Consider the following 144,179-nt stretch of genomic DNA (forward strand, 5'->3'; position numbering starts at 1 on the left):
CACTGTTATTTTAAATAGCGCTGTTACTTTATACTGTGCATTTACCCCCTTTTAATTAGAGTTTTTAAAAGAACAAGTGTAAAAAAAGAATGCTATAAACCTTACCAGGACCTATGAGAAGCTACCATGTACCAAGGAGAACCATATCGGTACAGTGGTTAGCGAAATTCCTTTGGTACACACAGACAACATAGATCCTGTTACTTTATTATAAGGATTGCTTCTACATATTAAAATAATTTAACTTTTTTACTTAAGCCGGGAAATTTCAAGTCTGATTTGTTATAGACATCCAATGACTTATATTATGTTAATGACATCGTATATGTCGACTATATCAAATTTTAAAAAATGAGAGATTTCCCTAGCTTTAAACACTTTTTGAAACAATTGATACATTAAAGTTCAATAAAATACAAATTAAAACCTTATTTAGCATTAATAAAGGGGTTCTTTAACTACAGAGCTTAATTACATGTTAAATTTAGATTTTCAAAAATATTCTTACTTTGCTATTCAGGAATTTTTTGTCCATGTTGCAACTATAATTAAGTTGTACTGGTTTTCAACTTTACTGAAAAGATAAAGAATTATCATTCATACAAATGAAAATATGTACATAAGCAGCACCAGGAATAAAGGTATTGTTCAATAGAAGATTTAAAAATTTTGCAATCTAAAAAAGGATAAAATTGTGATTTTTTAAGATACTGTAATATTCATTTATCGCATAGCATTATAGACAATTTCCGTGAAATTTTCAGTATGGCTGAGATCTGGTTCTAATCCAACGGATATTTATCGGTTTTTAATGCATACTGGAATAATATCTTCTACTCCTAATAAGGTTATTAGATTATTTTATATCGAATTGCAAACAAATACATGTTTGAGAAAGAAAAAAACATGTTTTAATTGGGTATTTACTTAATTCTAACCTCCTTTTCAGAAAGGAAAAATTTTTTGTACAACTAAATTGTATAGATTAGGAAAAATTAAATTATGAAAAAATTGTAAAAATAACCTATTTTTTTAATTTAAAGACATCAAATAAACATTTACGAAAATTGATAATTTATTAAGGATTATGCGTAAGAATTAGAGTAATGTAAATGGAAAAAGTCACTCAAAATTAAGACATGTGAAGTCATAAAAATGACAAATAATCTCGCCATTTTCCTATCCCTGTATTCCAGAAAAGTAGCACAGACTTTATGGAAAAGATTGTGCGGGAGAGATTTAAGATATTTTCTACTCTCCCTCCTATACTATACATAGCACAGGAATGGTTCTCATATATCCAAAAACTAGAGTTTATGACAATTCTAAAACATTTTTCTACTATTAACAATGTACGCATTTTTTGCACAACCTTTAAATTAATCATAGTCCATAAAGCTTCAAAAATAAGGCCTTTGGAAAAAGCAGTTTTAAGGCATGTAAGGACATATATTAACAACCGTTTAATTATCCCTTTATTCCAGGAAAGTATTACAGATTTTAGGGAAAAGATTGTGCGGGAGAGATTTAAGATATTTTCTACTCCCACTCTTATACTATACGTAGCACAGGAATGGTTCTCATATATCCAAAAACTAGAGTTTATGACAATTCTAACAGTATACATAACATTTTTTCTACTATTAACACAAGCCGCGCAGTTTGAATTTTAAAAATGTACCAATTTTTTGCACAACCTTTAAATTTTTCATGGTCCATAAATCTTCAAAAATAAGGCCTTTGGAAAAAGCAGTTTTAAGGCATGTAAGGACATATATTAACAACAGTTTAATTATCCCTGTATTCCAGGAAAGTAGTACAGACTTTAGGGAAAAGATTGTGCGGGAGAGATTTAAGATATTTTCTACTCTCCCCCCCAGAAAAGATCATTAATCTTATAATTCTTGTTTTAATGTTGAGTCTGATTGTTGAAGAGTATATAACAGGGATATGGGGATGGGTCAATGGATGGTGAATTAATATCACCCAAAAAAATGCTTGAACACTGGTTTTTTTTACTTAATAATCATAATTGAAACTTTTCTATATAAGTTTCTAAAATAACGAATTACAGGACGCGAACATAAACTTAAGGAACATGGGGGTGAAAAATCTTTTAAAGTCACTCTCTGGTCTATTTAGTACTAGAGGCCCTTGAGGGTACTTATGTAAATTGGGAGGGGGAGAACTACCCTCCACTGTTTAATGTGGTTAATTTTTTCTAGTGGCGATTTCCCTTGGAAAGTTTGAGATACCCTCCCTTTAAAAAGTTACTAGCCTTCCTGGTCCTATGAGAAGCTTCAAATAAAGGAGAATCACATTGGTTAGCGAAATCATTCGCCACACACATAGAATATAAAGACATTAACTTTTTTTTTAATAATTACGTTCCTTGTAGAAACTACAGAAAAAGAGATAGAAAGAATAATTTTGTTTTTAAATGTTATTTTAAAGTCAAACTGCAATTGCTACCAAAATTAACATTAGCTTTTGGTTATCAATTTAAATTATTGTTTATAAGTATTTTGTGAAATTAATATGCATAGGGAATTAAATCACTTTTTTTAATTATTGAGAAAAAAAAATTTTAATCAGGGATCTAAAGGGATAAGACAATGACTGATAACTTTATGTACATTCCCAATGAGGATACACGAAATTACCCCTTCTGGAACGGACTTAGGAAACAACCAATCAAAATTCTAAAATCTTCAATGTTTCTAAGCCAACGTATAAGAATTCTTTTTCATGAAATTTTAGGGGACTACTGTAAAAACCAGTCCAATGTCCCCTCCCCCCTTGAAATATATATATAAAAAGATAGAACACCTATTTTCTAGTAAACTTATGTTTTCCTTTTTTTTAAATTGTAAGCAAGGCTATAAAAATAAAACAGTAAGGGAAATCGACGTAAAATTTCAAACTTTATTCTTTACAATATTTTACATTTTTGTTGCAGGATTTGAAAAATTGGGGGAGCACAGTGGGTGGGAAAACGGCTAGATCGTGGGCCGTCCATTTAGATTTTTAAAGTCTTACCACCTCCTCCCCACCACCCTCCCCCAAAAAGCTTATTTCGAGTATTGTCAGTTTAGTGACATCGCATCTTAAGGGGCGTTTTAGTAGTATTTTTAAAGTACCTTTCTGCCATTTCTAACCCTGCGGAGAGCTTTAACCCTGCAGGGCCAATTGTCTACATTTACCTAACCTAAAATAACCTATCAAAAGCTAATGTAAAAATACAACGAAACGCTCCAGGCGATGTCACGGAACCGAAAATACACTTAATTTCTTTTAATTTTAATTGAATTCATTTTTATTAAAATATAAAATTTCAAATATCTATATTTTACTAGAATATTTAAGATCAAATATGGCAAATGAAATTATGTATTCATATAAATAAGACCATAAGCAGGGCAGCTTTAACAGCTAACAAAAGAAATTGCAGATTAGTCATGTATAATAAATAGATTACTGCAAAGGATTTTACCACTGTTAAAAGTTTAATTTTCAAAGATTTTGTTTCAAAGAAAAAGGTATGTACCAACAAACAAATAAGCCCTATTTTTAAGGTACCTGTGCTGCAAATAAAAATGTATAAGTATAGATGTATAACCCAGACAACTGCCTGGTTCCAGTGGTAAAACCTTTTACGTCTGCTTGAAAATTTCTTCATGCTTTATAGCAGGGAATTGGCTATTATAATATTTCCGACGCTATTGGCTGGGGTCCCCACCCCTTGGACAGCATTTATTTAACCTCTGTCCCCTCTATTCTTTTACTTCAATCTACAAATGATAATATTTTATGAATATTATACCAAATATCTAAATACCTATCATATAAAGTAGTACGGTATTTTTTGTAGCTTCCGACCTACCTAACCACTGAACTGATTGGGTTGTCCATTCTTATAGACAACCTTCATATGAGTCAAAGGGTGGTTTTGGGCAATTTTATTTTTTTGATTTAAGCCTTGAAAAGGTTTTAGGCGATTTTTCAGTTTTTTTTCTACTCTTTCAGTCATAGAGCCTCTAGAGTCTAGTTTTATGAATATTATACCAAATATCTAAATATAAAAAGTTATTTGAGAGAGGAATAGAGTAACCATCCAAATGGAAAATTGGGTTGAAAGATTACAAAGTTTAATTCATCAGAAAATTTGTTTCTCCTGTCTGATGAAAAAAAAATGTCCAAACAATTTCACCATTTTAAATGTAAATAATTAGCTCAATACTTAAAATTTTCTACGATTTTAACCTATTTTTATGTGGTTTATGTGTTTAAAAAACGTATCTTACTGTAACCGGACAAAGTGTAACAAAACTCAGCCATGTGACGTCATAAAAATGAGGGAGATAAGAGGAGATGTGGGGAAAGAAAACTCCTAAAAAGAAGATGGATAATGCCTTATTTTTATGACGTCACATGGCCGATCTTTGATACACTTTATTTGGTCACATCTTACTTAAGATTAGGTTAGATTTAGAAATTGCTATGAGAGCCCACCAGGCTATATCAATACATTTTTCTCAAAAAAAAGGTGAGGGTTAAAAACAGTTTTAAGTGAAATCACTACAAAATTTATTGTTTTTTGTGTGTTTTAAAGTCACTAAAACAAGATACAAGAAGAAAATTTTTTTTCACTTAATTACGTTTTAAGTTTATCTATATTGCATAGTTATAAAAAAATTAAATTTGATTTTTAAATTATTTTCTCGTATTCATTCGAAACCGTCGGATTAGAACCGGTTCTCATCCATAAGAAAAAACTATGTCTATCATCGTATTATATCCAGTTTTCTACGAATATAAAAATGTACAATCATATGATCAAAACCAGTTTTTTAGCCCGTGCCTTTGTCATCTCAGGGCTAAAAATCTGGGTTTTTTTATCTTATAATTGTACAATTATATCCGCGAAAAGCTGTTTATAATACGATGCGAGAAATAACTATTAAAGATTTTTAGCTATAAATCTTTTTTATCTTATACGTGGGAACATAGAAAAAGTTTTTGTTCCTGTAATGCTGCAGTTAATGTTTGTATTTTAAGTATCATAATACAACCTAAATTAAAATATAAGTAAAAACTTTCTCACACAAATGCATAAATAGAAAAATTTGTCAATTGTCTTTCAATGATAATACCTTAACAGATTTTTAATTTGATTTATTTTAATATTTCTAAAAATCTTGTCACAATTTATTTTCTTATCTATTACCCTCCACCCCCCCCCCCCCTCCCCAAATGTCAGCGACACACAAGGCTGCGGCGATTTAATCTCAAAGGGGTTGTCCCCAATTATTTCATCAAGAGGGGAATGATTACTTTAATCTTCCTTAACAACGACATAAGGTTTATTTTACATAGTTTGCTTATTCTCTGGTATTCAAAAAAAAATTTTACATAAATTTTGAAAAGGAAAATATTTTCTTATTTTCTCAAGAACAATAAAACAACACTTCAGTATAAATTTTTGTTTTGTAACTTTTAAATTTTTCTTGTTTTTATTCAAAAAAAATTCAACTTTATGCCCATAACAAAGTCAAGGAAAGCCTAAAATAGAGATAGCGTACAGTGACACCAAAAAATGATGTCGTACAATAAAGTTTACCAATGAGAGGCCAGTATACACTTTAATTGACCAAACACACAAATAACCTTACTACTTACTTTATATCATTTACCTGTAGCTGAACAAAGTGTCTAAAAAATCAGCCATGTGACGTCATAAAAATGAGGGAGATGAGAGGAGAAGTGGGAAGAAAAGCCCTAAAAATGAGATGGATAATCCCTCATTTTTATGACGTCACATGGCTGATTTTTGAGACACTTTGTCCAGCTACATTAATTTTTCTAAAGATTACAATATGACAACATTCTTATGTTGATATAATGACAACTCTACAGATTAACAGATCATCTTTGTTGCAGATTTTTGTTGTAAATGTTATAAGATAATGATATATTTGTTTCACTGAGGTGGATTCTTAAATAAAATTAGAGTCACTGCTGGCTGTTGAGGCAAAATTATTTTTGTGAAAAATCCTCCAAAATCGCATAAAAATCGACAAAAATTTAATAAAATCATAAAAGGGTTATTAACATAAGATTTTGCTTAATTTTTGTAGATTTATTATGTGATTTTGGAGGATTTTTACAAAAAATATTGCCTGACCAGCGAGCAGTGACCCAGATATTTTTTAAGAATCCACCTCAGAGAGATTATGTCAGAGGAGTAGTATGTAAGACATGGATAGAAAAACACAAGAAATATTTTTTTAGGTTTTCTCGTGAAAATTCAAAGTGTCATATGTGACGTCAAAATAATTGAAAAAGGAAAATGATAGGAAAAGTGGGAAAGGAAACCCCCCAAAAAGAGATGGATTTTTATGGAGTCACACACTTTAGGCTTTCTCGGTTTTCACTACTAAAAAAGAGCCTTTTTTAAATATTATAAAAACGATAAGTCTAAAGTAAATTCTTCCCTATTTGATTTAATGGTTGTTGAGATTTAAGTGATAAACCAAAAAGATACTGGTTTAAATGATACGATGATAGTTAAACACAGTACAGTTCAGAAAATTTATAGATTTTTCTCTAAAATAATGACTTTTGCTAAATTTAAGGGTAAAATAGATAAATGTGATGGTAGGCAAAATAAGATGAATAAAAAAAATTATCATAAGTGTTGGTGCAAAATATTTTTTTTATATTTCAGGTGTTCTATCACTGTCCATTAGGAGTATTGAGAATTTTTAGTATCAGAATGAGTGTGTGTATTATTATGTGGGTGTGTGTGCGTGTGTGTGGCACTGCGTACTGATTAGTGTATGTGAATTATTCAGTGTGTTCTGTGTGGTTAACACGGTACCACCATATTTTATGTGTGTCTTAGGGTAGCCACGGAATTAACAAGTTTTAAGTACAGAAACTGGATAATGATAACAGTGTGTAGTATATACTATATTATACTTCAAAAATTAGACCAATAGGATGATAAAAATGTATGGATTTATGATAAAACTCTGCAATAAATCTACTGTTTTGCTTATCTCAAAGCTAGATGAGCACACTTCTTATTCTTCACCATACCTAACTCCGTGATACCCAAGTTTGTGTGTGTGTGTGTGTGTCGGGGCCTATGTGGAATATTGACAACATGGTAATAAAGACTAATGTAGTCGCCAGCACCTTATAATTCAATTTTCACCAAGTTTGGTATTGTCCATTAGCGGGTGTAGTATGATGTTATAAACTAGGGTAGGATGAGGTTTGTCCTAAACAAAATGTGGGTATAGTCCCTTTCGTGGCAACGCTCCTTAAGAGGCGATTCTTCGTTTTTTTTCACAGCAGCTTTTCTCCTATTTCTAGCCCCTGCGGGGGGATCTAACCCTGCGGGGCCAATTGCCCAACCCTGTGGGGCAATCACCTAACCCAATATAACCTAACATAACCTAAAATAACCTATCAAAAGCCATTTTAGAAATACGACGAATCGACCCTTTAAGGGCGTTGCCTCGAAAGGGACTATTCCCCAAAATGTTTTTCTTAATGATATCTTATTTATTTTTCGTTAATAATATTAATTACGTAATTTGGTGTAAAATTTTAATTTTTTTAGAAAATTTCTTTAATAGTTCTATAGAAATAAATATGGTGTCTTCAATTTCCTATTCTGATTTTCCCAAAAAAGAAAACTATTTTTAAGATTCGTCACCCTGAAGATTTGGTTAAAAAATATGTTTAAGAAATATCATATAACTTTCATCCTCATATAAGGTTTTAATGGTCAAGCTTAATGGAAAAAATACGATGTGATATCAAAAGTTTTGTCTGCATGACGTTTGGCCGCGCAATTTTGCTCAATTTTCCTCAGAAAAAGACTTATAAAGGCTATTTAAGTCGCTATAGTATCAATACTTATTCCCATATTGTAAACATTTATTCTGCAACTTAAAGTATTAATACATAACATAAATATATGATACTGCATCCCAAGTATTATGTATGTACATATACAAATTATTATACCTCCCCCCCCCCGGTCCAACTTCCTCTTTCTGCGGTTAGGTACACTAATAGATTTGGGTAAAGTGGAATCTTATTTAAATAGGGCTCTTTAATAATTAAAGAATTCTAAAAATTCTAAAGGACGGTTCAAGTTATATATATGTACATAAAAACCTAACCAGGACCTATTCAAAGCTTCCATAAATATCAGCTGTGCAAAAATCTTAACATAAAGACAGACATACATACAGGCATCTAGCCTTTTGGATACGCATTTTGTTTCGGTAGCTTAGATCTGTAAATTTTATATTTGAATAAAACCTATTTATTAATAAATATAGATTTTAAAACAGATCTATATTATAGATTTCTATACAGACAACTACCTCCCTTCCTTTTTCAAAGACCTCTTTCATCTGATTTTAAATTAATTTCTGATACTTGGCTGTGTAATATAAGTGACACCATTGGTTGATTTTCAATGACCCAAGAGAAAGGTTGCACAAGGCAGTTGCGATGGGGATATACAGTTATTTATCCCTTTCTCCCTCTAGTGTTTTTTTCTAATGTTTTAACTCCCTCAATACACTATGATCCATTCATGTACCTAGCTGTTTTGTGTGCCATACTTAAATATAAATGTAATTCCATTTATGTAGGCTTCTTGATTGCATTTCTGTGCATTATATTTCAAATTTTCCATACCATATAAAAATATTTATAAAGGCTACAAACATTTTGGCCCCTGTATCTCATTGTCAGGGAGGAGACATTGGACTGTAAATTATACTGGTACTCATGGCTTTGTAAACATATTCTCTTATTCGTTAGATTAAAAACTTTGGGTATCTTCATCAGAACTTGGTTTGTTAGTTTAATTTCGTTGTGTACAAATTTTCAACCAATAATTTTCATCTGAAGATAGGTTAACTTATCAACATAGGTTTGAACATCAGTTTTTCGTCCATTGTCTTATCCCTTAAGACCCCTGCAAAGTGCAAAGATTATGGTAATTTGTGTTGTTTTGACATTAGTAAAGCGATTAATGACATTAATTTTGCTTTAATATAACAGCTGTGATGTTCTAATATTTTATTTTTTAATAGAGAGAGAGAGGACAATGGGCTTTTTATCACACTAGTCCCCAAAGTTATGTATCAACGTTATTTGCCTAAACAACTTTGGGAATTTAGTGAATTTGGTTGGTTGGTTTATTAAGTTGAGTGTTCAATCGTTTCAACCACTAAACTTACGCTACATAAGGGTTAATTTTGTGTATCATCATTGAGGATGTATATTAATTTATCAGCCATTTTCTTATCCCTTTAGAGAAAGAGGAACCTTAACAAAACTATACACATTTTTAAGTGTTTATAACAAATATCGACTACATGAAAAAGTATGAAAGTGGTCATGATTGACATATTAGCAACATCCAATAGCATATTAATCATCTTTTATGACTGAAATGGAGATAATGGAGAAAGAAATGAAAAGCTGGAATCATTTAACAAAGAACGTGTCCTAACTTTTGTGATTTCTTTTTAACCCATTCGAACGAGTTCAAAGTTTTGATTCAACAGGGTTTAATAAAATAGATTTTTTCAATAATTACTCAACAGAATTTTAAAAGTAAGATCTTACTATTTTTGTTCATAATGGAAATTTCTTCTTCTTTTGTTGCGTTTTAGAACCTCAAAACCGATTGCAAATCTAAATTCTATGGATCATTTTACATCTACTACTTACTAAAAGCACCGACTAGCTATTTTTTTAAATCACAAAAGTTAGGACACGTTCTTTAAGGAAAAAGTATAAAATAAAACTATTACTGACAAATTCAAAAATATTCAACATACACGTATAAACTTACGGTAAGACAAACAAGAGAGTTACAACCTGGCTTGTTAGTTTTGTTATAGTTGCCAGTCAAACATTTTCTTATTGATTTTTGTTTCCTACTTTGTTTGTTCTATGCTAAAAGTTGTACAAATATTCTCAGTACGTAGTATGTATGTTATGTATATGTATCAGGGGGTCCTCGGGATTTGGTCTTGTACGTGCACAGAAACCAGTTGATAAATAATAAGGGATAAACAAATGTGCAGAAACATAATTCTTTAAAATCTTTCAAGTTTTTTTAAAACCTAAATACAATATATCAAAAAAACTAAACCCTTTTAATTTTGATTTCTAAGATGTACTTTAAGGGTAAAGGCTTAAAAGTAAACTCCTTAAAGTTGCCTCTTTTGGACTATTTGTCAAAGTAAAGAGATACTTACACTATATTACATTATATACTCTGATAAAGAGAAACTTGTAGCTATCTAAAATACAGATCCCCCCATCTACAAATTTTACCCCATCCCTTCTCTCCTACTGGAAGAGCAAACTGACGAATAAATGATGTCTCCATGTAAGCAACCTAAATTGACGACAATTTTCCCCTTGTCATAATATCGTATATTATATATCCATTGTGTTATATTGAATATACTATGAACTAGGGTTGGGCCGGATATCCGGCTAATATCTAATGCCGGATATCCATTTATCCGGTCGGATATCCGCTAATTTGCCGAAAAACCTTACTATGAACTGGTTTAAGTTCTGAGCCAAGACCAAATCCCGAGGACCCCTCATATGTATGTTAGTATAGCACAAATATGTTTTGTAGGTAAACAAATTAGTAAACCTAACATGCCAAAGTTATCCCTAGTTAACTTGTCATTTTACAATTAATTCTTATATTTGTATTCTGTAACCAAGGATATAAACATCCAGAAAAAGCAGAGCTCCTCTTGATTTATTAATGGGTCCGTGATAATACATCTATAGATGGCTTTTGGCATATATTATTATAAGCGACTGTGCCCCTAACATCTAGGGGCTCTATTTTCTAGAGATATGGAAGGGCAGAAAAATATCCCAAAACCTATGTAAACCTATTTATAAAAAAAACCTATCCGGGACAAGAAAATGAAAATGTTTCTGACCCTAATTCTAAAAAAGATTTGCTTTACAAAATCATAATTTCCATCGAATTTGTTTGACAAAATATGTCAAAATATAATGTTGATTTAAATTTTGTTGTTTGTTGTCCACCAGTTTTAGTAGCGAATCTACTCTTTAAAAATGTGTATAAACGTCCAATTGCGTAAGGTAAAGAAATGGACTTTTGGGTATAGTCCCTTTCGTTTTCGTGACAACGCCCTTTAAGGGTCGTTTCGTTGTATTTTCAGAGTAGATTTTCTCCAATTTCTAGCCACTGCGGTGGGCTCTAATCCTGTGGGACCAATTGAATAGCCCTGCGGGGCAATCACCTAGCCTAACGTAAAATAACCTATCAAAAGCTACTTTGAAAATACGACGAAACGCCCCTTAAGAGACTATACCTGGACTTTCTAGTTTGTTGTCTTATTTTAAGATGTTGATTAAAAGCGTCATTACTACGACATAATTTGTTATTTATTTTAATAAATTGTGTAAATTTGAAAAGTTAATTTCAGAACAATTAGACTCCAAATGTACATTCATCTAACTATTGTTAACTTGTTATTGCTGCGCTATTTATAGTCAATAATATCCTTGTTTTGTATATAAAGTTATGAGACTTGATTTCAGATAAGATGCATGCATGGAGCTAATATTGTTGTAAAATTCTGTGTGACAGCGCGGTGGCCAGTGGTGACATAGTTTCCCCCCCTCCCATCTCTCCAGCCATAACATGAACACAGTGACATATTATATAGTTATATTTTCACAATAAGATGCCTTGATCCTAAAAAAAATCCGTTAAATATTAAACATGAAGCCTTCTAAAGTGAAGAGAAGGTTTGCGCATTATTATTGTGATGGAAAGGAGCGGCGCTAACAAGCATAATTAGCAATAAGCGCAACTACGACGCGACACGCACTACAAAATGCCGCGCTCCTTTGCCACCTTTGAGCGCAACGACCGCGGCTCGCTGTCGCGCGTCGGGCCGGACCGCGGCGGCAGCCTGTGCACTACGACGGACCGCGCCTCGTTGAGTCGGGCCAGCGTCGGCAAAGGCAGCCTCGGCCGCTTTTCGGTGGCCACCGACGTGTCGGCCAGCTCGGCGGCCACCCGCCACTGGGTCAACTCGGTGTCGGACATCTACGGCCCCGACGAGATTGAGGAGCTGCTGCAGGACCTGAATCGACTGGAGTTGACGGCTTTCGAAAAGAATGACTATCGAGAGTTTGACATTGACGGGTCCCTGGTGTCGGGCATGGAGCTCTACACTGGCGTGGTGCCAGGTGGTGGTGTACCTAGATACCCTGAGCACCATCACCACCAGGCTGCTGCAGAGACCGCCAGGGTGGACCCGCCTAGTCCCGCCTTGTCCTCCAGGTCATGGGATAGTCATACACACTACCAACAGTTTAAGGCAGGGCAAACATTCAGCATACAAAAAAGATATTTTTTTAATTCTAAACAGAAGAAAAAATAATCCAAATAAATAAAAATCTTATAAGGAAAAATATCTTCCTATTAAAAAGTTAGAATGATAATTTTTATTCTTAAAGAAAATTTTCGCGAATTAGTCATCCTTGAAAATGTAAGATGATTAAAGTCCCTTGACAGATTATGACGTCATCCGATAAAATAACCAATGAGAGGCAAGTATAAATTTTACCATTGGTCAATCACAGTGTATACTGGCCTCTCATTGGCTATTCTATCGTATGACGTCATAATCTGTGGAGGGATTTTAATCATCTTCCCTCCACTTTAAGATTATTAAATATTTTACGACAAAATTCATTATTTTCCAAATTGTTCTTTTTATTTAATAAATATATTTTAAACAAGGATGACAACATCCATAAAAGGGAAGCACTGAAATGGAAGGACAAACGAACATCAACACTTTTAGATTGTCAGAACTGTATTAGCAGAATGTTAAATGCATCAGTACAAACAATATTTCAAGTAAATTTGTTGCAAAACTGCATAAATAAATGATACTGTTTAAGCACATACTTACATTTGGGACTTGTTATAGAGTTGCTTCGCTTATAAGATTGTACCTTGTTGGAATAGGAATAAGTTTTTTTTTTAAATCAGAAGAATTCGATAATTTTAACATACAAAAATTTGTTATCAAAAAAGTGAAAAATCGATATGTTTAAAATGGACGTACGGACATTCTGGTATTAATTATAGAGTTGCTACGCTTTCTAAATTGTACCTAACTACTACAGGAATCATCATGCAAAGTTTGGAATCGATAGAACAATTCTAACCTGATTAAATTAACGAAAAGAGCTAACTGTGACGTACGTACGGACGGACCGACCCTAATTATAGAAAAGCTTCGCTTTAAAAATCCACAAAATGAATAATCTTTCTATTCAGTAAAAAATGAATACTTGAAAGCTGCCACGAACAGATACTAATCCTCATAAATAAAGTAACAGAATGTCTTTCTGTCTAGTGTATTTGTGGGTAGCGAAGGATTTTTGCTACCTGCTGAACCGATATGGTTTTCCTTTACAAGGTGGCTTTTTATAGGTTTCTTTTGGGTTGGGTTCATCCAGCTTAATAAGAGGAATCGCCCCTTCCCCCTCAACAAAAAAATATACCACTTTTCTTTCCTATCTCCCCTCCTCTTCCAAGTGCCTCTAGAGGCCTCTAGGGGCGTACCTGCTAGTTATAAATAAAAAAAAAATTTTGCGCTAAAAATATCTGAATATATATCAATCTCCATGTAATTGGTTAGTTCTGATAAATATTTTCCAATTAAGAAAATTAAGTTAATTAAGAAAAGAAAAAATCTATTAGATTAATCAAGTTGTCTAATTTTGATTAAATACGCCAATAATATGTTTATTATTTCTTACTTTGACAAAAAAATTTGTTTTTTTTTCTCATATTCTTATCTGTATTTTACTTTACTGCTATTTTTCATATATTATACTAGACTTGCTGCTCTACTTATGTGTTTTATTGTCTATGTCTGTCCGTCCCATAGAATAAGAATAGAATTTATAATTTTTAAGGGTCAGCCAAATGGGTACAACCCCTCCCCCCCCCCCTACCTCAAGTTCATGTATGGATGTAGTTGCTAGTATGAGTATGTATAATCAGCTGTTTAAAAACAGCATAGGAGCGAAACCTTTCATATAAATGCAGAGATCAATAATTTTGGTACATTTTTGAAAAGCAAGTTGCTTACTTAATTAAAATTTTTAAGGCTTTGCACATAAAATTCAATTTTAATCCATTGTGAAAAGGGTAAAGAAAGCTGGATACCGGCTACATGGCTTTTAGTAAATTATTGCAAAAGGAATTTATTTTGAATATTTTTTCAGAATAATTACTTAAATCATGTGATTTACTAACAGCCTTATAGCCGTTTTGGTCTTTCAAATGTTCCAATTTTAATTCAGGCTAGCCAGGCAGAATCTTCTACCTGGATTCTATTCTATACTTTATCTTCTTTGGTCCGTCCATCAGTCAATCCGCAAGTCAGTTTGTATCTCAATGGGATAATTGTGATTTTCTCAGCTGCTAATGAAGATAGACTTCTGAAATTTTTATTTAAGATTCCTATAACATGTGGACATGTATTACATTGTTTTGTACGTCTATCTGTCCGTCAGGCATAGATTTTTTAAAGGTTTCGTGAATTTTTTTTATATGAGAACTAAGCATCTGCTCTATAATTCAATTTGTCCGTTTGTCCAATCCATGATTATTTGTGCTTCGCTACTTATGGATGTTGTCATCCTTGTTTCCTACTACAAATTGATTAGAATAATTTATTTGTATAGAACCTACAACAGATCGGTGAATCAGAATTTATCTAAGTTAGAAATCTCTTTCGTTGCTCATTTCTGCTGAATCTACAAAAGCCAATATTTGGATCCCGTGCAGTTGGTGGTATAAGGTTGATGAAATTGAAACCTTTAAAAAATGTTATAGGCTGCTAGCAGCCAAACGGCTTAACGTACATATTATGTTCAATGTTACACATAGTTTTAATGAGCAATGATGGTCTTTAAAACATAAATATATCTTAAGTAAAACAGCACAAAAATATACAACAACAAAATTGACAAAGCCCAGTAGATATTTCTGTTAATTTTTACCTGTGAATTACCTCTCAGGGGCGAGGCGAGGCTTTAGAAGGATCCTTTTCACGTCAGCCTTGAACATAAACAGTAAGATATATAAGTTTTCCGGAATTTTAAAGTTAGGGGGAGATTTGAAATCTGCATCAAATTTTGAGGATTTTTTATAAAATTCGTTTTTTCTATAATTCTTTATCTAAAAGCGGAAATGCAATTTAAGTTAATTAATTTTGGCATCTGTGATTGGTGGATTTAAAAAATCTGCGCTGTGATTGGATGGCGTACATCATTCAACCAATTAGAGCGCAGGTAGTTTAAAATCCACCTATCCTATTGGTCAAAATTAATTAACTTAAAATGCATTTCCGCTTTTAGATAAAGAATTATACAAATTTTAAAAAAATCTTCAAAATTTGATGCAGATTTCAAATATCCCCATAACATTAAAATTCCGGAAAACTTATATATCTTAATAAACAGCGTCATAGGAGTGCTGGGTAACGCGCTCATGCGCCAAGTGAAATTCATATCCTAAAAATATTATATTTATATCGTGTTTCTTAGCCTGAGTTTTCGTTCACTGTCAACTGTTTATGTCTTTATGTCCTATCTTGAGAAATTCTTGTAATTTTTAGGCATTCACAAGCCATTAAATCAAAGTTTAAATATAACATATGATGTGTTTGCCGTTTGGCCGCCAATATTATATTAGTTCTTTATAAAGAAATTTTCATGTTCAGAAAAATTTTACCGTTTCCTGCATTAGATCCCAATATTTTGCGAGAAAAATAAGGAATATTCTACATTTTCTTTTAGCAATATCTCGGTGCCGTTATCTTTAATAACAACTGTACGTTCAACATTGAGGAGAAATTGAAAAAGTAATATTTTTATTTCAATCTTTTGATCTTTGGTTTGGTATATTTTATCTCTTTTGATTGATAATATGTAAATCAAAGGCGTAGAGGGGTGGAGGGGTTGTAAAATTAGAATTGGATAGGACTGCCTTTCCCTTTTTTCACCCCACAAGGCATCACATCCCTCTGGTGAATCCCAGTGCACGATACTGCCTAAATTAAAAATCTAACGGTTAATGTTATTTTTGAGTATTTTAGTTCGGTAGCCGCAGCCGCCCGTCTATATGCAATAATATTGGGTATAGCCCCTTTTTTTGCAACGCCTCTTAAGGGGCGTTTTGTCGTATTTCCACAGTAGCTTTTCCCCTATTTCTAGTCACTGCTGGGGGCTCTAACTCTGAGAGGCCAATTTCCTAACCCTGCGGGGCAATCACATAACCCAACTTAACCTAAAATAACCCATAAAAACTAATGTGAAAATACGACGAAACGAAATTTTTAGTAACAATTAACCCTACGATGAGTCGTGACGAAAGATAATAGCTTGGAAATTAATTGGGGAAGTGGAGGAGGGGGAAATAATAAATAATATATTTTTTATACTAAACCATAAAAAGATGCTTTGTTACATAGATTTTTGTTTTTATAACTAAATATATGCAAAATAAACAGAAATTTGGGAATATTTTTTTTACAGTGTAAGTCCTATATATCAGAGAGAGAAGGGACAATGAGCTGTTTATTACACTAGTCCTCATAGTTTTTATAAAATTTTGTAAATCGTTGGCTCAATAACTACTATTTCAACTACTTTAACTCTAATGAAGGGGTGATTTTGTTTATCACCATTGAGGATGTAAATGAATTTATCGGCCATTGTCTTATCCCTTTAGTTCCCTGACTATGTATGTAAGCATCAATTTGTACAGATTGTACAGCTCTGAGGTGGATTCTTAAAATCCTTCAAAATCGCATAAAAAATCTACAAAAATTAAATAAAATTATAAAAGGGTTATTGAGATTTTGTTAAATTTTTATGGATTTTTAAAATAATTTTGGAGGATTTTTACAAAAACAATTGAGCCTCACCAGCGACCCTATTTTTGATTTTAAGAATCCAGCTCTGGAATGTATTGTATGTATCTAAAACATGATAGATATCCATCAGTATTACACAGTTCAACATCTTCTTTTTATTATTTTAGAGTTCTTTTATAAAAGAGGAAAATATGTTACTTTAAGATTACATCTATAAATCTGTTATAATTACAAGAATTGGTATTTTCATTAGAACTGGTAATATGACTGAATCTGAAGCTTTTGAACCAATTATCCATAAATAAAATCAATATTTCTATTTTATTTTTTTTTATGAAAGGTAAAAGTTTATAATTAAAATAAGATTTTTTAAATATGAGCCCTAATAAATGTTTAAGTATAGATGTATAAACCAGATAACTACCTGCCCCAAGTGGTAGGGTCCCTGCTCTGTGGGCAGAGATATATATCTATGTACCTCAAGCTATTCTTCCTTATTAAATAAAGTAATTGACTTCATTTTTTTAGGAAAGCTTCACTTAGGAGCTGGGATGGTTTTAGGCTGTTTTGTCTTTAGATTTCATTCTTGGAAAAGTTTTTGGCTATTATTCTGCCAATTCTTTACCCCTTGATACTAGAGGAGCAGTCACTAGTTTACTTTAATACCATTTTCTACATATGTACTTAAAGTAATTAAAACGATGAAATGACATAAATCATATTTTTAGACACCTTGACTTTAGAATTACCTTTGATTTTGTTGTAAGTATAAAAGTAATTTAAATACAAACCAATTTAGTAATGATTTTCTCGTATTCATTCGAATCCGGTGGATAGGAACCGGTTCTCATCCATATGAAAAAACTATGTCTAGCATCGTATTATGTCCAGTTTTCTAAGAATATAAAAATCTACAATCATAAGATTAAAACCAGTTTTTTAGCCCGTGCCTTCGGCACCTCGGGGCTAAAACCACTGGTTTTAATTTTATAATTGTACATTCTATATCCGCGGAAAGCGATTTATAATACGATGAAAGAAATAAAAATTAAACCCCCGCTACATATCTATTATAAATTTGTATTTCAGCTTTAAACATAAGCAAAGCGAAAAATAATTCATAAAATATTTGCCATAGCAACTGGAAAACTAGAAAAGTATCCCCTTACCTCCCCTCTTTTCTCTTATTAGTAGCGAAGCTACTCTATAATTCCAAATGTCTGTCCGTCTGTCTGTCTGTCTGCAGACACGGTAAGGGGGAAAATTGATTTTCTCGGTTCCTATTCAAGATAGACAGCTGAAATTTTTAGTGAAGATTCCTGTGACATATCACCGTCTAATCTATACATTGTTTTGTACATCTGTCTGTTATTTGGGGTGCTAGATCAAGTTTTTGTGATTTTCTCAACTCCTTTTCAAGATAGAAGGCTGAAATTTTTAAGGATTAATTAATCTTACATTCTACATGTTTTCACTTAGTTTTATCAAGATTCCTATTGTATGACACTGCTCTATAGTAAATTTTTCCCGATATCCATATAGAATTTTTGAGCTTCGCTACTTATGGATGTTGTCAACCTTGTTCTTTCTAGTATTCTGTATCTGACATTTTGTTATGAAGAAATTGAGTTATTCATCTCAATTACACGCACATACACGACAGCTTAATCTGTAAGATAAACAGATTTAAACATTCACCACAGAGAGCTACCCAGCCATTCTATGCGGGCTCTACATAGTAGAAACAGGTTGATTATAAAATTGTAGAATAGATAAGTTTTAACATTTAATTAATTAATTAATATAAGAATTGATATTTTACATTTTTTAGGGAAAATTTTTTTTTGGCAGAATTTGAACTAAGATTATTTAAAGTTAAATGCGCAAGCTCCAAGCCAGCTTTAACTTTTTTTAGCGCATTATTTGCTAAGCAAGAAGGAAAATTGTATTTCATTCTAAACTTTATAGTTAAAATCTATTTTTCTGTGCAAAAGTGTCCCAATTAGTCAATTTTACGGTATTTACAGCTGACACAAAACTATGTATATGTACATGTGGTACATATTGAGAAGGAACTATATTGTAAAAATAGACATACTATATCTAGATTACCCGTCTGGCCCATTTTTTCATCAAATCTAAAAAGGAACATTTCTAGCAGACAAAAGAATTGTTTACTTTCGACTCAAGGCAAAATTATTTTTGTGAAAAATCCTCCAAAATCACATTATAACTCTTTTATGATTTTATTTAAGTTTTGTTGATTTTTTTATGCGATTTTGGAGGATTTTTTACAAAAATAGTTTTGCCTCACCAGCGAGTAGCGAATGTTCCTCGAATTCTCCTTTTGTTGGAATCAGACATTGTGTCTCTTGAGTAATCTCTCTACTATTGTAAATGAATTGTCAAACCTTGGAAACTTTTCTGGCACCATTTAATCAAATTCCTGTATTTATTGGCAGCGCAGCTTCTTTATAACTAACTTTGTCTTTCTGACAATACTAACGCCAATGTGATAACATGATTTGTTGATATTAAAGATAGCTAGCTATATTTTCTCTTATCAGTGATCTTCTACGCTATAACTTGATCAGCTTGCTTTTTATCAAAAATATGACCAATAATAGGCCAGTTTTAATTGTAAATGACTATTGGTAAAATGTATACTGTCCTAACATTGGTCATTTGTATTGTATGACGTTATTTTTTAGGCATTATAAGCTACTTCTCAGTGCTTTGTTAACTTTGGATGTTATCACCCTTGTTTTTATTGTCTGTGTTCAGTTCATATGAACCATTTTATTGAGAAAAAAAAAGTGAAAATAAAAATATAAATACCTGCAGGTTCTGTAGTGATGTCGATATAAAAGGAAAATGCTCTTTTTATTTGGCTCATGGATAAATAACAATAGGTGAGGCCAGAAATTAAGTAGAAAATATAACCTGTTTCTTTTAACTAACCTTTGAAAATGTAAGATTATACATACACAAGATAAAACTATTTTAAGATTCTTTTTGGATACAACAACTTCTATAAGTTAACTATAGTTTTAATAAATAAATCCTTATGAAGATTTAATATTGTTCATTGAACTAAAGATATTTTTTTTGGTCGAAAGTTCTTTTAATAATGTAGTAAACCTTGTTTAATCTACTTTAATGGAGTATGTACAGAGAAACCTTAATTGTCGAGTAGCTGTGCTTTTTAAACCTATGAATAATTATCAAAATTACATATGATTTATAATGATTAAGCATTAAAGTTTCATTTTAATTTTACTCCAGCCTTATATTATTTATATTTAAGTATGACAACATCCATAAGTAGCGAAGCATAAAAAATCATGGATGGACACACAGACAAAGTGAGTTATAGAGTAGATGTTCAGTGTTCATAAAAGAAAGAAAGAGAGAGAATATGTTGATTAAGTGTTTATTATTATATTGGATTTTAAGCTTTCATACTTTGATCTCTAAGTATACCCAAGCACTAAGATGAAAGGGTAAATAAAATTAAAGAGGATGGAAGTAGGGTTGGGCCGGATATCCGGCGGCCATTTTCAATATCCGACCGAATACTGGATATTGTAACTATCCGGATACCGGATATCCGGCTGATTTATATTACCGGATACCCGGATATGCGGCCGGATATCCGATAATTTGCCGGATATTCGGTGCTGGCCAGACATTCGGATATTCGGCATAAGAAAACAGTCGGATATCCGGCCCAACCATAGATAGAAGGACAGTATTTACTGGAACATTTGCGTCAGACCTGACCAGTTTTTGCCACCAATATTAATTAAGGAAAGAAGAGGCAAAAATGTATATACAATATACTCTTACACACACACACACACACACACACACACACACACACACACACACACACACACACACACACACACAAACACACACAATCACACTTACATACATGTTCTGCATTACAGAACCTTTATTATTGCACAGCTTCCAAAGAATTTTCCCATCTGTATCTTTATTGTTATAACCTTTGCTTTATAAAACACACATTCTACCATATTATTAGCAGCGAAGCTACTCTGTACAACACTCTGTGAGTGAAGGTCTGTACGGCCTTTCGTGACTTTTATTTGTGATAATTAATTTTTTGTGTAGATTCATCTGAATAACTTTTTTAGCTGTAATTAAAGATCAAAGAACTTCTTATAATATTCTTTATAATACACTTGTTCCACCAAATAAATAAATTATTCTTATTTCTGAGCTTCGCTTCTTACGGATGTTATGTGTTATATTCTTTATTTGAAAACACAGAAAAAGATTTATAATTTAGAAAAAGGTTGAGCAAGTCATTCTGAAAATGCACTTCATATTTTAGGAGCAAAGGTGTTTAATAACTTACTTTTGTTCTAATGATCATTGTTAAGATAAGACTTTTGGGTATAGTCCCTTTCGTGACAACGCCACTTAATGGGCGTTTCGTCGTATTTTCAGATTAGCTTTTAATAGGTTATTTTAGGTTAGGTTATGGTTGGGTTAGGCAATTGGCCACGCATGGTTAGAGCAACACGCAGGTGCCATAAATAAAATAAAAGCTACTGTGAAAATACGACGAATCGCCCCTAAAGAGGCGTTGCTACGAAAGGGAATATATCCAGACTTTTGTATTACTAGAATATAAAGATTTCCCAAAAAAAGAAACATTTCTATCCATTCCTTTTATTTTGTCTTGGCTACTTGTAAGCAGGGATATAAGGATAGTAAAATAGGAGACTTTTTAATCTTAGTTTCACTAATATTATGCTTGTCTATATAACGTTTAAGCAGCTTACACGTGGCTTAAAACAAATAAACAAAGAAAAGAAAATAACAGATCTATAGTATAGATGTATTTACAGATAACTACCTCCCTTCCTTTTTCAATATTCTTATTCGTCTGCTACCAAATTATTTTCTGCTACTTGGCTGTGTTAACCCATTAGTGCCGAACTTCCCCCCTGTCGTCAGAATCACTTGAAATTTTAAACACAGCTTCCTTAAGGGATTGTAAGACATTTGTTTTTTTTGGTTTTTTTGATTTGTGGCATACCAAAGAAGTTTTTTTTTGCGTCGTTTCCGACGCATTCGGACTAATCATTTTTCCCATGCGTCTATTATGTACCATATCGGACTAATCATCTTAGGCTTTTACTGTATAATCTATTAGTTGCTTCGCCCCTAACCTCTAGGGTGGGTGGGGAATGTCAGAAAAATAGCATAAAACCATCCCAAGATATTTATAAAGCTTTCCTGATAAGTAAAACCAATTCAGACCCGAAATTTCTATAATCTTTAGCTTCAGACAAAAACCTTACTACTTTATAGTATGGAACACTATACTAGTAGCGGCTTCGCCCTTAGAGGCATCCAGGGACCCTTGAGTTTGGGGGGAGTCAAACCCCCTCTTTCAATTACAGTTTTTAAAGAAAAATTTTTAAAAAATAATGAGAGGGGTTTATTATTTTCTAGGGGTGATTTCTCCTAGAGCGGTTGTGGTACTCTCCCCCAAAATAGTTATAAACCTTACCAGGTCCTATGAGAAGCTAAAATGTAAAGGAGAACCATATCGGTTCAGTGGTTAGTGAGATCCCTTAGTACACACAGACACATGTATGTAGAATGTATTTAGATCCTGTTACTTTATTAAAAGGATACATAACACAGATACTCTACAATCAGTGTCTGTCTGTACGTCCATTCGTCTGTATAAAACAATTCAGAATATAATTATTTGGTACTAGTGGCTACGCCCCTAGAGGCCTTTAGGGGCACTTGAGATGGGGAGAGGTCATTGAATTCTACAACAATATTTTTTATTTTAGATTTAAAAAGAATTAATTTCATTAAGTTTATTCTATTTTTTCTTGTGTTGGGGGTCTTTTTTAAGTGGAGATTTCTCTTTGGAGGGTGGTGGTACTCTCCCCCAAAATATTTATAAACCTTACCAGGTTCTATGAGAAGCTACTATGTAAAGGAGAACCATATCGGTTCATTGGTTAGTGAGATCCCTTGGTATACAACACACAGACATATGTAGAAAGTATATCCTGTTACTTTATTAAAAGGATACATAACACAGATACTCTACAATCAGTGTCGGTCTGTACGTCCATTCGTCTGTATGAAACAATCCAGAATATAATTATTTAGTACTAGTGGCTACGCCCCTAGAGGCCTTTAGGAGCACTTGAGATGGGGAGAGGTCATTGAATTCAACAACAATATTTTTTATTTAAAAAGAATTAATTTCATTAAGTTAATATTCTATTTTTTCTTGTGTTGGGGGGTCTTTTTCAAGGGGCGATTTCTCTTTGGAGGGTGGAGGTAACCTCCCCAAAAATAGTTGTAAACCTTCCTAGGACCTAGATGCCTCTAGGGGCGTAGCCGCTGCTTGTATTGTATTCCATACTATAAAGTAGTAAGGTTTTTTGGCTCAAGCCAAAGATTACAGAAATTGAAGGTCTGAATTGGTTTTACTTATCAGGGAAGCTTTATAAATACCTTGGGATGGTTTTAAGCTATTTTCCTGACATCCCCCACACGTCCTAGAGGTTAGGGGCGTAGCAACTAGTAGATTTTAGGAGATTATAAAGTAAAATTCTAAAATGATTAGTCCTATAAGGTCAAAAAGGACGCAATGGCTAAAATGATTAGTCCGAATGCGTCGAATACGACGCACAACAATTTATCAAAAAAAAGTATGTAAACTAACTAAAATTAAAGAAAACTTAGCAGAAACTAAAAATATATAACAAATGCTATAATTAATTATAAATAAGTATGTTTTAATTCTTTAAAAGAAAAAAGTTAGACCTGGTGTGGAAATTTTTTCCTATTTTTTCCACTTCTGCCAAGAAAATATGATTTCATCTGGTCATCGAATGAAGTGAGAGGCCAAGCAATGTAGAGGACAAAACTTGAAGCTCTATTCAGTTATTTACAAACATTTAAAAGGACAGCATAAAAAAATAGAGTGATAGTATAGGTTTGAATTTGTGCGTCGTTTAAGACCCTATTGTCAATAATGGGTTAATATAAGCGATACCGTTGGTTGATTTTCATAGAAAGGTTGCACAAGGTGGTTGCAATGAGGGAGATACAGTAATTTAACCCTTTCTCCCTCTAGTGTTTTACTCTAATATCTTACTCTCAATGACACGTGGCTTGAAACAAATGTATACAAAAAATTGCAATATAACTCTAAAATAAGGAAGTAAAATATCTTTTGTTTATTTATATATTCCTGTATCCCTGAAAAGATGTGAGTGTGTGTGTGTGTGTGTGTGTGTGTTTATATCAGATTGGCATGAGACACATGATCTTAATGAGAGAATATACATTTAATACCTATATAGTACACGATATATGTAAGGGCATATTGAAGAATAATTAATAGGTAATAATTCTATTATAGAAAGTAGTAAGCTTCTTTTTGTCTGTATCGAAGGATCTCGCAAATCACTGAACCGATATGGTTCTCCTTCAAAGGCTAGTTCTTATAGGTCCTTAGATGGTTTTAGGTTAATTTATTTTATTAATTACTCGGGTATAGTCCTTTCCACGACATCTCTCCATAAGGGGCGATTCGTCGTATTTTTAAAATGGCTTTTTATAGGTTATTTTAGGTTAGGTTAGGTTAGGTTATATTGTGTTAGGTGATTGCCCCACAGGGTTAGGTAATTGGCCCCGCAGGGTTAGAGCCCCCCGCAGGGGCTAGAAATAGGAGAAAAGTTACTGTGAAAAATACCGATTGAGTTCCCCATTTAAAGGAAGCTTTACATAGGTACTGAGGATGTTATTTAATTTATTAGTTTTAAGCCTTGATATTTTATCATCCTATTAATATTACTGGTAGAGGAAGCGGGACAAAGTGTTTCAAAAATCAGCAATGCGACGTCATAAAAATGAGGTAGATGAGAGGAGAAGTGGGAAAGAAAATCCCTAAAAAGAGATGGATAATCCCTCATTTTTATGACGTCACATGGCTGAATTTGGAGACACTTTGTCCCGCTACATATAGATTTTAATAGTAATGTTAGAGTTTATTTTAATTTTCTCTTTACATTTAATTCGATATTTATAACTGATATACTTAAAGAGGACCTAGGACAAACGCAGGAGTCCCAAACGTCGGAGTGGACAAACGTCGGAGTGGAAACTGAACCTAACCTAACTATTTTAAAATATCTTATAGGTTTTTAAATGTCTTACCCCTGCGGAGGGTATATTTGTATATTCATATCTTAACATAACCTAGCCTCTATATAAATACTTAAATATATTAATATTATAACACTCCTGCGTTTGTTCACTCCGACGTTTGGAACTCCTGCGTTTGTCCTAGAACCCTTAAAGACTATTCAAAATTTGCATAATGAATTTTTTAAAAATGTTAATTAAGATACATATTTTTACATTTTAGTATCAAAGCTTTAATCAATGATAGAAAATTAAAAATAAGTTTAAAATTAATGTAAAATTTTTTAGTTTATTATTATATTGAATATTTTTATACAAACTTTAATATAAAAATTGTTTGAATGAATGTTTGTTGATGGTACAGGAGCCCCCTGAAGACTACTGGGGTGAGGGGGGAGGAGGAGAGTACTGGGCCCCCTGTCCTGCCCCCCACCTAGTCCGTCCACTCCAGGCAGCTGTCTGCTATTGTGATATTAGTATCCTTAAAACTCCAAAAACTTTGTTACGGGTCTTAGTTTTGGTAAGTGATATTTTTTTAAAAACAATGCTTTTCCATAATTAGGGCCGATCCGTCCGTGTAACGGTTAGCCTTTTTCGTCAATTTAGACATGTTAGAATTGTCTGATCGATTTTAAACTTGGTGATTCTTATAACAGTTAGATTTATTAGGTTTCCATAGTCTTAAATAGATATGTAATACTAGAAAAAAATAGGAATTGCCCTATATTCAAATCGTTTGATAATGCATTGCGACTCCAAAACTCTTAGTTCATCTAAAATTATCACAATATTTACTCAAAGCTTATCTGAAAATACAATTAAGGGAATATAGCAGTTTCATATCCTTTTCATCTGACAAAAAAAACCTTACAAGTAATATTTGTAATTTTAGAAAAAAATGTTTATTTTTATTCTACATGTGAAGAAAAATATCAAACATTATTGGAAAAATTAAATTATTAAATCTTGAAATTTCTATAACTGTGTATAAAATTTCCATTGAAAAATTAGAATTGCAAGAGGTACAAGAATAAGCCAATGAAAGTTAATATTATCTTTCCCAAGTTTAATACTTAAAAATTACAAAGACTTGACCTTTAAGGATACATACAATATTCTTTTATAACCCTATCCCTGTATCCCATGTACTCTCTGTGATCTTAGATTCTGGTCAAACAATAGAATAAAGAAAATAGGTGAATCTCAATAGGATTTACATTTTAGTTTCAGAAAAGTGTGTAACGTACAAAAATAGCCAAAAACCTGCTAAAAGGCAGTCAGACTGCCAGGGAAATTTATTTTGATATCCTGAACTACTAAGCTTTTGAAGATCGGACTATAAATATAAATAAAATATAGCCTAAAACCTGTTAAAAAGCAGTCCAACCACCATTGATGTTTTATAGTGATTTTCCTTAATGATGAAAATGCTGTCAAAAAGATTCAGCTTTTTATCCCCCTTTCCGAGTCTGACAGACAGACGAACGGACGGACATATGGAATTATAGCTTCGTTACAAAAAACTATGAATGTAAGTAATGTTTAGGCTATTACATGAGAAAAAGGTTTTTAATCTCAGTATTTCGTATCAATTTTCCCACTATTTCATTTGTCAAAATTTATGTTAAATGTTTATAAAACAAAATTGATGAGATCATTTCACACACCTACATCCTGTTACTGTAAACACACACACACACATCCTGTTACTGTAGGATGTCTCTAAGGGTTTATAATGTTCTGATGGTCAGCTCTGTGTCCACACTACACTTTCTCTCTAAGTTGGGAGGTTGAAACGATTTCGCTTTCTTCAAGGGATAATCTTGGATCGTTAGTTCAACAGATTTATAGTATAGATTTATATACAGTCAATTACCTCCCTTCCTTTTTTCAACAACCTTCTTAGTCTGCTTCTAAATTATTTTCTGCTACTTGGCTGTGTTAATATAAGCGACACAATTGGTTGATTTTCAATGACCCAATAGAAAGGTTGCACAAGGTTGTTGCGATTTAAAGATACAGTTATTAAACCCTTTCTCCCTCTAGTGTTTTACTCTAATGTTAGTTTTGCACTCTTAAAAGATTTTAAACCAACTAAAATAAGATTATATTTGAAAATAGATAAAGCTAACTCTTTTAATTACGGTTCTAGACTAGTTGTGCAGACAGTGCTGTTAGCTTATGGTAGCTAGCCGCAATGAAAATTATTTTTGGAAAATAATTACCTTGTCATTTTGTCTTCAGCTATTAATTTTCAAAGATCCACCTTTAAAAGCATTATTTTTTTGATAATAATAACACCAAAAGTCAATAAAGATCATGAGATATTGTTTTTTTTTATTTTTTTGTCAAGGCTAAGTGGGCTAACTTGCCCAATATTTTTGTTCCATAAAATAATTTTCTTTTTTAATACTTTTTGTCTTAATACATACAGTCAACATAAAAAAGAATTTCATTATGCTTTATCTGTATTGTAAATTTTTTTTCTATTAGTAATTGTAGATTTCAAAAGGATTGGAAGGATTTTTGTTAGATTATCTATTTAAGAAAGTATAAATATTTCCACCTACCCAACTGTCTTTACCTTTCAACTGCACACTTTGATTGCAAGTTGCAAAAAAAGAAAATTGAAAATGTGTGAGATTCAGTCACACCTCTCCTTAATAAAAAAAGAAACATTGTTGTCAAAAAATTGGGGCATAGTCACTTTCTTGGCTAAGGGGAGTTTCGTCGTTTTTTTATGGTAGCTTTTGAAGGGTTATATTAGGTTAGGTAATTGTCCCGCAGGGTTAGAGCCCCTATAAATAGGAGAAACTTTACTGCAAAATACGACGTGACGCCCCTGATGAGGCGTTGTCACGAAAGGGACTATAATACCCTAAAATTGGACACACAGAAAACTGTCCCGAATTTGTATTAATTTTGAGGAACAAGACTCCAGTTACGTCATATTTTTCTTTCCCGAAAAAGGGAAGGGGGAAAGAAAAAAAAGGGAAGGGGAGAAGAAAAAAGAGATGGGAGAAAAGGGGGTTTTCCCCATCTTTTTTGAAGAGATTTTCTTCCCCCCTTCCCTTTTTCGGGAAAGAAAAATATGTCGTCACTGGAGTCTTGTTCCTTAAAATTAATACAAATTCGGGACAGTTTTCTGTGTGTCCTAAAATTGTTGTAATGTCAACATAAGCATGTATTTGTAATATCATTATGTCGTCGCTATAATGTCAACCAAGGCCACTTAATATCAAAGCCATATGGTCAACGTAAAAATTTTCACAAAAAAATTCAAAAAGTAGTTTGTTGTTATTATATCAATCACGATTATGCCAACAATTTTGACGGTGAAAGAACAATGGACTCTAAAATCCTTGCTGTACCTTCCTTCCAAATTTTACCATTAATAGTTTGCAATTGAAATAGTAATAAAATTTTGTTAAATTAACAATGCCACTTTTCATATAGTTCTCTAACATAAGGTTAATAAAATTGGACCTTTTCCACCAAAGAATGTGTCCTTACTTTGGTGATTTTAAAAAAAATAGCTAGTCGGTGCTTTTAATAATTGGTAGATGTAAAATGATCCAGAGAATTTAGATATGCAATCGTTTTTTTTCTGTAGGTGTCTTATTTTTGAAGTATTTTAAGTTTTTTAATTAAGTTGGTTTTAAGGTACTAAAATGCAACCAAAAAAGAAGAAAATTGCAATTATGAACAAAAATAGTAAGATATTTAATTTGACTCCTTACTTTTTTGAATTCTGTTGAGTAATTATTAAACTTTAAGAGCTCGTCACGAATGGGTTTTAAAAATCACAATAGTTAGGACACGTTCTTTGAAAAACTTAAATTAACTTCTTATCTAGTTAGTTGGAATTTCTCTAAATTGTAAAAGTATTTTTATTAATTGCTACAGTTAAGATGACTAAGGTGTCTTTTATTGCTCAGAAGGGGTGTGTTCGGAATTAAAGGCATAATATTGGTTTTCAACGTGTGTGTGAGGGTCCACTTAATATTATACTATACCATGCTTACATGTACATTTAGATAATGCAACAAGGACGCTAACACGCCCAAAGAATGGTGTATTTCTACTGTATAATTATTTACTGTCCTATTTCTATCCAAAGTGTTGTTAGTATAAATAAAAAATTAGTAAGTTTTTTTGTCTATAACTCAAGATATTTGAAAATGTTCATCCGAATTTGCTGTATTTTTCCGGAGAGCTTTACAAATGTGTTGAATTGACTTTAAGCTAACCTTCCATGCCTTAACTAATACAATAAAATCATGTTGATGACTTGATTTTTTTTAAAAAGTTTCACTCGTATCCATCCATCTATATTCTTGTGATTATCAAAGTTGGCTGTGGTGCCCCCTTACTCTGATATTTTTGGATGGTAAATAATAGGTTTCTCACAAACACAGACACCGTGTAGAATTGACAAACACATTTTCTGGAGGTTGATTACAAAACTAGCCATATTTACTTTATTACACGTATATAATCAAACATTTGTAATGAAAAGAAATTTTTGGGGGTATTTTTTTTAAATCATCAATGTAAACACTTATCACCTCCATTCTGACATTTGAAAATAATCTGGACAAACGCCCTGTGGGGCGGAGCTATCCTAAAATCTACCTAACCCAAATCGTTAATAAGAACGTTGGAAAGATAGATTATTTTAGCTTTATATCTGTTGATACAGCTAATTTATAATAATACTTACTGCTGCTTTGTCAGACTGGTGTCACAAATTATGTGTTCATTTACAAGGATAACTATACATTCACAATTAAGACTACAAGAAAAATGTTTAAAGCAAACTTTTTATGGATCATATTTCCCTTCCATTCTATTTTACCCAAGGACAATGGCGCTGAAATCAATCTACTGTTTTTTCTTTTCACAATAAACATTGTGTTATTCCATTACATCACTGGGTTATTTTTAGTCATTTTCCATGGAATGTACATCAATTTATCCTCCATTATCCTATCCCATAGATCCCTGGCAGAATCGTTTAAAAATTGGGGGGAACATTTTTTAAAATTTCATTCTCCATTCCCTGCCTCCATGATTTTTACTATACTTTAAATTTTGCCATAAACATTTTGTAACTGTTATAAAAGTTTGTGTCAATTTAAGTCTGACTTTGATAGAATTATACACGACAAACTTTTTTTATGAAGTCATCAAGTTTGAGAGAAGACAATCCATGTTTGGAAACTTTGTGATGTGCTGAATTTTAATCTCCAAATGTGTACGCAGTTTCCGCGGTGTTTCCTCATCCTATTTCAATATTTACTACTAGCTAAGAAAGCTTCAAACTTACAAACCTGCAAAATTTTGAACGTATGAACGATTTATACATTCAAAACTTTAATTTAAAAAAAAAGTTTGAAAGTTTTAAGCTTTTTTACCTGGTAGTTGAGATAGGATGAAAAAAACACCGCGGAAACTGCGTACACATTTGGAAATTAAAATTCAGCACATCCAGTGGAGGCAACATTTATTATGCCAAGTTGCAAAGCTGAAATTGATGTTTTGTTTTTCTCGTATTCATTCGGAACCTGTGGATTAGAACCGAGTTTTATCCATACGAAAAAAACTATGTCTAGCATCGTATTATATCCTTTTTTACGAATATATCCGCGGAAAGCTGTTTATAATACGATGCGAGAATTAAATATTAAAACATTAAAATGTTAAAATTCGTTAATTTGATAAATAACAGAAATGTATTTCAAAAATTAGGAAATTGTTCGAAACCACAAGTTAACTTTAGTATAAATATTAAAATTTTTATCTATGTAAGAATTTAAATCTGTAACCTTTATAATTAAAAGGCTAACCAATTATAAACCTATGTTTTATTATTGACCATAAAAGATCTCTCTTCGCTCAGACCTTGCAAATCTCTGTTCACGCGACATAAAAATTTTTTTTTATTGCTGCGCTCCGTATTATATAACAATTTTTTTCCTGTCATCATAACGATAAAAAAGCTTCTTAAAGGAATGCAGACTTAATAACCAGGGATCTAAAGGGATAAGACAATGGCCGATGAATTGATGTATATCCCGAATTATTATTCACAAAATAACCACTTCTGTATATTACAATTAGTAGTTGAAACGTTTGGACATTCAACTTAATGTACAAACCAATAAAAATTTAATAAAAGTCCCCAAAGTTGCAAACCAATAAGAAGACGTTATTACAACACTTTGGGGACCAGTGTAATAAACAGCTCAATATCCCCTCCCTCCCTGCTTAATAACTAATTAATATTATTTATTTGTAGATAACAAGTGTGGCATGTTTCATAAGCCTCTTAACTGCTGGCACGGCCAAGATTAGTGTCAGCGCCCTCCCACACATCGCCAAGATCCGGCTCCTCATAGTTGTCAGTGTCTTCTCCGCATTCTTCTCCGTGGTTGTCGTGTTCCTCAACATATCCCACCTACACGCCCTCCTTCCAATGGATTATGGAAAAATGGTGAGTAAAGTATTATAGGGCTTGCCAGACGCGCGTCACCCGAGTGTAGGCTTCAATGAAGTCGTCATAAGCTAGTAGACGGGTCTATCTGGGAAGTGTCTTTAAATTGGAAGGACTGATCGAGAGAGAATCATTTTATAACTTTAAAATTCAGCTGCATTTCTAAACCATTAAACATAAGATCCATCTTCTCTTATTTTTTTTCTGGCACACAAGCGGGTTTTAATTTGAGGCTAAGGCGCGGCTGTTACAAAAAAATAGCATGTCCTTGAGAGTGAAGACATGAAAAGCATTTTGTAACCCGAGTAAATGGCCAGCTTGCTGTCTGGGAGTTGTCGGGTTCGAATCTGGACCACACCACGTCATACTAAGGACATTAAATTGTACTTACTGCAGCTATGTCTGGTGTGAGACACCAATAGTAAAAGTAGGGAAAATGTTTTGGCCAATAAACAGCCGCACCTCATTACCATACATAGTTAAGACTTCCAGAGAAGTGTCGTGACATCAAAGGGTTGATTGCCGGTTGGGTATTTTTTTTTACCTAATATGCTTGGATGATTGTGCAACACGTTCAGTTAATGAACGATGCCCTAAAGTCAAAGAGGACTCCGTACTTGCTAGGCAAACCAACTTTTTATTAAAATAAGGATGACAACATCCATAAAAGCGAAGCTCTAAAACGGTAAGATAAACGAACATTAAGTCCTGTAGAGCATCAAAACTAAATTTACAAAATGAAAATATACAAGTTTAGTAAATTAACATAAATTTGTTACAAAACTTCTTAAATACAAAATACTGTTTAAGGACATACTGACATTTTTGGGGCTTGATTATAGAGATGCTTCGCTAATGATATTGAACCTTATTGTAATAGGAATCAGTGCTCCAAAAATCAGATCAATCGGATATATCATATAAAAAATTACTATTAAAAAAAGTTAATAATTCATATGTTTAAAATGTACGTACGGACATTCTGGTAACAATATATTTGCTCCGCTTTCTAAATCGTATCTAACTAATACAGGAATCACCAGGCAAAGTTTGAAATCTATTGGACAATTTTAACATGCCTAAATTAACAAAAAAAAGCTATCCGTCTCGGATGTACGGACGGACGGACGTACGGAGGGACCTATCCTAATTATAGAAAAGTTTCGCTTTTAAAATACTAAGGTGTCATACAGTAAAAATAGAGGATTTTATAATTAATATGTAAGAGGACGATTGCGAAACTAACGATGCTAAAACTTTTTTTCATTCCACATTCATTTTCAGAGTTACTTTATTTGGTTGAAAATCTTTTTTTAAAGTAACGTTTAAGTTAGACGTAAAGAGTAGTTAAGCTACTAAAAAAAATGCATAAGAAAGGTTATTTTGAAATTAAATGCGTTTAGGGCGTTGCTTTGCTAAAAGTAATATGTGTAATTTGTTGTATAACAAGGACGAATTTTCCGAATGTAACGAAATTTTAGAACATCACGGATTACATCAAAATATTAAATTGCCTTACATTAGAGCAAAAAAGTTGGAAGCAAGAAAAAGTGGCTCCACAGATTATGACTTCTTACGATAGAATAGTCAATGAGAGGCCAGTATACACCTATGGTAAAATCTATACTGGCCTATCATTGGTCATTTTATTGTATGACGTAATTTTCTTGGCGGCACTTTACGCTGCCTCCCTTTTCTTATATGTAAATACTATAGATATATGTAAATATTTTTTCTTTAAATCTTTTTTTTTAAGTTGCAATTTGTTAAAAACATAAAACTAAACTAACATTAAATAAATATTCTTTGTATGTTAGTAAGATATTTAAAGTGCCGAAGCAATTAAAATGGTTGTAATTAACTCGGGGATAATAAAACTTTAGTTCCTGATTCTTCACTCCCATCAGGGATCGACAGCCGTTTGGTTTAATAGGGACTCGGATGCGGATTGCTTTAATATAAGGGGCATAATAAATGGCAGCTATCCTTTAAAAATCCGCCAATATGGGCATTTGTAAATTTTACCCAAAAAATGACGGCTGTATGCATCTCATCGAACTAATGCCGCTGCCGATCCCTAACTAAAATCAAGGTAAATGAGAAAAGTTTCTTTTTCAACAATGTCAAAAGGAACAAATTTTCTTGGTCAATATTTAGTAAAACTCATATAATTAAGAATAATTTCTTGTTGATGAAAAATAATTAGGCCTATTTAATATTTAAAACTCTTTTAAATAGTCATGTTTATTTGTGGTATAGGGGCTCTATATTCGAAGGAACATGGAAGGGCAGAAAAATAGCCTGAAACCATACCTACCCAGACATTTTTTTTATGAAAATGTAATAGCCTAAAACAATCCCGGGGCCTATAAGAAGCTTCCATACAAAGAAGCACCATATCGGTTAAGCGGTTGGCGAGATCCTTCGCTACAGACAAAAAAATATTACTACTTAATATAATAGGATTAGAGCCATTATCAAAAACAAAAATAACAGTTAATACAAAAAAAGTTATTTCCAAAGAATAATTATTGAAATTGGTTTGTATAAATGTATATTGAGTAGGAAAATGATTGCAATATGATTTGATAATCCAGTATTTTTTGTGGGGGGGGGGTGGAGATACTCTTCTCCAAAATACCTCAAAACCTTCCCTGGACCTATAAAAAGCTTCACTATAAAGGAGAACTATATCGGTTAGCGGTTTACGAAATCCTTCGCTACAGACAAAAAAAACTCACTACTTCATATAATAGGATTAGAGCTATTATCATAAACAAAAATAACAGTTAATACAAAAAAAAACTTATTTCCCAAGAATAATTATTGAAATTGGTTTGTATAAATGTATATTGAGTAGGAAAATGATTGCAATATGATTTGATAATCCAGTAGCACTTGCCTCACAGACTTATAAAGGGAATATTTACACCATAGAGTAATGCAAATAATCACCAAAAATACAATTTGTTACTAAAATAAAAAACTATATGACATGCAGTTGATGTAGATAGACAAATTTTGAGTAAAATACAAAGTAAGCATCAACAAAAGAATTTCTTTCATAAGATAAAATAAATACAAATTACATTATGATAAAAAAGGATCTAATTTGTGCTTTCTCTCAAACTTGACTCTTAATCATCGAGCCCCCTCCCCATTATTTTTAAATGTTTGCTGTTTGGGGAAAAGGGATCTGGGATTAAAGAGTAGGGAGTAACTTGATTTATAATTATTTACATTCCGTTATTAAATACAGTTTGACTTTTGTAAAGCATTTGATAGTCGATATTATAAGAACAAATGAACACGAAAATATATTTATTTCTGATTCCTTTCATTTTTACTTTGTTGTAAATTAATATTAAATATGATAATAAGATTAATTAAATGATTAATAAGATATAGATCCGGTTTGTATTCAGTTGAAATTAAGCAGCTGTGAAGCAATGAGAAATATTTATAGAAGTGTTATCTTAACAATCATCTCAGTGCATTTTATTAACAGTTATCCTTAAAGGACATATACACTAACAGATTTATAGTATAGATGTATATACAGATAACTAACTCCCTCCCTTTTTCAATGACATTTTTCGTTTGCTACCAAATTGTTTTCTGTTGATATAGTTGACACCATTGGTTGATTTTCAATGACCCAATTTAGAGTCAGCACAATGCGATGGGGAGCTACAGTTATTTAACCCCTTCCCCCTCTAGTATTTTACTCTAATCATACACTACTGCAGTTAAATAAAGTTTATTCAAAAGTCACCTCTTATTCTAATTACTCTATGAGAGAACCACAGTACAAAGCAGGACAATTTAATAACTTTGTAACAAAACTTGTTCAAGTAATAAAAGTCATAACATCTATTCCTTCTTCCTTCCAAGCATAATTTTCATTATTATACTTGCATTATACAATAACAAGGATGACAACATCCATAGATAAATAAATAATGTTACCAAAAAAATTGAAGATATTCCGTTATTAAAACTTTTTTGTGGGGATTTTTCTTGGGAGTGTAATGGTATCTTTTTTTCAAAATCGTTACAAACTTGCCCTTGACTTAGGAGAACCACATTGAAAACCATATCGGTTAAGCGGTTAGCGAGATCCTTTGGTACACACAGGATGGAAACGCTAAAACTTTCCCTGTATCTATAAGAAGCTACATTGTTAAGAAGAACCATATCGGTTCAGCGGTTAGCATGATACAGAAAGACATCCTGTTACTTTTATGTAAGGACTGAAACCCCTAAAATGAAAATCTTCCATATTAAAAATGACTTAATAATAACTATGCTATAAATATCCTGTAAATTAATTAAGACTTTTTTTTTACAAAAATCAGACATATTATTAATAGATTAGCTTCACTCTAAATATTGTATACAACATAATCGACAAAAATATTTTTGAAAATGCTAAGTCATTTATGAGAGTTGCTTTATTACATCAAATGATAATAGTTTTAGTATTGATTACATACATAAAACAATTAGTATAGAAAAATCCTGCTTACACAATAGCAATTATAGAGAAAGACTAAACTACATAACTTTTGAGGAAGACGATTCCTGTGACGTCATATAAAGGGAAAAGAAAAAGGGAAGGGGGGAAGAAAATCTCTTCAAAAGAGATGGGAGAAAACGGAATCGTCTTCCTCAAAAGTGACACAAAAGTTATTTAGTTTAGTCTTTCTCGCAATTATAGAGAGAGAAAGAGAGTATAATATAGAGAAACTAAAGGAAAAAATATGAAGGAAAAATTAAAACAAGGATGACAACATCCATAAAAACGAAGCTCTAAAACGGTAGGACAAACGAACATTACCACTTGTAGAGAGTCAGAACTGAATATTAATGGATAAGTTTATATGTACAAAATTGTAAGTAAATTTGTTGCAAAACTGATTAGATACATGATACTGTTTAAGGACATACCGACATTTTTAGGACTTGAGTATAGAGATGCTTCACTTATCACATTATACCTTGTTGTATTAGGAATCAGTATTTCAAAAATCAGATCAATCAGATGATTAAATGGAATGAATAGACATTATAGAGTTGCTACACTTTCTAAATCGTACCTAATTGATACAGGAATTAGCATACAAAGTTTGAAATCGATAGGACAATTTTAACCTGTTTAAATTAACTAAAAGAGCTAGCTAACTGTAACGGATGGACGGACAGACCGACCATAATTATAGAAAAGCTTCGCTTTACAAATATCAAGGGAAAATCAAAATGAGGAGTTGCACAGTTATGTAGACAAATTATGCGACCACTTAATTTTCATCATTTCTTTCTATTTCAATTAAACAATAAGCTAAAACTTAAATTATAGCGCAGTCGGAAATGTAAACTTTATAAAAAGTTTTAATTATTTATTTGTTGTTGAAGTTTTATTATATTTACCCTAGTGATGGATTGAGAAAGAAAGGGATATAGTTTTTTTTTCGATTTCAACATTTATCTAACTTTTAAACATAGCTTTAAATATTCTATAATTGTGTTTGAAATAATAACAAAATAGAGTGTTTAATAACAAGGATGACAATATCCATAAAAGCTCAATAAGTCAAATAGACACGAAACAGCGTAAAGTTCCGCCATAAAAATATGTTATTTAATACAAGTGACCAATTAGAGGCCAGAATAAATTTTACCATTGGTCAATTATAATCTATACTGGCCTATCATTGGTACTTTGTATAGTTTGACGTCATTTTTTGAGGCACTTTACGCTGTTTCAATAGACAAACGAACATTGACAAATATAGAGTAACAATGTATAAAAGTAAATTTAGTGTAAATCTATGGTAAAAGGTATATGTTAATTAGTGTGGACCTTCTTACATTTTAAGACTTGATTATAGAGATGCTAATCTTATGACATATATATATATATATCTACCTAGAAATCATTATTCCAAAAATTACTTGAGCAGGATGATCATATAATTTGAAATTGTTTTTAAGATGAGACGCAAAAACTCCTTTACTGGGGTTTAGCCGTCAAAAATACCATTTTTGCTGTAATATCTGAAAGGACTCAGAAAAGAATGTGTCCTAACTTTTGTGATTAAAAAAATATAGCTAGTCCGTGTTTTTATTAAGTAGTAGGTGTAAAATGATTCATAGAATTTAAATATGCAATTATTGGTTTTAAGGTAATAAAACGCAACAAAAAAGAAGAAATTTGCCGTTATGAACAAAAATAGTATGATCTTTAATTTGACACATTACTTTTTAATTCTGTTGAGTAATTATTGAACAAATCTATTTTGTTGAACCCCGTTGAATCAAAACTTTAAACTTTAGGGGCTCGTCACGAATAGGTTAAAAATCACAAAAGTTAGGTCAGGTTCTTTTCTTTTTAAAAGATTGTTGTATAAAAACCACAGTTCTATAACAATCTTTTAGGTAAAAATTTAGGTTTGTGATTATTTCACTAAGAAAAGAACTATCTAATTTATTTCTGTTATTTCAGCAATTTGTAATATATCTGGTGCTTGGTGTTCTGTTCCTGATAGCCTCGAGTATGATGATACACGCCGTAGCATCCAGTCAAGAATATCAATCCTGGATACCTTCACACACTAACCATTCACTTATAGCTTCTCTGGTAAGTCATTGAATTAGGGTTGGGCCGGATACCGGAAATTTAAACTATCTTGATACCGAATGTCCGGCTCAATTTTAATGCCGGATTTCCAGTTATCCGGCCAAATATCCAGTTATCCGGCCGAATATCCGGTAATTTGCCGGATACCCAATGTTGTATAGGATATACGTGGATTTATTGACAGGGAAAAAATTGCTGTCAATTTAGTTTGTTCATATGGACCTAAATTGTTGGTCCGTTTGTTCATTCAGTAAAAGGGTAGGAAATGGGGTAAAGGAAGTGGATGAGGGGTATCGTTATTTTAGCCAGCTGTGAGCATCACTTTATCAAAGGACATGTAAATCTGATGTAATATCCAAGTAATAATATATCGTTTAAATTTGAATATAAAAATAAAAAGACTAAAACCATCACGGGACCTATATGAAGCTTCTCTGAAATGGAGGACTTAATTAGTTTGGTAGTTATGAAAATCTTCAGCTACAGAAAAAAAAACCTTATTACTTTATATATTAGGATTTTATTAAAGATATGTTTCTAAACCAACTATTTGACAATATTTCAAATGTGCTTTAATTCTAATTTTCTTGTCGATTGCAGTAAAAAGCATTCAATAAAAGTTTTATAATTTAAACTATTAGAAACCTATTTATTTGTATGAACTTGAATAATTTTGACACATTTTAAATTGACAAGGCAAAACTTTTAAATTAATTAAATATCCAGCATTATTCTTTGCAAAAAGTTAAATAACTTTATCAAAAGCAATTTAGAATCGCGTCTGAAATCTTTTAAGTAGATAAGCGACTCTTATAGTTTCGTGTTTCTTATAGGAGAAGACAATAAACGATAAATTGATATACATCTTCAATGATTATAATCAAAATTACCCCTTTTGTAGAATAAAATTATTGGTTAAAATGTTTAGACACTTCTAGTTTTGAACTAAACAAACTAAATTCAGTAGAAGTATCCAAAGTTTATGAGCAAAAGTTATTTAAAACTTTGGGTACCAGTGTAATTAACAGTCCAATGTCCCCTCCCACCATGCAGTTCGCGAAAAATAGGGCTTAAAAGTAGAATGATAAAACAAGGGAAGAATTTTACCTTATTAACAATTTTTCCTTTGCCAGAATCGTCTATTTTGAAATTCGTACTAAAAACTAGGGTTGGACCGGATATCCGGTTTGGCTGGATATTCGGCCATTTTCAATATCTGGCGGGAAACCAGACAAAAAAAACTATCCGGATACTGGATATCCGGCTGATTTATATTGCCGGATATCCGATTATCCGGCTGGATATCGAGTCATTTACAATAGCCGGCCGGATATCGAGTCATTTACAATATCCGGCCGGATTCCTGATATCTGGCATTAGAAATCGGTCGGATATCCGGCCAAAAAAGTATCTGGCACAACCCTTACTATAAATTTTAAATAGTCAAGAATTTGAAGTGAAACTTTAGAATTTTTGTTTGAAATGTTGAATCTCTCTCTTCTTATGTTTTTGACATGGAAAGCAAATTAAAACAAGAAGCAGATATCTTCTTTCAAAATTTAAATAAAATATGTTAAATTAAAATAACACACAAAGACCTTAAAACATTTTATGTCTGTTAAAATAAACTTTATAAAGTTTTAGAGCTCTATAAAACATTGCCATAGCATATATTCAGCGTTTTGATAACATTAAAGTTTGATAATAAAATAAAAATTGATAGAAACTAAAAGAACGCATTCATAAAAGCAAAGCCCTAAAACAGTTTAACAAAAGAACATTAACGCCTGTAGAGTGTCAGAACTGAATAAGCAGAATATTAATGCATAAAGCTCATTGTGGTAATAGGAATCAGTATTAAAAAAATCTTATGAATAGGTTAATTATAGATTTGTCGTCAAAAAGTAAAACATCAGCATGTTTCAAAGGGACGTGCGGACTTTCTGGTAACGATTATAGAGTTGCTACGCTTTCAAAATCGTACCAAATTGTTGTAGGAGTCATTATGCAAAGTTTGAAATAGTTTGGACAATTCTAACATGTCTAAATGAACGAAAATATTAAAACAAAGCAATAAGGTTTTAATAATCTGACATTTAAGTTGATTATTTGTTAATTTAAGGTTCTTGGTTATGCCTCTGGCGTGGAAGCTATACTGTGTTCAGCTGAATCATTACGCAGTACGAGATATCAAAAAATTGTAGAGAGCTCAACCAATTTCACACTCAAGGTAAAGTACAATTTCAGAAGCTTTACAAAATGTCTAAAACAATCAGCCATGTGACGGCATAAAAAAGGGGGATGAGAGGAGAAGTGGGTATGAAACCCCATAAAACAGATATGGATAATCCCTCATTTTTATGACGTCACATGGCTGATTTTTTTAGACACTTTGAAAAGCTTCCAGTTTCCAATCCCAGCTAGTCTATAACTAGAGTCTGTCTGTTCTAACGTCTGAATACAGTTAACAAAATTAAAAATTCTTAGATAACATAGAGATGTGTCTAAATATTTTATGAAATTTTCAGAATCTCAAATATATGATTTTAATTAATTCTAATTCAAAGCAGGATACCCAACCCCCCCTCCTAGTACAGTTTATCTCAGTGTAATTATTTACAGGATTCAATCTTTAATAGGAGCCAACCGAGAAAATCAGTTGTAAAAAATAAAAGCTGCTAAAAAGTTGCTTAAAAGCAGTCCGACCGCTACGGATGTTTTATACTTAATTATGCTCCTTGTTAATAGGAATGTTGACAAGAAATTTCAGTCTTCTCTACCTTTTATAGGAGCCGAGAAAATCACGTTTCCCCAATTTTGTTTCTGACTGCCGGACGGACAGACATTTTGAATTATAAAGTAGATTCGCTACTAAATATCATTGAATTAGGAGGCTTACCTAGTGTAAGTGATAATTGATTGTCTTTAGGCTGAGCAATTACAGAGTATTTAAACGTGAGACGTATTTATATATTGTTTAAAAAGATATTAGACCTTTTTGAGACTTAACATAAATGAATTACAATAGAGTACACTTCACATGGACTGAATTTTATCCTTTAATTGCATTGTTTGTGTGGGCTTGGTTCTAGGGTTGGGCCGGATATCCGGTTTGGCCGGGGCTATTTTCAATATCCGGATACCAGTTATCTGGCTGATTTTTATGCCGGATATCCGGTAATTTGCCGGATATCGAACTTTGGTCAGATATCCAACCGGAACCGGATATCAAGCCTTAGAAATCAGCCGGATATCCGGTATCCGGCCCAACCCTACTTAGTACCCACACTTAAATTACCCATCATATCCCATGCAACCCATTTACAGAATTAACAAAACATCTTTGAATGAAAACCATTACCAAAAGATTAAATGCACCATGAGAAAAGAAGGGTGGGATCATGTCAAAATGGTATTTCATCAATTAAAGTGTAACTGGTCAAAGTGTTTCAAAAATCATCCATGTGACGTCATAAAAATGAGGGACTATCCATCTCTTTTTTAGGGGTTGTCTTTCCCACTTCTCCTCGCATCTCCTTCATTTTTATGACGTCACATGGTCGATTTTTAGGGTACTTGGTCCAGTTACATTAAAGTTCGTAGTTATGATGTCATATGTATATCGTCATGTCGATGATTAATCAGTTCTTATCACCTTTATTTAAAGCAACTTAGGTGACACATACATATAATGTCTGCTAGAAAAATTGGTATTTCGATTTATTATATCAACCATGATCACTTTCAATTTTTCCAAAAAGTCGACATAAAATTGTACTTTAAAACGTACAAAAGGGATTGATTTTAGCGCGTTTAACTTAGCCACGCTTTCATAGGCATTCATTAGTTTAAAATGATTTTAGTGGGCCTTTTTCGTGTCATTTCCAACAGGCTGTGTGGCTAAAAATATGCAGGGAGCTCTTCATAGTGCCTATACAACAATTACGTCACACAATACAAATGACCAATAACCACTACTCAGACTAAATTACCAATGGCAGGCCAGTATACGTTTTAACTGACCAATGGTAGGCCAGTATGACATCATTTATAATAGGCACTATAAAAAGCTTCAATATGCAGCATTTACAAATGTTAGAAAAAAAGTTCTTTCTTCATATTTTCGACCTGATCCGCAGGTTGTAACAAGCAAAATCCTTTCCAATGCAGGAATTAGCATAGATATAATTGAGCTCAACATTTTATACCAATTTTCTTATTCATGTCCTCAATATACTTCAAATCGGAAATTAGATTTTGTTTTAATTTCAATTTTTATCATATGCTAAGAAACACAAAAGAATAGTAGCTTAATCTTATATATCTATTTTAACAACCATGCTTTGAAGTGAAGCTTCTTTTGTGTCTAGGGTAGTTCTAAAAACTATTTTGGGGGGGGCCTATGCACTCACCTGGCCCTAGAAAAACCACATCTAGAAAAAAACTAACTTTCTCTTTGAATGGGTGGTATAAATTTTCTTATAAAGTATATTTTATAAAATAATTTCTACCATAAAAAAAAATTTACATAAACTTTTTAAAAACTTTTTTTCTAAAAATTTAGTTCTCAAATTTAAAAAAACATATTTTTGAAAACTGGTAATTTTAGATATATAATGGGTTGAATCCCGTGTGGACTGAATTCCATGGGTTGAGTCCCGTATGGACTGAATTCTGTGGGTTGTGTCCCGTATGGACTGAATTCCATGGGTTGAGTTCAATATGGACTAAATTCCGTGGGTTGAGTCCCGTATGGACTGAATTCCGTGGGTTGAGTCCCATGTGGGCTGAATTCCGTGTGGGCTGAATCCCGTGGGTTGAATCGCGTGTGGGCTGAATACCGTTGGGTTGAATCCCGCTGGGCTGAATTCCGTGGGTTGAATCCCGTGTGGACTAAATTCCAATGGAACTGTTACTTTTATATTAGGATATGTAAAATAACAACATAGATGTATCGATCTCATAGATTTATTTAAAGAATTGCATAATTTTAATATCTGCTTGATTTTCTTTTCCTCTTTAGTTTGTTCATTTTACTAGCGTCCACGCCCCTAGACTATAGGGATGGGGAGGGGGGTAGGAAAATAGCCAAAAACTATCCTAAGTCACTGAAAATTACATTAAATTAGACCAGTATCTTCCGAGGCCATTAGCTTCAGACGAAAAACATTGTTACTTGATACACAGGACAAAAGCTACCGGACAATTCATCTATAGTTATCTAAGTTGTAACAAAAGCGCACAAGTATTAAAACTTGGTATACACTGCAAATACATGTTTGTCAGGGATTAGCGGCATAAGTTTTAAGACAATCAAAAAATGTTTCTTACAATTCTATGATTCTGTTTTGTCTCTTTTAATGTAAATAGTTTTTCTCTATGTGACATTTACCATTGTTTACCCTCATTGATTCTAGCTAGCAAAGAACCCCCCAAATATTTAAAAATAAATTGGAAATAAGAGAGGTGGTTTTGTTTTCTCTCTTTTTGCTTAACCTCTGCAGTGCCATAACCCTCTGAGACTACCCTGTATCCAATATAATCTAACCTAACCTAGCCTTTGGTTACAATTAACACCATAAAGAAGCCCGTTCCCCATTAATTTTCAAATAGCCAATTTTCTCCTTTATTTATTTTGTCTCTTGATTGTTTTTTTTTTTTATTTGTAGACAAGCTAAATATTCCTTTTAAGGTGCCATGGCATATCCCCTTACCCCTGTTGGTTGAAGTTTATGTAATACTCCTATGACTTGATATTAACACTTAACTAGACCAAAAGTCCAATGTTTGCACAAGTTTCAACTTAACTTTGTCAAATGTGCAAATTGTTTACAAATTAAAGTTTTTCTTAGGCCACAGTTTGGGCTAGGCTCTTGTTTTGAGTTTGGGAGTTTGGACTGTTTATTACACTAGTCCCCAAAGTATTATAATAACGTTTTCATAATCGTTGGCTCCAAAACTTTGGGATATTTTACTGTATTTTTGATTGGTTGGTTCATAAAGTTGAGTGTCAAAACTTTTTAACTTACTAATTGGAATCAACAGACGGGTCAATTGGGGAAGTACATTAAATTATTGCCTATTGTCTTATCCCTTTAGATCCACGAGATGTAATACTTTTCTAAGTGAATAAACTTTAAAGTAGAAAATGGTAAATTTGCAGAAGCATTAAAATTAATTTTTTAAAAGACATGCAATTACACTTTTTTGATTACTTAATTAAATGATTACACTATTTTGATTATTTAATTAAATAATTACACTATTTTTGTTTTATTATGAATATTTTATGCTTTATTTTAAATATGTTATACATCTTTACACTTGCACTGATATATAAAGTTAAAGTGGACTATTTTAATTTCAGGATATGGAGACATCTCGAGCTGTGACCAGCGAAACAATCGCCGGTTCGCGGCACCTCCCCAACTCCTATCCGCACCACCCGCCGCGGCCCAACCCTCCCCCCGCGCCCCGACCCATTGTGAGATCCAAGGCTGAGCGGTCAGGCCTGACATTGACCAACAAGAACTACGTGGCCACGCCAGAGCCACCCAGTCCATACTCCAGCAGTATAGCACAGCATCATCTCACTGATAACGGCGGTGGTGGTGGTCGCCAGTTGGCGGTGACGCCCAGCATGGAAGGAGGCGGCGACAGCACAACATCTGCCACCGCCGGAGGTGTACCTGATCATCGCCAGTATTCCAGGTCTGCCGCCAGGCTGCTCGCCAAACGGTCAGCCTCACCTGATGATTTGTCCCTGTACTCGCCCCGGACCTCAAGGTCACACACACCTGATGATCTGTTCTGTAAATCCCCGCCACCGGGGCCAGCCCAAGCCCCGCCCCTCCGCTATCAACTGCCTCGTAGCGCCGGTGCCGACCGACTATCCGCCCAGTTTTCTCACAGTGGTGGCGGTGCTGTTGGTAACGGCAACGGCGGCGTCACGCCCGTCGACGATGATCGCTATGGATCTGATTGGCGACATCATATTTTGTCGGGGTCTGTTAGTCCAGGGGATCATAGATTATTATTACATTATAATGGAGAGAATAGTAAACAACTCGGTGATCAAAAAGACAGATACTTTCCGCCTGACTCGCCGGTGCGAGATCTGCCGACCCGAAACGGTCAGCACTCATCCTCCACCGCTGGTGGCGGCAGGTCAGGCCGGCATCATGCCACAACAGACAACAAAAAGTTTACGAAAACGCGTAAAAAAGTTAACAGACAACAAAGTTCTGACTACAACAGTGATCATGATAACTCTAGTTGGGATTCCAGGCACGCCGTAGATTTAGCTGGCCTAGTCCCGAACGCCTCCCAGCAGCAGCAGCACCCCGCCACGCTGCACGCCAGCCGCCCTGCCTCAACCACTACAAACCATAAAGACTGGCGGGGAGATCGGTCAACCGTCAGTGGCGCTGGTGGGGCGTCGTCATCGTCTCAACGATTACGCCCCAGCGGCGGAGGCAAAGGGTTGAGCAAGTCCAGCGGCGCAAGTCCCGTGGATCCTACCAGTGATTTTAGCTCGTGTTTGCTGCCAAGTGAGGCCACGGGCGCCATTCCTAAAAAGAGAACTAGACCTTTAGCTGATGACCTGCCTGGTCCCAATCATCCTGACGCAATTATAGCGCTGCCCCTAGATGACGCTGTCACGCCAACTAGTTCTGTTAGCACAAGTAGAAATTATAATAATTATGCCCACTCATAGAAATGATGATAACATTTTTTTATATAATGGATAATCAAATGGGCATTATGTTCACTTCTTTGTTTTGTATCAGATGAAAATTACTGAGCTATACTTTTTCCAAAAGGCCTTGGTTTTAGGTTGTGAATCAACAAAATTTGATAAAAAAACTGCGTTAAATTAGTTCAGACCTTTGAAACAAATAAAGAAATGAATAGAATGTCTATAATTGTGAATTACCTTGACCAGCCGTGTTACGATTCTATCCCCCCAACTCTTGTTGGAGCAAAACTTGATCTTTTTGAACCTAAACACCCTTTTTTTCAACATCTTAAAAAGTGTTTCTATGACGCAGCAAACAAATCAAGTTTCTCCCCAACAAGCTGAAGCTCAAGTAGAATCAAGTTTTTTAGATGGTCAAGATTTTTTTACAGGCTAACTTTTCCACACACATACCACATGTAGGAAATTTATTGCCACCCCACTCTCTCTGCTTTAGTTTGTGTTTGGCCCAGTCACAAGTTAATTGCAATCATTACACCAAAAAGTTTTTATACCACAAATTTAACTTTGCACTACTCATAGTTTTATGGCAATCTTTTTATTTTTTTTTGCCAATAAATAACAAAAAAATAGTAGCCTTCGAAAAAATTCAGTAAAGTTGTGAGTAAGATTCCAGTCAAATGCGCTTATTAGGTCAAACTATTTTTAAATATGCGTTTAATTATACTATGCGTTTGGTCAACATTTAGAACAGTTAGACTTAATAAGCGCATTTGACTGGAATCTTCTTCACAATTTTATGGAATATTTTAAGAGCTACTATTCCTTTTTTTACCCCCTGACAGTTTTGCCTCTTAATGTAAATCATTTTGCGATTTTTAAAAAGTGTTTAGGGTCAAGCATAAAATAAGCACTTTTTTAGGCAATGTTTTAATCTACATACAGTTTTACCCGTCCTTAGAGCGGTGTGTTTTCATGTTTTTGAACAAGCTGTCTTTGATTGTTAATGAATAAATAAATATATATATATATATAAATTATACACAAATGAAAATTATATTTATCCTCAAATGCGGGAGAATAATATTAATTTTAAAAAAAGTTTTAGCTAAATTTTAACTTTGAGAATTTTACATACAATTATTGATTAAGTAAAAAAAGATTAATTTTACACAGAAATGGTCAAGTATTGAAAATGATAAAATAATTGAAAATTGTATCTAATGTATTTTTTCTGAAAAAATTGGTAAATTACCATTATAAAGTAGTGTTTGATAGGGTGGGTCGATTTTGGAATTTTTATCTGAGACTTGAGCGGGAATCTGCATATGATTTTTATAGGTATAATATACCTCTGGATGATTTAAAATTTATCTCAAGTCTTAAAACTGCTGACGACCAGACATATAATTTTATAGATATTTGTAAATGGGAGTCAAAAATATTTTTAATCAGAACTATGGCTTCATGGTACTCCCTGGACAACGCCGTGAGGAGTAGAATCAGAAACTTTTGTCCGTTTCAAAATATCTCGTTCCTAGCCTGAGAAAATCTCAAAAAAACTCAACAAATTGGACAATTCTCTATAAACCCTAAAAAAAATGGCGATTTTTTAGTCATTTCTAAGGCTAGAAACGAGATATTTTTAAACGGACTAAAGTTCCTGATTCTACTCCATGAAGCCATATTCTGATTTGATAAATTCTTTTCTCCCATTTACAAATAGCTATAAAATTGTATGTCTGGTAGACAGTGGTTTTATGACTTAAGATAAATCTTAAACCATCCAGAGGTGTATTATACTTCTTAAAATCATTTGCAGATTCCCGCTTTGGTCTCAGCTAAAAATATCCAAAATCGACCCACCCTAGTGTTTAATTATTCAGAAATGTGCTGTATTAGTCAAATAAAACTCATATTTTTGGTTTAAAAATTTATACTTTATTTGCTATAAGATTGTTTATTGATTATTTTGTTTAATATTTCTGAAATTTTAAATATTAAGTCATTTTATAAGTCTTGTAAATTGCATTATTATTAAAAACAAGATATAGGTCATAAAGCTTCAACTGTATTTATGTTGATATTTAAATTTTACAACAACATAGGATTTATTAAAGTAATAGTAAAATAAGTCTTTCCTACTGTCTCATCTAAGATTGACAAAAAATTAAAATATTTAATTCAAAACTTGTTAAATTATCTTGTTATGACAAAAAACGCCTTAAAATTCTCATTGGTTAAAATAAAAATGCTTCTTATTTTCATGTATCAGAATAAAATATAGTTCAATGTTTAATTAAAATTTTAAAAAAGCAAGAAAATGATTAAATAAAAATTTCCACTGCATATCTTTGAAACCAAAGCACAAAGCAATTTTGAAAATAAGTTTAAGTTTAAGAATGGAGTGGAATTTGGATAAGAATCATAATTATTAGGGTTGGGCCGGATATCCGGTTTGGCAGGATATCTGGCAGATTTTTAATGCCGTATATCCGGTAATTTGCCAGATATCCGGCCATTTTCAATAAACGGCCGGATATCCGGTTTGGCAAAATATCTGACTGATTTCTAATGCCTTATATCCGGTAATTTGCCAGATATCCGGCCATTTTCTTAACCGGCCGGATACCGGATATCCGGCATTAGAAATTAGCCGGATATCCGGCCAAATCCTTATTATTATCAAATGAAGCTTTTAATTTCTTGTTTGTTTTTAGACACTAATGTTTATATTTTTTGTCTAGAGTAAAAACTAGTTAACTTTTTAGTTTTTGGAATTTTTAAAAAGTTTTAAAAAATTATTGATTTTACTATTGTAAAGAGAATTAGTATAATATAATGCACGCTGGACCTTAACTCAATCAAGACATTTAAACATGGTACAAAAAAAGACAATAAAGTTGGATTTATATATTCTGAAGTATCTCTAATAAAAAATCTCTAGTTGAAAAAAAAATTTAACAATAACCCTCTAAGAGTTGTCTTACCAAAACTTCATAACAGTTAATTATTTGCCTTGTTTCATAATTATTCAATTATAATTCTACATGGGACTATTTTACCACGAAAATTCCTTAATGTAAATAAAGCATAAAATTGTTAAAACTTAAAGATTTTTTTATGAGCTAATTAAAATACTACCATCTTTTTGTAATTTCTCCTGGTGGGTTTAGAATTAACAAAAAATTAAAGGACAACATGTACAAATTTCTTTGTGAAAATAATTCAGATGGGAATTAAATTTTTGTGTTACATATTCAAAAGTGTTGATTGTATTAAGGTAGGGCGTGATTGACTACATAAATGTTGTGATATCTTGCTATGCTAAATAAGAACATGGTTATTACACATTGTGAGATTTTTTCTCCTTTTGTAATTACTTGATATTTATATTAATATTATGATCAATATACATACATGACCTGCTTTTAAATCAATCTTTGATTATTTTATCACATAGAGGATAGAAAACAGAAGTTAGATGTGAAAAAGAATATGTTTTGATAGGTAAAACTAATTATTTTCTTACTGTGGTTCCAGCTAGTAAGAACTTGGCAAAGCTGTTTATAGTCCCTAAAAAAACAATGACTACCGTAACTGGACAAAGTGTCCCAAAAATCTGCCATGTGAAGTCAAAAAATTAGGGAGATGAGAGGAGAAGTTGAAAAGAAAGCCCTTAAAAAAGAGGTGGATAATCCCTCATTTTTATGACGTAACATGGCTGATTTTTGAGACACTTTGTCCAGTTACATGATCGCCCAATAAACAGACTAAATTACTAATGGCATGTCAGTATACATTTAAATTGACCAATGATAGGTCATTATGACGTAATGTATATAGACACTATAAAAAGCTTTCGACTTGGCAAAATAAAGTGTTGGATTTTTAAAAATAATATGGTCTAGAGACAGGAAAACTTCCATGGAGTGTATTTGATTGAAAGTTGAAAAAAGCATCTTCAATTTTTCTTCAAATAAACCCAATCTTTCCAAAATAGAAAAAATACTCCATTATTCAATAGACAAAGTCGCGAAAAAAACTAAAACCGATCCATAGACACAGTGCGTTCGAAGGTGCTTTGACTTTTTGACTCAGAACCTAAATTGGGACATAGTGCATTTCATTACCCTAGGTTAGGTAACTTCATTTCACTTTTCAATAAAATCTAAAATGCAGCCGTTTTTGAGAAAATTAGATTTGAAATTTCAAGTTCAATTTTCATCCCCTAGGCCGGTTACCGCATAATCATGACAAGAAAATCAAAGCTTATTTATTTAAAATTTTGAACAACATTGCTTTTATGAAGTCTTTCATAAAACCTCTTTATATATGATTTATTTATGGCTGAATTTTCGTGATCTTAGCAAAGCAACTGATAAAAAATGGGCATGTATCAACTCACTTCAGGAGTGGTTTTATGAAGACCTTTATAAAAGCAAGCTTGTTCAAAATTTTAAATAATTAATCTTTGCTTTTCTTGTCATGATTATACGGTAACTCCTAGGGGATGAAAATTGAACTTAAAATTTTCAAACCTAATTTTCTCAATTTCCCAATTTAGATTCTGACACAAAAGTCAAAGCACCTTCGAACACACTGTGTAGAACTAACAATAAGATATTTAAAGATTTTTATTTAAAGGAGAAAAGTGGTTGATTATGTGAAATTATAAAAGAGCATACCAAGTGTAAACACATTCCTATATATATTGGGATATGAATGGTGGAATGTTTGATGAACTCTGTGAACAAAGCAGGGCTGATCAGCCGCCAGTTTTCTTAGCGGCTTTGCATTGCATTGTTTTCAAAAGATACTAAAAAACAAAGCTAAGCTTAAAACTGCTACATGTTGAATTGCTAGAAGTTGTTTTGGCTAAAGGGTACGGTTAAAATTTCAACATTCAGCAGCTACTTTAGTCGGTCGCGAAAGAGCTAAAAAAGAGTACAAGTTATTGTAGAATGCTTGGTGAATGCGGGTCCTCCCAAAAAACTGAACGACCATGACCTTCTAAAAAAGTGTAACTGCGGCTGCTGAGCCCTGTTGACAAAGTATGGGGAAGAAAAGTAGTTAAAACAACAGTTTAGATTCTGCAGGTGATACGAGTCTGGGGATTTAGGGGGATCTCATGTTTTAACCTGTATAGAAATATCAGGGATAGGACGCCGAATGATATATTAATTCCCCCAAAATTCTTTGAATTACTACTCGTAATTTGTTAGCTAACATATCTATAGTATATATGTATAATTGTATATACAGATTGATAACTTAAACTACCTCCTTCCCTTTTTCAATGACCTTAATCGTCTGGTACCAAATTATTTTTGCTTCTTGGCTGTTTTAATATCCAAGACACCATTGGTTGATTTTTAATGACCCAATTGAGAGTCGGCACAAGGACATTGTGATGGGGAGATACAGTTATTTAACCCCTTCTCCCTTTAGTGTTTTACTCTAATTGTTAGCCTATAAATAACAGTGGAAAGAAAGGATTGTTGATTTTAAAGAACCTTTCTGTCCCTGATATATAAATCTACAAAAAAAACTAGTGTCGGAGTTGTGGGGTAACTGATGAATGTAAGAGGGAATTCATACAGTATTGAGAGGAAAAGAAATACTACTTGGTATCTGAGTTTCAAGGTTGAAAAAATCTCTTCACTTAAAATTAATTTATCTTTAATGTTTGATTTCTTAATTATATTAAACTTGCAACTAAAAGTAACACAATGGAAATGTATTTATTATTACTTGGATCTAACACCATATAAACTAATAAGTGAAACTTGTAGGTGGCTAAAACAACGATTTCTCCAATCCACCCCCCTTCCCTCCTACTGGATGAACGAACTGACCAATAAGTGATGTCTATGTTAGCAACCTAAATTGACGACTATTTTTCCCCTGTTATAATATCCACGTATATTCTATATCCATTCTAAGGACGATAGAAAGAAAGTACTATAAGACGTACAAGCTTATGACTTTCTTAGAGTAGAATGATACAAATATTTCCTTTAACTTGTAATTTTCCAATGCTATACTTCATGTATCTAAATGAGATATTGTATTTATTATAATTCCCTTTATGCACCTTCTACTTTGTTTTTCCACATCCCCTTGTTTACAACCCAAAACCAAGTTAACTAAAACTATACACCAGCAGATTATCCATTTTAATTTGTAGTACAATTCTAAGTTCAAATTCTTTAGTCAATGAAAATTCATTATTAGTGAGAATTTTATATCTTAATTAATGCAGGGAGAATTAAGACAGGGAAAAAATTTTCATCCTCCCCATTGTAATAGATCTTAACATACTGCAGCTTTTAACTAATGATCGATTTTTAACTAGTTTTCTTTTATTTTTTTAGTAGGTAATGTGTAATAGTATAATTTTGAACCAGTTTTTTATTAGAGTAAAACACTAAAGGGAGAAAGGGTTAGATAACTGTATCTTCACAACGCATCAACTTTGTGCAACCTTTCTATTGGGTCATTGAAAATCAACCAATGGTGTCGCTTATAATAACACAGCAAAGTAGCAGACGAAAGAGGTCTTTGAAAAAGGAAGGGAGGTAGTTGTCTGTATATACATCTATACTATAGATCTGTTGATTTTTTAAAAAGAAAAGCTTTTCTACAATTAAACACATGTGTTGTGAACGTTCTTTGGTAACGGTTAGCTCTCGACGCTTTAGGCATGTTGAAATAGTCCTATAAACTTAAAACCCTACATAAGGTTTTCCGAATCTGTATCATCTTTATAATCACAACCAAAAAATATGTACGTCCATTTTAAACATTTAAACTAAAATAAATGAATTAAACTTCTATTTTAATGAGTTATCCTATCGATTTAAAATGATAATAACATTTGGTTACAATTTAGGAAACGTAGCAACTCTATCATCATATTCATCTGATTTTTGGAATATAACATCACAGTTTACCTAATATTATAAGAGAAGCATCTCTATAATCAAGGTCTTAAAATGTAAGTATGTCCTGAAACAAAATCCTGTACTTAAGCAGTTTTGCAAACAATTTACTTACAATTTTATTAAGACTCATATATTTATATTCTGCATTTTCTGTTCTGCCACTCAGCAAGAGGTAATGTTCGTTTGTCCTACCGTTGTCATCCTTGTTTATAATTAAGTTAGTGATTTAAGAAACCGCAGGTTTTATTCTATAGCAATGATATCGTTTCATCTCAAACTTTCTTGGAATTAAAGTTCAAAAGCAACATACGGGTTCCATTTACATTTTATTCTGAGAATAAACTAACAAGAATAATAATATCCATAAGAAGCGAATATCAATAAAAAAAATTCTAGGTAATTTTGTATGTATATCTTTAATTATAAAAATTAGTGTAAGTGTATAACCAAGCACATAAGCACTCCACTAAGCTTCCTAAATTTGTTATAATGCAAGCCCTAATGAAGTTTTTAAAAGCGAAGCTTTTCTATAATTAGGGTCGGTCCGTCCGTCCGTAACGGATAGCTTTTTTCGTTAATTTAGGCATGTTAGAAATGTCCTATCGATTTCAAATTTTGCATGGTGATTCCTTTTACCTAGATTACCTCGTACGGGCGGGATTGCAGTCCAGGACCTTATCGACTTGATGTACTGTCCAGGTCCTGGTCCAGCAATCCAGGAGAACTAAGGATGACTGTAACGCACCCTTTTCTGTCCAAACACCCAAGGATATTAGGCTAAGTAACATCCATCAGACAACCAACTCTCTGTGATGCACGACCTTTGTCTAAGAAGTCCCAACTGTGCATGGTAACGAGTTGAGCCTGTTTTTGGGCCAAGGCATTCCCCCTACTCTAACTATTTGTGTCGCGCATCTGACATAGCAGCAGTAAGATAAGATAAGATAAGATTTATTTTCCTCAAAGGTACAACATATTTTATTAGATATATATCATACATTAAGTTACTATGCTTTGATTGGTTTGATTCCTCTGTTTTGTTATGTTTGATGCAGGTTTGATAACAATATACATAATAACTATTATTAAGTACCTAGCATGGAATTGGCCGAACTTCGTCTCCACCTAGTTACCAGGCCAGTACGAATTGGATGAAAATAACATTTTACAAGAAAAATTCCATGCAACATTGTACCAGATAGTTGGCATAACCCATTTAGGGTTGTGGAGCCACTGGTGTACTTTGACGCTTGCCAAGCCGATACAATGTTATATGTGCAAATAAATAATAAATAATCTTAACAATGATAGAATACAATATCTTGCTGTGTATTTCAGATATCCTCCTACTATCAGTTGCAACTTCTCCAAGCGTAAATTCGGAACAATTAAGGAACCAAAACCTTCAAAAGAAGTCGCTATTCCCGTTGTGATCCCTTTGCAGCTCTACCTAGACAGTTTCCTTTGTAACAAATTATTTTCATTATAGAGTGGAGTTATGTCCGGGTCTAAGGACATCTCCACACCAATAATTACAGGATAACGATAAATATCGCGATAACGCTGGTCCAATCCAAAAATCCAAAAATAAAATAAGATACTCTAATATATAACGTATCATGTACCTAAGTGAACAAGGTGTAATGATTAGTTTCGATTCCTACGGAATCTGATTTTTATTTCTTGAGAAGGGATATAATAATCCTCTGATGTACAAATGTACAAAATAAAGATAGGTCATGTGCGATTCCTACGGAATCTGATTTTGGTATTTTTTTTTTTGGTATTTTGGCATTTTTAACGTCTTTAGTTATGACGCGGTGTCGGCCCGAGATTCGAACCTATCACCTTCCCGACGACGAGCGGATGCGCTACGTGTTGAGCCACGGTCGCGGGTTGGTGATTCCTTTAGTAGTTAGGCACGATTTAGAAAGCGTAGCAACTCTATAATCATTACCAAAATTTCCGTACGTCCATTTTAAACATGTTGATTTTTTTACTTTTTTAACAACAAATATTTAAGCAACGCTATAATCAAGTCCTAAATATGTAAGTATGTCCATAAACATTATTCTGTATAATGCAGTTTTTCAACAAATTTACTTACAATTTTGCTTCGACTCTTATACATTTATATTCTGATTATTCAGTTCTGTCACTATATAAGTGTTCATGTCCGTTTGTCCTACCGTTTCAGTGCTTCGCTTTTATGGATGTTGTCATCCTTGTTGTATTTAACAAAACAAATAGGTTAATAACAATTTCTATTCTAGATCTATTGAAAATTATAGATTTATTAAAGTGTGTCATTTTCATGAAAGTACATTGACAAAAACCATTCCACAAAAATAATATCTACATATGGTTCCAGGACAAACGCAGGAGTCCCAAACGTCGCACTGGACAAACGCAGGAGTGTTAAAATATTAATTTGATTAATACTTTCTATACAGGTTAGGTTATGTTAGGTTAAGATTTGAGTTTGTAAATAAGCTTCCCGCGCAGGGGTTAGGCATTTAAAACCCGATAAGACAGTTTAAAATAGGATAGGTTAAGTTAAGTTTCGTCACCGACGTTTGGGACTCCTGCGTTTGTCCTACATATAGGAGCCTACATATGTGTATAATAAGTTTGTATGCCTAAATTAATTATAAATTGTATGAATATTCCTTTCTCTCCATAAGCAATAAAGAAGAAAACACATTCTCTTGCTAACCATATCTGCATAATCAATGCTCATTACAATACAACAAAACTATCTCCATCCCCATCAACAATCGTAGTCTCAACAACAACTTCCCTTTAGTAAGTTTGGGTGTGGGGGGGGGGGGAGGAGGGCTGGTTCTTCTCTATTTACTATTTATATGCATGTATTCACTTATGGATAAAGCAAAGAGTTGTTTGTGTCAGGGAGGCGAGAGACAATGGCGGTTAAAATAATACTCAATCCTTACTTGCTCCAATTAATATTAAGGTTTCAAGGCCAAATTTCAATTGTCAGAGTTGGAGAGATTAATTATCCTCCATTATCCTATCCCTGGGTTTGTATCCATTCCTCTCTCTCTCTCTCTCTCTCTCTCTCTCTCTCTCTCTCTTTCATTGTTCTTTTATTAAAGAAGATGCATCATCAAATATTCAACCAAACAATTCAGCTTTTTTTAGGATTTAGGAGAAAATAAATTCAAGTTATGGAAAAAGTAATTGATGAATCTTATTTCTCGTATTCATTCGAATCCGGTGGATAGGAACCGATTCTCATCCATACGAAAAAACTATGTCTAGCATCGTATTATATCCAGCTTTCTACGAATATAAAAATGTACAATCATAAACTAGTTTTTATCTTATAATTGTACATTTTATATCTGCGGAAAGTAGTTTATAATACGATGCGAGAAATAACTATTATCAATCATATCTTAATGTTATGATTTTCTACAATTTAAATCAAACAAATAATTTACAATAAAGAAACTATTCATAGATATCTAAAATTATAAACAATTTTTCAGGTTTACAACTCTGAACTAATAAGAAATTTCGTGGCAACGCCTCTTAAGGGGCGTGTAGTCGTTTTCTCACAGTAGCTTTTCCCCTATTTCTAGCCCCTGCTGGGTAATCACCTGACCAAACATAACCTAACCTATAAAAACTTATGTTAAAAATACGACGATACGCCCCTTAAGAGGCGTTGCCGCAAAAGGGACTATACAAATAAGTTGCATAAGATTTGTATTTAAAAAATTCAGATTGCTCATTTCTTAATTTCAAATATACTAAAATTATCTCTAGCTAATAAAGTTTAAATTATTCTTATATACAGATAAGATACATCAGATGTTAAAACTAATTTTTCAAGACTATTTGTAGACCTGTCAACCTAAGTTTACATTAAATTTCATTTCAAAGCTTTTTAAAAGAGAATATTTTCTATTGTTAGGATTGGTCCGTCCGGAACGGATAGCTTTAGTCGTTAACTTAGAAATGTTAGAATTGTCCTATCGATTTCAAACTTTGCATGGTGATTCCTCTAGTAGTTAGGTACGATTGATTTAAAAAGCGTAGCAACTCGATATAATCATTACCAGAATGTCCGTACGTCCATTTTAAGCATGTTGACTTTTTTACTTTTTTAACTACAAATTTTTATGTTTTTGATCTGATTTTTGGAATACTGATTCCTAGGACAACAAAGAATAATGTTATGAGCGAAGCATCTCTATAGTCAAGTCCTAAAAATGTAAGTATGTCCTGAGACAATATCCTGTTCCTAAGCATTTTTTAAAACAAATTTACTTTACTTTGTTTAGACTTTTATACATTTATATTCTGATTATTCAGTTTTGAAACACTACAAGTGTTAATGTCCGTTTGTCCTACCAGTTCAGAGCTTCGCTTTTATGTATATCGTCATCCTTTTTAAGGAAAAAGCGAATATAATCTAATCTTAAATTTACATTTATTTAATACATATAATTTTTAATGGATTACATAACATGGCATACAATCTCAATAATTAAGTAAATGTTTGCTAAGAATAATTATTTCTCGCATCGTGTTATAAACAGCTTTCCGCGGATATAAAATGTAAAATTAAAAACAGTTACGTCATATACGTTTCGGGAAAGAAAAAGGGAAGGGGGGAAGAAAATCTCTTCAATAGAGATGGGAGAAAAGGGAAGAAATTTTCTTCCCACCTTCCCTTTCTATATAACGTCACAGGAATCGTCTTGCAAAAATTCTGGGACAGTTTGGGGTTCGTCATTTTTTTCGTTATGAGAAAAAAATATAATAAACTAATATTGCAATAGGTATAGAAATGTCTTTTTAAAATGAAATCATATAGTACAACTAAAATAAGAAACTGCTAGTAAATCGCATGAAAAAATACACTGTTTGAAAAATCAAGATACTGCTCTACAGAGAAGAAAATATACAATTATATCTGTCTTATTATGCCTTGAGGGACAGATGTTAGTTATTTAGAGGTATTGGCGGTTTTCCTCAAAGTGCCTAGACGAGCTTAACACTCCCCCCCCCCCTTATTTTAAAATACATTAAAACCAACTAATCGTACAGAATCTTTGCTACGTAAAATATACCAATATTTCTTATTTTGCAAACTTAATTGCATAATTCTTATTGCTTAGAATAGAATCATATTATTGCCAAAATCATTTACATTATAATAAGTGAAAGGAATTTACAAGCTGATGTGCACTCAGAATCTAGGGTTTCAGGGTAAGATGGTACTTCTAAATAAATTTCGTTAAGCTGATTTACCTATCCTAAAAATAGTCTAAAACCTGGCTACTAAATGTCACTTGAAAAAAAAACTTTCATACCGTCATACTACAGAGATGTAATCTATAATACAAAGTAGCTTGATGTCTGTCCGTCCGTCTGTCCCTTAAGATCTCGGTAACCACTGAACCGATTGGATTCTACTCTTCAGGGCATATAGTTACTGGTCCTGTTGTGGTTTTAGGCTATTTTCTTAGGGGTGGGACACCCAGGACCCCTCCCCCCCCCAAAAAAAGAAAGAAAATTCCTCCCTATTTTTAATGTTGTGGTTGCAGCACCAGAGGTACTTATTTTTTTTAATTTACCCCTTGGGGCAAAGCCCCTAGAGGCTTGGGGCGAAACCGCTAATAATATGACAAAAAAAAGTATTTTTAAAGATACAAATAAAGCCCATATTACCCTCATTTACTTATATTTACACAGCAGTTATAATAATAAGAATAAAAGAGATGATTTATTAAACATCAATCTTTAGTCTTTTGGATAAATTGATCAGAGGAAATAAATATAGAGGGGACGCATTAATAGGAAAAAGGCAGAATCATTGACAGAGAGGAGGAAATAATGTGTGGTGGGGTGGAAAGGGGAAGGCAAGGTGGTACAACTGTGTGGGAGTGGTAATAAAAACGTCCTTGCAAAAAAGGAAACCTTTTCATTTTTCTCCCAATATTGCTAGATTGACAGAATTGTATTCTTTTCTATGTTTTTCTAACATGACCTTAATCAAAGAATAGATATTTTTGCATCATATTATAAACAGCTTTCCACGGATAAAAAATGAACAATTATAATACTAGAACAAGTTTTTTAGTCCCGAGATGCAGAAGGAACGGGCTAAAAAACTGCTTTTAATCTTATATATTATACATTATTACATTTGTAGAAAACTAAATATAATACGATGCTAGACATAATTTTTTCATATGGAGAACTGGTTCTAATCCACTGGATATTAATCAGTTTCAAATGAATACAGGAAAAATTATAATTTTGCGCTTTTAGTATGAAATGTTGATTGTCTGCAATAGTATGGATGTTAGTGCCTTGTAACCAGGGTTGCGGAGCCGAGAGCCGCCATATTTTTTGCTGGAGCCGTTATTTTTGTTAAATAACAGCTTGGGCTCCAGGTTCGCTAAAATATAGATTTTTTATTGATTATAATTTGGTAACTCTGTTGTGTCGTGTGCAAATGTCCCTTTTAAGTTTTTCAAGTACATTTTTATCAAAATTAAACTTTTAAAACCTTCAAAAGTCAAAAATAGACTGCCGCATTAATTCAGTTTTAGTATATTCATTTCTCGTATTCTTTTGAATCTGATTAATATCTGGTGGATTAGACCTGGTTTTCATCAAAACGAAAATTATGTTTAGCATAGTATCATATCCAGTTTTCTACAAATATAAAAATGTACAATCATAAGATTAAAACCTGTTTTTTTAGACCGTGCATCTCGGGGCTAAAAACTGGTTTTAATCTAACATTATGTTACATTGTATATTTTATATCCGCAGAAAGCTGTTTATAATACGATGCAAGAAATAACTATTAAATAATTTAGCAAGTTGTAGCTTGTTTTAACTATTAAGTAATCTTTAACTTTCAATTTTAGCTTACCTAAAAAAAATCAAAACTAAAACTTTTGTACAGAAGGGTAAAAGAATAAGAAGTTTAAATTTAAAATAAATTTAGATTTTTTTGTGTGTGGAAAGTTTTCTTTTCAACACAAGCGCCGAATATTGATCTTATTTAGTCTGCTTCTAAATTATTTTCTGCTACTTGGCTGTGTTAATATAAGTGACACCATTGGTTGATTTTTAAAGACCCAATAGAAAGGTTGCACAAGGTGGTTATGATGGGGAGATACAGTTATTTAGCCCTTTCTCCCTCTAGTGTTTTACTCTAATGTTAATGTCATTGCTTAATGGCATTTATCTTCTTGGTAACAAATTATATTTTTGACAAAAAAAAGTTGGCAAAATATTGCCACGTTCTGTGAATGGAGACACAGAAATGAGGAATCCATTATTCTTAGCATACACAAGTCTGTAAACAAAAGCTTTAGTGTATAGACTGGTGTGGTGGCTCAGTAGTAAATATGTTAGTAGTATCATGTAATTCTACCTAAACCAGTCGGGGCTCTAAAATTATTATAAATTTATCAGGGCGGTCAAAACTCCTCATTTTTAATATATAGAAATTAATTCCTAATTTTAATTAACAAATGGTTGACTCTTAATTATACACATGTACTTAATGGTTATTCTACTAAACCCATTCGGTAATTTTATACTATTGAGAATGAATTAGAGAGATTAATGATAAACCATTCTCACGTAGGTTAATGTCTTAACATTTTTTTTAATTTCTAAACTCCAAGAGAAATTTTAAATTTGCATAATTTAAATTGATTTTCCCTTTTAGGATATAATCATTAAATTCTACCTAATCCAGTTGTACAATTAACATTATCAGGAGTATATTATAAGTGGTTGATTGAGCATATTATAACAACAACTCTACTATATACAAATCATTTCAAGATCCCTACTAATAAAATTCATCCTAAACCTTGTCATCAATACTGCAGTCGCTGACCAAAAATAACATTTAAACAATAAATGTGTGTTTTATCAAACGCTTTTGTTTAATCTAAAGATCTCGAAAAAAATTGAGACAAAAAATCAACGGAAGTATCAAAGCAATGGAATCATCTGATATGATATGATATTTAATCCTGTGCAACTGCGCGCCTCTTGCACGGCAGCTTGCAGGCCTACATGACCATTTGCACCAACATACATTACATTAATGGCCTTAATAATAACCTTATTAATTACAAAATTTTAAGCTAGGGGCGCTAACTCGCTGCTGGTGCCAGTACAGCGAGTTAGCAACAAATATGTTTATTAAAAATTATAATAATAAATCAATGTAGGCTGCAGCTGCTGGACAGTTACACTTGACCCATTCTTTCTGGTTCCTCCTTAGCCAAAAACTGGTCGGCTCTTAGAGGTCCTGCGGGCGTGCAGGACCCTTCTGGGGTTCCAATGGGGGCTTGGCTGTCCATGGGTATGGCCGCTGTTCGGTGGCGGGGTGTGTGTGTGTGTGTGTACTTCAACTTCGTTTCGCTATCAGTCGGGGGGTGTGTAAGCCGTCAAAATGCCTCCGGTTGCGTCAGGGTGCGTCAGGTTGTTTCAGGTGGTTCAGGTACGTCAGTGTGCTATTTACCCTGCTCTCCCAACCTCAATGTTCAGGTGACTAAAAATACAATAGTTAACTTGTCCCATAGGGGACAAGGAGAGAATTTTTTTAGATATCTTTGAGGCAGTCCTAACAGATGTGAGGATATCATTAATTTTGAACTGTGTAGAGCTTAGTTGAGAAAAAAGTTAATATACTGAAGTTAAGATAAAATAAAATTAAAATTAAAAAAAAAGTAAAGTATATTTATATATTAGCGTACGAAAAAATAATAATTGCGTAGGTTTAGATACGCAATTTATTGCGTACATATATACGCTGTGTAGAGTACGCAGAAAGTGAGAGTGAATGAACAGAAAATGGAAGTGGGTTATTTATGGAGTGTGTTTGGTCTTTATTAAGACTACAATGATAAAATAAAGATAAAACTAGGAATGTAAAATAAAAATAAGTCTTTTCATGTAAAATAAACAAAAATCTCCTTAAAGAAAGAGAGATATTTTGCAAGTTTACATAAAACATATATAGAGGGGGGGGGGGGGATTAAAGGGGTCTGTGGAGTAGGGTAAAAAATAAATGTATGGATATTTTTGACTTACAACTTGGGGATTATATTGCTCGCAAGTTATGTTCTACATGGATTGTCTGCAGTATTCCGAATTACACCTAAATTACAGAAAATATTCATTAGTTAAAATAAATTAAGAAAAGAGGGTAATTTATTCAATATTGTTTAACAAATGATTAAATAGTTTTTTATGGAATATTTTTTCATTTTGAATGTTTTTTATGTTTGCTGGTAATTCATTAAAGATACGTGGGAAGCGGAAAAGTGGAGTGTTCATAATAAATGAATTTGAATTTGTTATTGTAGCAAAATTGTTATTATTACGTGTGGGGTATCCATGTATATCATAATTAAATTGCCAGCAATCATCAAATATACGAGGTGTTAAGTTATTTTTAAATTTATGCATAAATTTGCATATGTTGAATTTCATTAGTTCACTATAAGGAAGAATTTGATATTGTTTAAATAAGGGTTTAGTATGTTCCCTGTTATTTTTCGATTTAGCTATTATTCTAATGCAATTTTTTTGAATTATTTTTATGGGATGGAGGGTTTCTTTATTAACACCAGTGAAAAGAATGATGCTATAATCCATGAGGGATTTGCAGTAAGCATTGTATAAAATCTTTAAATGCCTACGATCAAGAATATTTTTCATTATTCTTAATGAAAAACAAGCGCGCTGCAATCTTTGGTGAAGGTTGTCAAAGTGGAAACGATAGGACATTTTTTCATCAAGCTCTACTCCAAGGTGACGAGCATGTTTATCGTTCTTGTTTTGATTGTCATTACTTACAAGAGAAAGTTTTGTTATTTTATTTGGGTCATTTTGATTAAAATCATTGGTGTTTATATAGACAGGAAAAGAAAATTTTAATTGCAATTCATCAGGAGAGAAATTTTGTCGTGGTGTGGTGAAGATTAATATTTTAGTCTTTTTTGCATTTATAATAAGGCGATTTGCTGAGTACCACTGGACAATGTGAGGTAAGGTTGTTTGTAGTCCATCAATAAGTTCTGTCAGGTTCTCACGAGCAAGAAAAGTCAAAGAGTCATCTGCAAATAGATTGAAAATAGCATTTGCAATGGCATTTTCAATATCATTTACAAAGATTAAAAATAATAACGGACCAAGAACTGATCCCTGGAGGATTCCTAAGACAATATCACGTAATGAACTTATTTTTCCTTTAAAGTAAATGTACTGTTTTCTGCCATTAAAGTAGCTTTTTATTAGCTCTAAAACTTGTCCCCTAATTCCATAGTGGCTTAATTTGCTAAACAAAATATTTCGGTCAATAGTGTCAAAACACTTTTTTATATCTATTAACACAGCACCACAGACCTTGCTCTCTGCTTGAGTGTTGGCAATGAGGTTACTCAAGTTCAGTAGGTTGTGTACTGTGCTAATAGATTTCCTAAAGCCAAATTGTCTGTCAGAAAAGAAGTTTCTCTCTTCTAAAAAATTATGAATATGTTTATAAAGTATTTTTTCTAGAGGCTTACTAAAATTGCAGAATATTGCAAAAAGTATTTTTTTATAACCATTAGGTACCTAATTCTTTTTTATTGACGGAAAAATATTTTTCTCAAAGTTTAAAATCTCTATCAATATCTGAAAAATTTCATACTGCAATTAATGACAAAAAAACATAAATCTTCATGTTGTCAAACACTCTTATTAAGTTAAAAGTACACAAATTAACTAATTCCTTCGTTTTTATAAAATCTACTTAACTTTAAATCGCTAAAAAAAAAGAAAATAAAGATTCCTTTTCATGTTATGGCGATAGACTTCAGTACACAACAAATTAATTAGTGAAAAGCTTCGCTTTAGTAAAATTAGCAAGAAATAAAAATACAATATTTAAATAAAATATATATTATTTCTTCAAATAATAAATAACACAGTTACATACAAATTATGACTTGGATAAAATTACATTTGTTTAATTGGCATATTCTTATTCAGAACTTAAATAGCACCTTTCCAGTTCAGTAATAAATAATATCATTTAACTATAACAAGGCATTCATTGTGGAAATTCAAAATTGTTTAGGTAAAGTGAATGATGAATCTTTTACATACATATTGTATATTTTATGAAGTTTTAGGTAGTTAATGAGTTTAATTTTACTTTGTATGAAATATTGTATTAAGCAAAAGTTTTTGCCAGAATTGCAGCAGCTTCTTGTTGATGAACTTTACCGACACCAACAGCCGGCTGACACAGCTCTTGCCTGCCAACATATTCCAGATCCATGCCCAACAGCCTGCGGAACCTTGGCTCCATGTAGCTCCAGGCTCCCTGGTTCCTGTGCTCCTCTTGGCTCCACACAAACTTCTTGGCTTTGGTAAATTTCTTCAGCTCCTCCTGGATTTTTTCAGCAGGGAAGGGACACAGGGATTCAATACGGAGAACAGCAACATTTTTAATGCCATTCTCTTGAATATGCTTGGAAAGTGTGTAATAATGTTTGCCGGAGGTGAAAATAACTTTCTCAACGCTGGATGGAGTAGTAACATTGGGGTCAGCAAGAACTGGCATAAATCTGGTGCCTGGAGCCATATCCTGCAGAGTCGAGGCGGCTCCGGGCAAACGTAACAGCACCTTAGGGGCAACAATAACAATTGGCTTCCTATAATTTCTTACCATTTGCCTGCGGAGTAGATGATAGTATTGAGCAGCATTGCTAGGATTTACAACCTCCCAATTGACGTTATCACCATCAACCTCAGTCTCTTTGCTATCAGTCATTTGCAGGAATCTCTCCATCCTGCAGGACGAGTGTTCAGGGCCGGCTCCATCCATGCCATGGGGCAGCAACATTGTCAGACTGGATTGGAGACCCCATTTTGATTCTCCGCTGCATACAAAAGTATCCAACATAATTTGTGCACCATTAAAGAAGTCACCAAATTGAGCCTCCCAAATGGCGAGATTATTAGGAGATTCTACAGAGACACCATATTCAAAGCCAAGCACAGCCTCTTCGGACAGGATACTGTTGGCAATCTCCAGGTTACCTTGCGGCTGGCCAGGTGCCAGGTCATTCAGAGGAATGTAAATTTCATTTGTGGCTTGGTCCACAAGCATAGCGTGTCTGTGGGAGAAGGTGGCGCGACCAACGTCTTGGCCGCTGATACGTACATTGAAACCCTGAAATTATTAAAATATTTATATAGATAATTACGAAGATAAATAAAAATTAAGAGGTTAATAATAACTAATAAAAAATAAATGTTGATATGAAACAAAGGCGTTAATGTTTTATAAATGACAAAAAATAAAATATGAAAAAATTAAATTGCAATGTAAATTGTTAAAAACAAATTTCTCCACCAATATCAAAATAGGTTAATCTTAAGTGAATGGATGTATAATTACTTGGATCTTGCACCAGATTTTCATGTTTTATATTAAAGTGAACTCTGTAGCGGTCTAAAATAATGATCTAACCCATCCCCCTCCTTTACCCTATCATCTTTCCTCCTACTGGATAAACAGATCGACTTATAAATGCGGGGGAAATTGCAGTCTAAATTGACGAAAATTTTTCTAATGTTTTATCATCTACGAATATTTTACATCTGTTCTTAAGTGTTAAGGACCAAAAATAATCAATGCTATTTACCTGATAAAGTAGAGATCCAAGAGCAAGTGCTTCAGCAGTGCCCCAATCAATACCTGCCCCACTTTCCATCTTCTTAATCCTTCCCTCAATATGATGCTTTTTAAGATGTCCATGAACATTAAACTCCTCAGGATATGTAACAGATCTGGCGCCAATATATTTCAAGAGCTGGACATCCAATCCAGTGTCCCATTCGGTTATATTTCTTCCAGGTTCACTCATACCTGACCAGAGACCTTTCAGGTTACTTCTTTCTGGAACATATGTATCAATCATGTTAAAATGGTCATTCAATAACTTTTGATGATTGGCAACAGCCGCATTTTTATCTTCCTTTGACATAACATTACAATCAACTAAAAGATCGGAATATTCATCTGGAACACTGCGCCTGGCGTGAATAACAGAATACAAAGCAGGATTTGTGAAGGTAGGATCATCTAGCTCATTGTGGCCCCAGCGTCTGAAGCAGATCATGTTGACAAAGATGTCCTTTCTGAAGTGTTGTCTGTACTCCATGGCAATTCTGGTGGCCTTGACCACCTCCTCGGGGTGGTCGCCGTTCACGTGAATCACGGGAGCTCCAATCTGTTTGGCTAGGTCAGTGCAGTGTCTAAAAAGATAGCATAAATTAACATAATATTCATTGTAAATTAAGACAAAATAACGCAAAAACTGATCTAATATTTGCCATAAATCACTTAAAGTACCTACATAAAACAAATATTAGTTTTTAAGGCTGTAATCCTTAAAATAAAGTAAAGGGATGTGTGTTTGTCTGTCTGTTTGTTTGTACCGTAGGATCTCGCTAACCGTTGAACCGATCGGGTTCTCCTTAACAGGGTAGCTTATCATAGGTCCCGGGAAGGTTTATAACTATTTTGGGGGAGGGTACCACCACCCTTCTAAGAGAAAAAAATAACACCCCCACAAAATTTTTTTTTACTTATTCTTTTAAAATCTAAAATAATAAAATGGGTTATCGAATTTGACTATTCTCAAGAAGGGGCGTAGCCACTAGTTGTAATGAAAGTATGACAAGCAACAAACATACAGACAGACAGACGAAAAAAAATTATAGAGTAGATGCTCAACGCTAATAGGTTATTAAAATCTCAAAAAGAAATATCAAACATCTATCTAAAATAGCAACCCAGAAAATCTCAAATGTATTGATAAATGGGTAATGACGTCATACCTTGAAGAGCGACCTCTTTCTCCAGGTGTAGTAAATCCAAGCTGATTATTGATGACAAGATGAATAGAGCCACCAACACTATAGTGAGGTACATAGGCAAGCTGGAGGGTCTCCTGGTTGATACCTTGACCCGCCAGGGCTGCATCTCCATGAACCTAAAGTGACAGTAGGTTAAGTTATAAAGCAGTTACTTATTAAATATAAATTGGGTTAGAAAGCAAGTAATATCAGGGGTTTAAAGGGATAAGACAATGACTGATGAATTAATATACATCCCCAATGATGATACACAACATTATCCCTTCTGTAGATTAAAATTAGTGGTTGAAATGTTTAACCACTCAACTTAATGAAACAACCAATTAAAATTCACTAAAGTCCACAAAGTTGTGAAGCCAATGAATAAGAAAACGTTTTTATAAGACGTTAGGGACTAGTGTAATAAACAGCCCATTGTCCCTACTCTCTTTGAGGTAATATGAACAACATTACAAGCAAAATAAAAAAAAACTCAAGAAGTTTAAATAAATAGCTTTACTCTGTCATACAATTCATGAACCATTTATTGACCAAAGCACGAATAAAGGGATAATTATGATTTTTAATACCGTACCTGTAGACACAAGATATCATCTCCCATCTTTCCATCCCCATAATCACCCTTCTTCATGGTCATATGCTTGCTACGCGCCTTGCCCACAGCCACGGGGTTAACAGCCTCCAGATGGGAGGGGTTGGGCAGCATGGTCACGTGGGTGGACCCAACATCGAAGCTGGACACCAGGTGGGAGAGTACGTCACCAGCTCCTTGCTGGTCTGCAGGAAATTCTGGCAGTCCCCGCATTTTTCTAGAGATGAAAATCATATTTTAGAAAGAACATTATTATAAGAATGAGATTTGGCAGAACAATCATTTAAAATCAAAACAATTAATTCGAAATGTTTTTTAAGTTCAAGTTAAATCAAGTTTTTTTTCTGCCAAAACTTAATAACAATCCTTTATCTTCTTAAGTTTTCCTTCAATCTGATTTTAAAGAGGTAGTTGCACGAAATGCATTTAAACTTGAATTTATTGAACTGCATATTTTTCTCTGTTCAAACTACATTTACAGGGCATAAATTTGAAAGAATTTCAATTTTCTACCATGTAGGCAATTTAAAAAAAATCAGGACTTGAAAATCGTATTTTTGGGATATATCTATTCAATTTATATAGCTAAGCTGGATCTTAAAATTTTCAAAATTGAAAAAAATATTTTTATGAGGATAACGCCTATTTAATACAAAATTATATATCATATGTTTATGGTGTACTTGTAACTTATGATTGAAATAATTTTTCTGAAGTGCACTTCATGCAACTATCCCTTTTAATATTTTAGATAATTTTATCTATGATATTTTCTTACCTGAACATACAAACAGGAGGGAACTTCATGAGCCCAGTCATCAGATTAAGACGACCTCTGTGCGCCATGCCGCACACAATGTCCTTCACTCCATCCTGTTGCGCTTTCCTAAATAGCTCAACAAAGAATCCCACCATAGCCTCACCTCCCTCGCCGCCATACCGTTTCACACTTTGAAATCTAGTGGCCAGAAAATTGTCAAATGTTTGGGATTTTAACATTTCAGTAGCCAGCTCAGTCTTTTCCTCAGTGGTAAGCTCAGATTGTTTAATTTCTTCATATTTGTTGTACAGCCATTGTTTCTCTGTCAAATCTTCAATATTTTCACACTCAATGGCAGTGGTTCCACAATAGAGTTTGGTTAGGTTTGAAGAAAGTTCTGATATCTAAAATGTAAAAATAGAAGACAGGGGTCTAAAGGGATAAGACAATGGCAGATAAATTGATGTACATCCCCAATTAAGATACACAAAATTACCTTACAATAAGTAGTTGAAATGTTTGGACACTGAACTTAAAGAAACAATCAATTAAAATTCAAAAAAATCCCCAAAGTTGTCAAGCCAACGAATAAGAAAATGTTATAATAAACTTTGGGTACTAGTGTAATTAACAGCTCAATGTCCCCTCCCACCCTGGATAAAAGAGTGAAAATTATGATCTTTATTGATTACGTAAGTTTAACTCAGTAGGTAAATACTTCCAGAAAAACCTACCTAATACTTTTTGTCGTAGGTAACAAATTAGAAATAAATAATAAAGTAAAAATCACTATATACCTGTGAATCAATATTATAAAGTTCAGGTTTAAGTTCTGGCGGTAGGTCATCAGAACTGGCAGTACTTGCAGCCACGGGATTGAGGTTGGCATACTTGTAACCATATTTGCGGTGAGCATCTATGTATCTAAAAAAAGTAACAATCGGTATTAAAAGTTAAAGATAGTTTACACATTCTAGTTCATTGAATAATAGTGGCAATATTGCAGGGGTGTATAATATTCTCCCAAATTCTCCCCACTCTGGAGGAGGGGAAGGTTTAAAAAAGCACAAATTGTCTAGTTATAGATTAGCTGCACTACTATAATAAAGCCTTTACAACTTTTCTTTACAACATCAAATAAAGAGACAAAATTGTTTATGTGTGTTAAGTGAACATAAGTAGGTATCAATTTATATTTTCTTCATAAAAAATGTGTCAAAAATTAAGATAAAGACATTGTATACTTTAAAAACAGTTAGCAACAAGTATTCTTATTTGTGTGAGAATTAGATGAAATTATTACAGTTTATTTATATCTACCTTGTTAATTTTGGATCTTCTGTAGAGCTTTCAAGAGTTTCTGATGTTTTAGCATATTTACTTGGATAATAACCAAACACACTGGTAGCCTTGGTCTGGTACAGCCTGTGCTGCGCTGTACACTGCCTGCACTGCGCAGTTAGCTTGTGCACGCCTCTGCGCATCATTTAAATACAACTACAACTACTGACTTAACAACTACACCTCTACTAGATAAAAGACAAAATTACAACAGCACGTTTATCTCTTTTTATTCAGCCCCTCCGTCTTTCCCCAGTTAATTTAAACTCAGCTGAGATTTCTTTCCAGTTTAACCCGGAGAATCAAAATTGGGGAGGGAGGGGGAGATGATGCTTGAAGCAGACAATAGTACTCCCGGAGAAAACAAGGGAAAGGCAGTGAAATTTAAAGAAAGGGATATGCTTCATAATATTCAGGGAGTGGACATTGGCGGTTAAATTAAATTACTTCCCCATGAGAAGGAAAGCTACTGCATGCATAATTTAACTTAATAACATTAAGTAAAAATTAAATTATTATCCATTATTCTTTCCCTGTACTCCTAAAAATAATGCACATGCCAAGCCCCCATTTACACAAAAAAACAGGAACACGGTGATAGGTCAATGAAATATGTTTTAATCTACTATCAATTTATCAAGTTTGAAAATTTTTGTTCAGAAAAAAGGCATATTTCTATCCCATCTTAATCAGATGCATGCGCATAATTTTGTACAATATTTTTTCATTTCAGTTGAAAATACAATTAAAATGTAAAGTACATATTTTGAAATGTTATAGGAAAGCACACAGACAATGACTTGATGTATAGGGTGTTGAATCAATATTGTCCCATTTTAAATTTGAAAAACCATGAAATAGTTTATAAATGTTTTTTTTTATCAAAATATCTGTCGGTCTGACTGTGTGTCTGTAGCTTAAGATATCGCTAACGGCTTGACCGATATAGTTCTCCTTAAAAGGTCCAGGAAAGGTTTAGAAGTTATAACTATATTGGGGAGGGTAACTTAACCCTCTCAAGAGAAATTCCCCCTGAAAAAAATAATCTTTTGAAACTTGGATTGAAAGTAAAGGGTCGACTATCTCCCCCCTTCACTCAAGTCCATTAAGCTAAACATCCAATAACTGCATAAAACTTTGGAAACCATTTTCTAATGCTTTCAGCCTCAAAAAAATGAAAATAAGTGAACCTCTACTAAAAGGACCCAAAACTAACTATGCCTTTTTTTTTAAATAAGCATAAAAAGTGTAACATTTTTGTGCCGCACTTGTACATATATTGTATGTATTGCATAATGGACCTGCATTTAAAACTTAAATTCCTATTGTTGTCAAGTGTAAAAAGATTCATTTTGAAATTGATTTTCTGTACTTTTTTATTCTAAATATGCGGGATTTTATTAATATAAATGATGAAGTGACTTTTAAATCAAATATTTTTTTGTCCTTTACTAAGAAGTAACTTAGAAATGTTTTAAGTTCCAAACGATTTTTACATATTACTTTCTTTTCAACATTGTCTACAAATATGTCGTGTCTTTTACTCCTCTTTTAACTACTTACATACGCACAACGTTAGTTTTAACAGGTCTAATTTTAGATAGTACAAAAATCTTAGTAATAATTTGAAATAAAAGCAATCTTATCAAGCCCTAGAGTTGTATTTCAACCTATGTTTAAGTTTATACAATATTCTTATTGATTCTCGTGCTAAAACATGTTTTAAATGTCGTATTACAGAGTCTTTATCACAGAAAATATTTTGCAGATTTTATATACAGAAAAGATATTTAACTGGAAAGGTTTTGGGGGTTTGACTACTTAATTTAGTCCAATTAGTTCGCCCCTAGCCTTTTGAAGAAGTGGGGGGAACCTATTTACTTTATAGAAAATTCAAATTTTTTATTAAGGGGGAGAGTTTGATCGAGTATACCACCTATTTGGAAAAGTTTAAAATAATGATATGACTAGTATGTAGGTAAAAGTCAAGCGGTAAGCGAGATTTTAAGCTTCAGACAGACATCTATCCTACAAATATGCCTCATTAATAGTTTTGTTTGTGGTAAACTAACAGTTTAAGAAATAATGCCAAAAGTTCTTTATGTCAAACACTATCATTCAGTCTAAAATGCACCAATATTTCCTTTTAAAGAGGAGTATGCACGAACGAGAGCAAGTGATTATAAGCATGACCTTCCAGCAGTGATTCTAAATGTTTTTTTTGTGTGTAAATGTACTAGGGTTATGTTTAATATCGTTAGGTATATCAATTTTAAAAAAAAATGAAAATATAAGTTTCACCATGGTTTTATATGAAAAAAACTTATGTTAGGTTTTTTACTATATGTCATCAAATGTTTTGTTAAGTTCAAACTGCTGTAAAATAAAAGTAAACTTATTCAATGAAAAATGTTGAAAAGGTATGGCAACTTGTAGTATTGTTAACAGTTTTATTAGTGTACTTTCGTAATTTACAAACATTTAATTATATTTTAGCGTGTTATTTTATTTAAACTTTTGAGCTCAACAAAACATTTGATGATATTTCATCAAAAAAATGCTTACCTAACATTTCAAAGTTTAATTCTTACAAAACCATGGTGAAAATTATTTTTTTTTTAGTTTGTATAACTAGATCAAACATAACCTAGTAAGTATATTCACAGAAAAACATTTAGAATCACTACAGCATGGAAGGTGATTAGAATCAGTTGCTCTCGTTCGTGCAACGTTAGAGCCAGGAGTATTATTCTAGGTTGAAACTTTAAAATCTAAAGAAAATGCATATATTCATCCATATCATGTTGATTCTTTCTAATTAGACAAGTATAAAAACGCTTGAAACGTTCGTTAATGTGATTTATTGAGCTTCTATAAATGAGCACTATAATCCTTGCTATCAAAGATTCAAAATTATTATTTATTGTAAGTACTTATGGCTTATAAGGTCCATCTTATTTCAGAAATCACAAGCGTCAAACTAACCATCAGCCTTTTATACTTTAAATAAACAAGGATGACAACATTCATAAAAGCAAAGCATTGAAACGGTAGAACAAACGGACATTAACACTTGTATTGTTTCAGAAGTGAATAATCCTAATGTAAATGTATAAGAGTCAAAGCAAAATTGTTTATGGGCATACTTACTTTTTTAGTACTTGATTATAATATTGTACTTTGTTAACCCAGGAATCAATATACCAAAAATCAGTTCATTCCAATAAGGGGGGGGGGGGGGGGGAAGTTCTGACACTTTTGCGTAAACAGTGATTATAGGCTTTGTCTTTGGACTGAGAGGATAGGTTATTAGGGATAAAATCATTCTTATATGATGAATTTCCCCCAGATTTAGGATTTTTTGGATAGGCCTCCAGGTGGTACATATTTTGTCTTATAAGCTGACATCTAACTCTTTAAAAAAATTTGTTTTCATTTTTACCTGTAGAGAGACAACCTGGAGGCCTGGAGCTCCAGAACCTGGAGGCCTATCCAAAAAATCTTAAATTTGGGGAAAATTCATCATATAAGAATGATTTTATCCCTAATAACATATCCTCTCAGTCCAAAGACAAAGCCTATAATCACTGTTTACGCAAGTGTCAGAACTTCCCCCCCCCTTAAATCAAATAAAAAATTGTTGTTAAAAAAATCAACATGTTTAAAATGGACGTATGGACCCAATTACTAAAGGACACCATGCAAAGTTTGAAATCGATAGGACAATTCTAACATGCCTAAATTAACGAAAAAAGCTATCCGTTCCGGTCGTAGGGACCGACCCTGATTATAGAAAAGCTTCTCTTTTAAAAAGTAAAACATATTGCTACCTCTAAATAATAATACTGAAGATCAAAATGCTGCCATATTACATCAATTATAGTCTAAATCTGAAATTAAACAAAAATAATAAAATGCTTTAATTTAATTTTGAAATATCTTTATTGCTTTAATTTCACATATACCATATTTATATATCATATAATTACATTTTTACAAGCAAATTTAGCTTTATAATTTTGTGCTAATCTTAATGCAAATTTTATATTTTACTTGAATTTGACTAATTTAATATCGATTAAACTTTTATTCTATAACAATTGAAATTTATGGTTTCTGGGGGTAGAAGATTCTATTTGATTATTACAGTACTTTAACATAAATAAGTTTACTTTTTACATTAAACTTTTGAGATTAAATATTTTACATATGTACATAAATGTTTCACATAAATTGAACATGGTACTCTAAACAAAGACAGAGATAGGACAACTGAAACAATATTATGCCTAATTAAGAAACTAGAGGCAATGCCCCTAGCATCTATTGGTTCTATATTCAATTAAAAATATAGCCCCCAAAAAGACCTAAATCTTAATATGAAATAGACTAAAACCACACTGGGACCTATGTGATTCTTTCCTCTATTGGAAAATCCGTATTCATCTAAATTTTAAGCTTAAGGCAAAAAAAACCTTATCACTAGGTATGTATTAAAGGATTGAACTATTATCTTCAAATTTCCCATTACAAAATAATAAAAGGAAATGCAACAAGTTGTAGGCTAATTTTGCTTCAGTTGCCCTAGCCCTGTCCCCGGCACTACGCGACAAATCTACAACCAAAAAATTCGACTTTCTAATTGTTAAAATTTCACTAGGTATAAATGTTTAGGTATCTGTATTTTTGAAAGTACGGATATCAATATCACAGTAACAATTAACGGGATCGAACCCCAAAAATTACGAAAACAGAGATTTTGTAGTCAAAGTTGACAATTTGCCTTTTTAAGGTTCGATCCCATTTCTATAAAAAAAAAGAACTTGAATATCTAGAAAACTACAAAAAGCTTAGACCGAAAAGTATGAAATATCACACAAAATATTTTTTACAAACCGTTAAACAAAGGGGGAGGTAGGTTGTGCTAAAATTCCGTAAAGGTGTGAGTTTTAAGGCTTAAAAACTAATGTAGAACGATAATATTCACTAAATATGTGTATTCCCTATTGAATAGAACAATAGACAAAATTTTTATATATTTATATTTATTGAGTAGGTATTAACCTTTTACTACTGTAACTGTTTTAAAGCCTTAAAACTCACACCTTTACGGAATTTTAGCACGACCAACCTCCCCCTTTGTAACTACAAACAATATTTAATGAAATAAGTACACTTTTTACTACTGAATTACAATATTATAGAAATTAAGGGGGAGGTAGGTTTTGCTAAAATTCCGTAAATTTGTGAGTTTTAAGGCTTAAAAACAGTAGTAGAACGATAACATTCATGTTAACTTTAATAAAAAAAATTGTCTTTAGTTCTTTTCAATAAGGAATACACATATTTAGTGAATACTTTCGTTCTATTACTGTTTTTAAGCCTTAAAACTTACACCTTTAAAGAATTTTAGCACAACCTACCTCCCCCTTTATAATAAAATGGTACTATACATATGATAATTAAGATGAGTATATATGATTATTAAGTGAAGAGAAATTATTGAAATAAGTCTTACTAAGTTACTTTATTCAACTTTTGATATGTAAAAAAATAAAACTATTATAATTTAATTTTAAAGCGAATGTACGATTAAATGAATTGTTAATAATGGTTTGATCATTAATAGTAAATAATAATTCTATTATGGGTAATAAATAAGTAATAAATTTTGGCATCTTCACTAGCATATTATGCTTTATATTTGAACTATTATGAATTACAATTTTCAAGGGTTGCAAAGTACTATGATACAACAAGTATGTTACGTAGTCAATTTGATTTTACATATTTAATTATATTTAAAATTTTACTATTTGTGATGTAGGTAATCTTTAATATTTCAGTTCATTTCATATATCTTGGAGCATCTTTTTGAATATTTAGAAAACGGTCATGTACAACAAGTCAGAGATGACGACATTACAAAGGAAGACCTGTGCCGTCGTGCCAAACCAAACCGATGGTGACTGCAGCATATCTCTTAATATTTGTATGAATTGTTCCAGCTGAAGGGAGTATGAGGCTAGTGCAAGCACAAGACCAATATAAACACAGTTGTACATATAGTACACAAATAGGAGAATGCTATATTTCTGGAATGTTCTAGCGTAATGCAATCCCAGGTACAGAGTTAGCGGAGGCAGGGTCCAGTATAAAATTATCAATATTGTCACAACTATGTCCTTCTGGTGCTGGTTCACAATGCACATGCTCACAAAGGTGATGGGAAAGCTTAGTAATGAGGACACAACTATGACTTTCTGTAGGATGGACATCCTGAGGGCGCTTGTCTTATCCTGTCCGCGTAATCCAGGATGGATTAGAATAAGTACTGATGCTCTAACAAGAGCTGGAGCTATGGTCATCAGGACTGGTAATAACTGGAATGTAAATAAACTGGCAAAAAATAAACCAATAGAAAATTCAGCAACATATTTCACAGTTCTGTTGAAGTCTTTTCCACAGTAAGGGCATATTTCATCAAGATGACTTGCCTCCAGATAGTCAGGTAAACCAACTAGAATCACGCTGGCAAATACTAACAGTGATCCCAAAAAGTTGACAACCCTTCCCAAAACAACAGACACACCTCTGAGCTTCCTGTTTGTTGTCCAGAAGCTGATATTATCAAACGCAATGCTGCTCCAGAATAGGACAGAAGCTGCAATCATGACCCAGCTTTTAGTTTTCTGTGTTTTGTTGTACAGTTCAAAAACATCATCCAGTGCACTGCCCTCGTCCGGCCAGGTCAGGTTAGTTCCAACATAATCCAGAATCTTTTGTATTTCATCCTTAGATGAGTAGCTGTCTGTTGAGACAAGAGTTTGAAATGTTGTATAGCTGAAGCCAAGAACACCAAGATGAAGAAAGATTCTTCTGAATTTTATTCTCCAACCATGAGTTTCAGGGAAAGCATATTCTTGTCTTTCAAGAATATAATTCAGTAGGATACTATACCAGGCTCTATTCTGCTTTCTTTCATAATTTTCTTCCTGTATTTCCAGAGCTTCTATAGAACCAATAGTTGTAGTAGTCTGATCCAGGTTATCCTTACTGGTAGCTGATGAAACAGGACTGTCAATTTCAGACTCTTCAGTTCCGTTAGCACTTTGTACCTGGATTCTCCTAGCTCTGGCAGAATCAACGGGCACAACTTCACCCACTCCACTAAATGTACCATTTTCTGCGTGTCCAACTTTTGATTTTATTTTTACAGGAGGTAAACTCCTTGATCTGAATTTGTTTCGTTCAAATTCACAGTTTTCTTTATCTGGAGGTGGTGGCGGCGGAACCCGAGGTCTTCTGATCGATGCCTGGCGTGAATTTGCTGGCCTTTCGCCTAAATCACCAGCAGCATAAGTTTTTCTTTTGTCCATGGCTGTGAGACGTTTGCGCAACGATTCGTGCAACTCTTGTCTAGCTCTGGTTAAAGTTCTGTCTTTAAACATTAGAACTGCTGGCTCCTTCGTAGCATTCATGGTAAGATCAAGCAGATAGTAGGATATGCTTGTCATCCAAAAGAAAACAGATATTATGGCTGGCAACACAAAATGCCTCAGGTTAGACTTCTTAGAATCAAGCTCTGTATTGATAATATGATGGGTGATAAAAGAGAATGCGGAGAGAAAGAGAAACAGCTGTGTAATTTGCATGCCCATGTCAACAGCAGTTATTACTCGTTTGGACAGATTTCTTTTTGTTGACTGAGCCGTTGGCTCATGGCGGATAGCTGGCACAGATTTACTCTCCGCAAGTGGTCGTTTCCGCGGCGGGTTACGTTGATTATTTAACGGTGTCAGCTCAGCCTTAGTTGTGGTTGGTTCAAGGCTGCCACGGTTAATATATCTTGTGTTGATTTGGGTTAACAAAGCTTTGATTAAAAGATGAACGCCCAGGGGAAGAAACCAGACGAATATTGTTAATATCAGATACTTGGCATTATGGCTGGAGTCCTGTGACCATATGATGACCGGATGAAGACATATAAATGGCTGAATTATAGTTAAGATCACAAGCAAGGTTGTTAAGATTTCTAGATTTTCTTCTTTTGAATATAAATGTAGGATTCTAAATAGAACAGTGCCACTAAATAAACCTCCACCGACTCCATGGAATAAAAATACAATGGTGAAACTGATTACTGTCAGTGACAAGCCATTCAGAGACACTTGAACTATGACTTCTGTTATTTTGCGCATCTTTACATTGTCAGTAATAAAATATCCACTATCAGCGTTTAGCGTGACAAGGTCATCAAAATAGGTTGTGAAAATAAGACAAGCAATAGTCAGTAGTATGCTAGTCAGCATCATTGTACTCGAGAACAGCCGCGCCTTTGTCCAAGACTCCCGAGCACCTGTCCTCGTTATGCACCAGCTTAGAATTATAATAAATGCTATGACTCCATTGACAATGTTGCAGATATAGGTCCAGTAGTTGAGGTTGCTGGCAAATATGAGAAGTCTGGTCATCTCCAGCACAGAATTTCCAACTCCATCAACTTGAGTGCTTACTTTTGTTGTAAATAGGTACAGTGGATTATTTGGAGAGTTCCACTCAAAAGCAAACAGAATAGCACATGTTCCATTCACAGAAAGCAGCACATTTTGTATCACATCCTCCATAATATTCTTCATTTCTTCATCCCTCCAATTCATGAATCTAATTCCAAAATGTTTAGATAGCATCTTGGAGTAAAACAGCGTCCACCATTCTGATACCTTGGCATTTATTCTGGATTTATACTTGTGTATCCGCATCTCTCCAGATTTGCCTGTTTGGCAGCACCAAACAGTTGCCACTATACTGATGGTGGATAGTACTAGGGCCAGGGAAAGTGATACAACAAGGACAACTGTCAACATTGATTCTTCTTGCGGCTCCTAAAAAAATATAGGTAGTTTAGGAAAAACATTTATTAACTTAAATATTCAAAATAAACTTTATTAGATAGGTAGGTATGTCGTAAAACATTTCCTTCTTCAAAAATGTAGAATGCGACTCCAATCACATTATATTAAGAAAATTCCCGGTTAATCCTCTTTAAACCTACTTATTTTTCAGATAGATTATCTTTACCATACAAGGTACCTAATATATTTTCTTCGTTAGACATGACCATAAAAAATGGGTCATGGAAAGAAAACGAAGTTTCGGGTTTCATCGTATTATCACAGTAGCTTTTGAAAGGTTATTTTAGGTTAGGTTAAGTAAATGTTTATGATTGCCCTACAGGGCTAGAGCCCCCCAAAGGGGCTAGAACTAAGAGAAAAGCTACCGTAAAAATATGACGAAACCCACAACTTTCTTTCCTTCACATGACCCAAATATTTCTCTTAGGAAGCTAGGTAGATAAAATGTTTAATTAGATTTTTAAAATACCTATATTTTAACTGTAACAAAATTTGTACCTGTTGAATAAGAACTTCAGGTATATCCACCGGAGTCTGGGACAGGAGGACCCTGCTGGTCCGCCGGAATGTCTGGCACTCGGCCACACCCAGACTGGGAATATCAAAGCCACAGTATTGGCACAGGTCATTGCATTCCAGCTTCACTCGGGTCCGGGTGATGTTTGTGTTACTGAAAACCAAATATTGCTTGAATATCAAGATTTTTTATCAGTGTTAAATCCTAATGATACAATTTTTAAAAATAAGCAATGCAACGATAACGTTTTTTTTAACGGAAACCCTTCAAATTTATGATATATAGGGACACTGAATAGGACAATAGAGGAGAAAAATAATACCAAACTTACATTTTGACACACAAATAACTCTTTTGATACCTAACTTAAAATAATTAAAGAAAAGTGTAAGAAAATGTTACTTTGCTACTTTAATCCTAATCTTTGACAATAATCATTGAATCAATAGCAAACACGTTCATTAAGTTACAGGGGGAAAAATTAAGTTTTTTTGTCTCTCTGAATGTAAAAAAGCTTAGGTAAATAATTTGGGAATTTTATCTTATGAATAATATCTTACCTATCTGTAATACTTTCAACAGAAAGAAATCCGCCAGACTGCATCTCAATACACCCATAATCATCCAACCCCAGCTCATATGACGTGGCCAGCATAGCCGCCTTCTCAGACTTCGTCTCAACAAACGAACTTTCCTCCGGCTTCTTATCGAATTCACAAGGATCATTAATGTCGAAAAATATTGATATTGACTTAGTCCCATTGTTGCTGACAAATGATTGTTTTATTGCATCTGGATTCATTGATGCTATAAAGGATTGGCCATTATTTTTTTGTGGCACACAAACATCTTTTTTGCTAATATTTACATCAAATATACAAGTTTTACATTGTTCGTCAAAGCAACCAAACAGGACCCTGGACCCGTCAGGTTTAAAAACATAGTACTGGTTGGTTTCTGTGTTTTTGTTCCCGGCTAAAATTGGAGAACACGAAGCTTTCGGGATCAACCTGTAAGTCTTTGCGTTGTCACCAATTCTTGACATGGAACAATTTTCACTGGTTTCGTACTGGATCAAATAAACAGGATCAGCTTCCAGCAGGGAAGGTGTAATTTCACGAGAAATAATCATATCATGACGGTCTTGCTCTTCAGTGTTTGTCAAATTAGGTAGAAAATGAGTTTCTAATAGTTCATTGATAAAATCAACACCTTTGTGAAAGGTTGTGCTTTTGTTAAGGATATTGGCAATTTTAGGTAGTTCTTCTACAGGAAAATCAGCTCCTGTTACGTTAGCAAGCATCAATGTTTCAGCATCATAATCTATTTTGCGGCCTTCCATCTGTTTTCTTTTCCGGCGGGGTCTAACGGGTGCTAACCCAACTGGCGGGACAATTGCTTGGCGCCGTCGCCGATTATAAACTGCCGGTTCGCACAAGCCAGAACGTTCGTCACATTTAGAAAATGCGCCCGGCGCCTGGAAATCTGAACAGGTACAGTAGGATAAAATTTGCGCATAACCTAAGCCGGAGCCCGTACGGTTCAGGTAAACTTCTGGATATGCTACAAGCGGTGCTATTCGCTCTGGCAGGTAGATAGGTTTATCAACTAGGTATTGATTTATAATCGGGCGCAGTTGGGCGATACCAGACTTCATCAGGTCGCTTTCAAAGGTTTCGGGTAACGGCAGCTTTGGTTCAAATGGTTTTGTCTTCAGGTTCGATAAATCTAGTTGTTTTATTTCTATGATGATGCCAGGCTTCTTGCCAGCCGCCAGTCTGACGGTTCCGCTACCTGCCAGGTCGGTAAATTCAGCTTTGAACAGAACGGCAGTTGTCGCATTCTCCTAAAATAGAACAAAATTAATAGGATTAATATTCTATTTTACAAAGAATTAAGGTTTCTTTTGATTTTGAACCTTTTAATTTTTCCATTGAAAGGTAGGTCATACATCGCCCGGGAAGGTTTTAAGCCATTTTATTATTAAATGCCAGGGGCGCAGAGGCTAGTAATTTAAATAAAAAATAATAATAAGTCTTTCTGTTTGCTCGAGGCAAACGGATTAACTTATGTCAAATATTTTCAGGGAAGATTTGTACTAGAGCCAATACCATGAAGGGTAGAGAAAAAGTAATAAAACAAACAAGGAAAATTCACACGAATGCAAAAAAGTATTTTTCTTAGGTTTAAACATAGGAATTTAAATTTCTGTTGATTTCATTCTATTTTAGTTTAGCTAAAAGTTTACAAAAAAGAAGCAAGAATGAATAAATTTAATATAATGTAAAGCGGAAATTACATATCTATGCATAAATAATGAGTACAGCAAAAGATTTAAACTCTGCAATTAGAGGCACTTTCATTAAATATTAATTAGAAATGAGAGAGAGGTAATAAAATATTCATGAGTAGTTTTTAAGCTTTATGTATATAAAACATTGGCAGCCGCATATTATATACTAGTTGCTAGTATCTAGGGGGTTTGTATTCGAAGGTAAACAGAAAGGGGATAAAAATAGAATAAAACCATTCCATTTCTTAAACCAAAACAAATAAATAGTCTAAAAAAACTATGTGAATCTTCCCTGAAATGGAGAACCCAATCGGTTCAACGGGTATCGAAATCATAAAGCTACAGACAAAAAAACATTAATACTTGAATGCTAAAATTTTAACTGAAGCAGCTCAGATTTTTTTTCAGCCGCTGCTGCAAAACAGTCCTATTTTATATCACTGCCCAGCAAAACCTTCATTTGGGTATGGTCCCTTTCGTGACAACGCATCTTAAGGGGTGTTATGTCGTTCTTTCACAGTAGCTTTTGATAGGCTATTTTATTTTAAGTTAGGTTAGGTGATTGCCCCGCAGGGGTTAGAGCCCCCCGCAGGGGCTAGGAATAGGAGAAAATCTACTGTAAAAAATACAACGAAACGCCCCTTAAGAGGCGTTGTCACAAAAGGGACTAAACCCCTTCGTTTTTTATCAAACTGCGGTTGAGCCGAGTAAAAAGCGGCTGTAGAACCTTGCATAAAAGAAAGAACTGCTACATTATAAAACTGAATATTTTATCAGCATTTATTTTAATAGTTTGTCTGAGAGAAAAGAGATGAGAGTTAAGCTAAAATAAAATATTTACTCAAAGTAAAGAAAAAGAGCAAAATAGTCTACATAGCGTCGCAAATTACATTATATTTTCAAAGAAAATTACACATTTTCAGGTTTTTGTTTCTAAGATAAATTTAAAAAAAACAAATGGTATTTAAAAACAGAGAATTTCGACTTAAATCATTTTAAACCAAATAAAAAATTAAATAATTATCAGTAAAATGTATCAAGTCGGATCCAGAAAAAAACTACAAAAATGACTATACCTCTTTAAGCGGCTGGCAGACAGCCAGCAGCTTGCCCGTAGGTATCATAATATGGAGGCTGCCATCCTCCTTCACCTCCAGCAGCGGCGGGGTGTAGCTGATGGTCCCGTTGATCTGGGAGTCCAGCACCGTCGTGTTGGAATGGTACTCTGTGACGTTGGTGATGCTGGCGTACCACATTATGGAGTTAAGAAAGTAGCCAGACAGACGGACACCCTGCAATAATAATAAATCCTGTATATAAAAATAATTTTAAAAGGGATATTATATCTAGAAACCTCTAACAATCAAGTAGTAAGTATTTTTGTCATTTAGTTTAAGATTTCGATAACTAACGAAACGATTTAGTTCTCCATTTAAGGGAAGCACCACATATGTCCCAGGATGATTTTAGATTATTTTGTTTTTAAATTTAAGTCTTGGGATGGTTTTAGCCCAATTTCTGCCCTTCCCCATCCCTTAAAATACAGATCCACTAGATGTTAGGAGCACAGTCGCTGGTTAGATAAAAAGAAGAGTAAATGTTTGACAATATGATAAACTATTTGGTTGTGTGTCTGTAAATTTTCCCTTAATATTTACAGATTAACGAACGCGCGAAAGTAACTCAGTCATTAAATGGCTGCAATATAGTAATCTTTTTCCAGTATGACTTTGATTCCGATTAATATCCGTTGGATTAGAACCAGTTCTTAGCCATAAGGAAAAAACAAGTATAGCATCGTATTACAGACAATAATACCAGTTTTGTTAGTCCCGGCCTTTGGCAAACAAACTGGTTTTGATCTTATATATTTTCATTTTAATATCCGTGGAAATCAGTCTATAATACGATGCGATAAATAAATATTTTTATGTAGGAAGTGAATGGTTTATACCTATGAAATTAAATTAACAAGCAATAAATCTCTCGAAATGTTGATTTACGCAGGAATTTTACATTATTACCTAGCTTAGGTATTTAGGTTAAAAAATAGTTCTTGAAATATTTCGCTACAAATCAACTTATTATTTTATTAAACTACATGACAATATGAAGTTTGTGAAAGCAAATAAGTATACAGTACAGTTTCTTTAAAATATAAATCTAATTTGTACTTTCCATTAAAGTCTAGACTTGAAAAATTACAGGATAATTTACAAATAAGGAAATCCCAGCACATATTATTATTATATTTATGTGTCTCATATTCCATTTAAAAGATATTAAAAAGGAATTTTTGATGAATAAGATTTTAAGATATAAACTTGAACTACCTTCGACAATTATAATTGTTAGTTATAAAAATTCACCATTGCGTTTAAGAATGTTTTAAAAGGTGTCAAAATACGTGCTCAATGATTTTATCTAAAAAAAGGGAGTGAAATATTTTAGCTTTGCCTAGACCCTGCAGGGCCTGTACCTTCTGTGACCAAACGAAAAACTACCCTCCTTTATTTTTGCCTGAGGAAACACAACAACACCAAATCAAGCTTTGTTCATCAATCCTTTAAGCACAAAAATGTATACCTGTAGTAAATGTGACTGGTGGTCAGAAGCTGAGCTCTGCGGCCACCTGCCTATAGGTATCCTGGAGGATTCAGAGGCTCCCCTGGAAAGGCCAGGATCTTCTTGGTCAGGTATAAAGGTAATATTCCTGCCGCCAATCTCTGCTTTGAATGTGGCCTTGGCCTCAAAAGCGACAAAATCCTTGGACCAGATTAAGTTCGTGATCTAAAAAAATTTTCAAGTTATTTCAATGTAAATAGAAAATTTCAAAGGGGGTTCTTAAGAATAAAAGTTAAGTAATTGTGCAGGCTATAATCTAAAATGACAGTCTCTACAAAGATAAGTAAGATTCTATAATATCTACGCATTTTCTTTTTGTTTAATGCAACTTAATGACGTTTGTCCTTTTTTCCAAATCTCCAACTCTTTAGGTACTTAATAGCTGCTTAAAAAATGAAAATACAAATTTCGTTAGAATTTATATCTTAAAAATTTACCTTATATGAAATGAACATATTTTTATGTATGGTCATTTCTGATGGAACATTGAGAGAATGTGAGTAAGAATCCGCGAAATCTTGGAAGGCTTGTTGTACCCCGTTGTTCAACATCTCCTGCCACGCTTTAAACCACCTACAAAAATTCTTATCATAGTTGCTACGCTTCTGATGATATGGTAAATAGAAAACTGAAATTTATTTCAAGCTACAAACAAAATATCCTTTTTGTAGAGATTACAATTAAAACTAGTCTAAATTCAAAACTCCCCTAAGTTATTGAGCCAACGAAAAAGAAAACGTTATTATATAACTTTGGGGACTTGTGTAATTAACCACCCTTATGCCCCTTACCTGCCTGAGTAAATGTACTATATAACTAGGGTATGTTCATATGTCTACCATTTTCAAAATGAACGTTTGACTAAATCTTTCACATTTATTTTGCAGAATTGTAAAATTGAAGAAAATGCTGAAAATTAATATAATGTCAAATGTACCAAAACTTTTAACAGCGTTAAGCTTTATCAAGTATATTTTTGTGAGTTTATTCTATGAATTTTAAACATACATTTACTTAATAAAATAAGAGATGTTTATATCATTTTATTTGTAAGTAAAATATAATACACAAAATGTTATTTCCTGGCGTTCATATTTTATGGATATGAACAGAAATTCTGCAGTTTTAATTCAACTTTATCATATAAAAATTACATACAGGAATAGATTACTGTGTTTTGGTCAGTCTCTGTATGGTTTTAGGCTATTTTATATCCCTTTTATATGCTTTTTACGACAATTGCCAAAACAGGGTACCCAAAACAACTTTTGGGCGCCCAAAACCCTTTTGGGCAATTAGGCGGCCCGTTATCGAAAAAAATGCCCAATATGACAACCCTAAGTACGCCATTTTATTTTGTAGGTCTGGACTTAGCTTTGTGGGCGTTGTCATATCCACTTAACATTGTTTCCAATAATGTTTTTTATACAAAGTATGCACGAACAAGGGTAAGTGATTCTAAGCACCTTCCAGCAGTGATTCTCAATGTTTTTTTTAGTGAATATTCTAGGGTTATGTTTAATATCGTTAAATAAATTCTAAAAAATAAGTTTCACCTTGGTTTTATATGAAAAAAAAACTTTGAAATTCTAAGCATTTTTTTAGTTCAAACTGCTAAGACACACATAAGCATAGTGCAGTTTAACATTGTGTAAATCTATCCCTGTCCAACCATTTCTCATATTCTTTTACAGTGAGGGAGAAATAAAATAGCAGGAACATATCCCCAGAGAGAACAGAGCTTTTATCAAATATAAATTAATACAGAACAAAGAACATTTATCCAACATTTGTTACTCAAAGAACATATAAAATGTTAACCATATCTTGAAATAAAAAAGAAGGACAACATCCATAGAAGCGAAGCTCTGAAACGGTAGAACAAAGGAACATTAAGACTTGTGGAGTGTCAGAACTGAATAATCATAATATAAATGTATAAAAGTCGAACTAAACAAAATTGCAAATAAATTTGTTGAAAAATTACTTGATGCAGGATAATGTTTTAGGACATACTTACATTTTAGGACTTGATTATAGAGTTGCTTCGTTTTCTAAATTGTACCTAACTACTACTTAATCGATAGGACAATTCTAAAGTGCCTAAATTAACGAAAAAAGCTATCCGTCGCGGACGTACGGACGGACGGACCAACCCTAATTGTAGTAAAGATTCGCTTTTAAAAAAAAGGACATTCATAAAAGCGAAGCTCAACAAATCGGAAAGTCAGACAAACTAACAAAGTGAAAGCGCACCATAATAATATCATTTTAAGTATTCTAAGTAAATCTTACAAATAATATGGAGTTACTTCATTACATACAAGTTATTCTTGCTATACTATACATAATCGTTCAAAGAAAATTATTTAATTTTCCAGTACGGCTTTCAAACCAATTAATATCTGCTGGATTAAAATCAATTCTAAGCTATACTGAAAAACCATGTATAGCTTTGTTTTATAAACAATTTTCCAAGAATAATAAAATAAAAAAACTTTCGGCACATCAGGGCTAACAAAACTGGTTCTAATGTTACATTTTTTTAGATTTTATTATCTGCGGAAAGCTGTCTAAAATACCATACGATAAATCGACAGATGTTTAAAACATTGGTAGTGTTGAGCTGTTCGTTGCGCACTCACCAAAAATGTAAAAAGTTTCGCTTTTTAAGAAAGAAATGAAAAATATAAAATTTTCATATGTTAGACTTTACATTAGGTTTCTGTGCTAAGCAAATCCTTCCCTCGAAGATTAATGATCTTGGAATTGCATTTAGTTTAGAATTAACAAAGATAATAAAGTATAGATAAGAATTCAGGTAGATGCATGAAATAAAATACGTACTTTTCAATAACCCAATCATATGATTTTTGAAAATAATTTTCTGTGTATTATTATCGTAATTTCTCGCATCGTATTATAAACAGCTTCCGCGAATATAATGTGTATAATTATAAGATTAAAAGTTTTTTTTTAGCCAAGAGATGCCGAAGACATGGGTATAAAAAAACTGGTTTTCATCTTATGATTGTACATTTTTATATTCGTAGAAAACTGGATATAATACGTTGCTAAAAATAATTTTTTCATATTAATGAGAACCGGTTCTAATCCAACGGTTTCGAATGAAGACGAGAAAATGTTTTATAAGCTTTATTAGTTGAATCACTAAACCTCTTCAAAAGTCAGAAATTGTTTTGTTTAAGTTAAGATTACTAAGGATAGTGAACGATTTAATTTCAACAAACTTCTATCAAAAATCGATTTAGCATGAAGATATTTTGATTTCATTACTAATTGATATAAAGGCCTATTTTTAAGGTAGATTTTCAAGCTTTTTTCATCTTTTTTTTTGTTTTATTTTTTTTATCTTTTCAATAGGTATTTCATTCTATTTAAATTCTACAGTACATTTTTCCCCCTTACGATGCATGTTTAAACCATTAGAGTAAAACAATAGAGGGGGAAGGGGTTTAATGACTGTATGTCCCATTTACAACCTGTGCCAACTTTCAATTAAGTCTTTAAAAAATCAATCAATAGCGTCGGGAATATTAACATAATCAAGTCACTACAAAAGAGCATAAAGCAATTTGCTAGCAGACGAAAAAGGTCCTCAACAGGGGGTCCAGGTAGTTGTCTGGTTATACACCTATACTATAGATTTATTTTCGAACCCTTATCAAATGCTAATAAGTATTCTAGTATTTTCACTTCTATAATTCTCCCTATTCTATGCGAATTAACAGCAGCAGAAAAAAAGAAATACAAAATGTCAGAACCTTTTACAAATCATTTTGCACACAAAGAAGAATGAAATTTCTCGTGCAATTATTTGCAATATGTTTAGAAAAATTGCTTCAGCAAAAACTACTAAAGATTCTTTACATTCCAGCGTTTGAAGAAAATAAAAACTTTGCAAGGAATTTAGAATAAAGAAATTATGCTTTTTTTCCTATCCTAACAAAAACACACACGACCATTTTAACAAGGACAATTCTGATCCAAAAAGGCGAAGATTTTTTTTTAACTCTGACAACTATGTTTGAGAGAGGTGTTATGTTTGAGTCAGAGCTACAATGATTCATACTAAAGACGTTAAAAATGGAACACACAGCTACTATGTCTGGCGCTAGACATTAAATGTAAGAGTATGAGCGATTCCTTTTTGCTCAAGAACATATTCAACTCTTAGCCATTCAGTCAGGACTTCCAGACATAGGTTTGCAATCTTTGGGCTGGTTGACTGTTAGAATTCAAATAACCTTTTATAAAGTCTTCTAATGATTTAATTAAGAATTCATTTGTTAACTACAATATTAGAGTAAAACACTAGATGGAGAAAGGTTTAAATAACTTCATCTCCCCATCGCAACCACCTTGTGCAACCTTTATATTGGGTCATTGAAAATCAACCAATGGTGTCGCTTATATTAACACATTCAATCAGCAGAAAATAATTTAGAAGCAGACGATGAAGGTCGTTGAAAAAGGAATGGAGGCAGTTGTATATACATCTATTCTATAGATCTGTTACTACAATAAATGAAAATAAATCAACCTAACAATAACACGAAGAAAAAACTTTTAAACATATACAAAACACAAAATTCAATTTAAATTTTCCGTTTCAAACTAAGCCGGGCCAAGGAGTGTGGGGCGAAAAAAGTAAAATTGTTTCCAACTTGAAACTTTTAAAGACACTTAGTCTTAAGAGTTTAGCAAGTTTGAATTTACTTGGCAAAACAATAAAGATTAACTTGAGAAAACTTTAATGAAAGATCCTCATTCTTTGCAAGAAATTTTCATTTCCAAGATTTTGATATTGCTCACAGTGTTGCACGAGTTTAAAACTTTGTCAGCGAATAAAAAAAAAGACAAGGGTTTGACAATCGCCAACATTTGATGCGGCCGTCTGATAGTTGCTGAATGTTGAAGAAAAAAAGGTTGGCTTGTTTATGCCCTTGCAACCTTGTCGGTAGTTGAAACAAATGACCACAGCAAAACAAAATCTACGTAGCAGAAAATAAAATGAGAAGCGCCAGATTTGCTGGCAACTGTAGCTAAATTTCCTTATAAAAGGCGGATTTCTCTCCTAGTAAATTAAATGAGTTAATTCATAATTTCTTATAGCGTATATTCTATATATTCTTCTACTAAAAACTTAGTTGAAACAAAATAGATTTACTTCATTTTTATTTATTTCCAACAGGCAAATGTCCAAATTACAGTTAAAACTAAGAAATAAAGAAATTATATCTTTTTGTTTATATTTAATTTAAAAAGATGAAATATAGGTAACATTTTTAAGTACATAGCTTATGGATCACAGGTCTCCTTAGCAAAACTTTAGATTAAAAAAAATCTCGAAAGAAACGGACAACAGGGCCTTCAAATAGGGTACAGTGGTGGTCAGAATCCGTTGGAGATTAAATCTTAGCTGCTCCTTCTTGCCAGATATTGCAATTTAAAGTTTTGTGGTAAAAATGCCTATAATTACAAGAATTCCAAGGATATATACATAAGTGAACACCTTAATTCATGAAATAAAAAGGGCGAGTTTAACATTTGAGGAGTTTAGATATCTCTTCATTTGTAAACTACACACTTCATCCTCATTTAGAACAATTTTTACTACTTTAAATGATGTTTTTAACTTCAATAAGAGTAATAAATAAGGTACTATAAGTTTAAAGAGGTTTGCCCAATTTACAACTTTATCCCAAAGGCTGTTACCCTGGAAAAAAATTAAGTTTAAGTTTACATATGGCCCAAGTTACTTTTAGTAATTCTGCTTCCCCCCCCCCCATACTCTCACAACCTACCAACTTTAGGGTGGAGGGGGGGGGGGGGGAGCATAGTAATACTATTATGTGTTTCTCAATAATCAAATGAAGTATAGTGGGAAAAATTTTTATGTAAGGTTTTTAGGCCAAAATTTTGTAGAATTATGTTGACCACCTTCTCTCCCCCTCTCCCTCGTCCTGACATAATTGGGGGGGGGGGGGGGGGGTGGCAGAAGATCATTCCAATGTGTTTTAAGAAAATATTAGAGATGCATATAAAGATTTTGGATTTGTATTGTTGTGGGACCCAAAGCATTTTTACATATATTGCTGACCTCTTCCCCTCCCCTCATAAATCAAAAACATATCATTTTGTAAAGAGAGAATGGTTGGGTTGCAGTTGAAAGGTTACTACTATGGTGTGTTACTAAGAAACCACTAGAATTGTAGCAGCAAAGCAAATATGCTTTGTTACGTCAAAAGTAATTTTAACAAATTTTGCTGAATTCTCCTTCCAAGCCCCCTTTCCCTCCCTATTGCTTTACAATCTCTCCCCCCCCCCTCCCTCCAAATAAGTAATAGAAGGGAGTATAGCATTACCCTTGTGATTTACTTGCAGATTACTTAAGATATAGTGCTTTTGGATTTAAACTTTAGTAGGTCCATAATTACTTCATAATTGAACAAATATTGCTGACCTTTCCCCAACCTCAACAAACCCCATCCAGAAAAATTATATTGCTGCTCAATTTCCTCCATCCCCATAAAAAATTAAAATATTGCTTGCCCTCCCCCTCCCTCTCCAGCTACCCTCCATACAACCTCACCACCTGTGTTTTACTCAGAAACTACTATAGCAATAAGGCGCCAACATTGGAATAAAAGTTTTAGATTTCAAATTGCTTCATATTTTTACCTATTCAATGTTTGGGGAAGGAGCAATGGGTTGACAATAATTATTTTATTAGTCCAATAGGCTGGAGGAGATTATATAGCAAAATAATTGTACTAGATTGGGAGGGTTGTAGTTGAAATAGATATTTATAAAATTAAATATACCCTGAATATCTCCAGAGATTTCTTATAATATACAATATTATTTACCTATGCCACTAGCCACTACTTCCAACTGATGGAGGGGGGGGGGGGGGGGGAATCCAGCAATATATGTAAAAGTAACTAATATCCCAAAAAAGCTTAAATCCAAAGTTTGCTTAACATAATTCAGTGATTTCAAAGTAACACAAGAATATTTTCCATATCCACTGCCCCCCTTCTAATAATTTGTGGTCTAAGAAGGAGGGAGTGGGTTGGTTGCAGCAATATTTGCAAGAGATTTTGATAGCTACTAAAGTTTAAATACTAAAGCTTATATTTCCAGAAATTTTGGGCCTAAGAATCTTACATATAATGTTTTCTTTCAATACTTCAAGTAGTTTTGAGTAAAACATAATACTATTACTTTGCCCTCCCCCCTAAAATTTATGGGTTGCAAGAGGGGGTTGAAGGGGGGGGGGGGGCTTGAGAGTATTTTAAATATTAACTTTAGCAATATGTAAACTAGAACTGAGGTTTTCTTTACTGGTTCCAGGGTAACAGCCTCTAGCTTAAAGTTGTAAACAGAACAATGTACCTTTTTCATTGAATAATTTCTTTAAAGAAACAAAATTTTCTAAATGGGGAGGGACTGTGTAGTCTACATATGCAGAGACATATAAACTCCTCAAATGTTAAACTCACCCATTTTATTTGATGAATTAAGGTGTTTTCTTAGCATATATCCTTGGAATTCTTGTAATTATAGGCATTTTTACCACAAAACTTTAAATTGCAATATCTGGCAAGAAGGAGCAGCTAAGATTTAATCTCCAATGGATTCTGACCACCACTGTACCCTATTTGAAGGCCCTGTTATCCGTTTCTTTAGAGATTTTTTTTAATCTAAGGTTTTGCTAAGGAGACCTGTGGGATGGAAATAGAAAAACAACCTAAATACAAACAAGGAAGAATACATGCCAAAATATATTTTTTCAGGTAATAAGTTAATAACAATATGTCCTTTAATGCGACATTGCTATAAGATGTTTCATCTAACTTCATGGTCTACTATCCTTATAATAAAGTAACAGGATGTTTGTGTGTCTGTGTGTTTGTGTGTTTGTACCGAAGGATCTCGCTAACCACTGAACCGATTGGGTTCTCCTTAACAGGGTAGCTTCTCATAGGTCCCAGGAAGGTTTATAACTGTTTTCTTGGGGGGTGGGACACCCCCAACCCCCCCAAAAATGAAAAATCCCCCCCCAAAAGAAAATTTTTTTTTTAACTTTTTTTAACTAAAATAAAAAATTAAGGGGGGGGGGGGGCACCCCCCCCCAAAAAAAAAATTTTTTTTAAACTTTTTCTTTAAAAATCTAAAATAAGAAATTGGATTATCAAATTCCACTCTCCTCTTCTCAAGTACCCCTAGAGGCCTCTAGGGGCGTAGCCGCTAGTTGTAAATAAAGGAAGAAATATAAATGTATAATTCTGAACCATTTGATTTAGGATGGGTCTGACTGACATATCCTAGTTTTAGAGTGGCTGCACGGCCGAACAGGGAAAACAACAATCTATAGTATAGATGTATATACAGACAACTTCCTCCCTTCCCTTTTCAAAGACCTCTTTCGTCTGCTTCTATATTATTTTCTGCTACTTGGCTGTGTTAATATAAGCGACACCATTGGTTGATTTTCAATGACCCAATAGAAAGCTTGAACAAGGGGGTTGCGATGGGGAGATACAGTTAACCCTTTCTCTCTAGTGCTTTACTCGAATTACTAAGGATTAGGAACAGTTATTTAACCCTTTCTCCCTCTAGTTTTTTACTCTAATAGGAAAACAAATAAAGACGTACCACAAGTACCAAGGAGGACGACATCCCTCGACATTGACATCAGACAGCTGGGTTTCCACTGGTTTTATCACAACTGACATCTTCTCCGTCTTCTCGTCCCACAGGATCTGAAATAAAAACATGACGTTATTTTCTAAGCATACCCTTTTATTACGTACAAAAGTAGCAAAGCCTTTAAAACTGTTCTTCAAACAACATATTTATATTTAGTATAGATATATATACAGACAACTACCTCCCTTCCTTTTTCCAAAGACCTCATTCGTCTGCTTCTAAATTATTTTCTGCTACTTGGCTGTGTTGATATTAGCGACAACAGAATTGGTTGATTTTCAATGACCCAATAGAAAATTTGCACCAGGCGGTTGCGATGAGGAGATACAGTTACCTTTACCTTTCTCCCTCTAGTGTTTTACTCTAAACTAGACTCCAAACGGTTTTAAAACCCAATTTGACCCCCCATTATTTTTTTATATTTTGTTTGTAACGCATTCTGGATTAATTTAGATTGAGATTCTACAAAATTGTATTTACAAAAGCTTTCATTATGTATACACACTTTCATTGTCTTTGAACTTTCTATAATACAAATTAGAATGATGTCTGTCCGTCCGTCTGTCTGTTCGTACTTCCCTTAATATCTCGGTAACCACTCGACGATTGGATTCTACTCTTCAGGGTGGTTTTAGGCTATTTTCTTAAATGTGGGACACCCCCCCCCCCTAAAAAAAAAAACAAAAAAATATCCCTCAATTTTTTAAAATCAGTTTAAAATTAGTGTTTGCATCTCCAATTTTAGAAAAAAAATTTAGAGGCTAAGGGCGAAGCCGCTAGTATTAATGAAAGTACACATATTTTAAATTTATTTAAATTCGTTTTGTTGCGACCATTAACCAGAACTGTTGCTTTTAAAATCAGGAAATAATTAATATTACGAAGAAAATCTCCCAAAATCACAAAACCTTTTCCTGTAAATTACAAAAAGGAGATGACTTGTTTTTATTAAGCCTTGACATATATTCATTATTTTTTCTCCTTCAAGGGCCTAAAACCCTTCTAAATCTAATTCCTTTTTCTTTTGAAGCAAACGTATTCTTATATATAAAAAAAAATATTATTTAGGGCAAAGATCAATGTGGATAACGCGAAATTAGATAAAACGTTCTTATATTTTTATAACATAAATAATGAGAATTAAAATTAATATATTTTGTCTTAATAATGATTAATATAAAATTAAATTTGGCAGAATAAAAGCTGGGTCTAAAAACAGTTTATTTTTAAATGCAATAGCGTTTGTCTCTTATTCTTCACATTTCCTTTTATAAAAGATTTTTTGTATGATGCTTAAGATTAATACTAATTCTGAACTGATAAGGTAACTTCTTCTTTTTAGGATAGTTTCATATAGGTCCGATGGTGGTTTTAGGCTATTGTATTTTCGGATCTGAGTCTTTGGATTGTTTTAGAGTATTTTTTCTTGCTCTTACATGATCTAATACAGAGCTCTATATGCTAAGGATGCAGCAGCTAATCTATAATACAAAGTAGAACGATGTTTGTTTGTCTGTCTGTTTGTTTGTAGCAAAGGATCTCGCTAATCGCTGAACCGATCGGGTTCTCCTTTACAGGGTAGCTTCTCATAGGTCCCGGGAAGGTTTATAAATATTTTTTTGGAGGGTGGGACACCCCTAACCCCCCCAAAAAATGAAAAATACCCCCCCAAAATTTTTTTAAAAAATTTTCTTTAAAATCTAAAACACGAAAAATTAGTTTGATGCACTGCACTGGGGGAAAAAAGCCCCTAAAGGCTAGGGGCGAAGCCGCTAGTTAGTAAAAATGCAACAGTATAGCCATTTAGTCTTTTAAAAGTTGTGCAACAAAAAAATGAAAAATCTAAATAAATATCTGTCACAATACATTTAGTGAATATAAAAAGATATGGCATTGTCTTATCTAAAGCGACAATCTGGAAGAATTTAAGAAATCCTCAAAAATGATAAATCTTTTGAGAAAAGAATAGAAAATCCCATCCACGGATATCGTCCATATTTCTTTAATAGAAAACATAAGCCCTTCTTTCTCTCTTTCAACTCTCTCTTTTATTGCAGGAAACCAAGGATAGGTCAATTTGAGATAAAACAAATATAAGTGATTTTTCATTAGATAAGGTTAGGTTAAGTAAGGTTTAAGTACACCTTCTTGTAGATATTTCTAAATCCCTATAATAAGGTAACAGGATGTTTGTCTGTCTGTTTCTATGTTTGTCTCGCTAGCCGCTGAACCGATGTGGTTCTACTTTACAGGGTAGCTTTTCATAAGTCCTGGGAAGGTTTATTACTTTATCTGTCATTGTCCTATTCCGGAGGTCCTGCGAACATTGAGTAAGAATTTCCAAATCGAATTCCACCCATTCCCCAATAAATAAAAGCATCCAAAGATTGATGTCTTTTCTTTTTATGTTTGTTCTGCACATTTAGCTTAAACAAAATATATGTTTTTTTATTCCAGTGGTGTGCACAGGGTTTTGCCAGAGGGGTGACTTTTTACCTCGACACCACCTTTAGCAGTTTTTGGGAGATGTAGAGGGGTGTTGGAGGGTAAAGAGTGTATACGCCCCAAAAGTATGTACAGGGGGTAGATTATAAACCACCCGTGTAAGCGACTCTGGTTGGTGCAAAAAATATGATTTACTCTACGGCTTTGGGATGGAGGATTCTGATTTTATGTAAAGATTCTCTTGTAATTGCACTAAAATTCCTCATTGTCTTCATTATATTATATTACACTAGAACTGGTTATTATGAGATGAGTTTACAGAGTAGGTAAAATATTCTATTAAAATCAGGGGGGGGGGTTATAGGTTGGTACACCCCAAAAAAACCTATATTTTAATCAAGAAAACTGTGCAAGTATCTGTGTATGTTATTAAGGAACATTATGTGCAGTTATGTGTTTTCTCTCACTAGGATAGGTGCAATCATAACAAACAGATATCAAATATTCAAACCATATCAAGAACAATCAGATGTAACAGTAACAAAGACTTTTAAATCCAAACACAAAGAAGCACACACATAATGTTAGATTTTCCTAAAATACTAAGGGTTGCACGAAATGCATTTTAACTTGAATTTAGTGAACCAAATATTTTTTCCTGTTTAATGGTTTAAGCTATCTTTATAGAGCATATATTTGAAGGAATTTAAATTTTCTACCACGTAGTTTTAAAAATATCAAGACTGAAATAGTGACTTTTATCTACACAAATTAGACATTTTTGGACGTAACTCAAAAACTGCTTGGCAAAAGTTTTTTATTTTATTTTTTAAATATCTTCATGGCTAACCTTTACATATCTCATATTTAAAGGTTCACTTCTACAAGTGTCCCCAACTCGTAGTCAAATGCACTTTGTGCAAATACCCCTTTAAAAGTAACTGAACAATCTTGATTCCCTTGCCTTCACTGTCAAATTAATTTACAATAAATATGGTTAAATATTCTTATTAATTAAGGTTTTGATAGCTTATTTACATCTTTCAGGTGGGATTTGCCTGAAACAACCTGTGCAATTCTTTATTTGAAACATCCCTGTCAAATGACGAGCTTTTATCATCCTTCAAAGTTCAATGTGTATCTTCTTGAATTTTGAATAACCAGCCAATACATTAATCTTGTATAGAGTAGTTTTGCTACCCATAAATAATGGGAGATAGATAAATTACACAACACTATCATAAAACCAAAACTCACACAAATGATCATTAAACAAACAAGGATGACAACATCCTTAGTAATTAGAACAAAAATCATGGTTAGACAAACGGACAAAGTGAATTATAGAGATGTTCTTTTGTTCTTTTAACAACCAAAAAATAAAATGCTCATTGGTACTGGGAATTTGGATCTACTGCAGTTCACGGTAAAATATTGCTGTGCGGTAAGCAATATTTCCAAAAATCTATGAATTTTAAAGGCTGCTAGCTGCCAACCGGCTGAACGTACAGATCATGCCCGCACACTGTTTAAAGCGGCATAAGAAGGCCTACAAATAATCTGGAATAGCCATAAATCAATAATGCATAATTATTTCGCAGTGCAGAGAAATGCGCGAAAAATACCTATTTACGCGTTTTTTCTACAGTGAAGCTTTCCCTGTGCATAATTGGATCTTGGCTATTCCAGATTATTTGTAGGCCTTCTTATGCCGCTTAAAATAGTGTGCGGGCATGATCTGTACGTTCAGCCGTTTGGCAGCTAGCAGCTTTTAAAATTTATAGATTTTTGGAAATATTGCTTACCAGCAATATTTTACCGTGAACTGCAGTAGATCCGGGAATTTTCACCCCAAAAAAATAACAGCTGTCTATCTTAAATAGCAGACAAAAATAATAATAAGTAGACAAAACTGTCATGATGGCGTTATTTGTAAGAGTTTTCATTTTTTGCTTTTAATTTTCAACTTTTACAGTGAGGAATAAAAACAGTGCTTAAGTAAAATTATTAGATTTTTTTTATCGTTTGTCGCGGATATTTTAATTAAAAAATGAAAGCTTCTGTGAATTCAAGTACTGATTACGTTATAAACATACTGAAAAGCTAAAATTGATAATGTATCTTTCTATATAAGTGTATTAAAAGCTTAATTAAAATTAGTACCTATCTAAATCTAAAATATTTATTTATTTACTTTGATATTCTAATTCAAAGAACTAATTTATTTTTTGTATTTCTGAAAATATTAATAATGAAACCATTAATATTTAATGGGCAATATTTCTTCAGAATCAAACGTTTTCCATCAAAAAATACCTAATAATCATAATAACAAAAAGTAAAATCTAAATATATTTTTGCATTAATGGATTTATTACTACTTGGATCTTACACCACCAGATTATCATTTACTCTGATAAAGTGATACTCGCAGCTGGCAAAAATGACGATACACCCATAACCCCCCCTTTTACACCTTCCCCATCCCCCCCATAAATAAAGCCTGAAAAAATTTTAAAATAATATTACCTTGAGTGCTACTTGCATATCAATATGAGCTCCATAAGTGACAATCTGACCGCCACAGCTCGAGATTTTCATGCACCCAAGGAAGCCAAAATTTATCCCCTTCCAGATCCAGGTTCTAGCAGGCACTTTTACATCTAAAAATACAAAAATACATCAAGTTAAAATAATAAGATTTTCCATCAAATTACTTTTATTGCTCTTTTAGCTGATTTTATCAGGACCTTTCTCTCAGAAAAGAAAACAAAATTACATGAATGGATATATTATTACTTAGATCTTTCACCAGATTTTTTTATGTTCTTTAATCAACAGAAATTGCAGCAGTTATCCCCTCCTTTACTACTGAATGAACGAACGGACCAATGAAGAGTTCCATGTTAGCAAATTAAATTAAAGATTATTTCTCCCGTCATAATATCCACATATTTTTTACATCCATTATTATAGACCATTATTTGATAAAATAAATAGCCTAAAACCACCCTGAATAAACACAATACATCAACAAAAACAAAAAAAAAACATGTTGGTCAATTATAATTTTAAAGGAAATAACCAATGATATCAAAGTACTAGATCATATATGATACCTATTTATTTTTTTTTTTTCAATTTATTTTAAATAGGTATTTATAAATGTTTTGTAAAATAGGGAGTAATCTAAAATAATATAAGTTAATTTATTTTATCCATTACTAAGAAAAAGGGGATTAACCTCTAACCCTCTTCACTATATCAAGGGATATGGAATGATTATATTGTAGAAATTTGCAGAAAATAATATAGAAACAAGGATGACAACGTTCATAAAAGCAAAGTTCTGAAATGGTAGGACATTAACACTTGTAGAGTGTCAAAACTGAATACCTAATAAAAATCGAAACAAATTGAAGGTAAAATTTGTTAAGAAACGGCTTAAATACCTACAGTATATTGTTTAAGGACATCTTTACATTTTTAGGGCTTAATTAAAGAGATGCTTCGCTTATAACATTGTACTTTGTTTACCTAGAAATCAATATTCCAAAAATCAGGCAATCGGATTATTTTAACACATAAAAGTTTGTTGTTAAAAAAGTTAAAAATCAACATAGGCTTTATCATAATCTAATTCCATTTTCCGTGTAATGAAGGAATCGATCTAGCACCCCAAATAACAGACAGATGGATAAAAAAAATGTATAGACTAGATGGGTATATGTGACAGGAATCCTCACTATAAATTTCAGCTGTCTATCTTGAATAGGAGTCGAGAAAATCACGTTTCCCCCATAGCTTTACGGACGGACTGACGGACAGACAAAGTGAATTATAGAGTAGCTTCGCTACTAAAAAATTATAATGGTTATCTATAAAAGCAGATTTCTAAAAAAATAACATGAAACCAAGGAAATTATACTGAAACAAAGACATTTTAATTCTTAAATCTCCCATTTCACCTCCCGCATCCCTGCACAGGCTTTATCATAATCTAATTCCATTTTCCGTATAATGAAATGATAACCTGACAAATTGTGTCAGTTCTAAAGAAAATAAGTCAAGAAAAAAATCCATCAAAATGGTTTCACGGGAAAAAAATAAATCCCATTTTTCGTTCATACACACAAACACACACACACACACACACACACACACACACACACATACACAAAATCACACAAACACACGCAGAAAAACAGACACAATTGAGATCGCAAACACACACACACACATACATACACACAAACACACACACAATTGTAATCGCAAACTAAATAAGAATGGATAACATTGACCATTAAAAGATGGCAATGGCATTTTTTTTGCGTAAATTGCATATTTACATATTTTCAGTTGAGACCTAGGTACTTTATTCTAAACGTCCATCCGTCTGTTTGATATTCATTTATCGATTACCTAATATCCATGAAAACTGCAAGTTTAATGCTAATATAAATAAAAAGAAGATAGCCAATAGGACTAATTTGTATCTAAGAAGGACAATTATGCCCTTAAAAAGCGTGGCATTAAAAATTATTAAAAATAAATGCCATCATTTTATAATAATGAACCTAAATACTTTTGTCTATCACCCTGCATTAAAAAAATGTAAGAGTATATATTTATATATAAGTTGATTTGATTGCGTTGCACTTTTTTGCCAAAAATTCTTTCAACTTGTGATAAAATATGAATTATAAATGAAACACCTTTTCAAAGGTAGAAAAATTAACCTAACCTTTTTAACAAGGAAAACAAAAACCAAATAAGTTAAGACATAAAGAGTTCTATAGCAGCTTATCAAAAAAACGGTCCTAGGACAAACGCAGGAGTCCCAAACGTAGGAGTGGAAACTTTACCTAACCTAACCTATTTTAACTATCTTAAAGGTTTTTAAATGCCTAACCCCTGCGGGGGGCTTGAATGTATATTCATATCTTAACCTAACCTAACCTGAGTATAAATACTTAATTAAATTAACTCTCCTGCGTTTGTTTAATCCGACGTTTGGGATTCCAGCGTTTGTCCTGGAACCAAAAAAATACTACTAATATTATATCCAAAAGTAAACTACTATCTTCGTTGAAAACATAACGACATACCAACAAACTATTTAAAGAGTAGCTCAGAAATATAAAAACAAAATTACCTAAAGCTGCAGAAATAGTCATAGTATTGTTTTCTAACAATTCTACATGAAGACTGTCTTCTATCACATTGATGGTATTTCTTCGACCTAAACACGAAAGAAAAATATTAAAATTGGTTAGATTTTTTCGTAAAAAGTAGGAAACCTTTAAAATGGCTTTGATTAGATTCAATTGATCAAAAACAATTTTTAAAATTTTGATTGGAAAAAAAAGGGAAAACAAAACGCCTTTTTAAAAAGCTTCAGATCTATTTACTTATATTTGGAAAGCTCTTATTCATAGATGACATCCAAAATGTTTAAATAGCTAATCTAAATAGGTAATATATTTCAATTCATATTGTTGATATTTTTCCTTTATCTTTAAAAAGTACTTAGGATGTGATACACAATTTTTTAAATTTTAAAAGCTATGAAATTATTAATTAATCACACGACATCTCTTATCAAGACAATTCTTTTTGAAGCATAAAAAATGTATTAAAAATAATATGGGAAGTTGAAACAAGTTTATAAAATGATAAGTGCTCGTAGTTGGCAACATTTATGGCCAGATTTTGTCACACACACACACACACACACACACACACACACACACGCACACAATAAAAACAACAAGGAAGACAATGTCCAAAAAGTCAAAAGGTCAAAAAACCTCATGTTTGTGGTTGAGTAGGTATGGGACTACTTTTGTTATTAAAGAAATCAAGTTTATTAAAGCCTAGGTAAGAAAAAATTCTATTCATTGCATTTTGAAATGGTAAAATAAATATCTAGGTATGATATTATTTTCAATAAGTTAAAGAAAAAAATATAAATTGTTTAAAACCAATAGGTTCTAGTTTTCCAAAATAATAAATCCGTTAGTTTAATGTATCCTTACACAAATACCTATTAAAGAAAAGCTTCGCTTTAAAAACACACCCCCAGTGAAACACACAAGTTTTAAAATATGATTATAAGTCCCCATAGATGTGTAGGCCATGTAAAAGCCTAGCTTTATATTTCTAGGCCTGCATGTCAACATTACAAAGAATATGATAGAAAGTGGTTCCGGTATCCTCTATTTCCAAAAAAAATCTAGTACAATTATAAATTAAAAACCCCTATTTGAAAAGAGTAAAATGATTTTCTTGGGTTAAGTGTTTTCCAGTTTCGCTTCGAAACCGATTAATATCCAGTGGATTATAACCGGTTCTCAGCCATACTGAAAAATCATGTACAGCATTGTATCACATCCAGTTTTCTACGAATATAAAAATGTACAATCATAAGATTAAAAATAGTTTTATATCCGCGGAAATCTGTTTATAATATAAGGATAATTTTTAGTAGATATTATTTTGAAGGCATTTGGTATAGTTTTTATAATCTTTAAAATAAAGTAACAGGTTGTGTGTTTGTCTTTCTGTTTGCCTGTTTTTTAGTACCGAAGGATTTTGCTAACCGCTGAACCGATCGGGTTCTCCTTAACATGGTAGCTTCTGGGAAGGTTTATACTATTTGGGGGAGAGTACCACCACTCTCCTACGAGAAATAAAAAAAATTGTTTTTTTTACGTTGAGACCTGAACGCAACATAGAAAGGTTTTCTATAAGCCTCTAGGGGCGTAGCTGCTAGTATTCTACATTTTTCTAAGGTACAAGTGTGTATACAGGTTATATTTTGGAAAATGCATTTTTATCATCAGAATTTCCTTATTTCTCTTGGCACCACCCCTATACTTCATACATACTAGAAATTTTATTTTTCACTTGATTAAGTGTTTTTTTGTAGCAAGGATACATTTTAGAAGGGATATGCTTGTATGGTAGTTTGTCACAAACAAGATATTTAAATTGTGATGAGTCTTATTCTTTTAAACATTCTCTAAACATTATGCATAATTAAGCAATTGCCAGCATTAGCATTAGTCAGATTCTATTCTTATTAAAAGCGAAGCTTTTCTATAACTAGGGTCGGTCCGTTCGTCCGTACGTCCGTCCGTCACGGATAGCTTTTTTCGTTAATTTAGACATGTTAGAATTGTCCTATCGATTTTAAATTTTGCATGGTGATTCCTGTAATAGTTAGGTACGAGTTAGAAAGCTTAGCAACTCTATAATCATTACCAGAATGTCCGTACGTCCATTTTAAACATGTTGATTTTTTTTTTACATTTTTAACAACAAATTTGTATGTGACCTAATTATCCGATTGGTCTGAATTTTGGTATACTGATTCCTGGGACAACAAAGTACAATATTATAAGCAAAGCAACTCTATAATCAAGTCCAAAAAATGTAAGTATGACCATAATCATTATCCTGTATCAAGCAGTTCTCAACAAATTTACTTACAATTTTGCTTTGACTCTTATACATTCGCATTCTAATTATTCAGTTCTGACATTATACAAGTGTTAATGTCTGTTTGTCCTACTGTTTCAGAGCTTTGCTTTTATGGATGTTGTCATCCTTGTTAAGTTACATAGAACTTATGTCTTAATTTTATTCACAAATATTTGATGTTCAGGACAAGAATGTAATTAAAAGAAAGGTATTATGTCAACATCATATAACATTTTTTTCATGCATAAAAAAAAGGATAGTAATCTAAAGACTTTTGTTTGGTAAATATGCAGACACATATCTGTGCCTTTTCCGAGATCTTTATATAGTTGTAACATGGATATCATTATTTGTTTTAGTTTATTAGCTCAAGTTTTAAATTTCCCGTTGAAAAAATCCATTTAAAAAACTATGGATGGCAATCCGTATCCGGAATCCGCCCAATTTTTTGCCACTTTTGGAATCCGAATCCGCAATCCGTTTTTTAATAGCGGATTCCGGATTCTTAATTGGTAGGCTAAAATTAGCGTCTTGAGTTTTTTCTTTCAACTCCTCCTCTTTGAAGGCAAAGATTTTCATCATTATATATAATATCTTTTAAAATCTGGTTCGATTCTCGGAAGTGAGAACACCAAGAACATTGATTTTTAGGACATATGTAGCACTTAAATTTAAATTTTTTTAAAAAATACTTTTAAAATATTGCTAGAATCCGGAATCCGAATCCAGTTCAAAAATTCGACGAATTGCCATCACTATAAAAAACTTTAACTTCACTTAAATTTTTCAGAAAATTATGATAAAGTGGGAAAGAAAACAGAAGAGAGTTACAAGAGAGGGAGAAAGTTGATAGCAAGAGAGAGAGAGAGAGAGAGAGAGAGAGAGAGAGAGAGACAGAGAGACAGAGAGAGACAGAGAGAGACAGAGAGAAAGAGAGAGAAACTTGAACTAACCAGTGCAAGATAAGTTGCACCAACTACAAGGATAAAGAGAAAGATAAATGGAAAATTAATCCTACTCCAAACCAATTCTCAACATTTTCATTCGAGTAAAACACTAGAGGGGGAAAGGGCTAAATAACTGTATCTCCCCATCGCAACCGCCTTGTGCAACCTTTCTGTTGGGTCATTGAAAATCATCCAATGGTGTCGCTTATATTACTTACAGCCAAGTAGCAGAAAATAATTTAAAAGCACACGAAAGAGGTCTTTAAAAAAGTAAGAGAGGTAGTTGTCCGTATATACATCTATACTATAGATCTGAGGTGGATTCTTTAAAAAAAATTTGCCCCACTAATCGCTTAGTGGGGCAAAATTGTTTTCGTGAAAAATCCCCCAAAATCACATAAAAAATCTACAAAAATTAAACAAAATCATAGAAGGGTTATTAACATAAGATTTTATTTAATTTTGTAGATTTTTCATGTGATTTTGGAGGATTTTTCACAAAAACAATTTGGCCCCACTAAGCGATTAGTGGGGCAATTTTTTTAAAAGAATCCATCTCTGTTGGTGTAGATAATGAAAGATAAATTCAGAACCATTGACCTTTCCTAAATACCTGAGCCCATAGTAGCATTCACAAGGGTGTGCATTTATTTCCGCACAAGAGTATCAAATAATAAAGAAAACGAATATTGTTGCAACAGCACAAACTGTTCCTTCTTTACCTCTATCATCAAAAACTTCATCTTATTTGCTTCACTCACATGATTTAATCATTTACATTATTTATTTGCTACAGTAATAATATCCTTTTATATAAAGTAGTTAGCTTTTTTGTCTGTAGCGAAGAATCTCGCGAACGGCCGAACCGATGGTTCTGCTTAACAGTGAATTTTTTTAATAGGTCCAGGGAAGGTTTAAATTTATTTTTGGGGATGGTATCTCCACTCCACCCTTCTAAGATAATCGCACCTTGAAAGAAATACCCATACCCAAATTTATTTTAATCAAAACCGACTGCCCCACCCCACCATAAGTACTCCTAGAGGTTTCTGGGTGCGTAGCCGCTAGTTTAAATATAAATTACAATGCGATTGGGATACTATGTGGAAATGAATAAACACCTTTTATAAGTTGTGGTCCAGTCCCAACCCAAGGTCAACCCTTACTTGCACTTTTAACATAGATTTGGGTGGCATAACCATAAATGGGGACAGATATTCTACATTTAAATCCAAGGATCTAAAGGGATAAGACAATGATATACATTAGACTATAAAAGTTTTAAAGATTTTTAATCAATATAATAGATTTGAAATCTGCATAAAATTTTAAGGATTTTTTATAAAATTAGTTTTTTATATAATTCTTTATTTAAAGGCGCAAATACAAATTAAGTTAAATAATTTTGAGATCTGTGATTGGTGGATTGAAAACTATCTGCGCTCTGATTGGAGAAGCTTAAGTGACGTACATCATTCAACCAATTAGAGCGTAGGTAGTTTCCAATCCAGCTATCCTATTGGTCAAAATTTATTAACTTAAATCGTAGTTGCGCCTTTAAATAAAGAATTATATAAAAAACGAATTTTATAAAAAATTCTTAAAATTTTATGCAGATTTCAAATCTATTATATTGATTAAAAATCCCCAATGATGAAACAAAAAAATTACCCTTAAGTAGATTAAAATTAGTGGTTGAAACGTTTGAACGCTCAACTTAATGATCGAACCAATCAAAATTCATTAAAGTCCCCAAAGTTGTTAAGCAAACGAATAATAAAACGTTATTATAAAACTTTGGGGACTAGTGTAATAAACAGCCCATTGTCCCCTCTCTCTCTGATTTAAACCATACAAACTTTTCATAATTTATCTTCAATTATCCTCTTTGAGTTGTTATAAACTTAACTCTTCTAAATTATATGTAAGGGGGGGGGGAAGTTTGTACACTTATAGGAAATGAAATTCAGTACCAAAGTTTGGGAGGGTCGTATGGGCTTGTTTTTAAAGTTATCAACCTAATTCTTTTTGTAGGCTCTCTTATATGACTTGATATACACGGAAAACTTTGAAAATTGAATTTCGGTACTTTCCTTCTAGGGGCTTGTGGAGCAAAAGACCCCCCAAAACTCTAAAAATATGAGTTCTGACCTTATTTTTAAAGATATCGACCTGATTTTTTCTTTATAATACTTTTTTAACATACCCGAATCAACGAACCATTACAGATTTCATTTTGGGACTTTCCTTCAAGGGGCTTGTGGAGCAAGAGACCCCCAAAACACAAAAATATGAGTACTGGGCTTATTTTTGAAGATATCAACCTGATTTTTTTTTATAATACTTTTTTAACTTAACCGAATTAACGAACCATTACAGATTTCATTTTGGGACTTTCCTCTTAGGGGCTTTTGGAGCAAGAGACCCCCAAAACACAAAAATATGTGTACTGGGCTTATTTTTGAAGATATCAACCTGCTTTTTTTATATAAAAATAATATTTAAACATAACCGAATCTACGAACCATTACAGATTTTGGGACTTTCCTTCTAGGGGCTTGTGGAGCAAGAGACCCCCGAAAATCATAAAAATATGAGTTGTGGGCTTCTCTTTTAAGATATCAACCTTATTTTTTTATATAATAAAAGAATACTATTTTAACATAACCGAATCTACGAACCATTACAAATTTCATTTTGGGACTTTTCTTCTATGGGCTTGTGGAGCAAAAAACCCCCAAAACACTAAAAATATGAGTTCTGAGCTTATTTTTAAAGATATCAACCTGATTTTTTATATAAAAATACTATTTTAACATAATTGAATCTACGAACCATTACAGATTTCATTTTGGGACTTTCCTTCTAGGGGCTTGTGGAGCAAAAGACCCCAAAAACACTAAAAATATGAGTTCTGACCTTATTTTTAGATATATCAACCTGATTTTTTTAGGAACACTTTTTTTTAACATAACCGAACTAAGAAACCATTACAGATTTCATTTTGGGACTTTCCTTCTAGAAGCTAGTGGGGCAAAAGACCCCCAAAAAATATTTTTAGAGATATTGAGCTGATTTTTTTCATGAAAACTTTTTTCACATGTTTGAACTAGGTAGCCACTAATAATTTCATTTTGGCACTTTCCTTTTAGGGGAAAGTAGGGTAAAACACCTCCAAAACAAAATAAATTGAGTTCTCAGGTTATCTTAAAAAATAAGCTCAGAACTCATATTTTTAGTGTTTTGGGGGTCTTTTGCTCCACAAGCCCCTAGAAGGAAAGTCCCAAAATGAAACTCTTAATGGTTTCTTAGTTCGGTTATGTTAAAAAAGTATTATTTTAAAAAGATCAGGTTGATATCTTTAAAAATAAGCTCAGAACTCATATTTTTAGTGGTTTTGGAATCTTTGCTCCACTAGCCCCTAGAAGGAAAGTCCCAAAATGAAATCTGTAATGTTTTCTTATTTTGGTTATGTTAAAACAGTATTATTTTTTAAAAATCAGGTTGATATCTTAAAAAATAAGCTCAGAACTCATATTTTTAGTGTTTTTGGAGTCTTTTGCTCCACAAGCCCGTAGAAGGAAAGTCCCAAAATGAAATCTGTAATGGTTCGTAGATTCGGTTATGTTTAAATATTATTTTTATATAAAAATCAGGTTGATATCTTAAAAAAGAAGCCCACAACTCATATTTTTATGATTTTTGGGGGTCTCTTGCTCCACAAGCCCCTAGAAGGAAAGTCCCAAAATCTGTAATGGTTCGTAGATTCGGTTATGTTTAAATATTATTTTTATGTAAAAAAAGCAGGTTGATATCTTCAAAAATAAGCCCAGTACTCATATTTTTGTGTTTTTGGGGTCTCTTGCTCCACAAGCCCCTAGAAGGAAAGTCCCAAAATGAAATCTGTAATGGTTCGTAGATTCGGTTATGTTTAAATATTATTTTTATGTAAAAAAAGCAGGTTGATATCTTCAAAAATAAGCCCAGTACTCATATTTTTGTGTTTTGGGGGTCTCTTGCTCCACAAGCCCCTAGAAGGAAAGTCCCAAAATGAAATCTGTAATGGTTCATTGATTCGGGTATGTTAAAAAAATATTATAAAGAAAAAATCAGGTCGATATCTTTAAAAATAAGATCAGAACTCATATTTTTAGTGTTTTGGGGGTCTTTTGCTCCACAAGCCCCTAGAAGGAAAGTACCGAAATTCAATTTTCAAAGTTTTCCGTGTATATCAAGTCATATAAGAGAGCCTACAAAAAGAATTAGGTTGATAACTTTAAAAACAAGCCCATACGACCCTCCCAAACTTTGGTACTGAATTTCATTTCCTATAAGTGTACAAACTTCCCCCCCCCCCCCCTTAATTCAGGCTTTATTAGCTATTCTATCCTATTGTATAAAGTAGTAAGGGTTTATGGTCAGAAGCTTAAGATCTCAATAATTACTATTTCGATTGGGTTCCTGATTTAAAGTAAGCTTCATATAGGCCCTGTTGTGGCTTAAGCCAATTTTTTTAGATTTAGATCTTGGGATGGTTTTAAACTATTTTTCTAAACGCTCAGTCCCTTCGATTACATAGCCCCTAGATGATCAATTGTTTGCAGATTAAAATAAAATATATAGTCATCTGCCTCCCTTATTCATATCATTGAATATATATCCCTCTCTCTGGTTACAGTTTGGTTATTAATACAATTTCTGAAACCTATCTATCAACATAAGGCTATGGGGTTAAATGTAAATCATACAAATTGAAGGTCAACTCAAATATAAGGGCTCGGCAGACATAGCTCGGCGGCAGCCTATGTTAAAAGCTTTTCGCGGCCAACAATGTATCATGCAAAATCGCAACCTATTATTAAAACATTCAAATAATAAGTCAGTTATCCGCAGCTAACCCACCCCTTTTCAATTAACTTATTGTTAAATTCACAGCCGCTGCCTAAAAAAGGGCGACTGCAAAGCCCTGTCCAATTTTGTTTACATTTTAATATTTGAATAAAAACAATAGGTAGACAAATTCACAAGGAAGCCAGTTTGCACAATTATAAAGTGGGAGGTAGGTTGTGCTAAAATTCCGTAAAGGTGTGAGTTTAAAGTCTTAAAAACAGTAGTAGAACGATATTATTCACTAAATATGTGTATTCCTTATTGAATAGAACCATAGACAAAAATGTTTATATATATATTTATATTTAGTGAATATTATCGTTCTACTACTGTTTTAAGCTTTAAAACTTACACCTTTACGGAATTTTAGCACAACCTACCTCCCCCTTTAAAAGCACGCAAAAGCCTTTTATATAATTAATTGTCTGGAGGTGTTTAGGCAAAAACAATAATTTCATGATACTAAAATTATATGCACAATTTTGTTCTATTGTTATTCTTATTGTGGAGTGTTTTTTTAAAGCATATTTTTTTTCATTTTCAATTTTTGTTTGCACAACTGACCTGACCATAAAAAAAAACCTATTTATCCTGTTATATAAAGTAGTTGCTTGAAGCTAAATCTCAATAACTATTGAACTAAATGGGCTCTCCATTTTAAGGTAAGCTTCACATGGGTCCCGTGATATTTTATTTCAGTCTTTGGTTGGTTTTAAGCTATTTTCTAGCTCTTTTTATGCAGTCCCTAGATGCTAGGGTCACAGCTAATAGTCTACCTTTATAGCTATGATATTGCAAAATGAACATTTTTAAATAATGAAAACTAAGCAAAACATTATTGAGTAATAAAACAAAAATTATAACAATGTCTATTGCAAAGCTTTTTAGAGAAATAGTTTTAAAAAATAAGATAAACGTTGCGGCAGTGTCTTAAAAATCACGCGTTTACAAAAAGTGCATTACATACCAACCAACTTAAGGGCTTGCAACACTTGAAAAAAAGAAGTAAAGTGTAATACAACCAAAATGGGGCAGGGATAGCAAATATGTAAAGTTTGCTGAGGTAGACAAACGAACATATCAACCAATTGACTTTATTAGCAGAGTATCTCCGCTGTTATTATTATTTTAAAAATTGCATTAGATAATTTTGTAATTTGCTATGAAACAAGTTTTTGTCGCTTTTTGTCTATATCATGACATTTTTGAACTCAACTCATGAGTCACGTAAAATTTCTATATTATTTTATTTTTCGTTTCATTGTTTTAAACCTTATTATATTTGACAATTAACAAATAGTTTATTTTTATCTCCTAAAGATAAAAAATAATTTCAAATTTTTTAAATTGTTAAATAATTTCAAATTTTTTAAATTGTTTAAAGTTTTTGTTTAAGACTTACAGAAATAAGAATGTTTCTCTTATTATTCCGCCATTCAAAAAAAATTTATTGAAACAAAATGTTTTTTTTTATTGCAATGCTTGGTTTTAGCAGAAAACGTTTATTTTCCACTTGTGCTATACCCCTCCTGGTTTACATTTTTGGGTGTGGAGTGGCCAATAGAGATATTTACATGATTAAAATTGATTGACAACAGTCCATTCCCCTTGATTTTAAAATTCTAAGCGTTTTTTCTTTTCTTATCTGTTATTATCTATGAAGGGGAGAGTAGATTAATCCAGCCGAGAGAAAATATGCAAATAGAAAAAAAATCAACCGATTCAATTTTATCAAAGGAAAACTAAAAACAATAAGTAAGTGAGAAATATAAGTAGATAGATAGATAGGCAGAGAATATCCTATTACACAAAATCACTCATCGACAAAAGTCCTTCAATTTCCAAAATTGAACTTGAATAAGTATTTGAAGTCAGGAATATACGGGTATAACTACATTGAAGATTTATCCCCCCCCCCTTCCTCTTTGACTCAAAGTTAATGGGTAGAAAAGGGCATATTCGTAATTAAAGAAAAGGTTATTATAGAAGCTAAGTTATTGAAAGCTTTGTGATCGTTTTGGTGGCATTCATATGATCAAAAATATGGAGAAAATTTTTGTGAATTGTATCATTCTTTAGGGTTGCTCCTTGCTAATGACTTAACAGTGTAATAAGCCCACAACGCCTAACTTAGATATGTTTATTGTTTAAACTTTAAACATATTTTTCTTTCATTGACAAATACATTTATCCCCAGCTTGAAACTGAAATTTGATTCCTTTATCAATTACAACAATTTCTAACTTTTAATAACTAAAAGATTAGGAGGTATAAATTAAGTCAGAATTCTTTTAATTTTGTATAATTGAGCTCTTCAAGTGTGTAATTGCCAAGGGCATAATTCGATTAATAATGATTCAGTGATTTTTTAAATCAATTCTAATCATGTGATGTTCTGTGAAATTAAATATAGAATAGTTTTTAAAGATTTTATCCGTGAAAGAGTATAAGAGGTCAGCTAAAGTCAGTAGGTGAAACATTAAAGTACAAACAATCAAAATCATAACTTTTATATTTTTTTATGAAAAAAGTCCCTTATTACAAAGATTTTTATAAAGATAGATCTTTCTGCATAGCACTGCTAACGTTTAAACGTCAGTACCAGACCAGCTTTTGTAACCTCAAGAATGATAGAATAAGCAAACTGGTGTGGATTCTTTAAAACAAAAATTAGGGTCGCTACTCGCTGGTAAGGCAAAATTATTTTTGTGAAAAATCCTCCAAAATCGCATAAAAATTCTACAAAAATTAAATAAAATCCTAAAAGGGTTAATATAATAACATAAGATTTTGTTTAATTCTTTTTAGATTTATTATGTGATTTTAGAGGATTTTTTTGTACTATAATTTTGCCTCACCAGCGAGAAGCGACCCTAATTTTTTAAAAAGAATCCACCTCTGTTTTAAAATTCTGCATTAGATTTTTTGGCGTATAATAAAAATTAAATTAAATGTTTGGTTTCTTTTTTAGTGGGGGGGGGGGGGATTGTAGCTTAAATGAATTTTCTCATTTTTTGCACTTTTCATCAATAAAAAACTTAAAATGTGTTTTATATTTTTTACACTAACTTGTCTCTCTAACTTAGACAACATAAAAGTTTGTACCTACAGATGAAAACTAATAAAACTTACTTGGCATTTCAGAAAGTCTGCGTGTGCAGCAATGCAAATATATTTTTGAGTAAAATAGCTTCTCTAAAACTAGGGTACAGCCGTTTTTATGTCCGACTATAACTTTAAGGTCGGTAGAATAAATCTCAAAGCAGTATACAGCTTTTTGAATACGTCTGAGCAAATACGATTGTAGAAATACATAACATTTACTGAAGCACTTAATAACTGTAATATATTTTATTTTACTTATTTCTATATTAGAAGCTACCCTATTAAGGAGAACCTGATTAGCGAGATCAGACAAACAAGACAAACAAACAGTCTCCCCCTTTCCTTTATTACAAGGATAAAAATCAAGGGCTTAATGTTGCTGTACTACTTTTGGATAAAATTGTCTTTGTTACATTTAGACAACTTTTCAATGCACAAAATATAACTTTTTATAACTTTCTGAACATGTTGTGTAATAAAAGTTATCTCTTTACTAGGTATATGAAGTGGGAAGGAGAGGAATTAAGAGTTTTGATGTATAAATTGGCAGTTTTAGCGGTATATTATTCTCTAGGGTATGCCTAGTTTAATAATAATCTTCATAAAATGCTCATGGGGGAATCTTTGTGGTAAAAGCAAAACTTTGGCCTAAATTTTCAGAAGTTTGAGAGTTAAAACTTACATTAAAATTTTTATATTAGGTATATGTTAGTTTATTTCATAATGATTTAGTTTTGTCATATTTTAACATATGTGCTGATATCAAAATATATTAATGGGCATTGGGCAAAGTACATTCAATTTTGAACAAATGAAAACAATAAAATACTCGTTATTTTGATGTATTTTAGCGGCAGTGCCCCCTGCATCTTGAGAGAGGGAGGAAAAGTAAAATAAAAACCAAAATAATACTTAAATCAATGAGTGAAATATCCTAAAACTATCTCTAGATATAAGTAAAGCTTCCTAAAAATAGAGATCCGGACTCAATAGGTTCAGTGGTTATAGATATATGATAACACTAGCGTATACGCCCCTAGCAAATGGCGGACTCTTTCTTCAAAAGAGTAAGGAGGTGGAAGAAAAGTAGCATAAAACCATCCCAAGGATTAAATCTAAGAATAAAATAGCCTGAAACCATCCCGGGACCTGTGTGAAGTTTCACTGTAAAGGAGGGCCATATGATATCGGTTCAGCGGTTAGCGAGATTCTTCGCCACAAACAAAAAAGGCTTACTACTTTATATGATAGTATAAAGAACATATCAAAATTTTAAAGACCAAAAACATAAGTATTACCTATCAAATTTAAAATATTATTTTCGATTTAAAAAAAAATTTCCTGGGATAATAAATACCTAATAATAAACTAAATTAATGAACTAAATTAATTTTCAAAACCACTGATAAGTGATAAATGACAAAAAGAGTTGCTTACAATAAATTTAAAATTGATTAAATCAGATAACAGTTCATTTCAAGTTAACTAGGTACTTCTCACAAGATTCGGGTAATTTACAGTAAATTCTCATAATAAAAAACTTTCAAGTATGTAGATAATAAACTTTAATTACTTCCGTGTTAGTGGTGTTTTTGAGTGTACAGTAAGATCTCAGAAACAGTTATAGCGATTTTGCACAGAAGCTTAGTATTAGTCAATGACAGATTTTTTCTATAATAAATGACGCAAAAAATATAAACAAAACAAATCTTTTAAAAGCAAACAAAATTTGCATTGGTATTCACCACGAACACCTTTTGGGGCAAAAACCCTCTATACTCGTGGCGAACCTCATAAAAATAGAACTAAGAGTGTCCTTTTCAAGGAATTGTAGTTGAGCAAAAATATTTCAATGTCATAAACAATAGAAAACTTGTCTTTGTGTTGCCTAAATATCCGGATCAACTGCAGTTCACGGTAAAATATTCCTTGTAACGAATATTTCCAAAAATCTATAAATTTTAAAGGCTGCTAGCTGCCAAACGACTGAACGTACAGATCTTGCCCGCACACTGTTTTAAGAGACATAAGAAGGCCTACAAATAATCTGGAATAGCCATAAATCAATAATGTATAATTATCTCACAGTGAAGAGAAATGCGCGAAAAAAAAACAATTTTATGCGTTTTTTCTTCAATGAAGCTTTCCTGTGCATCATTGGATCTTGGCTATTTCAGATTATTTGTAGGCCTTCTTATGCCGCTTAATATGGTGTGCAGGTATGATCTGTACGTTCAGCGGTTAGGCAGCTAGTTGCCTTTTAAATTCATAGATTTTTGGAAATATTCGTTACCAGGAATATTTTACCGTGAACTGCAGTTGATCCAAATATCCTAAGCAGGATTTTGGCTCGTAACAACTTCATTTCATGGGAAAAATTTGTTTCTGGGTGGGTGGGTGGAGGGCAGGTTTACAGGGATGGGTCAACAAATAATTAAAATTACCGTAACAAAATCAAAATTACAAAACTTCTTTAGATGGTTTAAATATTTTTTTCAAAGAGGAAAGGTGATTTTATCCTCAATGGTGATACCATAAATCCATTGAGAATAAAGTCCTATTTTTGGTCATTTTAAGGATAATTCTTTCTTTTTTTAAAATCATTTATGGTCATCTATGACATAAATAATTAGGTACAAATTAAATAGAGGTGATAAAAATTAATTTGTGTATCTATAATACAAAGTAGAACGATGTCTGTCTGTCTGTCCCTTAAGATCTCGGTAACCACTGAACCGATCGGATTCTACTCTTCAGGGTATATACCTATTGGTCCTGTGGTGGTTTTAAGCTATTTTCTTGGGGGGTGGGACCACCCCCAACCCCCCAAAAACAAAAAAATCCCCCCCCCCATTTTTTTTTTTTTTTTTTTTGCTGAAGATTTCCTTGGTCCTTTAACGAATTTCGCCTTAATTTTTTTTTATCACCTCTTGGGGCAAAGCCCCTAGAGGCTAGGGGCGAAGCCGCTAGTAAGTTAATAAAATATTTCTTCAAATTCAAATATTTTTTTTTTAAGTTGAAAATTGTTTCATGACATATACAGAACGAAGTAACTAATAAAAGTAATATAACTCCTAAATATCCTGTTAAAATCAGCGTAAAATCTAGATATATAACTGAATAAAAAGACGGGATTTTTGGCAGAGAATTAGAGGATAGTACCAGTTTGATTACCTAGGTTCCAAAGAAAAATTTTCAGCTAACAAAACTATATAAATTCTCACTGATTTTTTTTGTGAGGGGGGCAGAGGAAGAAAAATTTCTCTGCATAGTCCTATCCTTAGAACCCTGATTTTATAGTAAGTTAATTAAGTGGAATTATTTGATATACAAGTATATACTTCCTTGTTCCACCTACTTTCGGATTAACATGGATTTGTTGCCATGTTAGAATCAAAAATAAAAGAAACAAGAAAGAATACGTGCGATTGGAGCGAAGCCTTTTTTGAAGCTAAGTAAAATATTTGACAACTGAAAGAAAATGATGAAACAAGAACAATCATACTCTTAAAAAGCGATTAAAAATATAAGAAAATAGCTCAAAAAATAATCCTTATAAAAAAGTAACAGGATGTCTGTTTGTTTGTCTGTCTGTTTGTCTGTACTGAAGGACCTCGCTAAACGCTGAACCGATCGGGTTCTCCTTAACAGGGTAGCTTCTCATAGGTCACGGGAAGGTTTACACTATTATGCGGGAGGGTACCTACTACCACCCTCTCAAGAGAAATCACAAAAAAATCTATTTTTTTTACGTAGAGACTTGAACGTAACATAGAAATGTTACGTATTATATTTTTAAAAATTAATATTTTAAGTGCCACTAGAGGCCTCTAGGTGCGTAGCCGCTAATTTAATATAAAGCAGTAAGTTTTTTTCTTTGTTTGTCCATTAAAATATTAATTACGAAACCAAATGAGGGTTCAATTTTAGGAAAACTTAGAATAGGGCCTGGGACAGTTTTTAAGATATTTTATTTCAAATTAAGGTCTTGGAATGAATTTAGGTTATTTTACAACATTTTAAAATTGAGATAAAAAATAGGTATGCAATGTAGAACACCTCTATTATTTGGTTTGTTCTTTCCCTACATAGGTAAGTAACCTTTATTTTATTTGAAGAAAAAAGAAATTTCAAATATTTACTATGGTTGATTTGTTTAAGAAAGTGAAAGTTGGTAAATAACACTCATTAGCAATTGTAGAAATACAGAATTAAATACAAGCATTTAAAATTTCTCCTTTTTTAAAAATCATCTATTATTTTACTATTACTGAGACTATGATCAGCTATATTATTTAGCTTTCATAGGTATTACACTTTTAAACTAATTCATCGTAAAAAGAAAATAAAAAAAAATCTTTTATGTATAGGGTAAAGCGGGGCGATCTCGGTTTTGAGGTGGAGTCGGTATTTTTTTGACCACCTTCATTAAATGCAATTTTTCTCCATGTTATAATCGACTGACAGAAAAAAACAAAAATCAAATTTTTGTGAGATGAATTTTTAGGGTACTTATTGGGTCTTAAAGTCGGACGACAAAAAATTTTTTTTTCGATTTTTTGCTTCGGTCGGAAAAACGGTAAGTTTGACAAAAACTGGTAAGAGCTAGAGCTTAGACGTCTTCAGGGGACTTATTAAGAATCTAATAGGCTATCCATTTCCGTTTAAAACTTTAAAAAAGCTTGTATAGTTTTTTCTTAAATCGACTAAAAGTGAAGCGGGGCGAATTCGGTTTTTTCACTTTTTATACTAACTTTTTCAATTTTATATAAAAAAGTGAAATTTTCGAGAAAAAAAGTCAATTTTCTCGTGCTTAGAAAAAATTTATTTTTTTTGTAGAAAAAATTGTCCGATCTTCATAATTTTTTCTGTGAATGCTCTTTATTACATTTAGCAACTTTAACCTTTAGGGCATGCTGTAATTAAATCAATATGTAATAGGTTTTTTGAAGCTGAAAAATCGACCACAGATTTTGCCAAACTTTTCTCTTTTTTTCAACTTGATTTTTTTAGGAAGTTTTGCTAATAGAACTAATTTTTTTTGGCCAAATCTATTCAAAATTGCCTGAATTTTAAGGATCATGCCTTTAAAGTCATAAAAAGTTATTTTTTCTAGTAGTATTTTTATGTTTTTTATCAAAAAAATTTTCGAAAAAAAAGTCAAATTTCGCGTACTTCGGAAAAATTATTTTTTTTGGTAGAAAAATTGACCTATCTTAATAAAATTTTTTGTGCATACTCTTTATTACATTTAGCAACTTTTACCTTTTGGGCATGCTGTAATAAAATCAATACGTCATCGATTTTTCGAAGCTTGAAAATGCCCTACCGACTTCGCCTCAAGGCGGGGCGAAGTCGGTGCCGTTTTAGAGATCAATTTTGACAAACTTCCCAAAGTCCTAGGTTTACGTCCTTTTAGGACCTGATCGACTTTTCCGAGATCTTTCTACTGGTCTTGGTCCCATTTAAAAAAAATAATTTTTACGATTTGCAGGTTCAAAAAACCGAAAAAACACCGAGTTCGCCCCGCTTTACCCTATTGTAACTATACTGTTTAGGTAATTACTTTTTAATGTGACTAAGTCGACCTCATCCCATTTTAAATTTTAGTTTCAAAAGAGTAAAAAAATATTTTTGGGGGGAGGAGGGTGAAGACCCCCTCCCAAAAAATAGTTTAAAACCTTCACAGGACCTATAAGAAGCTTCACTGTAAAGGAGAACAATATCGGTTCAGCGGTTAGCAAGATCCTTCGGGAAAGACACAAAACGTTTACTACTTCATATAATAGGAAAGAAAATAGGATTATATGAAATTTTGAAATGTAATGATAAAAAATGATAAATTCATGTTAAAAATCTACGTATAAATAAGGTTCCATTTTAAAAAGATTAAATTGGACACATACGAGTTGAGTTCAATCATCAATTATAAAAGAGGCCTTTTGTGCATGAGCATGAGAGAAGTATTTCAAACGCAACAAAAAAATGTATTGCGTTTTAAATTAAGCAAATGTTGTTTTTATCAGGATTGGATATCCAAATCGGTTTCGAATTATTCCGCAAATTTTTTGGCCCAAAATTCAAATCAGAAATCCGTGAAAATTACATGGATTCCAAATCTGTTTTGGATGAATCACCAATAATTTTACAATGTGATTTTTTTTTTGCAAATTGGTTCTGGTCCTTATACTTTGATAGGTATTAATGCACCAAAAAAAAACGAAAATTTGCACATTTTAAAAAATCCTCAAAATCTTAAAAATACGTTTACCTGAAGGTTCTATTCTATATCTGACATTACAGTTCTCCTCGTCACTTTTAGTTGGAGGATCTTTCATTTTCATTACTTCCAATGCCTGAAAATTAAAGGTGGAACTTATATATCATTTTGTATCAAATCAAAGTTGAATTGATATTATTGAATATAATTAAGTTTTTTTTATATAAGCATGCTTAAATTTAATAAATATAGGTAGAATATCTATTCAAAATATATTAAAAATTCCTTTAACAGAACTGAAAAGTAAATTAGAGAAAATCAGATATATTAACCTGATAATTATCAATGAGTATAACATGCCATAAAGGGGGAGGTAAGTTGTGCTAAAATTCCGTAAAGGTTGTGAGTTTTAAGTTAAAAACAATAATAGAACGATAAAAATTTATGTTAACTTTAAAAAAAAATTTGTCTATAGTTCTTTTCAATAAGAAATACACATATATAGTGAATATTATCGTTCTACTACTGTTTTTAAGCCTTAAAACTCACACCTTAACGGAATTTTAGCACAATCTAACTCCCCCTTTTTCATTTAAATTAACAATCTTTTATTTCGTACTTTATAGAAGAAGAATAAAAGGCAATAAAAGCATAGTCTGAAATCATTTAGATGTGATGTTCTTCACGTTTTTTCTTTATTTGTTGAAAAAAGATTAGATAATTGAAGATTTATGAGGATAAAAATGTCAATACCTGGGTTAAAAAAGTACTGTATCTGTAAGGAGCTTCATCCAAGGCTCTTTGAGTTATTATAAAAGATCCAGCTAAAAACTCTGGATTTTCTTTGCGTTTGGGTCGAGCTTTATTAGGGGCTACGCTGCTTGTTGCTAACTGCCTGGGCGAGCCAGCCTGCAGAACCCTTCCCTGACGGCCCCTAAGCGGGCGATCCGACATTTGCTGGCTCTTTTGTCGGGCCGCCAGGATGGCCTGGCCCTCGCGGTCATACCAGCTGCGGCCCCCAGCCGCCTCCTCCGTCAAAAACAGGAAGATAAAGAGAATCACAAATAAAAGCCATATTTTGCTTTGTTCTATCAAACATTTTTCACTCATTTATTTTTAACTAAATTCTTGTATTTAATCACTCATTATATTAATTTCGTATAAAATATTATAAAATCAATATAAAAAAACGTTATTTCTTTGTACTTAAGTATTGAACGTAACTTGTTTAATTGCCTTAATATTTTGTAATGTTGTTTAGTTGTGCCCGTTTCCCTTCGATTTGAGGATCAAAGTCAAGTCTCGAAAGAACCGGGGTTGCCAACTATAGAACAATAACACCCAACTTCCTAATAGGAAGTTACACAATTTTGTTTTATATACATAAAATATTAATAATCAAATTTTCTTTATTTTTAAAGAAAAATCCTAATGAAAGCTACAATTTTATAAAATCTTATTTCACATCAAAATATCAAAAATAAAGAAAAATAATATTTCAAATTCGGCAACTATATTCAAAGCGTATGTGTCAAACAGCTGATTTACGCAGAAAGATATAAAACTCTACGCATGCGCAACCAAGGTAAACTCAACACGGAATTTTATCACAAACTAAAAGCTATTTTTTTGACCTAATTTTTTCTTTCAATATAACACCTTTTCTATATTATTCAATTTTACAGAAAAAGTCACTAAATGGCATAAATATAAATTTTCTTAAAATCATTTTTTAGGTGTCTTCTGATAATTGTATTTTTTTGGAAATTCCATGTAGATATGGTTTCGTGCAGGCTATATGGTTCTGACGTGCATGACGTTTATTCAACTTCATTAAATATTTAAGTAGAAAGTAATGAGTCATAAAATAGGGAGGGATAGGGCAGTGGCAATTAAATTGATCTCCAATCCTTTTGCCCTCCAATATCTATAACAAAAGGTATGTACTGTATATTAAAATTGGGGAATAGTTATTTCTCGCCAGTGGCGTGCGAAGCACTTTGTCTAGGGGGGGGCATTTTGAAGATTTTGTAAAATTTTGCCCCCCCCCTAAATCAAAGTGCCCCGGGGGGGCACTTTGCTTTAGGGGGGGCATTTTGATTATATATACTAATTTTAAATAAGGGCGTTTTAAGGGGTGGGATTATTTGATTATGGGCCTTCTAGTCCTTATCCCTTCTTCCCCATCCCTTCCCCCATCCCTATTTCCCATTTATATCCCCCATCTCTTCCCCCCACCATCTCTTCTCCCCCATCCCTTCTCCCCACCCTGCAATGACCGAAGGGAAGGGAGCTAGAAAGCATCTTCGAAAAAAAATACAGAAGATAATTTAACCTACCCCCCCCCCCCCCACACAATACATTTTTTATGGGTGGAAGGGGATGTTATAAAATCTCAGCAGGAAGGATGAAAAACCCCATTAGAAAAAATTTTGGGGGGGTGGAGATAAAAAAACTCATTTTGGAAATAATTTACCAAAAATTAACCTAATATGTAAAACTGATTTTAAATATTTCTTTATTGTATGACAACAAGGATGACAACATCTTTAAGTAGCAAAGCACAAAAAAAACATCCGACCTCCATGAATTTTTAATAGTTAATTATACTCCATAATGATGAGAATGTTAACATTAAGTTTTAGCCTTCTATCTTTAATTGCAGTTGAAAAAATCACATTTCCCCTTTAGCATTACGTACTGACAGCCATAGTGGATTATAGAGAAGCTAAAAAGTTACATCAACATATCCTACCCTCTTTAAATGGCACTTTAAAACTCTGTTAATTTTTTATTAAGTGGTGTTTCCAAGGATTTATAAGGGCGGTGTGTGAAGCGCACCTAAAAATATTTACTCCCCCTTTGAACTAAAATCAATTAAAGACAACAAGAGTGGCGTATTTTATCAAGTTAGGAATATAGAGTGTAGTTAGTTTTAAGGGTTTTTAATGAAAATTCAAAATTTACATAAAAAAAATATGTTTTTTGTAAGGGTATGTACACAAAAAAAATGATAAACTTATCCTGAAAATAATATGACATCATATATATAGTTATACAGACAGACATACAGTGTTGAGAAAAAGGCTTAGATAAATATCAACGCTATTTCTTTTTTATATAAAATAACTTTTTGATTAAATATTTGTTGTTTACACATGTTTTTATAGAAATAAAAACAAAATATACAATATGATAAAAAGCAGAAACCATTTGGAAGGGCGCGAAGCGCAAATTTTTTTCTTCAAATATGCAGGGAGGGAGGGTTTTTTGGCTATTTATTACACTAGTCCCCAATATTTCATATAAAATTTTCTTATTCGTTGGCTCAACAACTTTGGGGACTTGTGTACATACCCTTACAAAAAAAATGTTTTTTTTATGGAATTTTGATTGGTTGGTTAATTAAGTCGAGTTTCCATACATTTCATCAACTAATTGTAATCTATATAAGGGGTAATTTTGTGTATCATCATTGGGGATGTACAAAATTTTTTTGGTAAAAAGTTTATATTATACAAAATAAAATACTTCCTATTACCTGGCTTGTTATGTTCAGTGAAAAAAGATTATAACCTAATTTCTACACTAATTAGAAAATTTGTTAAGGTTAAATGAATAGTAGCTGTCTAATTGGCGCGAAGCGCCAAAATTTTTTTTTTGGGGTATTTCTTGATCTTTTTTTGGAAACTGGGATAGTTTTGCTTTTTGTAGGGTAGGGGGCAAAAAGGGGCATTTTTGTTGACCAGGGGGGGGCAAAATGGGGCATTTTTCAACATTTAGGGGGGGGCAGGGGGGGCGATGGCTAGGGGGGGGCAGGGGGGGGCGTTTTGATCGCTAGGGGGGGGCGATTGCCCCAAACGCCCCCTTCGGTTCGCACGCCACTGTTTCTCGCATCGTATTATAAACAGCTTTCCGCGGATATAGAATGTATAATTATAAGATTGAAACCAGTTTTTTTAGCCCTGAGGTGCCGAAGGCGCGGGCTTAAAAGTATCATAAACAGCTTCCCGCGGCACCTCGGGGCTAAGAAAACTGGTTTTAATCTAATAATTTTACATTTCTATATTCGTAGAAAGCTGGATATAATACGATGCTAGACATAGTTTTTTTTGCATGGATGAGAACCGGTTCTTATCCACCGGATTCGAATGAATACGAGAAAGAATAATTTATCCATCTTGTCATATCCCATATCCCTGATCACAAAACCAAAAGAATTCACTCGTCCGAAACAAAATAAGAAGTTCATAGATTGCATTATTTTCAAGAAAACATGATATTGATGGAAAAATTTATAATTTACTTTTTAAAACAAAATTGGAGAAAAATATAAGTGGCAGAATTTACGATAATTACTGAATCGATTAATGAGTTCTCCATTTCAGGGATGCTTCACTAAGGTCTTGTGGTGATTTTATAGAGCTATTTCATTTTTAGAATAAAAATATGGACGTCTTTTGGCCTTTCTTCCCATGACATTTCCTGTTCGAATCCAAGACCTATGATGCAGGTCAATCTGTCTGTATGAAGGTATGGAAGGAAGGATCCCCCTTTGTCCCTATATACCGACAGAGCCCATAGCGGCTAAAAGCGAAGCCACTTATCAGCTCAAAATTTAGCTAAGTAATTTATATTCTCCACAATAAAGTAGATTTTTGTTTTGTCAGTATGGACGAAGTGACGAAAAATGTAAGTTAAATATCTGTATCAGTTAAGACAAAATGGAACTAGGATTGCAACATCCATAAATGCAAAGCTCTGAAAAAACGGCAGGACAAACGAAAAGTTACACTTGTAGAGTGTCAGAACTGAAAAAGCATAATATAAATGTATAAGTCTTAACAAAAGTGTACGTCAATTTGTTGCAAAACAGGATACTGTTTAGGACATACTTAAACATTTTTAGGACTTGATTATAGAGATTCCTTGTTTATAACATTGTACTCTGATATGAATCAGTATACCAAATATCAGATGAATAGGATAATTATATCTCACAAAAAATGATGTTAAAAAGTTTTAACAAGCAACATGTATTAAATAGACGAACTGACTTTCTAATAATCATACCTAACTGTTATAGGAATCATAATAGAACGTTTAAAATCGAAATGACAATTCTAACATGTCTAAATTAACAAAAAGAGCTAACCGTTCCAGACAGACGGACGGACAGGCATCAAACCTAAATATGAAAATGCTTACTTTTAAGAAGTAGATTTTTTGTAAAAGGCATAAAATTTAACAGGACTATTTTATTCGCAGAAGAATAAATATGCGAGACAAATAATGTCATGTAAAAAGTACTGCAGCATTAATCCTGAAACTTACACACACACATCCTAAGGCGTGCACAGGGTGTGGCTAGGGGTAGAGAGGAGAATCAGATATGAAGTTGGGGGGGGGGGATATTTCAGGTCTTTTATTCGATAAACAAAAATCATGTGCACGCCCCTAACAACATTCCGACATGAAGCATACTGAATACAAATGTAGAATTGAACACATTATTCTGTAATAAATGTAATCTTTAGTGCCCCAATAATGCTCAGGACATATTATTAGCTGGAGAAAGAAATATTAGTCTATAAAGATATGAAAGGGGGTTAATTTCATTGGAGTTTTATGCATATAGGTTAAGTTGGATTTTCATACATAACCAAAGCAGCAAAGCTACATAATCACGATATTATTTCGTTGGAGCGGAATTGTTCTTCGATTTCAAGATCTAGAGAACCCAAGTATCATCTTTTTGACTTGGGAGACGATACGCCCACTGGGATATTGGGTTAAGTAACATCCAAATATACAACCAACCCTTTGATTGCACGACCTGAGAGTCCTAACTGTTCCTAGTAACGCTGTGTAACAAATTTACCAATTTTAGAAGCGTAGCTTCTCTATAATTTAGTTTATGATTAACCAATAAGCCAACCAGATAAGACTCACAAAAGACCAAGGTCCATGCACGCACAGAGATGTTCAAGGGGGTGTAGGACGTAGGTAGGTGAAAAATAGGGTATTAGAAATTCCAAATTTAAATTTTTTCAACAAATCCTCCCGCACACCACTTCCTATGAATCATCTCTATTATAACAAGGATGACAACATCCATAAAAGCGAAGCTCTGAAACGTTAGGACAAACTAACATTAACACTTGTATAGTGTCAGAACTCAATAATCAGAATATAAATTTATAAAAGTCTGATGTAAAATCTGATGCAAAACTGCTTAAAGGATATTGTTTAAGGACATACTTACATTATTAAGACTTAGAGATTATAGAGATGATTAACTTATAACAATGTACTTTGTTGTCATAGGAATCAGTATTCCATAAATCAGACAAATCGGATAATTTTATTACAAAAAAATTTGATGTTAAAAAAAAAAAAAACATGTTTAAAATGGACGTACGGACTTTCTGGTAACGATTATAAAAGTTGCTTTGCTTTCTAACTCGTACCTAACTTATAGGAATCATCATGAAAAGTTTGAAATCGATAGTACAATTCTAACATGTCTAAATTAACTAGCTATCCGTTACGTACGGACGTACGTACGGACCGATCCTAATTATAGAAAAGTTTTGCTTTTAAGAATAGTATCATTAAGCATAACATTCTGAAAGCTTCGCCTCTTTGGAAAGGCATCCTTGTAGCTTGTCTGTAGTAGGCCCTAAAGTTTGTTTAATAATAACAATTATAATATGAATACAATAATGAGATACATAGAACCATTCCAGCTCAGTTCTACAGCTTCAAATCAAAACTTTTAATTATTAAACAAATTTATTTCAGTTGGGCATATAAAACCTAATCCAGCGTCTTTAAAAAATCCTAATAAAATATTACTAATTTCTGATGTTCTATACTTGACATTGTCAATTAAGAAAGGTGTAAGAAAACTTTTTGAAAGCGCTGAAGGGGGGAATTACACTGTCAATCCTTATATAAAAGAAACAGGATGCCTTTTTCTTTATTGTCTGTCTGTATATCTCGCAAACTGTTGGACCGATATGGTTCTCCCTTACAATGAAGCTTCCAATTGATCCTGGGTAGATTTATAACCATTTGAGGAGAGAGTACCCTCCCCCCCCCCTCCCAAGAGAAAACTAACCCATAGATTTTTTACTTTTCACTTTATAATGAGGGAAATACATATTAAAATGCTTTTTCAAAAAAAATAAAATTTGGTTTCATCTTACCAACTGTATTCGTTTTGTAAGCTAGTAGAAATTTGACACAAATTTGTATTATTCCATTGTCTCTTATACTAGCAATACAGGGATAGGCGAATTGAAGATTTATTATTCTTTCTAGAATTTATTTGTTGCGCTCCTAGAGGCCTTTAGGGGCTGTTAAGTGTGTGTGGGGGGGGGGAGGGGAATACTAGCCCCCTAATTTCAATTTAAGTTTTAAAAAAGAAAAGAATTTGACATACAAAATATAAACAATAAAAAAATTAGGGGTGGGAGGATTTTTTTTCCCAGGGGCGTAAAGGAGAAACATATCAGTTCAGCTGTTAGCGAGATCCTTCGGTACACACAGATAGACATACACACACAAACAACCTCTTACTTTAATTGTAAATGTTGTACTTTTCAAATCAAGAGAAAGAAACATATAAATCTTACAGTTAACTTTGACCCTGACTATGACCACAATTTGTGCCATAACTTTATTAATAATTTTAAATTAAAATTTTGTAAATAAATATGATTTTTATTGTATTTACTTGTCATCAATTATTCTAACAGTTCCAAGTATACAAGTGATTACAATCTTGATATAAAGTAACATGATCTTCGTCTGTATGTCTGTCTGTCTGTAAGTACTAAAAGATCTTGCTAACCGCTGAACCGATATGTTTTAATTTTACAGAGTAGCTTCTCATATCTGTCTTAAGAATGTTTATAGCCATTTGTGGGGAGGGTACCACCAACCTTCAAATCGCCCATACTTTTTCTTTTTCTCTACAAAATGAAAATTGTAAGTGGAGGTAGGGCTCAACGGCACCCCCCATCTTTAGTATCTCTAGGGGCATAGACGCTAGTATTAGTAAAATCTTAATATAGATTTTAATAATTAAAATCCTGTTACATGTTACTTGTATTTAATAATTGTTTACAAATTGACATATATTTGGAAGTAAACGAATTAGAATAACATAGGATAGAGAATACAAATCAACAAGACAAGCAGAATCATCTTTCTTGATAGTTCGCCAGTAGAAGCTTGTGGAGGAGCTGAGTTTACTCTGCCAGCATTAATGTAATCAACTATATCTTCACTATACGCTTTGCCATCATCTGTGTTGGAAGGAGCTTTGGCATTTGCTATGCCCTGGCCAACTTGTGTCATTCTTTCTAGTACAGCATCACAAAATCTATTATAATTATAAAATTTCATGTTACTAGTGACTATGCCCCTAGGGCCTCTAGTGGCACTTTAAATGTTTTTTTTTCTATGTTGCGTTCAAATCTCTAAGTAAAAAATTTTTGATTTTTTGTGATTTCTCTTGGGAGGGTTGTGGTACCCTCCCCCAAAGTAGTTATATACCTTCCTGGGACCTATGAGAAGCAGCCCTGTTAAGGGGAACCAGATCGGTTCAGCGGTTAGCGAGACCCTTCGGTACAAACATACACACAAACACAGAAGGATTGTAATATCAACTAAATTTTTGTGGTCATTTGCAGTTTCGTTTTTTAGGGAATTTAGCTACAAATTTGGAATGTTAATAAAGTCAATTGGAGATGCGATTGATTACATTTGTATTTTCCAAAAATATAAGTTAGATTGTGAAAGAATTTTCTAATAAGAGGAGTATTAAAAGAAAATAAAGAAAAGCTCATATTTTTCACATATTTTATGTTATATAAGACCCCTCCCAAAAAATGAACCCTTTTCTGCATTTTAAAAGTTAGTTTGACATTAAGAATGACTATTTTAGTTTGCATAACATTTTTTACAGATCAAACAAAGACATATAAAATTATTTACAGCTTTGAACCTAAAAAGTTATCCAAAAAGATAACCGATTTTAAATATTTTTAGTTACAGAATTTAATTGTTTTACCTTTTCATCTGGAAATGAAGTGTAACCTCCAAGACGAGCCCCAGGAAGTCCATGTCAGTGCAGGCCTCTATAGCAGTCAGATTTTCCAGGTTGATACATTCCAACACAACTTTTAGTGCTGCTAGGTTTAGCTCCTCTTTGATGTTTATCCACGTTATTCTTTCCTCCCTAAAATTATTATAATCATTATAAAAAGTAACATGATGTCTGTCTGTCTATCTGTTTGTGAGTACCGAAGGATCTCGCTAACCACTGAATTGATATGGTTCTCCTTTACAATGCAATGTAGCACTTCATATGTCCTAGAAGGTTTATAACTATTTTAGGGAGGGTACCACCACCCTCCAAAGATAAATCGCCCTAAGAAATAATTGAGCCCCCCTAAAAAAAAAAAAAAATTACTTTTTCATTTTAAAACAATAAATTATAAGTGGGGGAGGGCCGACTCCCCCCACCCCTCTCCCGAACCTAGGTATTTAGTGGCGTGAGAGAGAAAATAATCCATACTTAGCATTGACTTTGAAGAATTCCGCAAACATGGCGGATTCTCTGATCATATTTTCTTTGTTGACCAGGATGGTGGCATCTGATATCTTGATTATCATGACAGGCACTCCGGGAGCAGCCACCTCCATTTTTAAAATTCCTAAATTGTTTTCTTAAGATATACACCTTAACAATTACTAAGCTTTAAAAATGTCAAAATAAATGAAACAAGGATGACATCCATAAAAGCGAAGCTTTAAATGGTAGGACAAATGAATATTAACACTTATGGAGTGTCAGAACTGAATAAGCTGAATACTAATTATAAATCTAAACAAAATTGTAGGTAAATTTGTTGCAAAACTTCTTAACCCTTAACGGTCGGTGGGGGAGGGGGCGTTGAACGCCCCCCCCCCCATCCGGTTTTTTCTATCTCATTTTCTGTGTGTGAAAGATAAAGAGCCCAAACTGCTTGACTTTTTAAGTATGGGTATGACACATAACCGAGAGTTGGAATTTTTTGACTAAAACAAAGCAATTTATCATACCAAAATACTAAAAAATCCTCTAGTAGTACATCCTTATATAAAATACAGGTGTTCAAGTCACTTTCAGGTTTCCTGGTATGATCCTGCAGGTCCTGATCCTCCAGGTCTCCAGAAATATTTAAAAGGCTCCTGTGGCTGCAATTTTTGACTTAGAGACTTAAAATTTTAAACTTAAGCTTTTCTTACATGTCTACATAACATATTAAAATGAAGATCCGCCGCCGTTTTCCTGCCGACCGCCGACTGCGGCGGCTGGCAGCTGCCAAGTACAGCTGCGGCCGCTGAAATTTATATTTTGATATTTCTAATGTAAAATTTACATAAAGATAAACATTTTCTAGGTAAAAATTTTCTTCTAGCTTCAAAAATAAGAAAATTACAGCCGTTTGAAATTTTTAAGTAAAAAAAGACCTAAAAACAAAGGTTGTTAAATAAAAGGGTGAAGGAAGCGAAAATTGACTTAGACTTATAAAAGGTCTGAAATTCATTATCAAACAGGGGACTTGCACAAAAATTTAGCCATTTAGCTCTAATAGGAACTGAGATAATATGGGGGGCGTTGAATGCCCCCACCCCGACCGATTAAGGTGCGGCAAGGGGCCCGACTGTACAGGGTTACATGCGGGATACTGTTTAAGGACATACTTACATTTTTAGGACTTGATTGTGGAGATGCTTTGCTTTTAACATTGTACCTTACGGTAATAGGAATTGGTATTCCAAAAATCAGATGAAAAGGATAATTATGACATACAAAAATTTGATGTTAAAAAAGTTAAAAAACCAGCAAGTTTTAAATGGACGTACGGACTTTCTGGTAACGATTTTATAGTTGCTATGCATCCTAAGTCATGCCTATTTTTTATAAGAATCCTCATGCAAAGTTTAAAATCGATAAGACAATTCTAACCTGTTCAAATAAACGGAAAGAGCTAACGGACGAACGGACGGACTCACGTACAGACTTACTGAAGGACCAACTCTAATTATAGAAAAACTTCGCTAGAAATAGTACATGTGGATATTTTCCTATAGGCTATTTCTCTTGGGAGGGTGGTTCCCTTCTTCCAAAATAGTTAAAAACTTTCCCTGGCTGAAAAAGTCTAGCGATTATTGAGATCTTATGCTACAGACAAAATCTTGTTACTTTTATATAAGAATTGACCAAAAATAAATGGATAAAAAGTAAGTTATAATATAGACGCCAATGATTAGAGGAATCTTCCAAAGAAGTATATCCTCTTTTAAAGGGTTTATTTGAATTCAATTTTAATGAAATTGTATTCGAATAGGACAAGAGACTGACATATAAAAGGAAATATGTTTTTAGTTATCTTAAAATGTAAAATTGCATATTTTGTCAGTTTAAATGGACGGTAGATGGTTTCGTTTTGTTTTCCTTTAATAATAATTATTGCATATTTTTGCGAAGAAATTGTTTAAAGCCTCTTTTTTCGCAGGGAAGTATGGAGATTGACTTTTAAATCCCTCTAGTACCCAAAGTTTTTATCTTATTGGTTGACTCTAAACTTTGGGTAATGAATTTGATTGGTTGCTTCCATACTAGTAGTCTCCAAACTTTTGAACCAATAAATATAATCTACGGAAGGGGTTATTTTGTTAACCGTATCATCAATTGTAAAAAAAGTTTGGATAACACACCACACAATTAGTTGATTTCAATGGCCAATTGAAAGTCAGCACAGGGCGGTTGCGATGTGGAGATACAGTTATTTAACCCTATCTCCCTCTAGTGTTTTACTCTAATGTTTAAATCTAGGGACAAGGAACGAATGCTTTGGGACGATATCAACCTCTATTCAGAAAGGGGGAGGTAGGTTGTGCTAAAATTCCGTAAAGGTGTGAGTAAGCTTCCAGTCAAAAGCGAATATTAACTGTTCTTAATATTGACAAAACGCATATTTAATAACAGTTAGACTTAATAATCACTTTTGATTGGAAGCTTACTCACAATTTTACGGATTTTTAGGACAACATACCTTCCCCATTCAAATTGAATTAAATTGTCAAATTCAGACCCTGCATAAATACAAACTCATGGAGTGTCCTTTTAATGTAGATTTCAGGTCAGCTGAATTTGAGATATCGATTGTGTACATAGTTTCCTTATCCTATCTCAATATTTACTACTAGCTAAAAAAGCTTCGAACTTCCAAATCATTAAAATTTTGAATGTATAATGTATAAATCGTTTACACATTGTATCCCTTTTCCCTTTGACCAGAGTAGCTGAAAATATGTTTTGCAATATTTAGGTTAACTTTGGAAATTAGGGAACAAATGGGCAATCAATTTTCAGTTGATCAGATTTCATTCTTCATTTTGAATGAAATGAATATCCCGAGGGGAGGGAAGTTTCCTCCTCCCAATTTCAAATATATATTGCGGGTCAACTCAAAAAACGCCCATCTAAAAAAAACCTATCTCAAAAAACGCCTATCTCAGAAAACGCCTTTTTCAAAAAATGTCTACTACATAGATTTTTTAGATGTCACTGAAATGGGCGTTTTCTGAGATAGGCGTTTTTTGAGTATCGCCATATTTGCATGCTAAATTCTTACATTTGTGGATTTCAATTGCCACAGGAACAATATGGACTTAAAATATGGATATCATGTTCACAACTACATATATATATACATTCATAATCCAAGTTCAAATATGTATTGAGAGTATCCTAACAAGGACAATCATGCTCATAAAAAACATGACAATAACAAGTGGATTTTGTTATTTAAAAAAAAAATTTTATTCAATTTTTGGCAGATTTTTAGTATCTTATCAAGGACAATAATGTTCATAAAAAGCGTGATAATATACAAATCAATGTTATTATTTTAAAATGCACATTGAAGTCTATTTTTGGCAGATTTTTTTCCTAAAAAATGCAGAAATTATAAAAAAAATTCTTCAAATAACAAGAATGTAACAGCCATTTTTGTCAGTTTTCAGCTGAAAGACTTACAGACATTCTCTAGTCAAAAGTAGCTGTGCTATTCTAACAGTTCATACTATCTGTACTAAGAATAGAACACTCATTAAATCTAACAAGGTACACAGCCAGTTTGTTCAATCAGAATGATGTGCTTTTGCTATAAACTATACCAAAAATACTCGCCTCGTGCTTTACTCCCCCCAAATTTAAAATACTAATTATACAAAAGCACTAAATATCTATTATCATTGATGTTGCTTGACAACAATAACTTTTAAAACTGAATCAAAATATTGCTTCCCTTTCAGTTGCGTATAAAGTTATCTAGATAATGACTGATTACTCAGAATAAAACTGTGTAATTTAAACCCTTTTTAAAAGCTAGGCCTTTCTATAATTAGGGTCGGTCCGCCCGTCCGTACGTCGGTGACGGATAGCTTTTTTTCACTTTTTCTCAACAAATTTTTATATGATCTAATTATCCGATTGATCTGATTTTTGGTGTATTGATTCCTGGGACAACAAAGTAAAATATTAAAATCAAAGCAACTCTATAATCAAGTCCTAAAAATGTCCTTAAAATTTTCCACAAATTTCTTACAATTTTGCTTTGACTCTTATAATTTATATTCTGATTATTCAGTTCTGACACTCTAAAAGTGTTAATGCTCTTTTTTCCTACTGTTTCAGAGCTTCGCTTTTATGGATGTTGTCATCCTTGTTATAGGAATAGTCAGTCGCACATTTTTAGGGTGACATAGGCTGCGGATTTTCAAAAAAATCGCTCAGCGGTAAGTACAGAATCTGACTTATTGCCGACTGAAAAGAAACGGCTGCGCCTTTACCAAAATATACGAAGGAAAAAAAATATAATTTTATAGTTACTATAGTTTCCTACAAAAAGATGATTTTTACTGCGGCTGCCGAGCCTCGCTTTTTAATTTGTCAAACAATACATGATCAAAGTTTGTTTCACGAATTAGTGAAATAACTCTAAAATAGAAAACATAAAATTGCAAGTTTGAATAAGATTAGATTTTATTGTTGTCGCTATGCAAAATGTACTACAAAATATGAGAGTAAAACCCCACTGTTATTAATACCTGAAAATTATTTACTTTTTGTAACTAGTGCTTGGTTATCCAGAGGTGGATTCTTAAAAATCTTTTTAGCTCACTGCCTCACTAAAATTAGTGAGACTCGCAAAAAATTTTAAAATCCTCTAAAATTGCATTAAAAATCTACAAAAATTAAACAAAATCTTATGTTAATAACCCTTTTATGATTTTATTTAATTTTTGTAGATTTCTTATGCGATTTTGAGGGATTTTTCACAAATTTTTTTAGCGAGCCTCATTAGTTTTAGTGAGACAAATAGTCAAAAAGTTTTTTAAGAATCCACCTAAGGTATAAAACATAATTCTAATCACTTAAATAACTTTTCTTTTATTTGCTTTTTTTTATTTTTACATCAAGAGCTGCGTTACTTGTGGATGCTGTCATCCTAGTTTTATATTTAAAGCTACTATTAATTGACTTTTTCAATGACATTTATACACAACAAACTTTAGTAAAAGCACCATCACGGCGACCACAGGAATCCACCAAACATTAATGTTCATCCAGGTATAATTTTTTTATCTTTATGCAACATTATTCAACAATGCATTAGATAATTTTGAAACCATAATACTGCACAAAATGACATAGTAATGTAAATAGGAACACGACCAGCTTTAGGTTCCAGGTATGATCCCGTCAATGATAATTAAGTGCCTTTTATTCTGCTCGACAATAGTTTTTTTTTTTAATGTCTTGGAAAGCTAGTAAACGCAATTATTTATCCTTATAATAAAGTAACAGGATGTCTGTCTGTTTGTATTGAAAATTCTCTCTAACCAATGAACCAATCGGGTTCTTCTTTACAGGGTAGCTTCTCATAGGTCCCGGGAAGATTTATGACTATTTTCTTGGAGGGTGGGTCACCCCCCCCCCCCAAAAAAAAAAATAAAAATATTTATTTCTTTAAAATCTAAGATATGAAAAATTAGATTGATCAAACCTCTTGGGGCAAAGCCCCTAGAGGCTAGGGGCAAAGCCGCTAGTTTTTAATATATAACATGACATTTTTATTTTACAAAATATTTAAACCTACATCTATCAGCAGTGCAGATTTCTTTTTATATAAAATATTAGATTTCATGATAAGATGATAACAAATTACAAAGATGCAAAATTATTTTAATTTTAACAAAAATGAAATAAACATATATGATTATGAAAGTTTCTTCATTTCTATAATTACGTCAATATGAAAGTAAGCCTAATTAGGCGTCTCAACAACTCATTATTGTTTTAACTTTTAAAAATTCTTGATGTTCTGAAATTGTACTAGCAGAAGAGTTACGTTTAATAATCTTTAAATCTTATATTTCAAATTCTCTATAGCTGCCTAACTTGCTGGTAACCAAATCTCTCTGTAGCTGTGACTGGTAGGCTGCCTAGCTTAGTAACCAAATCTATGTAGCTGTAAATGGCAGACTGCCTAGCTTGCTAATTACCAAATCTCTCTAGCTATGACTGGCAGGCTGTCTAGCTTGCTGGTTACCAAATCTCTGTAACTGTGACTGGCAGACTGCCTAGCTTAGTAACCAAATCTATGTATGTAGCTGTAAATGGCAGACTGCCTAGCTTGCTGGTTACCAAATCTCTGTAGCTGTGACTGTTAGACTGCATACCTTGCTGGTTACCAAATCTCTGTAGCTGTGACTGGCAGACTGCCTAGCTTGCTGGTAAACAAATCTCTATAGCTATGACTGGCAGGCTACCAAGCTGCTAGTTACCAAATCTCTGTATCTATGACTGTCAGGCTGCCTAGCTTGCTGGTTACCAAATATCTGTATCTATGACTGGCAGGCTACCAAGCTGCTAGTTACCAAATCTCTGTATCTATGACTGACAGGCTGCCTAGCTTGCTGGTTACCAAATCTCTGTATCTGTGAGTTGTGACTGGCAGGCTGTCTAGCTTGCTGGTTACCAAATCTCTGTTGCTGTGACTGCCAGGCTGCCTAGCTTGCTGGTTACCAAATCTCTGTAGCTGTGACTGGCAGACTGCCTAGCTTACTGGTTACCAAATCTCTGTAGCTATGACTGGTAGACTGTCTAGCTTGCTGGTTACCAAATCTCTGTTGCTGTGACTGGCAGACTGCCTAGCTTACTGGTTACCAAATCTCTGTAGCTATGACTGGTAGACTGTCTAGCTTGCTGGTTAAACCAAATGGTGTAGAAAATGTCTGTGCATAGAAGTGTAATTTATCAACTCGTGTGTAGAAATGTCTGTAGAAAATTCATCTCGCATTTAGGAGGAAAAAAATCTATTTCTATTTCATATTTAGTTTTTTTTCCAGAAGTTTTAAAATTATTAAATAAAAATGACTTATTCCTTAGCTTCAGAGTTTAGAAGCATATGTCAGTTTAAAATTTTTAGATTATAATGAAAATAAAGATTTTGTAACAATGTCATATTTATTTCTTTAGGGATTTCTTTAGCGGTTTTAATGATCTTAATTGAAACAAGGATGACAACATACATTAGAGCGGGGAAGTATAACAGATAAAACCGTATTCAACATTTTATTTAGAAGCATGATGGAAAAATAGATTACAAAATTAAATAAATATAAGAAGCTTGATTATGAAAATCCTTACAGTTGTACTTGATTATAGAAATGCTATGCTGATAACATTGTGCCTGTTCGTCTTAGGAATAAATATCCAACAGTCAAAAGATAAGACATTACGTATTACGTAAGTAAAAAAATCAATATGTTTAAAATGGACGTACGGATATTTTGGTAATGATTATACAGTTGCTTCGCTTTCTAAATCGTATCTTACTAGTACAGGATTCACCATGCAAAATCTAAAATCGGTCGGACAATTCTAACATGCCTAAATTAATAAAAAAAAAGCTATCCGTTCCGGACGGACGGACGTACGGAATCATCAACTAACACATTAAATTCACATTAAATGAAAAACGTGACTCCATGTTATCAACAAACTTGAAAATATTTAAATTCCAATTTCTAGAATATTTCCCATTGACTGTGAATTTTCAGAGAATTATAGATGAAATGCCATCAAGGGTAATGTTAGAAAACTGGCTCTGCTGCTATTGTTGGAAATATATTTGAAAAGGCTGTAAAATTCAAACAGTTGGGTTGTCGAACATGTTATTGTTGTCTTGAGTAGCTAATTTACTCTGTACTATAAAAATATATTTCAGTATGGTAAGATGGTAGATATTCCTGTACCTTATTTAAAAAAAAAGAATATTGGGAGGGGAAGGGTGGGGGGGGGGGTGACATTTTGCAATCTCATTTGTATAAATGGTCTAGCCTAAGTTATATTAGGTTAAGTTTGGTGCAGTGTAGCCCTTTAGGGGTAAGGCCTAAATAGGGGGGGGGGGGGGGGACTTTCAAATAACTCCATGTCCCAGGAAATTTCCTGTTATATGACCCCAAACCAATATGAAAGTATTAAGGATTATAATATTTCCTATTCTTCTCACAGGTGTCATCGAATACGCAAATAATTTGATTCAATGTAACAACTTTTTTATAAATAATAATAAGATCTTAATGAATTTATACCTCGACCTGAATTATTTTAGTTGTATGAAAATCTAAAAAAAAATAATAGTAGCATAGAAACAAAAGTAACAAAGAAAGCTTTCAAACAAGTGTTAATGATCCTTTAGTTAAGAATTATCCGTTCCTTAACCTAACTGCTTAAAGCTGAAATAAATTCTTCCATAGAAACAGAAAACGAAAGTGGTGTGTCAAAGGAATTTTATTTGTTGGAGAAATGATTCAAACATAAACAACATTTTAAAGGATTTATCAATTTTCAACTTCATGTTCATGTATAAAAAGTCACAAATTGCTAATTTAAAAAAAGAATATTGAAAGAAATTCCATATTAAGTGATTTATTGAGTTTACCTTTAAAGAAGGCAAATTACCTTTTTAAAAGCAAAGCTTTTCTATAATTAGGGTCAGTCCGTACGTCCGTCCGTCCGTCCGTCCGTTACAGTTAGATTTTTTTCGTTAGTTTAAACAGGTTAGAATTGTCCTATCGAATTCAAACTTTACATGCTAATTCCTATAACAGTTAGGTACAATTAAGAAAGCGTAGCAACTCTATAATCGTTTTCAAAAAGTCCTTTTAAATATGCTTTTTTGACAACAATTTTTTATTTGATATAATTATTCACCTGTTCTATGGAATACTGATTCCTGGGACAACATAGTACAATGTAATAAGCAAAGCTTCTCTATAACCAAGTTTTAAAAAGTTAAGTATTTCCTTAAACAGTATCCTGTATTCAAGCAGTTTTGCAACAAATTTACTTAAAATTTTGTTTAAACTTATATATTTATATTCGTTCTATTTAGTTCTGACACTCTACAAGTGTTAATGTTTGTTTGTCGGACCATTTCAGAACTTTGCTTTTATGGTTGTTGTCATCCTTGTTACATTACTACATTACAATTTTTGTTTATTGGATTTTAAAGTCAAATTTTATGAGAATTACATCACCCATGACCTACCGATAAACCTAAAAGCGATAAAATATCTTCGCTTTTTCTATCTATAATACAAAGTAGAATGATGTCTGTCCGTCTGTCTGTCTGTCCGTCCGTCCGTCCCTTAAGATCTCGGTAACCACTGAACCGATCGGATTTTACTCTTCAGGGAATATACCTACTGGTCCTATGGTGGTTTTAGGCTATTTTCTTGGGGGGGGGGGGGGGGACACAAAAAAATCCCCCCCAATATTTTATTTTTTTGCATATATTTTGCGAATTTGCCATTTATTCGCGCAAATTGGCGTCTCATTCGCAATTTTTTCGGCTGGGTAGGTAATAGAATATGTAGCAATTCCTATACTAACATCATTTTTTGTTAAATTTCCTCTTGGGGTGAAGCCGCTAGTAATCTATAATGTAAAGAATATTGTTAATATGATAAAGACTCAACAGCAACGCGTGTTTCTAAAAATGCCATCCATCCCTTCAGCAAAGTTGCTCAATCACCCAAATGTTAATAATTCAGCGGCTGCCGAGCCTTGAAGATAATTTATAAACACAATAAAATATAATTTGTCCAAACATGATAAATGTAAAACTGAATCTCTCTCTCGCTGACTTGGAATGTGTGTAAAAAGTTTTTATAACATTTCTAAAAAGTTTTATTATTTGTGTAAAAGTTGTAGTGTAGATAATGTTATCTTTAAATAGAGTTCATCAAAAGTTTTTAACTTTATTGTTTGTGAAAGGATCAAACTTCGGGAGGCCTCCGGAAGGTAATTGTGTGGGGTCAACCCCCCCCCCCCTGGTGAAAATGGCGGAGTTATGAATTAATATTCGAGTAGGCCCTTAAAAAATCATTGTTTCAATTTACATCCATTTAAATTGTATCATAAGCCCTTGGATCCGCCCCCCTCCCCCCCTCTTACACTCTCTCCAATTTTCAACACTTTCCTCCCCCATTTTCTCCAACTACAAATATCATCTGTATGCGCCTGGAACAAACATACATAGTTATGTCATATGTTAGATGTATGTATTTTAATCCCAGATATCATTATCTTAAACATATGTGAGTATGTTTTAGGGTTTATATGTAACAAGCTTCTTCGTACCTAGCCTCAAGGGGTTGCCAAGAAAATAGCCTAAAACCATCTTAAGACATTTATGAATCTTCTATGAAATGTACATTTAATTTGGACTAAGCTTTTGCAAGATCTTTTGCTTCAGACAAAAATACTTTATAGTATAGGATAGGTGATAATTAAATTAAAAGGTAAAATATATCTAAAATTTATAGAATACAAGAGATTAGAATTTATTTACATATGCTAAAAATTTAAATATCAATTTACATGATAAAATTCATAGCGAGCCATAAGTAAGCCTTAAAGTAGACCGTAAAATAAACTCTTCAATCAACATCTTGATATTTTATTCTTAGAAAAATTACAAAATCATGTATTAGATATCAAATAATCTTTTTCACAAAAATGATTATCTTTCTGATTATGTATGACTAAAAATAAAACCTTATACAAGTCAGATTTACCTAACTACTAGTAAAAGGGTATCTACAAGTGATAGTTGAAATCGCGAATAATTAGGTTTACTATTCTAACATATGCCTAAATGACCCTTATCCTATCTTAGAAGATAAGCTGTAACTGTAATTGCTTACGAAGATATGACGTAATAAAATCCCATTCATAAAATAATAGCACAAATCTAAACATTCAGACAAAAATGATCAGAAAGAGACTAACAAACTCTCCCCCTCTCCCCTTATCACTCCCTCATATAAAGTTGTTCTTTTTAAAAAAATAATAGATATAGGAAGATTTAGATTAGCAACCTTATTTAGCAATTCACAGCTGTAAATTAAGTTCCAACCTCTTTTTTAGCATCCATTTTCCTATACATTACTAGATCCTTAGTATGGCCTAAAACCAACATTTCAAATTCAGCCAAAGTCAAAATCCTCCCTTTATTACAATTTGAATCTTTAAGCATTCTCTTTCGCAGCAATCTGAGTTTGTAAGAAAAACATTGCTTCACATTTACGCCTTGGTTTATTCATTTCATTGATCATCTACATTCATATATTTATCCTGCAACCCTAAGGAAACTTTGTATTCACAGCAGGCAAAATACAGAGACATTAAAATATGCAGAGCTTATATTTCCACAATATCCTATCCATATATCTCCATTTTAGGAATTTACTTTATTCTTCCAGCTACAATATTGTTGTGTTCAGGGATGTATGTATTGGCAAATAGTATATATTTATTGTCTTCGTTTTAGGAATTTACTTTATTCTTCCAGCTACAATATTGTTGTGTTCAGGGATGTATGTATTGGCAAATAGTATATATCTATGTATTTTCATTTTAGGAATTTACTTTATTCTTCCAGCTACAATATTGTTGTATTCAGGGATGTACGTATAGGTAAATAGTAAAGATTGATATATTTTTATTTTAAGAATTTACTTTATTCTTTGGGCTATAATATTGTGGTGTTCAGGGATGTATGCATTGGCTAATAGTAAGTATTCATATAAATCCATTTTAGAAATTTATTTTAATCTTCAGCTACAATATTGTTGTATTCAGGGATGTACGTGTAGGTAAATAGTAAAGATTGATATATTTTCATTTAAAGAATTTACTTTAATCTTTGGGCTATAATATTGTGGTGTTCAAGGATGTATGCATTGGCTAATAGTAAGTATTCATATAAATCCATTTTGAAATTTACTTTATTCTTTCAGCAATAATATTGTTGTGTTCAGGAATGTAGCTATAGGTAAATAGTAAGTATCCATATATCTCCATTTTAGAAATTTACTTTATTCTTCCAGCAATAATATTGTTGTATTCAGGAATGTAGCTTTAGGTAAATAGAATTTATCCATATATCTCCATTTTAGGAATTTACTTTATTCATCCAACAATAATATTGTTGTGTCCAGGGATGTAGGTATAGGTAAATAGTAAATATTCATATGGATTTATGTTTGAAATTCTTCATTCTTCATTCTTCCAGCAAAAACTCCAAGAAAATCTTACAAAAATAACTTCTTTTAAAGCATTACTGACAGACCAACAAACATAACTCTTTATAGATTAGAGGCACATGTGTGATAGGAAATTTCAGTTGTCTATCTTTAATAGCAGCTTTGAAAATCTCCCATAGCGTTGCAGACTGGGGGAGAACAAAGTGAGTTATAGAGTAGCTTCAATACTAAAACTAATTTTAGAATTGTCATATCCCTCTTTCTCTTCTACAATAATATTATATGTGTGAGGAAAAAGTTTACATTTATTTATTTAGCTTTATTCTGTTATTCTGGCACCATGTGACAGTGGTATGTACAGGTATGTGGATCTTGTCCTGTTATTCTGACACCATGTGACAGTGGTATGTACAGGTATGTGGATCTTGTCCTGTTATTCTGACACCCTGTGACAGTGGTATGTACAGGTATGTGGATCTTGTCATGTTATTCTGGCACCATGCAACAGTGGTAAGTACAGATATGTGGATCTTGTCATGTAATTCTGGTACCCTGTGACTGTGTTATGTACAGGTATGTGGATCTTGACATGTTATTCTGGCACCATGTGACGGTGGTATGTACAGGTATGTGGATCTTGTCCTGTTATTCTGGCACCATGTGATGGAGGTATGTACAGGTATGTGGATCTTGTCCTGTAATTCTGGCACCATGTGACGGTGGTATGTACAGATATGTGGATCTTGTTATGTTATTCTAGCATCATTTTGTTGTTATAATGCTTAGTACACGATATCAACTGAGAATTTATATTTTACTTTCTATAAATATTTCTCGTTATCTTTAAGATTTAAATTTGCTCCACACCCCTGTTTCGAAAGAATACCCACTTAGGAAATATAAAAGTATGCGTTGTTGTATACTATTATCATATGAGATTTTATAAGATTTATGTAGGGCATTTCAGATAAATTTTTGCAAAATTTATAATTATCTGATAAATATATATTTTTAACAACAATAATCGAGCACAAAAAAATGGAGCTGAGGGGGGGGGGGGGAAGGGTGTACACTAATGGTAATTAGACATAAATAACAACTAAGAAATCGATTTAATCAATGACTGTTTCTCTTTTTTTGTGGACAATCGATTCGAATCTTTGTTTATCTGAAAATTTCCTGGGATTTTAAGTGATAAGAGAATAAAGATAAATTGATGTACATCCCCAATGATTTTAATAGTTATTTATCGCATCGTGTTAAAGACATCTTTTCGCGTATATTTAAAGAAAAAACTAAAACTAGATTTTAAAGCACCGAGGACGTGAAGTTTCATGCTAACAAAACTGGTGTTAATCTTATGATTTTTATTTTATCAATCATGGAAAATTAAACTAACCAATCAAGATTCAATTAAAGTATCCAAAGTTCTTAAGCCAACGAATAAAAGTACAGGTGTATATTGAAACTTTTTGTACTGGTGTAGTCCAATGTCCCCCCTCCCCCCCTCCCCTGAATATTCCAGATTCGTATGTGGAAAAAAAATGAGACAATGTTGAAGTTAAAGTGCTGTAATAATGTATTTACTACAAATGTACTTGACAAAGCCTAAATTGTGTCAAAATTGTGTCAAAAATGATCCATGTGACGTTATAAAAATGAGCGAGTGAGAAGTGGGAAAGAAAACCCCTAAAAAAGATATGGATAATCCCTCATTTTTATGACGTCACATGGATGATTATTGACACAATTTTGGCTTTGTCATGTACTTTACACCATGTCATACTAAAAATAACTTTTCATATTCATTATATAACTGCTGCAATCTATCACTGTCAATCATGTTGGCCGGTTGGTTTAAACCAATTCATTCAAAACCACTTGTGAAGACTCCTATAACAAAAAGGTAAGATATATACTACATAACTATATAACTATTCTGATGGTATGGTGATTTTAGGCAATTTTGTTTAGCATTGCAACATGGATAGATTAGGGTACCTCAGGTGAAGGCTCTATAGCGTTTGATTCCCCACAAGGGGTTAGGCATAGAAAATAATCACAGTCATACTTATTTCAAATTTATTTCTAAAAGATGTTGTTATCATGGTTTTGAACTATGAAAGAATTAAAAATATCTGTGTAAAAATTTAATATTTTCTATGTTTATGAAAAGCTTATGCGGGTCCTTGTAATGTTGATAACTTGAAAAGCATTATTTATTATGTAAAGACAGAAAGATGCAGAAAACTCACAGCTTCAGTAATACAGGGATAGGCCCTTGGACGCCCAATGGGTGTTTATCGCCCTCAAACCCCTCAAACTTTAAATACCCTCCATTTAACCCTCATAAAAAGTACACAACTACATTAGATGACACTCCTCTAACCTTTGAAACCCCTCATTTTACCCAATTCAAATAACAAGCTTGGACGTCATTGGTTAGTCATTTGTCAATGGCAAACAAATTAATCTTTTTCCACATTTAATGTAAACCATAGCGACAATTCATATTTTTGACTCAGACATTTTATTTGAAATCTTTTGAATTTATATTTTTTACAGTCATTTCCACGAGTAAAGTGGATAAAAACTAATAAATCAACAAATTGGGGGAGAAGGGAGCGAAGTTTTTTAGGGGTCAAGTTTAGATAATAATCCTCATTTCTCATAGAAAAAAGGATTAAATCATTTGATAAGATTGAGCTAAGTAAATAAGTATAAGGAATTGTATATAATTGACCTATCTTTGTATCCCTGATGAGAGTTCACAGCCTAAAGGTTGAAAGGAAAACTTAAAGCCACCTTTCTCTTTCCCTCAACGCCATATCCAAGGGCGTGCAAACGATTTTAACTTAGGAGGGTTGTTAGGTGAAAAGCGGTCAACACATTTTTAACCCCCCCCCCCCCCCTACGTCTATGAACGGTTTATAAGGGGAAAAGGTCAAAAGAAGTAAGAAAAAGCGACAAAATTTCTTTTACCGCCCAACAGGAATCTTGAGGAGAGGGGGGAGGACAAACATCCTTTTCTGATAATAATAAAGGAGGGAGGGGGGGGGGGGGGTGAACGTTAAACACCTCCATAGGCACGCCTCTGGCCATATCTTCAAGGATTAAACTCGCAAAAGTATTGGATTCCATTTGGAGAAACTGTTGAAAATCCGAAACTTTTAACAAAGTTTGGACGAGTGAATGGGAAACAACATTTTCTGTTTAGCATGGGGGGTTTAGGGGGTGCAAAGAGGGTGCAAGGGGTGCAAAGGGGTGCACTTCTCACCAAATAGATATATAAAAAGATACTACTTGTCTAATAGAGCTCTTTTGCGTAACAATGTTTATAAAAATAAAACGTTTAAAATCTATTGGTTCTTATTTTTAAAATTGTGATTCCTAAAAGTGAATAGTGTTATTAGAATGGATATAGAATAAATTCATGTTGCTATCATTGAACTTATTTATTTATCAATTCGTTCATCCAGTTGAAGGAAATTGGATGAGGTAAAGGGGGTATCATTATCAAAAGCTAATAATCTCTATAGAATTTCTTTTAAAAATTAGTATCGAATTTTTGTTTAGTCTTCTGAATGATATTCTTTTAAACTGACACTTTGTAATGATGTTTCAATTTACGGAAGAACATAAAATTCTAATGTGGTTTTAAGCTAAGGACAGGATAAGTATAAGCTAAATGAACAATTGCGCACGATAGACGAAAAAAATTAAGATTGATATTTTTTCACTTGTAAAACTTTCATAAATATGAGTACAATTTTCAATTTGAAAGCATGATTTTAAATACAATTATAGTTTTGGGACGACCCTGTGAGTTCAAGCAAAGTTGATGGCATATTATTTAAATTTCCTTAAGGAACGCTATTTAGATTGGTATTCACTTTGGCATTATGGCAGACAATTAGTACTTAATAACCAAAAGAATCCAATAGTAATTATACTAAAATTGGTACGAGGAAAAAGTCGCTCAAAAATCAGACACGTGACGTCATAAAAATGAGGAAGATGAGAGAAGAAGTAAGAAAGAAAACTCCTAAAAAAGAGATGGATAATCCATCATTTTTATGACGTCACGTGCTGATTTTTGAGCGACTTTCACCACGCACTTAAATATTGAATTGATATATCAACAATACAAAGGATTGACAAGATTTTCAACTCTTTAACCAGACAGAGAGAAGGATGGATATAGAGTAGCTTCCATAAGATTCCATTACCCTATCACGTATAAAGAAAGTTACAGGAAATAAAAGTCACAAAGGCTTTCAAAGAAATAAAAATATTTTAGATCCCAACCACCACTCCTTCCTTTCTTGGGGGCGGTGGTGGGATAGGGTGTCACCCCACCCCGGCCAAACATGCTCTTTCTTTTGTGAAACTTGAGATCTATTGAGTTGGATTTTATTTGTTTTCCATAGATTATTGACTTGGCCTTAGGGAATTGAAATACTGAGCATGAGACACACAGACACTCACACACACACACCCACCCCCCCACACACACACACAATATCTTACTCTCTTCAGTCTTGTGTCTTTTTTATATAGGGTTGTGTTCAATTTCAATTTTAAAAGAAAAAAAAACAATATAGATTTTTTTTTCTAATTTGATTTATTTAAGAAAAAAATAGGT

At 32.9% G+C, this 144,179-nt stretch overlaps 4 protein-coding genes across 6 annotated transcripts; 1 reads left to right on the top strand and 3 right to left on the bottom strand.

Moving 5' to 3' along the window:
- The first annotated feature begins 11,647 nt into the window (after positions 1–11,647).
- LOC145324778 (uncharacterized) lies at positions 11,648–49,509 on the top strand. Its single transcript, XM_080167414.1, has 6 exons — positions 11,648–12,431; positions 25,603–25,758; positions 31,540–31,734; positions 38,240–38,374; positions 40,497–40,604; positions 44,742–49,509. The coding sequence occupies exons 1-6, from the start codon at positions 11,943–11,945 to the stop codon at positions 46,089–46,091; spliced, it is 2,433 nt and encodes an 810-aa protein (XP_080023540.1). The 5' UTR covers positions 11,648–11,942; the 3' UTR covers positions 46,092–49,509.
- A 14,454-nt stretch (positions 49,510–63,963) lies between these two features.
- On the bottom strand, positions 63,964–73,556 carry LOC145324792 (2-oxoadipate dehydrogenase complex component E1). Of its 3 annotated transcripts, none has more exons than XM_080167451.1 (8): positions 73,494–73,556; positions 69,643–69,848; positions 69,120–69,246; positions 68,341–68,726; positions 67,545–67,779; positions 66,932–67,086; positions 65,734–66,346; positions 63,964–65,258 (listed from the first exon to the last, which is right to left on the bottom strand). In XM_080167451.1, the coding sequence occupies exons 2-8, from the start codon at positions 69,807–69,809 to the stop codon at positions 64,254–64,256; spliced, it is 2,688 nt and encodes an 895-aa protein (XP_080023577.1). In that variant the 5' UTR covers positions 69,810–69,848; positions 73,494–73,556; the 3' UTR covers positions 63,964–64,253. The 3 variants fall into 3 exon arrangements, with proteins under 3 accessions (XP_080023577.1, XP_080023562.1, XP_080023570.1); XM_080167436.1 differs by having other exon boundaries at positions 69,643–69,851; positions 73,494–73,555; XM_080167444.1 differs by lacking the exon at positions 73,494–73,556 and having other exon boundaries at positions 69,643–70,017.
- A 1,504-nt stretch (positions 73,557–75,060) lies between these two features.
- On the bottom strand, positions 75,061–119,190 carry LOC145324785 (uncharacterized). Its single transcript, XM_080167426.1, has 11 exons — positions 118,601–119,190; positions 117,899–117,983; positions 100,356–100,442; positions 97,727–97,860; positions 92,699–92,805; positions 84,451–84,586; positions 83,975–84,178; positions 82,465–82,680; positions 79,656–80,941; positions 79,077–79,248; positions 75,061–78,548 (listed from the first exon to the last, which is right to left on the bottom strand). Exons 1-11 carry the CDS (start codon positions 118,955–118,957, stop codon positions 75,546–75,548), a joined length of 5,787 nt encoding a protein of 1,928 aa, XP_080023552.1. The 5' UTR covers positions 118,958–119,190; the 3' UTR covers positions 75,061–75,545.
- Positions 119,191–125,706: 6,516 nt separating this feature from the next.
- LOC145314042 (uncharacterized) lies at positions 125,707–127,608 on the bottom strand. Its single transcript, XM_080153810.1, has 3 exons — positions 127,437–127,608; positions 126,930–127,097; positions 125,707–126,239 (listed from the first exon to the last, which is right to left on the bottom strand). Exons 1-3 carry the CDS (start codon positions 127,562–127,564, stop codon positions 126,011–126,013), a joined length of 525 nt encoding a protein of 174 aa, XP_080009936.1. The 5' UTR covers positions 127,565–127,608; the 3' UTR covers positions 125,707–126,010.
- Positions 127,609–144,179: the final 16,571 nt, after the last annotated feature.

This window comes from Acartia tonsa, chromosome 1, assembly GCF_053477335.1.
Source record: "Acartia tonsa isolate MP-2025a chromosome 1, ASM5347733v1, whole genome shotgun sequence".
NCBI classification, from domain to species: Eukaryota; Metazoa; Arthropoda; class Copepoda; order Calanoida; family Acartiidae; genus Acartia; species Acartia tonsa.

What these genes read in the sequence shown, in the direction of transcription:
- LOC145324778 (XM_080167414.1), top strand. Translation starts at nt 11,943, where the DNA reads ATGCCGCGCTCCTTTGCCACCTTTGAGCGCAACGACCGCGGCTCGCTG. An exon ending in CACACTACCAACAGTTTAAG is followed by an intron (nt 12,432 to 25,602) that starts GCAGGGCAAACA and finishes TTGATGGTACAG; the next exon opens with GAGCCCCCTGAAGACTACTG. An exon ending in TGTTACGGGTCTTAGTTTTG is followed by an intron (nt 25,759 to 31,539) that starts GTAAGTGATATT and finishes ATTTATTTGTAG; the next exon opens with ATAACAAGTGTGGCATGTTT.
- LOC145324792 (XM_080167451.1), bottom strand. Translation starts at nt 69,809, where the DNA reads ATGATGCGCAGAGGCGTGCACAAGCTAACTGCGCAGTGCAGGCAGTGT. An exon ending in GAAGATCCAAAATTAACAAG is followed by an intron (nt 69,247 to 69,642) that starts GTAGATATAAAT and finishes TACTTTTTTTAG; the next exon opens with ATACATAGATGCTCACCGCA. An exon ending in CCTCCTGTTTGTATGTTCAG is followed by an intron (nt 67,780 to 68,340) that starts GTAAGAAAATAT and finishes TTTCATCTCTAG; the next exon opens with AAAAATGCGGGGACTGCCAG.
- LOC145324785 (XM_080167426.1), bottom strand. Translation starts at nt 118,957, where the DNA reads ATGAGTGAAAAATGTTTGATAGAACAAAGCAAAATATGGCTTTTATTT. An exon ending in GACTATTTCTGCAGCTTTAG is followed by an intron (nt 97,861 to 100,355) that starts GTAATTTTGTTT and finishes TTGTATTTTTAG; the next exon opens with ATGTAAAAGTGCCTGCTAGA. An exon ending in ATATGTTCATTTCATATAAG is followed by an intron (nt 84,179 to 84,450) that starts GTAAATTTTTAA and finishes AAATTTTTTTAG; the next exon opens with ATCACGAACTTAATCTGGTC.
- LOC145314042 (XM_080153810.1), bottom strand. Translation starts at nt 127,564, where the DNA reads ATGGAGGTGGCTGCTCCCGGAGTGCCTGTCATGATAATCAAGATATCA. An exon ending in TTCTTCAAAGTCAATGCTAA is followed by an intron (nt 127,098 to 127,436) that starts GTATGGATTATT and finishes TAATAATTTTAG; the next exon opens with GGAGGAAAGAATAACGTGGA. An exon ending in CTTCATTTCCAGATGAAAAG is followed by an intron (nt 126,240 to 126,929) that starts GTAAAACAATTA and finishes TAATTATAATAG; the next exon opens with ATTTTGTGATGCTGTACTAG.